Source organism: Phyllostomus hastatus, unplaced genomic scaffold (assembly GCF_019186645.2).
Source record: "Phyllostomus hastatus isolate PE091 unplaced genomic scaffold, TTU_PhHast_1.1 phas_scaffold_200, whole genome shotgun sequence".
Classification (NCBI taxonomy): domain Eukaryota; kingdom Metazoa; phylum Chordata; class Mammalia; order Chiroptera; family Phyllostomidae; genus Phyllostomus; species Phyllostomus hastatus.
In genome coordinates, this window is record NW_025334016.1 from 12,478,402 (window position 1) to 12,617,244 (window position 138,843).

The 138,843-nt window shown below is 47.6% G+C and overlaps 8 protein-coding genes across 13 annotated transcripts; 4 read left to right on the top strand and 4 right to left on the bottom strand.

The window, feature by feature from the left end:
• The first annotated feature begins 804 nt into the window (after nt 1-804).
• MAGIX (MAGI family member, X-linked) lies at nt 805-6,231 on the top strand. Its single transcript, XM_045860687.1, has 6 exons — nt 805-932; nt 1,770-1,916; nt 2,576-2,658; nt 2,735-2,962; nt 3,073-3,244; nt 3,960-6,231. The coding sequence occupies exons 1-6, from the start codon at nt 884-886 to the stop codon at nt 4,265-4,267; spliced, it is 987 nt and encodes a 328-aa protein (XP_045716643.1). The 5' UTR covers nt 805-883; the 3' UTR covers nt 4,268-6,231.
• Nucleotides 6,232-7,809: 1,578 nt separating this feature from the next.
• On the top strand, nt 7,810-10,701 carry PLP2 (proteolipid protein 2). Its single transcript, XM_045860689.1, has 5 exons — nt 7,810-8,065; nt 9,129-9,281; nt 9,386-9,481; nt 9,979-10,069; nt 10,285-10,701. Exons 1-5 carry the CDS (start codon nt 7,970-7,972, stop codon nt 10,305-10,307), a joined length of 459 nt encoding a protein of 152 aa, XP_045716645.1. The 5' UTR covers nt 7,810-7,969; the 3' UTR covers nt 10,308-10,701.
• Nucleotides 10,702-10,807: 106 nt separating this feature from the next.
• On the bottom strand, nt 10,808-19,816 carry PRICKLE3 (prickle planar cell polarity protein 3). 2 transcript variants are annotated; one of them, XM_045860683.1, is made up of 9 exons: nt 19,684-19,816; nt 18,403-18,488; nt 17,285-17,468; nt 15,180-15,293; nt 14,727-14,864; nt 13,812-13,871; nt 13,528-13,714; nt 12,054-12,353; nt 10,808-11,506 (listed from the first exon to the last, which is right to left on the bottom strand). In XM_045860683.1, exons 1-9 carry the CDS (start codon nt 19,723-19,725, stop codon nt 10,926-10,928), a joined length of 1,692 nt encoding a protein of 563 aa, XP_045716639.1. In that variant the 5' UTR covers nt 19,726-19,816; the 3' UTR covers nt 10,808-10,925. The 2 variants fall into 2 exon arrangements, with proteins under 2 accessions (XP_045716639.1, XP_045716638.1); XM_045860682.1 differs by having other exon boundaries at nt 13,812-14,015.
• Nucleotides 19,817-21,210: 1,394 nt separating this feature from the next.
• LOC123832838 (synaptophysin) lies at nt 21,211-33,774 on the bottom strand. Its single transcript, XM_045860688.1, has 7 exons — nt 33,664-33,774; nt 32,495-32,560; nt 31,200-31,324; nt 28,152-28,347; nt 27,316-27,507; nt 24,951-25,281; nt 21,211-22,824 (listed from the first exon to the last, which is right to left on the bottom strand). Exons 1-6 carry the CDS (start codon nt 33,697-33,699, stop codon nt 24,955-24,957), a joined length of 942 nt encoding a protein of 313 aa, XP_045716644.1. The 5' UTR covers nt 33,700-33,774; the 3' UTR covers nt 21,211-22,824; nt 24,951-24,954.
• A 3,244-nt stretch (nt 33,775-37,018) lies between these two features.
• On the bottom strand, nt 37,019-61,456 carry CACNA1F (calcium voltage-gated channel subunit alpha1 F). Its single transcript, XM_045860443.1, has 48 exons — nt 61,414-61,456; nt 59,574-59,823; nt 59,090-59,195; nt 58,740-58,879; nt 58,355-58,497; nt 58,102-58,254; nt 57,291-57,487; nt 57,077-57,180; nt 56,131-56,288; nt 55,744-55,836; nt 55,537-55,630; nt 55,342-55,368; nt 55,065-55,225; nt 53,938-54,163; nt 52,763-52,970; nt 52,550-52,670; nt 52,339-52,420; nt 51,377-51,422; nt 51,166-51,217; nt 50,765-50,915; nt 50,464-50,593; nt 49,948-50,007; nt 49,697-49,803; nt 49,527-49,614; nt 49,004-49,111; nt 48,865-48,917; nt 47,571-47,717; nt 46,626-46,827; nt 46,370-46,528; nt 44,981-45,091; nt 44,646-44,729; nt 43,807-43,827; nt 43,469-43,597; nt 43,051-43,116; nt 42,692-42,783; nt 42,134-42,293; nt 41,768-41,895; nt 41,381-41,477; nt 41,088-41,190; nt 40,744-40,845; nt 40,439-40,569; nt 40,087-40,194; nt 39,654-39,823; nt 38,624-38,749; nt 38,398-38,525; nt 38,176-38,288; nt 37,598-37,795; nt 37,019-37,323 (listed from the first exon to the last, which is right to left on the bottom strand). Exons 1-48 carry the CDS (start codon nt 61,439-61,441, stop codon nt 37,093-37,095), a joined length of 5,892 nt encoding a protein of 1,963 aa, XP_045716399.1. The 5' UTR covers nt 61,442-61,456; the 3' UTR covers nt 37,019-37,092.
• CCDC22 (coiled-coil domain containing 22) lies at nt 58,164-75,932 on the top strand. Of its 2 annotated transcripts, none has more exons than XM_045860681.1 (17): nt 58,164-58,279; nt 63,255-63,470; nt 64,563-64,740; nt 69,097-69,229; nt 70,005-70,111; nt 70,258-70,324; nt 70,415-70,593; nt 71,917-72,111; nt 72,682-72,744; nt 72,830-72,949; nt 73,563-73,682; nt 73,771-73,887; nt 73,992-74,093; nt 74,177-74,284; nt 74,911-74,970; nt 75,052-75,126; nt 75,569-75,932. In XM_045860681.1, the coding sequence occupies exons 2-17, from the start codon at nt 63,421-63,423 to the stop codon at nt 75,680-75,682; spliced, it is 1,788 nt and encodes a 595-aa protein (XP_045716637.1). In that variant the 5' UTR covers nt 58,164-58,279; nt 63,255-63,420; the 3' UTR covers nt 75,683-75,932. The 2 variants fall into 2 exon arrangements, with proteins under 2 accessions (XP_045716637.1, XP_045716636.1); XM_045860680.1 differs by lacking the exon at nt 58,164-58,279 and adding an exon at nt 74,557-74,652.
• Nucleotides 75,933-76,071: 139 nt separating this feature from the next.
• FOXP3 (forkhead box P3) lies at nt 76,072-94,649 on the bottom strand. Of its 3 annotated transcripts, none has more exons than XM_045860686.1 (13): nt 94,388-94,649; nt 91,466-91,637; nt 82,891-83,122; nt 82,258-82,362; nt 82,029-82,125; nt 81,566-81,653; nt 81,392-81,496; nt 80,479-80,566; nt 80,204-80,284; nt 79,260-79,410; nt 78,524-78,600; nt 77,111-77,212; nt 76,072-76,904 (listed from the first exon to the last, which is right to left on the bottom strand). In XM_045860686.1, exons 2-13 carry the CDS (start codon nt 91,615-91,617, stop codon nt 76,755-76,757), a joined length of 1,428 nt encoding a protein of 475 aa, XP_045716642.1. In that variant the 5' UTR covers nt 91,618-91,637; nt 94,388-94,649; the 3' UTR covers nt 76,072-76,754. The 3 variants fall into 3 exon arrangements, with proteins under 3 accessions (XP_045716642.1, XP_045716641.1, XP_045716640.1); XM_045860685.1 differs by having other exon boundaries at nt 82,029-82,167; XM_045860684.1 differs by having other exon boundaries at nt 81,392-81,653; nt 82,029-82,167.
• Nucleotides 94,650-94,980: 331 nt separating this feature from the next.
• Nucleotides 94,981-110,238, top strand: PPP1R3F (protein phosphatase 1 regulatory subunit 3F). 2 transcript variants are annotated; one of them, XM_045860660.1, is made up of 4 exons: nt 94,981-95,997; nt 105,464-105,519; nt 105,959-106,041; nt 108,496-110,238. In XM_045860660.1, exons 1-4 carry the CDS (start codon nt 94,997-94,999, stop codon nt 109,786-109,788), a joined length of 2,433 nt encoding a protein of 810 aa, XP_045716616.1. In that variant the 5' UTR covers nt 94,981-94,996; the 3' UTR covers nt 109,789-110,238. The 2 variants fall into 2 exon arrangements, with proteins under 2 accessions (XP_045716616.1, XP_045716617.1); XM_045860661.1 differs by having other exon boundaries at nt 105,962-106,041.
• The last annotated feature ends 28,605 nt before the right edge of the window (nt 110,239-138,843 follow it).

Genomic DNA, 138,843 nt, shown 5'->3' on the forward strand with positions numbered 1-138,843 from the left:
TCAACAGGCTGCTGGGCTCTGGGCAGGTGCCTGAGCCCCTCCAGCCCTCAGTATCTTTCTCCACAAAGTGGTGGCCACAGGCCATCTCTCACTGGTCCGCATTCCTCCCTCCACTACAGTAGTACTGTGTGCAGGTGCTCTCCCCTTGAGGACTGTGTCCCCAGACCCCACCTCCACCTTCTCAAACTTCAGAAGGGCTTCATTTCTCCCTTCTCATTGGTTGGTGTCCCTTGCAACCCAGGTGCCTTCAAAGACCCCTCAAGTACAGGACCCTACTACTGGCTCTGCACTCTCCATGGAGCCTATCCTTCCCCGGTTTTTGAGCCCCCAGCCCTATCAGGCTCAGGGCCATAGGCCCTCCCATGTCCCCAAAGGTTCCAAGGGTGGCCCCTCCCCAGCCACCCATACCCTTCCAGTTCCCCAGTAGGGATGGGCTTAGGCAGATACTCATTGCAAATTTACTGAGTGTCTGCTATATGCAAAGCTCTGTTGGAGGTGACAGAATTCCCAGATAACTTGGGTTCCAGTTTTGCATCCCCTTTTTAGGTGTCAGGGCTCAGGCAGGGCCCTACACTTCTCGGGGTATCAGCTTCCCTTTTTCATACATGAAATAACAACATCCTCTGGGTGGCAGGAGGACCCTACTCCAGGGTCCTGGGATAACAGAGGCGCCCCTGAGGCACAGCGAGGCCTTGCGCGGGCGCCCACAGCCACGCCTCCTTGCAGGCCGCCAGGTAGGTCATCGCGCGGGCTGGGGTGCCCGGCACGGAACAGGCTGGCCTCACTGCGTCCAGGCCCGGGCTGGCAGCCAGGTGAGCGCGCGCGCACGGGCGCTCAGAACGTGTCGCTGGCGGCTGTGTGTCCACCCGGATCACTCTGGGTCATGGAGCCGCGTGCGGGGGACACCACGGACCCTAGGGGGAGCAGAGGAGGTACTGGGGTGGGGGTGAGATGGGCGCGTCCCCGCTGCACCTCGCCCTGCCTGTCTGCTCCTTCCCCGTTCCCTTTGGATAGGTGGTAAACCAGGCAGCCTGGTACCCAGGCAGCGGTGGCGGCGGCGGCGATGGCGGCGGCTGCGGACAGGGGGCCAAGCGACCCGGGCTGGGTTCGAGGCCCCCCTCTCAGTACTTGCACCCGCGCCACGCCACGGGGCTGCGCACCAGCTCCGGGGGCTCTCAGGAGTCTCCGGGGAGATGTGCTGGAGGGGTCTGCTTGGGGTCACTGGGGATGCCTGAGCACTTCACGGTCTACAGCGAATGGCAGGTGTTTAGACTGGGGCCTCTGGGGATAAGTGGAGGGCAATCTGGGGCCCCGGCGTGGGCCACGAGGATTGCCTAGGGCATCTGGAGGGTGAGTCCTGAGTCCTGGGGCCACAGGGGGGCAGACCGTGTTCTCTTAGGACATCTGGGGAAATCGGGGACCCTCCTGATATTGCGGGGTAAGAGTTTGGAATCAGGGGTGACGAAGGGGCAGTTGGAAAGTTCCAGAGATAGTCACACGGTCTTCGGAGTGTCCAGGAATACTGCGGTCACGTAGCTGCCGCCAGGGATATCGTGAAGGCCGGCGGGGGTCCACGGGAGCACACGCGATGGCTGGGGCTAGCGGCAGATGAGAGGGACAGTCGGCGGCCTCCCGGAACTATCGAGGGAGGGCCTGAGGTCTCCGGGGACCCTGAGGAGCATCTAGGTCTTCGGACGTAGAGGAGTGTGGTGGTGCACCGAGGCTCGGGGTCTGTGCTGACCTATTCTCCCCCGCCCCCTCCCGCGCAGGCCGCCGCGCTCCCAAGCGGGCCAGCCCCAGCGCTCGGCAGCTCCTGTCGCGGCTGGACGCGCGCCCCCTGGCGGCCCGAGCTGCGGCCGACGTGGCGGCGCTGGTTCGCAGGGCGGGCGCCACATTGCGCCTGCGCCCCAAGGACGGTGCGTGTTGGGGCGGGGCCTTCCCGGGGGGCGGGGTCGGAGTGCAGCCAGGTTATGAAGTGGTAGGTGAGTTAGGAGGACCCGGTTTGGAGCGGGATTCGAGGTGGCTGGGACTTGGGGTTACCCTAGCATATTCCTCTAGGAAGTGACACTGGGAGGGTTATTGCAGTAGGTGAATGTTGACAAATTAGTTGAGGATGCAAGGATCCTCCTCATCTTCGTGAAGGAGGCTTTGAATGGAGGGCACTTAGCTTAGGGTAGAGCCTATAAATGCTTGGGGTGGGGCTGGAAATGACAGGATTGATTGATATTTATAGACTATAAAAGAATGGAGCCTGGAATTGTTCACGGGTCAAATCCTGGCTATGCACCCTCCAAGGTGGACCTATGGTTTATTTGAGGGTTGGGGTCTGCATGTTATTAGAGGGAAGTAGGAATATATGGAGAATGATTCAAATAGCTGGGACCAGGATAATTATTTAAGAAATCGAGATCAAGACAGTTATATGAGTATGCAGAGCCTCACTAAATGGGTGGGCGATTCTGTCTGTGTAATCTAGATGCAAGTTAATGAGATAAGGCTAGAATGGCAACTCATGGGGTAGGATCTAGGTAGTTTACATGCAGTTGGACCCTGGATTTCATCTTTCATCCCCCAGCCACTAACGAGCTGGATTCTGCGGACATAGAGGTCACGGACAGTCGCTTGCCTAATCCCACTTTCATGGAACAACGGCCTCAGGTACCACCTAGTCCTCCTAATCGAGGTCACGTGCCTAGAGACTGGCAATGTATGTACACTCGTGTCCTTACTCCAGCATCGTCGGTCAGAGACCTTGGGTACACGCACGGCGCCATCCCAAGTGATTCAGTTTAAGGCTTCGAAGCCGCCTCAGGCCTCTGGTCCGTTCTGTGTGGAGCTGGTTCGTGGTTCTGCAGGCTTTGGCCTCACACTAAGTGGAGGCCGAGACGCAGGCACAGACACTCCACTTGCAATACGCGGGCTGCTGAAGGACGGGCCAGCACAGTGCTGTGGTCGTTTGCAGGTGAGCCATAAGGCACCCTCCATTCCATGGTGCTACCCCTGACCTCATCCTTTGTTGGGGTGCTCCCAATCTGCCCTTCCTACAACACCCATGACTTTTTACTTCTGTAGCCCGGTGACCTTGTGCTCCATGTGAATGGACAGTCAACCCAGGGCCTCACCCATGCCCAGGTTGTGGAGCGAATTCGCACAGGTGGGTCCCGGCTCCACCTCGTGCTGAGCAGACCTCTTGATACGCACCACAGCAAGCCTGAGATGGGGGAAAGACCTCGGAAAGGAGACGGTGGGTTTCCCAGGGGAGAGGGGTGTGGGATCTGTGAGGGGATAGAGAGGGTTTCAGGGTAGAGAAAGTCTGGGGTCCTGGGTGAGATGGGTTTGGTGGTCTCAGTGGGGAGGGTTGGGGGTTTGGTGTCTGTGAGGGGGTCATGGCATTCTCAAAAGTAGGGTCAGGGAAGGCAGGGTCCCATGACGAGAATAAAGGTGGATTTCAGAAGGGAGGTAGTGGGAGTGGGGAGGAAGGAAGGGGCCTGGAATAAAAGCAGGTATTCAAAAGGAAGGGTTGTGGACCTTGGAGAAGAAGTCTGAGTGGTATTAGCAGCAAGGGGATGGGATGGGGATGTAGAAAGTAGGGGGTCTAGTTCCTAAAGACAAGGGGTTCATAAGGGAAAGGGCAGGGATTAGAGGGAGGTGGGTTGTGCAAGGGGAGTTTGGGAACTTAGATGGGAGGGGTTCGATTTCCTTTGGGTATTGTGGGAAGTGATTTCTGAGTTGTGTGTTCTGGATCCAGGAGGGGCTGGGTCTCTGGAAAGGAGATATTGGGGGTCTTGTGGGGTGGTATTGTTTCCTGAGGGGATGTGTCCAGGCCTTGATGGAAGGTTTTTCTAAGGGGAGTTGTCTCTGTCTCCTTCAGCACTTAAGATTCTCCTGGCCACCCTGGGGCCCAGCTCTCTGTACCCTACCCTGTCACTTAATCTAATCTGCATTCCTACCATTCTCAGATTGCAGTCCAGATCCTGGGGGACCAGAGGTGATGAGATCTCCTAGGGCCAGCGCCTCCCCACTTCTGCAGCCTCAATCCTGTACAACACCCAAGACCTGGGGCAGCTCAGAGCCTAGCCCAGAGGGGGCAGCTGACAGCCACACTGTTCCTCCTCCTGAGCTCCGCCAGGGGGACACAGACCACCAATCCCTGGGTTCCCCAGGACCCTGGCTGGTGCCTAGCCAGGAACGGCTCTCGCAGGCCCTAGGTGTCCCAGGGGCCACACAGCTTGCTCTGGAGATGGCAGCTGGAAGGCGGAGGCACTAAGCATCATCTAACATCTGATGGCTGCATGCTCACTTGGTACTGCCTCACTTGAATCAGGCTTGCTCTGTCAGCCATGCATTAGCACTGCAAGCAGAACCACCACTTGGCCTTGTCCCCCCTCCTGCTGCACAGTTGACCAGCCCATACTCCCCTCATGGTGTCAGTGGCACAGCCCTTCCAGACCCGCCAGCCTGGCATTTCGGGGTGGGGAGGTAATAAATCTGCCGATCTGTCTTGACTTGCCAGGTGCTCTAGGCTGGGTGGGGCTCCCAAGTCCACCTGGTAAAGGAGGGGGAGGGTCAATCCTGTTTTGAAGAGGGCCTCTTCTTGCAACCACTGATAAATGCTGCTTCTTTCATGCTTCTAGAGGGGCTTTTGCTTCTGCCGGTCCTCAGCCTGGCATGCTTTCTCCCCACTGTTTCTCTTCGAGAACTCTTGCTTCTCTACCCAGTCATTAATTTCACTTCTTTTTGGAGGTGTGCAGGGCTCACAGATAATTATTGAGCATGTGTGTGGAATGCAGAGGGGGGCCTGTTATGGTGAGAGAACAACAGTTATACCCACAGCCTTGGTCCTGAATCACCTAGACCCTTGGCAGTGGCTGGATAGCAAAGCTAGAAACTGGGTGGCTTCCTTCTTCAGGAGCCTGTGGTCTCTTACTTCCGGTCTGACACCCTCAGGGCAAGGGCTGGGGCCCTGGGGCCCCTTTGGGGTGGAGCCAGGTAGGTGTGACTCAGCGGGCTGAGCTAAAAACAGCTGTTAGAACCTTTAGGCTTCTCCCCCCTCTTCCATAGATGGTGACAAACTGCAGCCGTACTTGTGTGCACAAGCCACATGCTGGGCGTTCCCGGTCCTGGGAGAGGCCAGAGTTTCCTCCATCCTGGGAACAGAGCCCTAAAGCCCAGGCTTATATGGCCAGGAGGACTCCAATCTGGGTAGCTCCCAAACCGGTGCTGTCTGAGGCCAGAAATATGCAGTCACCTTCACTGTCACCACATCCTGAACATTTGGCCTCATCTCCCCAACAAGGGAAGCTGTGGTCAATGGGCAGTTTTCACTCCTATGGGGAGGGGCCAGGAGTGGGGAGAGAAATTAAAGGACCAGAGTGTGAGTGAGCATCCAGGGCAGCCCTCGAGAGGAGAGAAGGACTGCAAAGCCAGGCTGGGAGTTGGGTTATAAAGAGGTGAGCCACCTCAGCATGGCTCAGTTGGTTGGGCATCATCCTACAAACCAAGGGGTGGCTGGTTCAATTCCTGGCCAGGGCACATGCCTGGTTTGCTGACCCCTGTTGGGGTGGGTGTGAGAGAAGCAACTGATCGATGTTTCTCTCCCTCTCCTTCTCCCTCCCTTCCCCTATCTCTAAAAATAAATAAATAACATCTTTAAAAAAGAGGTGAAGAAGTGGACCCTGACTCAGAGCTTGGTAGAGGTATGGTTCCACAGAAGTAAGGAAAGGACTGCTGAGCCCCAGTTCAGGAGACTAACAATAGTAACCCCAGCCACCATTTACTTGGCCTTATCCCTGCTACTGGCTTCACTTGCACTATTTCCATCTAGTTACACATCTATTAACTAATCTTAATATGTCCATTTCACAGAGGAGGCAAGTGAGGCACAACAAGTATATGTAGCTGGGTGGGGGTGTTGAAGCAAGATTTAATCAAGGCCTGATTCCTAAGCCTTAATCTCACCTTCATTTGAGAAGTATGAATCAACTCCAACTGTTTACCTTGCACTGTGATAGGCACTAGGGCAATGCTGGGGGAAAAACATAAATATTTCTATCCTTGTGTAGTTGATGTACTGGGGGTAAGATATGTCAGAAGAGATAGGAAAATTACTAATATCATAAGGAAGTGAGCCCTGGCTGGTGTGACTCAGTGGATTGAGCACTGGCCTCTGATCCAAAGGGTTGCTGCTTTGATTCCCAGTCTAGGGCACATGCCTGGTTTGTGGGCCAGGTCCCTGGAGGGGGGCACTCAAGAGGCAACCACACATTAGTGTTTCTCTCCCTTTCTCCCTCCCTTCCCCTCTCTAAAATAAATAAATAAATCTGAAAAAAAGAAGGAAGTGAGAGTTATGAAGACAGCAAGGAGGTTTTGTTGGAGAAGGTAATTATGAAGGGCTGCTGGCCTCTTTAAAGACATAACATTTGAGCTGGGACCTGGATGACCAGAAGCCAGATGTAGAAAGGTCTGGGGGAAGGGTGCTGACAGCAGTAGGAACATCAAGTGCAAAGGCCCTGATGCATAGCAAAGCATGTTATGTTCTAAAAACTCAAGCATGTCTTCACAGAGTCGGAAAGCACACACCGAGCACTGGGAAAAAGTATGTTTCATCCCTTCCACTATCCAATTACTTTTTCACTGGGCTGAAAGAGGGGAGCCCCTTCTTTGGTTTTGAGGGGCCTGGGGCTAGGAAATGGAGATCAGGCAAGCCATCGGGTTGAACTATCCTGGCCTTCCAGTCACAACTCTTGCCTCGTCAAATGAGATGAGAATAAAAGCAATGTCCAGTCTAGAGAGTATGGCCCCCAGCTCATCTTAGGGGAGATCCAGATTCCTGTAACCAGGTGCCGATCTCACATGCAGAAATAGGGTGAATCAGAAGAAATTCCTTGCTCAGGGTAACATACTCTCCAAATGTCGTCAGCCTTGTCACCCAGCCTGGTACTCCACAAACCTTCCCCTCATTTTGCCAAGCTCCCAGTAATCAAACCCATGATCCTTTTCCATTCTTCATCTAGGGTTGGGCTGACGGCCCCCCTCCTCAGAACCAGAAAACCGGACTTCCCTAGGATTGCAGAACAGAGAATCAGACAGACCCTGGGCTCTGACACTATTCTTGATGATGTTCCCCTCCATTTACAGAGCAGCTTGATGCTCACCAGGCCCTGTTCTCTCTTGGCCTGTGCACCAGAGGTCTTATTCCCATCCCTACTAAGAGTTTTATTCCATGGTCCACCATCTTTTATCTGCAATTCTGAAGTCCCCAAAGCTCTGGAAACTGATAGTCTTCCCACGATTTGGCACACCATTTGGTTACAAAACCTGACCTGACCTTATGAGGCACAATTTTCAGTCCTAACTTATTCCACTTACTGTGAATGTCCACACCTTTGAAGGAAATATTAACTTTTTTTTTTGAAATGGGGCAGCTTCACTCCCCACTGACTGTTAAGTAATATATCATATATGCACTGGGAAATTTTTTCAAATTTTGAAATATTCCGAGTTCTGGAAACATAGCTGAGTTTCAATAGGACCTCGACTTTTTTTTTTTTTCTATCGTGAAGGAAATTAAGTCACTCCCAAAGGCAAGCTCCCCTCAATTCTGAGATGTAGCAGCTTCAGGTACATTTGTATTCTAAAACAGTGAAAAGTCTCGCCATTACCATTCAAAGTACCCTGAAGTGCCAAGCCTCAAAGGCTGGCATCTGCGGAGATGAGGTGCCCAGTGGCTGTGCTACGGGTGGGGACTATCCATGGCAGGCGGGGCGAGGGGGCTTCCGGGGCGGCAGCCACCTGGCCCGGCCCCCTCAGGCCCCGCCTGCTTCTGTTCGGCGTGGTGATTCACTCCCTTCTTGGCCCCTGGGCCCCCTTCCTGGACAAACGGCAGGCTAGACGGCTGGGTGTACAGTGTCCTCGAACCTGCGAGAAAGCGAGCAGATCATTGGCGCCCCTAGGGACTCCGGCCCACGCCATGGCGGATTCCGAGCGCTTCTCGGCCCCCGGCTGCTGGGCTGCCTGCACCAACTTCGCGCGCACCCTCAAAGGAATTCTTCTGTTTGCTGAGATTGTGAGAGTCCCTGAACTGGCGGGTGGGCAAAGGCGGGGTGTAGTAAGCTGGATCATGCGAAACCGGGCGGCCCCGGGTGAGGCAGGCGCATGGCCCGAGACGCTGGGCAGTGGGACTGGGGGGAAGTAGGTTAGTGGCGGAAGCCCGAAACCAGGGGCGCAGAGAGAGTCACTGGGGTTTGAAGAAGGTGGTTGGGAGCTGCTGGGCAAAGGGATGAAGCCAGGGGTCCATGGTGCATATGGGGGACGCCGTGGTGGTAGACCGCGTAGACTCACCCATGGGCTCATTGAAGGGGTGTCAGGGGGCTGAGAGGTGGGGGGCATCCCGCGGCAGGGCGTGGCGCGGCCTAGGCACGGTCGGGCGGGCTGGCGGGGCGCCCAGGGGCGGGGCCTGTTGGGGTGGAGCCCCAAGCCTGTCCCTCGGGGTAGGGTGCTCCGCCGTTCTCTGGTTCTTTCTTGCCCTACTGTGGTGGGGTGGGAGGTCCTTAGCTATCCCGAGCCTCGTTTCTCCGCCCCCCTTAAAGTGGGTGCCGCCTTTGAGTTACTTGTAAATGGAGCGCGATGCCTTTAACCGGAGCCCTGCCCCTCCGTTGTCACTCTCACCGCTTCCCAAAGGGGTTGCCGGAGTAACTGCACGTCCCGCCCCCGTCAAGGCCCTAAGCTGGCTCCAGCAGTGCTCTCAAAACACATGGCGGGGCCACTCCCTGCAGGCCGCCCTTATCTTGGAAAAGAGGGAGGAACTGAGGTGCCCAACTCTACCCCTTATTAGCGAGGTGACCCTGGGCAAGTCACTTACCGTCCCTGTGTCTCACTTATCTCACCTATAAAATAAACATACTAATAACAGTACCCAACATATTAGGTTGTTGGGATCATTAAGTGAATTAATACTTGCACAGCTCTTAGAACAATATTTGGAACACAATGAACACACAGTAAGTGTGTAGCTATGATTATTCATCTTCTCAGTCTTGGTAGGCATCTGAGTTTGAGACCCCTGGTTTAACCCATCCCCACAGCCCTAGGAATTGATGGAGGGCCCCTTCCTCATGTTTTCCTTCTAGATATTGTGCCTGGTGATTCTGATCTGCTTCATCGCCTCCACATCGGCATACTTCTCTCTGTCAGTGGTTGAGATGATCCTTGCCGCTGTCTTCTTTGTCATCTACATGTGTGACCTGAACACCAGGATAAAAATCATCAACTGGCCTTGGAGTGTGAGAAAGGGGCCAGAAATGGCTAGGCATGGGAGGGGTCCTGACAGTTGGGATTGTCCTGGCACTCTGGACACTGACTTCCCCTTTTTCCCTACCCCTTACAGGATTTCTTCCGAGCCCTTGTAGCGGCCATTCTCTACCTGATCATCTCCATTGTTGTCCTCGTTGAGAAAGGAAACAACTCCAAAATCATTGCAGGGGTAAAGACTGTGCAGGCAGCTCCAAAGCACAGAAAGAGAGATTTGAGGATCTAGGGGCCATTTCTGTCTCTGCTTATGGCAGAAAGTGTGTGACCCACAGCAGGCCACACTTGTCCTCAGTGTCTGCAGGAAAGTCTGGCCCAGGCCCTGGTTTTTCTTCCAAGATCATTGTTTGCTGAAAAGGGCTATCCCTTGCCTGACACAGGATCTTTGTCAACACACTAGACTGCCATCTGCTAGAACTTTGTCTCAATGTACACTTAAGTGTGCCACTTGTATGTGGGGCCACCAAGTGGCTGTCCTGTGTTGAACAGTACTAGGAGAAGGGAGAGTGGGGGTAGAGTCCAGTTTCCTGACCTTTTCTTGTGGCTCTCTGGCTTCGCAACCTGGGACTTTAGTCACCATCCCAGCAAGAGGAAGTCCTGGAGATAGGAAGGATGAGCCTGAGTAGGCTGACCAGCCTAATTCAACCCCCTCACTTCCATCCCCACCTCCAGGTGATGGGCCTAATTGCTGCGTGTCTCTTTGGCTTTGATGCCTATTTCACCTTCCCCTTGAGGCAGCCAAGACATACAGCAGCCCCTACTGGTAAGTAAGCGTGTGTGTGTGTGTGTCTATGTAGGGGTGTGTTGTTGATAGGGTTGAGGAGAGAAGGAAAGGGGTATCCCAAGGGCATGAATGCCAGCTTTGTCCTTTGTTGGTACTTATGGCTTTAGTGCCAATAAGTACCATAGGCTTCAGTATTTTTGTCAAATGGTCATATGGATACCGCCAACTGCTTTCCATCTTTTCCTCACTTGCAGACCCTGCAGATGGCCCGGTGTAGGCGAACTCCCTTCATTCCTCTCTGCAACCTGCAAATAACACTTCCATTGAAATGACTCCTCCCCAACCCTACAAACACTTCTAGCCAACTCCCAGCCCCCTAATTGGGGTAAAAGTGCCTTTATCAGAATTTGTCTTTCAGCCTGCCAATCAACCATCCTGGGTGTGGCCACCTTGATGGCTGTGTCTAGGTCCTCCTCAAATATCCAAAAGCAGACACCAGTTCTGCCTGGACTATGCCCCCACCTCAGCCACAAAATGAGGGAGAAGTGTGCTTCAGATTTCACAGTTCAGCCCCTAGGTTGTGGCCCACTCCAATAAACTTCAGCATGGAGAGGTGGTGGTTCTGTGGAGGGATAAATATAAATAAATGATAAGCAGATTGTTATACTGTATGATAATGAATAAATTAATCCTTTGATCAAATATGGATAAATCTCAAACAGGAGGGGCAAAATTGGGAAGGTGGACAGCTACAGCAAGGAGGTAAAAAAGCCAGGCCTGTTTTACACCAAATATTGAATTACTTCAATGGCACAGAGGGAGGAAGGGGATTTATTCTCAAGTTAGCTACTGACTTGAGAATGGAAGAATGGAACCCCCCAGGACTGCCTTGCCTTCAAGCCACTATGCAGTTCTTGTCTCTGGCCTGGCGAGGCATCCCTGGGCCCAAAATTGCAGGGGTTGGTGGAGATGGAAAGTTGGGGCTCTCCGTTGCAGTGTCCTGAGCAGGCACGGGCCTGCACAGGTGCCGGGGCAGTGGGATACGTTCCCCTAGGAAGAAGCCATCATCCTCTGAGGACTCAGAGCTGGAGCTAGAGGGTGAGCTAGAGCAAGATTCTGAGTCAGACCCAGATCGCAAGTCACACTGATGGTGGTGAAGTCTGCCAGACTTGTGGCGGTGGCGGTAGAGATGATGGTGGCTGTGGCGACGTGTGGGGGCTCTGGGAGGGGGACTGTGAGGCCTGCGGCGCTGGGCTGGAGGTGCACTCAGGGTCCGACGAGGGCCTCCCTCAGACACCAGAGGGTCTCGGAAGCTGACACGAGGGGCACTTTGTCGACTGAAGGCACCATCTTCAGGGTCCAGCTGGCTGGGAGTCCCTGGGGGTGGCTCAGGGGCACTGCGGAGCCCCAGCTCGGGCATGGAGTGTCGGTGAGGGGCCCCTCTCAGAAAGCGGGTGGGCTCCTTGGGGCCTGCAGCTGAAAAGAGAGATGGAGGGAGTCCCTATATCTGCCGCCTCCTAGAGGGGCACTGTGGAAGGACCTTCTCCTTTCCCCTATCATGACTGGGAAAGTGGGGCAGTGGCCAGAGAGGAGGAGCGAAGTGGGGAGTCTAGGAAATATGAGACCTGGGACAGGCTCTGAATGGAGGGGAGTGCGAGGTTGGAACACAGGAGTAGGAATGGATTGGTGCAAGGGGATATGGTTTTTGATAGAAGGGGCATGGAATAGGCTGGTACAGATTAGGTTTTTGATAGGGTGGAAGGTCAAGGGTTTGGAGAGGGGGAAGAGGAACTTGAACTCAGGCAGTACAAGTTGAAGTAGGGAAGGGCCCTCTACAGAAGAGGGCAGAACCAGGGTTCATGTGGGGGGAAGTGTAGTTTGGGTGGTGACTAGGCCTGGAATGGCTTGGGGGCATGGCCAGGGATGTAGCAGGTGAAGGGTCTGGGTGTGTCACCTTGAGGGGTCTGGGGTTGGGGCAGGGGAGGACTCAGAGTGGTTGGGTAGGACTCGAGGGTTAACTCACCAGGCTCTAGCTCTGTGCTGGTGTCTTTGGTGGTGAGCTCAGACGTCCCCTCCACAGTAGAAAAAGAGGCCGTGGAGGCTGCAAGTGGTGCAGAGACTGTGCCTGCACTCCAGCTGCAGCGGCCTGGCCCTGGAGCTGTGGGCTCCGACCCCAGGCTGCAGGCTCGAGAGCAGAAGATTAGGCCACGGCGTGGCAGGAAGGGGCGGCCCAGCAGGGCTCGCCCGCAACGATTACAGCAGAAGCAGTGGTCTGAGGCGTGCCAATGCTGGCCCTCATAAGTCATCTGGCCCTGGTCCAGGCCTGCGGGGACACCGCGAAGGGGAAAACTAAGGCAGAGCCCCCAGGCATGTTCCACCCCTCCCGAATGGGGCCCTTCTGCAGAAAAGGGTAGGAATCTGAGGCAGGGTACCCCAAGATGCCCTCTTCCCTCCACCTCTCCAAAAAACAGGCCCTTGTCTGCAGAAAGCAGGAAATTTGAGGTTTGGTCCTCACTGTAGGGTTCCTCACCCTCCTCGCCTGGAAACTAGGTGATAAATGTCCCCCCCCCCACACTCTTTCTTTACCAGGTGCTCCCTCCCAGAATAGGGGGTGAGCATTTGACTCTAAGGTGTGGGTCAGGCTTAGACAGTAAAAGGTGGCTTCAGGTGGAAGGAGAGTGGATTTAAAGAAGTCTGGGTGGTGGGGACAAGGCTTAGAAGGTAGGGCGTGGCCTTGGTGCAAAAGGAATGGATCTTAAAGAGTGGGGTATGAGTTAGAAAGTATGATTTATATAGGCTAGCAATTTTCAACCTTTTTCATCTCACGGCACACATAAACTAATTAGTAAACATCTGTGGCACACCAAAAATATATTTTTTGCCAATCTGACAAAAATGCGTATAATTTTGATTCATTCACACCTGAAGACTATTGCTGTGTTGGCTGTTGTCATTTTTTTTTTCATTTCACAATCTAAAGGAAAAGATGTCAGTGGCCTCACTAAGTAGTCAGGTATTGCACATTTTAAAAATTCTTATGGCACATCAGTGTGCCTGCCGTGCACACTGGTTCAAAATCGCTTTTCCAGGTTGATGGAGGAGAGTCTTAGGGAATGGAGTATAGCTTAAGGGTGTAGGGGATACCGCAAGGGGGAGAAATAGGGCAGAGCCTCCTGGCACATACCACTCCTCCCGAATGGGGCTAGACTGAGAGGGTAGCCCTGGGGTACTGGGAATTAGAGGTCACTCTGGAGGTGGGCCTAGATGCATAGTGGTGTCTACACTGTGTAGGTGGGGTTTAGAAAATATGGCCAAATGGAGGATATCAGTGATGGGACTTGCAGTGAAGGGTATAGAGCTATGGTGCTTGGGCTAGACTGAAAGTATCGTGATAACAGTGAAGCAGGGGGAGGGCATTGGGGATGGAGAACAGGAGAAGGCAGGGGCTGCGGGCCAGCTGTTTATCCATCCCCCTGTCTACTACCATGTTCACCCACCGATGTGCTCCCCACAGCCGTCACAGTACTCTGCATGGCGGGCCTCATAGCAGGCGCAGCAGTGGGGGCGACTCTGACGCATGACATAGCGCTGACCTCCTAGCGATGCTTCACACTCGAAGCAGCAGAAGTGACCCATGTGCCAGTGCCGGCCTTCAGCCTCCGTGCATTCAGGAGAGAAGATGATCTGGGGGGTGGGGTGCAGGCCATCTGTGTCCATCAGCAGGGCCTACCACTGGTCCTGCCCACCCTCCACCCCCACCCCTGGGCAGAGAGGCACACACCTCGTCACAGGCTTGACAGCGTGGGCGCAGGCGTTCGGCATGGTGACGACCACAGTAGACCTTGCCAGCGTGGTAGAAGTAAATGAGATCCACCAGCAGCTCCCGGCACGTAGAGCACACAAAACACTGGGGGTGCCAGCAGACACCCAGTCCTGCTCGGCTGGCGAACACTGCAATGTCCCCACCTCCAATCTGCTTCCCACACTGCCAGATGATAAATAACACTGTCACCCTCACCAAGATGGTTAGATGAGGATAAGCCAAGGTCTGTGTCATACTTGGGCCTTCCCCATGGTGGACCTTCATGATTGGCCTTACCCATGGGGTAAATTTGAGACAGGCACTGCCTACATGGGGGAAGGAAGTGCCTTAGAAACTGACCATGCTCTTGTTGGAAACCTTAGAGACAGGCCCTATTCATTGTGGGTGGCCTTAAAGGCAAGTCTTGTCCTTGGGAGGTTGGTGAAACCATAGAAACATGCCAGGCCCAGTGGGGTAACTGTGGGGACAGACCTCAACTAACAGTAGGATCTAAGTTCAGGCTCCACCCATGGAGGAGCTTGGAGACAAGTTCTACCCATCACCTTGCTCTAGGGATAGGTCCTGCCACTGGGTGGGTTCTTAAGGATAAGGCTCAACCACAAGGGGACCAGACAAACCTCCTCCACTTTGTTGAAGGCAGGGAACTAATAGAGAAGGTCCACTGGGGCCTCCTCAGAGACAGACTGCACCCAACAGTGGGATCTGAGGGACAGGTTCCATCCACCAGGGGGCCCTACACACAGACAGCGCTGGCCAGGAAGGCCTTAGACTTTAAGGCCATCCCTGACAAATAGAGGGATAAGGACATGCGACCTGAACCCCAGGGCTTGAAGCAAAGGCACCACTCACATTTTGAGGCCCTCCATGGCTCACCTCCTCACAGATAGCCCCAGTGATGGTCACGGGGAAGATTCGCACAGTGCCACGCCCCAGATTCTCCCGTTTCCGCTGCTGGCTGAAAGCTTTGAGCTCTTTCTTCTCCTCCTCTTCCAGTGCTGTGCAGTACTGTGCCTGGGGTAGTGGAGGTTGTCCAGGCTCCTCCTGATGTCAGCCCCGCTACCCTCTTTCAAATTCCATCCATGCTCAAAAAGTTTATTTCTAGGCCTTTGTACAGCTGTTGCTTCCTCCCTGAAATACCCACCCCTGACCTCTCCCAAGTCCCAGCTGTGGTTCTGCCAAGGAATGTCCCCTGATTGCACCTGCCCCTTCAGATGTTTCACGTCAGATCAGCTCACCTCTGATCCTGCCCATTTCTTTCCAATTGCCTGGCATTGCCCAGGCTGTGCCCCCTACCTGGCATGACCCTCCTGTCTTCTCTCTCCTCACCTCACTGTCATGTGGGGGCAGCTGGTGCAGCAGCTGCTTGATTCTGTATTTCTCCCCGGGACTGTTGACATAGGGGACCTTGTCCTCTGGGAGGCAGCTGAAAAACTGGTATACCTGGGAGGATGTGGAGGGTGGGAGAAAACAATTGAGACTAGGGGCAATTGGAATGCAGTGGGATGATGGGTCCCTACTTCTCTGAAAAAATTAAAGTCATCAGAGGGGAATGTCTCCTGACTCCCTTCATTTCTCCTACCTACAGGCTGGATCGTTTTTGTTACCTCCCAAACATGCCAAGAGTTCCCTTACATCTTGACACCATTTTTCCCACCAGCTACTGCTCCACTTTTTTCCTCCTTCCCTTTACAGAAAAGTTCCTCAAAAGAGTTACATGCACTGTCTTCACTTCCTCTTCTCCCAATTCTCTCTAGACCCAACTCCAATCAGTCTTCCCTGCCCTTCCTCTGAAGCTATTCCTGTCAGGGTCATTGATGCCATCCACATTGTTAGTCATTGGTCAGGTCTCAATCCTCATCCAGCTCGACCCATCAGTAGCACTGGACACAGCTGATGACTCCCTCTTCCTGGAAACATTGTGTTCCCTTGGCTTTCAGGACACCACACCATCCTGGGTTTCCTTCTACCCCCCCCCCAAAAAAAAACAACCCTATTTGGCTGCTCCTCTGTTTTTCTTTTGGTTCCTCCTCAACTAATCAACCTCTGAATGTGGGAGGGTCCTCAGGCTCAGTCCTTTGTCTTCTTGCCTCTGTCTCCCTTCACTCCCTTGGGAGTCGTATCCAATCCCGTAGCTATAAATACTCTCATGGCTAATGTCCCACAAATACATGCCTCTAGCTCTGTGATCGATCTCTCCCTTGAGTCCTAAGCAACATGGCCACTCAGGTGTCTAATGGGTATCTCAAACTCCAGATGCCAAAAGCAAACTTATGCTTAGACCTCAAACATGCTCCTGCCTTGGCTTGAACCGTATCAGTTAATCCATTCACCTTTAAGGTCATCTTTGAGTCCTTTCTCTCTCACACCCACAAGCAAATCCTCTCAGCTTTCCTTTCAAAATATAACCAGAATCCGACCACCACTTACTACTTCCACTGCCAAAAGTCTCGTTGGCCACCTAGACTATTGGAGTAATCTCTCTTTCACTCGTACCTTGCTTCCACCCTCACTCGTACAGTCTGTTCTACACTTGGCAGCCAGAGGGATCCCGTTAAATCCTAAGACAAATCGCATCCCTTCTGTGCTCACAAATCTCTCGTGGCTTCTCCCTCATCAGTGTAGAAGTCCAAGTCCTTTCCGTGTCCCTCCCCCTGCCACCTCTCTGACCCCTCATCCAACCACTCTCCTTGTTGCTCACTCTGCTCCAGTGCACTGGCCTTCTCACTTTTCCTCACACATGCCAAGCACATTCCTGCCTCAGGGCCTTTGCATTACCTATTCCATTTGTCTGGATCTCTCTAGCCTCAGATTTCTGCATGGTTTCCTCTTCACCTCCTTCAGGAAGTTCAAACATCATATTCTTACAGAGGCTTACCTGGGCACTCTATTTACAATCCTAACATGTCTCCACCCCCTCCCTGCTTTTCTATTCCAGACCTTTCACCATCTGATGTATTTGTATAGATTTGTATAGATTTACTGGCTGTTGCTCCCTTCAGGGATCTAACCTCTATGTGGGGCTATATATATGTGTGTGTGTGTGTGTGTGTGTGCGCGCCCCCCCACATATAGTTTTGTTCATTGTTGGAGCCTGTCCTCAGTGCCTGCAACAGTGTCTGATATGCAGTAGGCACTGAATAACTGTTGAATGAATGAATCAATGGAGATGTGGTGAACAAAGTGCCAGGATAAACCCTTAGGTAAGGGTATAACAGGAGTGGGGTGAACAGAACCTGAAAAACTGGCCCAGGGACCACTCAGGGTTCTCTGAAAGTTTTGGGGGTCAGATTATCCCTAAGTCACAAAGGGTTAAAAAACAGATAGGCACAATCTGACCACACACCCTAGTGTTGCCCCAGAAATAGGTTTCCACTTGAGTATATGTGTGTACACCCACTGGAGGGCAACAGTGGGTGATGCCTTCTGGTCACCTGCTCTGGCTTGAGACCAGGGGGCACCCAAGCATACTCCTCTGAGGCACAGCCCGAGTCATCATCAGAGATGGAGTGGCGCTGGAAGTCTGAGATTAGCCGACACATGATGCGTTCCAGGTCCACAGGCACTGCATGCACAGCGTGCTCCTCCCGAGGGCATTTGCAATGCTGGCAGATCTTTCTGAGGGGGCCGGGGTGGGGGCAAATTACTAAAGGTTAGTCCACTTGGACCCCTCTGCAGCCCAAGGAAGTCCAATTGAGGGGCAGGAACATGCAGATTATCACTCTAAAGGACTCTGAGCCTGAGGGTGGGCTGAGAGGGGGTGGGGCTGTGAGCCTGGGCACAGGAGGTATAGAGATGGAGCTGTGGGGTCTCAAGGCTGGTCCATTACTTTCAGTTCTGGGACCTGGGCCTGAATAGGGGTGGGGTTCTGATGCTGAGATTGGAGGTATACATTGGGGCTTCCCCTCAGGACAGGCCCTGGACATTGCAGAACTTTCCCTGGAGGTAGGCTCTAGCCTGTGCTGAGCCTCTGAACTTTTGGATAGGGCCCTATTTGTGGCATATTATGGGATGTTTTGGGTACTGGGATCCAGTAGGAGGATAGGAAACAGGAGTCTGGGAGAGCTGCTCCTAACTCAAGAATGGGGCTGGGCTGCCAGGGCTAGTGTGGCTCAGTGTTGATTGCCAGGTAGGGCACAAGCCTGGGTTGCACGCTAAGTCCCCAGTTGGGGGCGTGTGAGAGGCAACTGATGGATGTATCTCTCACACATTGGTGTTTCTCTCCCTTTCTTTCTTCCTCCCTTCCCCCCCTCTCTAAAAAGTGAATAAATAATATATTTAAAAATAAAAAAAAGGGGGCTGGAGGTCAGTAGTCTGTGCTCAGGGCCCAGGGCCAAGAGATAGGACCAGGAGGGGTAGGGAGGACACTTCTGGGGCTGGGCTGTGTCATGGGTGGAGCTCTCCTGCGAAAGGACAATAGGGAATGAGTCAGGGGGCGGGACTCTGAATCAGAGCGTGAAGCTCTTTTCCCGATTGAGCTTCCTCTGTGGACCACGCTCATGCCCAGGGGTGTGGCCTAAGTCTCTGGGGGTTCCCTGCAATAGTCACCTACCTCCAGCGGTGCAGCAGGAAGCCAGGGCACTGCTCCCTGCAGGAGTTGCAGGGCTGGCCTCGATCTGGGTCCTCTGCCTCGGGAGGCTGTAGTGGCGGGGCGGACAGCCACAGGATACCACCAGGCGCCAGGGGCAGGGAGGGAAAAGTCAACGCCCTCCTCTCCACTCCAGAGCCTGAGCCAGCACGCCAGGGCCTGTCTTATTAGGGCACCACTGGGCAGGCTGGGACAGCACCCAGAGCTCACGGAAGGGGAACATAGCAGAGATAGAGGAGGGACAGCTAAGGCCACCTCCCTCTACGCCCCCTTTTCAGGGAATTCCCCTTCCCAGGTTGGCCACCAACTTCCCCCACCCAGTGGAGGATTCCCCTCCACCAAGCCTCTGATTCCTCCAGGCCTCAAACACCTCCCCCAAAACTTAGAGTACTCTCCCCACTCAGAACTCAGAGTCTCTAATCTGTATGTCTACCCCCCCCCAACCCCAGGCCTCTTTCTGCCCTTCTCCACCCATGAGGCCAGCAGCACTCAAGTTCCAGGGGTAGGAGTCTGAGACCTTATCCTTACCTGAGGTCCACACGTGAACCACTCCCCCAAGCCCTGGTTTTACTCAAGGAACTGGAGAGCCTCCTCCAGGGCCTCTGGAGGCCCTTGATCCATTCAGAAACGCTGCCCCAAGAAGCCTTGGCCCTTACCCCTCATGTCCTGAGGCTATTCACTCCTCTGGACCACCAAACCAACTCCCCACTTAGAGACCCCTACCAAAAAAAAAAAAAAAGAGACCCTCCTATGTAGGAAGTAAAAGTTTGTCTGCTTAAGTGGAAGCCTAGAAGCCCTCTTACCCAAAATTCCAATCCCTTGACCCTCAGTATTCCAGCCCACAGGAGTGTAGATCCTCACCCTTCAGTTCACCTTCCACCAAGGTACAGGGGGAGGTCTCTTTCCTCAGAAGCTGGAAAGGACCCTGCTCAATCCAGGAACCCAAGACCTAATCTTTTGGCCCTCAGAATCCCTTCCCATAATTCACACAAGAGGGGAGCACGCCAGGTCCTTGAGATGCTAATAAAAGTGTTCGGAGGGGCGATTAGGGAGCGTGAGCCACCAGATCTCCACGTTCCTTTATCCACAGGCTTCCAGTAGCCCCAGCCCCTCTGGTTTGGAAATTCTGGGGATGGGAATTCCCAAACCCTCTGTGGAGTGCCTCCTCAATATTCCTATCCCTTGCCCCCTCTCCTGGGCCTCAGTTTACCCCTGACCCCTGACGCTGTACTGAGTCTTGCTCACCGCACGCCCGGAGCGGCGCCTCCGGGACCCACGTACGAACATGGCGCGCCGGGTAGGGTCAAGACAGGCCCGGTCAGGAGACTGAGATCCTCGCAGTCAGGCCATCGCGCGTCCTGCTTGGAAACTCTGTTCCGTAAACCTGACACCGGTGGGGGAGGAGCGCGCCCCGCAGCGCCCGCCCCTGGGCTTGTTGTCTCTGCCGGGCCAAGGCGCCCCCTGCCTAGAGGTGAAGGGCACGCAGTCCAGGAGTGCTGTGCGGGAGAGCTCCCCTCCTGCTCTACTGCCACGCACCCCAGATCCCCAAGGTGCCACGTGGCCTCTCACAGAACATTCTAGGGCTTGAGAACTCCGTAATGGAGGAAGGGCGACTTGGAAGTGGCGATCTGACTGCAAGGCGTGCTGCACTAGGGTACTTGTATTGGCGCTTTGTGTCCATTTATCTTGGATGCTTATGTGGGGGAGAGGTTAAAGCCCCTTCGGTCTCTTCTCCACCGGTGATGTTCTGAAGGACTCTTTATCCTGGATGAACGCTGCAAAAATGGTCCCCAATTCCATCACAGCTCTAGTTGGTAGTCCCTCACCTCCATCAGAGAGGTAGAACTTATACACCCCCACACATCCCACTCCCATTCCTTCAGAGCCAGGATTGAGATTTATGAGGAGGTTAAAGTCACTGGCTAGGTTACCATCTTCTCTTCCCCTCTCCCTCCCCATTCCAGTTGTCATGCCCCCTAAATCCTGAGATCTGATAAACTTCTTTCTCCTGCTCCCCTTTTTTTCTTAGTTAGATATCCTTTTCCCTGAGCTCAGTTCCAGAGCTGGAAGTCTCTCTTTCATGTTGTCAGGCCTTGCTGTGCCTTGGGGCGGGCAGGAAGGGGTCCCGGGCCCGCAGTCAGAACTCGGACGCCGGGTTGGGGTCTCTAATTAGGCGTGGCGGAGGCGGCGATCAGCCGATCCTTTCATCGCAGGCGCCAGGGATTTCCCTGCCCCCCTCCCACCCCATTACGCACATCCCAGACATTTACCACCTCTCCTTACTCTAGGGAGGAGCCTGGAGGGGTTAAAAACAATGAATGAATGAAATAACCAGTTACCCCAGCGCCCTACCTCCCGACCTTGCAGCCTACCGGGTCTCCCGGGTTTCCAGCTGGAAGGGAAGCAAAGGAATGAAGAGACAGCGGGGTCTGAAGAATACGAGTGGTGTTGGTAGAGGGAAGTCTCTCTGTGAAGTATGGGCTCCTATTCGAACTCCTTGAAGATTTGAGGACAGGGTGGAGAAGGTGTGTGGCTAAGGGAGCAGAAATAGAACTGAACTTTTGAAAGACAGGGCTTTCTGTGGTCAGTAGTGGAGCATTGGGCAGGGCTACCCAGAGCATGACTTAGGCTTCACTACTGTTAGAGGGGTCTCAAATGGTGAGATGACTTGAACAGTGTCCAGCAGGTCAGGGGCGGAGCTTCCCCTCACCTTGTCTCCTCTCTCCTTTTGTGTCCCCCCAAAGACATACTGAGAAGTTCCAGCCAGAGGCACTAGTTGGTTGAGGAGTTTATTTAGAGGAGGATAATTAATCATATTTGTTCTTCTTTTGGGAGGGAGTCTTCAAACAATACCGAAAGGCAAGGGAAAAGGTGGGGGTCTGGAGGGGAGGGGGAAGGGCCACAGCCAGACAAAATGGCAACACACAGTCACAGGCACTACCGACATCACAGACACAGCAGAAGGTGTAGGAGAGGGGCTCCAGACCGGGCCTCCAACCACCCCGGTACAGGTGGGATGTGGAGGGAGGGAGGAGGCAGGAGAAGAGGGGAGAGGGGTGGACTGGCCCCACAGGCCCATTGGCTCTGTTCTCTGATTACCTAGCAGTCCTGTGGTGGAGGTGGGCAAGGATATATGTGGTTGCTTCTCTCTGGATCCCACCCTTTACCCTCCATGCCATACCTCTCAGGTCTCCACAGGCCCCCTCAGTCCCTTGTCTTGGCCAGGGATATTCTCCCCACCACTTACAAAACCCATCCAGCAATCCCTAGCCACTGTCAAACCTGCCCACTTTAAAACATATTCTTGTCATTGCTCCATTGCGGAGTGGTTGGTCAGGCTGTCCCTTCGGAAACCACCAGGCATATTCCACTCTAAGCCCCGCCCCACCTAGAATCCTGACCAAGTTCTCACTCCAACAGCAGTCCATTACTTAATCACCCTTCCTGCCTGTCCGATTTAGAGTCAAACTCAATCTCCCAAATGTTCCAAGCAACACCCCTCCCATAGACTCTGGTCCCAATCCAAGACCTGCCCACTCTGGAGCTTCACCTACCGCCTGGTTCAAGCCCCACCCCTCTAGAACTCTCAGTGTTTTTCCAAACCCTGTCCCCAGGCCCCCAAGTCACATCCCTTCCATAGAACCAAGTCCTACTACAAGCCTTGATCACTTTGGGGCCCACCTGCTGCCTCACTCAAAGGTCTGATCTTTCTAGAATCTCACCCTCAGCCTCCTTCCAAGCTCCCCTCCAGAATGCTGTAGGGCACCCCTCTCCTTCTCCTTTAGATTATACTTCCAGTATGTCTGGAACCAAACTTCCTGCTTATTAGTCCCCTCCACCCCAGAGCTCCTCTCCAAGACCATCTTGGGTCCCAACCTCTCCAATCTCTGCCTTTCTCCCCCCTCCCACCCTACTTAGGGTTGAATTTTCTGTAATGGTCCTTGTTCAAACATTGCTGAAGAAATCAAGGCCAGAGTTGGGAGGAAGGATGGGAGAGAGGGGAGAGAGACTGAAGTCAAGCCTACCCTCCCCACATAGCCAAGGTCTGTCTCCTCCCTGTCCCTCTTTCAGAGTCCTCTCCAACTTCAGGGTACAGGGCCAGGGAACAGAGAGGGGCCAAGGGATGCAGGGAAAGGGCTAGGGGTAAGAGAGGGGCCCATTAAAGATTGAGCCCCTAATGCATGAGTGGAGTAGAGTGGGGACAGGGTATATATATATATATATATATATATATATATATATATATATATATATATATATAAAATCAAAGACAGTTAAGGGTCTCCTGGCTTGAGAGGTGGAGACCTGGGGTATAGAGGTGAGAAGGGGGGCAGGCCTTCTCCTGAGCTCTTGCCCACCCATGGGGTCCTCCTGGGTTCCACTGACCTGTGGAGACAAAAGACAAAGAAAGGAGAGGGGGTTCCAGACACAGGTGGCACCCTTAAGGAGGGGCTGGATTGCTATGTCTTCACTCTGGCTTTACCCTCTGCCTGACATGCCTTTTCTTCCTTTTCCCTTCACTCAGATTCCTCGAGTCAGTTCCTCCCAGCTGCCCCAACTGGGAAGATATATTTTTCCCCATTAGGCTAGGTACCAAAGAAATTATGGTCCTCACTCCCATAACCCAAAAAGTCTGTTAACAGAAACTGTTCTAGTCATTAGTTATAAACTATATTGAGACAAACGAAGATCCTCATCTTTGTGGAGCTTACACTGTAGCAGGGGAGACAGACTTAAGGTTATTATAAGTGAAATGGAAAAACAAAAAGTAGACAAGGGTGAGGAGATTAGGAGTGCCAGTAGTGAAGGAAGGTTGCTGTAGTAAGTAGGGTAGTCAGAGAAGACCACATAGAAGAAATGACTGGGGGTGAGGTGTGGGGATAGGGAAAGAGCATTCCTAGCAGGGGGTAGAGCCAGTGCAAAAGCCCTGGGGTGGGACCACGTTTAGTGTTTTTGAGGAACAGCAAGGAGGTCAGTGGGGCATGAGAGGAATGAGCAAGGGAGAGTGGTAGGAGGTGATATCAGAGAGTAGGTAATGGGATCACATAGGACTAGGTTGTGAGGACTTTAGCTTTGACTCTGGATGAGGTGTAAGTCATGGTGTAAGATTCTGAACAAAGAATTAAAAGTCTCATGTTGTTTCTATTATTTATTTCCTCAATAAATGTTTCTTAACATTGGTTTGCTCTAAGTGATGTGTGTACAGCATAAATAAGTCACGGTCACACCCCCTAGTCTAGCGTGAGAGACAGTCAATAAACATATAAATTGATAATTACAAACTGTGATAAAGAAAAGCACAAGATACTATGAGAGCGGTAAGAAAGGGGGACCTGTAAGGACCTGGCCAGGTGAGATTATCAGTGGGTGTGGTTGTGAAACTCCAGGAGGAAAGCAAGTATCAAGGCAAGGCACTAAAGTTGGATTGTGCCTGGCACATCAAGGTGGCTAGTGTGGCTGGAACAGTGCATGTGTGTTTGGGGAGGTGGCAGTAGTAGGAGGTGAGATGTCAGAGATGAGGGGAGGGGCTAGATTGTGTAGAGCCCGGTGAAGCCTTGGCTTTCAATCTGAGTGAGATGGGAGCCCTGGCAGAATTCTGAGCACAGGAGGAAGGTGGCCTGACTTAAGATTTAATGGTATCCTTCCCAATGCTGTAAACAGAACAGAATGGGAATGGGGGTAGAAACCTGTTAAGATGTTTGGGGGAGATGACAGTGAGAAGTGAGAAGGTTATAAATATATTTTGAAGGTGGGAACAACGGGAATTTTTGATGATTTAGATGTGGGATGCTTAATAAATTCCTCCCTGCCCTTTCCATTCTGGCCAAGTGCAAGAAGCTACCTCCACCCATGTGCAGCCACCTCCTTGCTTTTCTCACGCTATCCCCTAGCCTCTTCCCATTTTCCCCCATCATATGTGAGAGAAATCTCACTTTTAAGGTCGGGCAAGAAGGCCAGCAAGCCTTTCCAATGCCCCCGCCCCACCCTTTTTTTTCCTTCTTTGAAATTCCACACCACCTCCTCAGCCTCAAGAGTTGGGGGACAGGTGGCAGATAGATCGCCTCCTCCCGGACAGGCGAGCTTTTCGGATCTTTACGATCCTAGCCAGTTTACTCTCACCAGCCATTTGCATTATCAGGATTCATTAGCTTATCAATCACTTCTAAGACTACTTCCTCAGTCCTCCTGTACTCCCACCCTCCAGTGATTCTCCACTACACAAGTCCCTCTGCTATTGCCTCTTTTCATTGGTTGCTTTGCTGGTTTCTCTGTTCCGTTCCTTCCCTCCAAGCTACACTTCTACCTCTCCCATTGGCTCCTTATTCTGCCCATCTTCAAGAACCACTGTCTTGCAGCTGTGCTTCTGTATTGGCTCCTTCAAACTCCCACTCTCTTTTGTCTAGGCCAGCATCTCACGTGCCATTTACTACGGACTCTTATTGGTTCACTGACCCGCCCACCTTCTTTCAGGTACCCTTCTTGGCCGCACCGCCCGCCCGCCCGTCACTCACCAGACTACATCTGATTGGAGAAGGAGGTGGGCGCACCTTGAGGGCCATAGCCTTGCTGCCCGTAGTCGCCCTGAGGCCCATAGCCACCGCCACCGCCGCCGGCTGGCTGCCCGTAGTCAGGCTGGTAGCCTCCTTGGGGCCCGTAGGAGTCCTGGGGCCCATACCCACCAGGGCCCTGCCCATAGCCCGACTCGCCATAGGCGTCCCCAGGCGCCGGTTGCTTCTCGGGGGCGCCAGGAGGTGCACGTAGGAATGGGGCGGCCCAGCCTGTCTCCTTGAACACGAACCACAGGTTGCCGACCCAGAGCACCAGGTTCAGGAAGCCGAACACCTAAGGGGAGATAAAGCCCAGCTGTCGTCCCAAGCCCATTGCTTCTGCGGCCCCGGGAACATCGAGGCAACACGCGCTGGGCTCAGATCTGCGGGCTAAAGAAGGGTGGTGGTTTCTGAAATCCAAACGCCTGAGTTCCAGCGCATTAACATCAATGTGCAGAAAAACCACCTTGCGGGGGGAGGGGTAGGGCGTGTTAGAGTTCAGATTCCTGGGTTGTTGAAGAGCAGTATTATGTACATTTGTTTATATGTTTGTGCATTTATGTTACATATGCACATTTATACATGTATACAATATAATAAATCTAAATTTGTGATGTAGTGAAATATTAAGCATACACTTTGATTAAATATGTAATATACCACTAATAGATGTGTAATACACGTATATATGTGTAACTACAAATGTATAAAGTATATAAATATTGGGTTGGCCAAAATGTTTTTTCCATACAATGGCTCTAGTAGTGCTTAGTTGTCTTTAACTTCATTAGAAACAATTTTGTTAGATTGTATTGTGGCAGCTGTCATATCACCGTGCATTTAAAAGGCACTTATTGGTGAATTTTTATGTAGTCATACCCATTTTAATATGGAAGATGGAAGAAAAGCAACATTTTCAGCATATTAAGCTTTACTATTCCCAAGAAAGGTAAAAACGCAACTGAAACACACAAAAGATTTGTGCAATGTGTGGAGAAGGTGCTGTAACTGATTGAATATGTCAAAAGTGGTTTGTGTGTGAGAGACAACCAGTCAATATACTATTTTGCTGTGTATAATGTGCACCTCCATTTTTGTGCACATTATACTTGGGATTATACCCATGGCATGTAATCATCACACCCATGTGTAATGTGCATCCTTATTTCTCCCTGAAAAATTTTGGCAAAACACTGCACATTACACATGGCAAAATACTGTCTCTTACACATTGATGTTTCTCTCCCTCTCTGTTTTCCTTCCTTCCCCTCTCTCTAAAAATAAATAAAATCTTTTTAAAAAGTGGTTTGTGAAATTTCTTGGTACTATTGACATTTTGGCCAAATAATTCTTTGCTGTGGGGCTGTCTTATGCATTGGAAGATGTTTAGCAGCACCCCTGGCCTCTGCTCACTAGAAGCCAATAGCGGGAGATAGCCAACATACTCAGAATATCCAAATCAATAAACATTGGTGAAAATGAAAAAGTGTCTTATGGAAAAAACTAAATGGACATGTTGGCCAGCCCAATATATACTTTTATATTAAATGCATGTTGTACAATACAAAATGTGTTTTATAAAATAAAACAAAAATATAAAAAAATATATATAATGTATATAAAATAAACATATACAATATAATGCAATTTTGGGACAGGAAGTAAATATCTCCACTTTACAGTTGAAGATTTTCGGCCCACAGAGACTAAGTTGCCTAAGGTCTCAGAGCCAGCAAATGGCAGAGTTGGAATCTCAACATCTGTAATACTTGTATTTGACTTGCCATATGCCACGCCCTTTTCTAGGCACTCTGTATTATTAGCACACTAAGTATTCGACTTTGGAACAGGACCTATTCTTAGTTTGCAACTTACATGCTGGAACTGAGGCCTGAGAAGCTGAGTAACTAATTTCAGGTGACAAAACTTGTTAAGTAGCAGAGCTGGGATTTGACCTCACACAGACTCTGGCCAGTAGGGGGCGTCCAGTTGGGAAATATTTCAAGTTATTAATTTTGCGTGTAAGGAAACAGGATCCAGAGGGTACTGAGTTGCTGGAGAGTTTGACTAGGCTGGGGCTGGGATCCAGATCTCCAAAATCTAGTTGGACAGAAGATGTCATGTTCCCCTTTTGGGGACAGTTTGTGGTGTCACAGTAGTAGTTACAATTGCTATCTAATCCTTCTAGGCTTTGTTGTTGGTATGCCTTCTCTGGGGAGCCCTCTTGAATATCCTTTGAATTCTCTCATTCTGTCTCTCCACCACTCCCCAGATTTTAAGTGACCCATCTCGCCTCCCCAGCCAGCCTGGCCAGTTTCCCAGGGCTCACCACGGAGGTGTTGAGGCCAGAGGTCACAGGGTCTCTTATCTCCTTGCATGTATTCTCCTTCTGGAGGCAGCTAGGAATCTCCTTGATAATGGTCTCTGGGTCTGTGGCCATCTTCACATCCGACAGGCCCTTGGCCCATGCTGATGAGCTAACCAGCCACATGAAAGCAAACACAGCCGTGGCGAGGAAGTCCTAGGATGGGCAGGAGAGAGCAAAATGGCACTGTGAGTGGTCTGCTTCATGTTGGACTATGGGGCCTCCCTTAGGTTACAGGATTTCTTGGTAAAGGGGTCCCCCAGAAGAGGCTTGTCTCTCCCCTGCCTTTTCCCTAATACTCACTTGAAGATGGTCCTCCTAGCTTGGGCATGTGCATGAGACAGAGGATGTGGGTATGGGGGAATTCTGAGGGATGGTTGTTGAATCTGTGTCTTTCTACTTTCATCTGAATGTGGGAATATGTGTCATTTTATGTCTGGGATGAGGGTGTATGAGTACAGCTGTGTAGGAATCAGTGTGTCTGTGTGGCATGACAAGCATGACTGTCACAGTGAACCTCTGTGTGCTCCTTTCTTTAATTGAGACTGTGTGGTTGTGTGAGAGGTGGCAGGTTTCCTGGTGTAGGTCTGTCTGGGATTCTGTGTGGGCTATGAGTGTGTCTCTGTCACTCTGTGATTTGGTGTTCCTGATATTTATATCAGCAGCAGCAGCACTAACATGGGGTGGTGGCTGCTGGGGATGGGGCAGTCTGGGATTTGGTGTGACCTATGAACATGGCTGTCTCCTTGAGGCTCTGTGTCCCATGGGGCCCTTGCATACAAGTGGATGTGGGGGCTCACCAGCATGGGCCCTTTGTTGTTTTCTCGGTACTTGTTCTGCAGAAAGATGTAGGTGGCCAGAGCCCCCATGGAGTAGAGGAAGGCAAAGACTGCCACGGTGACAAAGAATTCCGCTGATGAGGAGTAGTCTCCCAGTAGGAAGACTTTGGAAGTGCCCCCTCTACAGTCGGGTGCATCAAAGTACACTTGGTGCAGCCTGCAGAGAGAGGTGGGTAGGTGTGGCCCAGACTTGAAGAACCCCTCCCCCCTTGCCCAGTCATGAGTCCCCCAGATTGACAAGGTCCCCAGAAGAGGAGGAAATAACCATCCACAGAGCACCTACTGTGTACCAGTCACATTTCACTGATTGCTTATAGCATGCTGTGAAAGAAGTTTTATTCATCCCTCACTCTAACACAGGCACCTTGGCCACTTGGTTATTTGTAGAACAAACCAGGCACCTTACCACCCCAGGATCTTTGCACTGGAATGCTCTCCTAGATATCTTTATGTTTTGCTTCCTTCATGTCCTTCAAGCTTTGCTCAACTGTCTCCTTTTCAGTGAGGCCTTCCCTGATCTTACTATTTAAAATTAAATTCAACTATTCCCACCCTGGCTCGGTTGGTTAGAGCATTATCCAGATACACCAAGGTTTTGAGTTCTCTCTGTCTCCCTTTCTCTCTTTCTCTCTCATCAATAAAATTTTTTAAAAAATTCAACAATTCCCTCCCAGCACTCCTTAGCCACCTTCCTTGATCCATTTTTTCACTGTAGTAGTGATAACCTCATTTGACATACCATTTTCCCTTGATTTTTGCTGCAATTACAAGAAGACAGGCCTTTGCCCTTATTTTGTTCACTGCTGTGTTTCTAGGGCCTGAAACAGTGTTGCCATATAGTAGGTGCTCAATAAATGTTTATTAAATAAAATGTACAGAGGCAGAAATGGAGGCTTGGTGAAGTGCATTAGCTTGCCTAAAGTCATATAGATGGTGAAAGAATGGTAGAGTTTGGGATCTGAACCCTGTGATTTCCCCCTACATCATACTGACTCTTTTCATACTACTTCAGGTCCCCAAGAAAAAGAAATGTATGCATAGCAGAGGAGAGCCCAGGAATTACAAAATAAGAAGAGACAGACTGACAGGAGGGTAGAAGGGATCCTGGAACAAGATGTATGTATTTGAGGGGAGGAGGGTCTGATTGTGTAGGGATGGGACTAAGGCTTTCCTTGTAATATTATGGAGGAGAGAGTCATAGGGGAAATATGTGTGGGGAGGACTGGGGTGGGGTCCCAGAACTCACCTCAGACTGGGGCACAGGATCCTGAGATTGAGCAAATGGTGCCAATACCCTTGTGTAGCAAAGGTCCCAAAGATTATACTTACTGATCCCCTATTATTTTGCATAAATGCCTCATTTAATGATCCTTCACCTGTAATTCTCTAAAGCAGGTATTATTATACCCACTTTACAGATGAACAGAGTCTCAGCAAGGTTAAGTTACTTGCTCAAGGTTGTACAGCTGTTAAATGTTGGAACTAGGAGTTGAATCTGGATTTGAGCTGCTGTGTTTCTAGTGTGCTGCATTGGGAGGGGAGTATCCAAGGGAGACTGAAAGGCCCTTGGTGGGTATTGGGACAGTGGTAGGTTGGTCAGGGGGACCCATGGCACAGACTTTATCCTGGGAGACTTGTGGGTAAAAGGTAAATCCTCAGGACCAGAGGTCCTAGGCATGGGAAGTGTGTGGGGGGGTGACCATATATTTTTGTGGTCTTCTGGATTCTCAAAGTGCCTGCTCTTAGCACTATCCCGCGCTGCCAATTCTCCCTCCCCATACTCTCTTCCCTGGCTTCTGTGAACTGGTGGATCCTTGGTTGTCCTTCTGCCTCTCAGGCCACACCTTCCCGGCACCTCCTTTTCTTCCAACCATTCCTCAGAGTCTTTGCTGGGCTTTCCTCTCTTCACTCTACCCTCTCACCCTGGGTAATCTCCTGAGCCTCCATTTACCCTTAGTGCTAATCTGCCTCAAATTTCCACCTCAATTAATGACCTCTTTCCTGAGTCCCTTGAACTTATTTATTTTCTTTATGTTAACAAACAATCATGGAGTGGTTATTGTGTGCCTGGCACTGTGTAATTCATTTAATATTCATCATAACCCTGTAATACTCCACTTTATAGATGGGTAAATTGTGACCTAGAGCAGTTATGTGATTTGTCCAAGTAGTGGAGGAGCCTCAGAAGTCTCTATTGAAATTGTGTCTGTGGGTCTCTGCCTCTCCACCAGCCAGGAAATAAATATCTCCTTAAGGGCAGGAAACTTGCCTGCCTCTGCTCACTCTCATGTACCTAGCACTGAGCACTGAGTATGAGCTCAGTAAATATCAGAGTTGTTTAGTTGGGTTTAATCATTCCTTATAGTTAAAGAGTACCCCCTCATTATTCTCTATCATAAAACTCTGCAGGATCCTTTCCTTGAATTTCTTCCAATCTTCAATTATCCTCTTTATTGATTAATTATTACAATGTTGGCTCCATGAGGGTAGGGAGCTTGGTCTGTTTTGTTCACTAGCACTTTGAGCAGTACAACAGATTCTCAAAAAAAAAAATGTGTATGGTTGAATGAATGGGAATTAAATAATGATACTGGCTAATATTAGTTGAGAACCTACTGTGTTAAGACTATATATACTTTTACTTTTGAACTTTGTTTATTGTCTGTCTCCTGCCCCCCCTTCACTAGAACATAGCTGGATGGCAAGAGCCTATGCATGTCTTTTTTTTTTAAGTGAAAGTTTATTAGTGAAGCAGTGGGACAGAGAGAAGACTACTCCACAGGTAGAGAAGCCTATGCTTGCCTTGTTCACTACATGTCCTAGATATCCAGAGTAGTGCCAGGCACAAGGTAGGTGCTCAGTGCATGCTCAGTGACCTGAATTGGTGTGGTCTCCTGGAGTAGGGGGTGGACAGGAGCCACTGGGGAGGAGGTATTGTCCAATCCCACCCCACCCCTTCCTCTCCCAGGTCTGTCAGGGTACCAAGGGTGGGCTAGGGTGAGAGCACACCTGAAGGGGTACTCGAATTCAACCTCGATGTTGAGGAGACTGTGGGTCTTGTTGGCACAATCCACGCTCAGCTGAAGCTCCCCACTGTAACTGCCACATGTGGCAAAGGCGAAGATGGCAAAGACCTTAGGCAGCAGGAATGGGGATGGCAGTGAGCCGGTGTGCATGTTGGGATGGGGGTGCCCTCCTCTGGACAGATCAGGGCCCAGCACAGGCAGCAGCAGATGGACCGGTCCCCACCCCCACCCCCTAATCAGGGCTCATCCTGCCCAAGGACAAGCTGATTACAGGGGTGTGGCTATCTCTTCCTGTCTTTCTTCTAGTGCCTCTGTCTGTACCTCTCAATGCTCTGACCCCCCTCTTCTCTCTCTTCTGTCTCAGTCTCCCTATTTCTATGTCTCTGTATTTCCATCTGTCTCTTTTTCTCTGTGTCTCTGTCTTTCTTGGTATCTCTCTCTTTATGTGTCTTTGTCTTTCTCAGATGCCTTTTTTGTCTTCTGTATCTTTGTTTCTCTGCCTCTGCCTCTCTAGTATCTCTCTGTGTCTCTTTCTCTTTTTTTCCCTTCTCACTGTGTGAATGTATGTCTCTCTATGTCTTTCTGTTTCTCAGTCCGTCTGTCTCTGTCTTCCTGCTGTCTCTCACTTGGTCTCTGTATGGTGCTCTCTCTGTCTTCCTTGTACTGCCCTTTCTCTGTGTATCAGTCTCCCTTTTTCTCCTTTCTTTGGGTGTCTCTTTTTCTGTCTCTTTCTCTCCCCATCCCCTTTTCATTTTCTGCCTCTCTTCTTGTGTTTATCTCTCTTTGCATCTCTGTTCTCTGTGCATCTGTGTCTGACTACCTTTTCTTTGTCTCTTTCTGTTTGTCTCCTCTCTGTCATATCTCTGTACTTCTTTTTTCTCGATATTTCCATCTCTATCTTCATCATTCACTGTCTCACATTCTCTCTCTCTTTTTCACTGTCTCGGGTTTTCTCTTGGCTTTGCATCTCTCCCGCAGCAACCGGCTGCAAGCTCCACCTCCCCTTCCTTTCTCTCACCTCGGGAGAAGAGGTAGGACGTCACAATCTTCCATTTCACAACAGGGGTACCCTTGGCCTTATGTGACGTCACTTCACAGCCCATCCATTCTCTGGCCCCAACCAAGCCCCTGGGACTTCACCCTGGAGTATAATTCCACCATCCTCTTCTACCCCCACTCCACTCATTCATTGCTTGCTTCTCACCCCAACTACACCCCTGCTCTTCCAGATCCCACTAGCTACCTTCCTCTCTCCCCAATGGCCCAGACCACACTCACCCATTGCAGCACCTTCAAAAAGCCGAGGGGCTCCTTGACCACCCGGAACTGACCCCCAGCCACCAGCTGAGGAGAGAAACGGTGGGGAGGGTATGGGGTTGTGGAGGATGGAGAGGGAGGTGAAGGGGGCCATCAGATGATGACCCCTGGGAATAGGGCATGTGACCTCTAGGAAGGAGTGAGGGCATTCGTTTGGAGAGGGGGTGAGAAGGAGAAAGTAACACTTTGGGCAAGTGTGGGTATAGCTTCCCTGAGAGAAGACGCTGGGGGTTCAGAACTGGTGGGGAGGTCTGGAGAAATGGTGAGGTGGCTGGCAGAGAGGGTCAGGAGTGAGGAAGATGGGGTTAAGTCAGGATGGGTTAGGGAATGAGAGAAGGTCTGAAATGGTAAAGGTGAGTCAGATGGAGAAAGGGATCTGGTGGAATGAGTGAGGAAGGAGTCGGGGTTCATTAGGATGAGGGAAGGGTCTGCAGCGGTAAAGGTGAGTCATATGGTGGTGATGGAAGGTAGTCTGAGGTGATGAGGATAGGGAGGGGTTGGTACTTGTTAAGGAAGGGTGAGGTTCTACTGCGTTGAAGAAGAGTGAGATGGCAGAGGGTCTAGGCTGATTAAGGTGGGGAAGGCTGGGACATGGCTTTACTGGATATGTGCTGGGGGAGGGGAGACTAGGGGTTTTGGAGAGGCAAAACCAGATCGACCCCCTTGGTCTGCTCTGGGGGAAGGAGTGGTTCTCCGCTAGGGTACCGTCTCTGTTTGGGAGGGGCAGCTGTCAGCCCTCTTCCCATCCCCCGCCCTCACACCTTATGTTGCTCTATTTCCTGGCTCATCCGAAGCACCCCTATCTTCCTTCCACTCTCCCCTTTCTCCCCCTTGTCTGTACCCTAGCCCCAAGACTCCCTCTTCCTCCCTTCCTGGAGGCCTGTAAAAGAACCGGGCTTGTGACAGCCCCCGCTGCGGCAGTGAGGACAGCCCTCGCTGCGGCAAAGGGCGCACTCCTTCTTCACCTCCCTCTTCCTCCCCTCGTCTGCCGCAGACCCCCGGCCCAGTGTCGGGGGCCGGATGTCCGTGGCCAGGACCCTGGTCACCACCTCTGTGTCAGCGGATCAGCTGCTCCCTGGGCGGGGAGGCCAGGCAGCCGCGGGCTCTGTCCGCGGTGCTGGATCGCGTACCTGATTCACCACGTCCATGTCGGCCAGCAGCAGCATCAGCAATGCGGGGGGCGGGAGGAGCCTGCTTGCAAGGGCGAGTGCGGCGGAGGGAGGGGTGCGATCGTCAGAACAGCCGAGACAGCCGCAGCTCCTCCTTCAGCGCCCCCACCTCATTGGCCACTTGCGCCTGCGCACCGCGGCTGTGCCTAAGTCACTGGCGGCCATTCTAACCCCGAAACTGGAACCCTGAGAACGTTCAAAGAAAATCTACCTCTCTGAAAACACAGGTGGAAGTCTGGGGAGGGGGGACCGTTCAGTTCAGTTCTACAGTATGACATTTTGCCAGGCCCTTTACTGAGTTTGTTGAATGTATTCACTCATTTAACCTTTACAACAGCCCTATGTGGTAGAGACTATTAGCTCCATTTTTACAGATGAGAAAAACAAGCCCCAGAGAGGTTAAGTGACTTGCACAAGGTCTCCCAGCTAGTAACTGGCAGTGCCCCAAATCTCTGCAATTTAAACATAGTTCAATGTCTTGAGGGTTTCTTCTCATCTGTATTTTAAGCACATCATATAATGCCTCCCACTTCCAACCATCTTCCCTGTTTCTCTCTCTTAGGTCAAATTCTTGCCTACTTTAACACTACACTTTACATCCTGTTTATTCCTCAGCCCGCTCTTAATTGGACTGCACCTCCTGCATACCACTAAAACTAGGCCCACCAAAGTCAATGGTGAGTGCCATGCAATAAAATCCAATGCACAGATACAGCTGGAATTTAAGATGCTCAAAATCACTCACTCATACTAAAAGAAATGGCTATAGAAACTACTCAAATATTGTTTCTCATCTTTGAGGATGGTGAATATGAAAAAGTTTGTTAATGCTCAGTATTGGCTGGTTGCCCAGAAACAGACATTCTCATAAGTTGCCCATGGAAGTTAAATTGGTATAACCTCTGTAGAGGACAATTTGGGAAAATCTAGCAAACTTACAAATCCATTTAGTGTTTGGCTTACCATTTACACTTATAGGAATTTATCTTACAGATAAATTCATACATGTGCTAAAAGATGTATGTGTTAAGATGATACACTGCAGCACTGTTTATAATAAGAAAGAGTGGACACTCCCTAAGTACTCATTACTGGTGACCTGTTTCAATAAACTCTTATACAGCTATACAAAATGGAGTATGCAACTGTCATTAATAGTATGGAGATATGGAATGATCACGAAGATATTTAGTTAAGACATGCAAGATGCCAAACTGTGAGGATTGGGTACAAAGAGAAGGGAGGATTATATCATAATTATAGAGAGAATAACATCTTAAATTGTGGCTGTTTTTGTCAAGCACTGTTTTAAGAGCTTCACTCATATCACTCATTAAATCCTCACAGCGACCCTATGAGAAAGGTACTACTACTATTTTCGTTTTACAGGTGAAGAAACTAAAATACAGAGAGGGGAAAGAATTTTCCAAGGTCACATAGTTGGTAAGTGGTGAAACTAAGATTTGAATCCAGGAATTCTGGCTCCAGCATCTGTTACTCTTAGCCACTTACTTATCAGTACAGCACATCTTATACATGCATAAAAGCTATCTGGTAACACTGGTTGCCTCTAGAAGGGAGGGAAACTTTTCATTGTATACTCCTTTGTACCTTTGGAATTGTGAATCATCTGAATGTATACCTATTTTTTAAAACACACACTCAAATTTATACAAATATGTAATGGATACTTCTCAGTTATTGTATTATTGGGGGATGAACATAGGTCTTGACATTCAATTGATTAAATTTAAATGTCACCTCTAATATTTATTCTGTATGACTTTGGACTTATAAGATGGTTTAAAACAGTACCTATAAGGTTGTTGCACTGATTACACAAGATAATCACTGTAATGCATTTAGCACAGGGCCAAATAAATGGTTCATTTTACCTCCTACACATCTCTGGAATCCACTCACTCCTCACCATCTCCTCTGCCACCTCCCCTGGCTAAGGCGACCATTGTTCCTGCTAATTTTAGCATCTCCAGTCTCTTTCCTTTCCCTTCTGTTTCAGCACAGCAAACAGATCATCTATTTAAAATACAAAGTTAACTATGTCACTACCTTTCTCAAATCCTTCCCATGGCTCCCCACTGCTTTTAGGAAAAGTCCCAGGGTTTGTAGCCTGGCATTGAAAGGCTCTGCATCATCTGGCCTCAGATAGCCTCTCTCACCTCATTCTGTAACAGTCTTCTTTCATTCTCTACATCCTGACCATGACTTGCTGTTCCCACAATACACCAGCCCAACCACTCTAAGCCTTTGTTTCAAGGTCTAGTGCAACTCTGTATTCTGAGTCCCGGTCTCCAGTTCTGACTTTCTTCAAATTTCAGTACTGGCTCAATTGACAAAAATTATACAAATGAGAAACCTTTGCTCTGAGATCTGGGCGGGGTGGGGGGAGATCCTAGGTCACACCCTTCCCAGTGGTGGCCCTATCCCATGCCACTCTCAGCACTGCCTTCAGTTTTTTTGAGAGGGGCTGACTACCACTTTGGACAAGTCATGTCACATGTCTAAGCCAGCTCAGTTTGCTCTGAGGGAAACTCAGAACAGTGCCTGGCACAAAGTAAATGCTGGGTAAACAGTCACTGAATGAATGAGATCTCAAATGCTGGCAGTGACTAAAGATAGGGCAAGAAGCAGAAAAAGAAGGCCCTGAGATCTATGTAGGAAGACAGTGGGTTACTCTTTGCTGGTCTCAGAAAAGCTAAATGAGCCCTAAGAGGGTTCTCCCAGATTGGGAGCCCCATCCTTTGCTGTCACCCATGTCTTTTGCCAATGGATTTAAATTTTCTTTTTCTCAGGCAGGATGTGGGAAGTGGGATAAAGGATGATCACAATTTAGCTCTCCTGAAATTCCCGATGCCATCAGAGGACCCTTCTGCCTGATACATCACCTCCCAGGCTAATTCTAATCTCCAGGCTTTTCTACTAGCAGAACTCTCCTCTGGTTTATCCTTTCCTTTTCATCTGTGTGTCCTTCCTCAGTCTGACGTGACTGACCTGTTGTGGGATCTCTGACTTTACTGCATTCCTTACCCAAGCCCCCTCTGTTGTCTTTCCTCCATCTCTGTCCAGGGCTGTCCCCCTCCCCCACCACCTCCACTCTGTCTCCAGCTTTTTTTGGGCTACTGTCTCTTCCTCCTCCCCCTCCCTCCGTCACTGACGCTGAATAATCAGACCTAGCTGTCCTGGTTTCCGGAAATACCCGTGTGTGGGCAGTGACTTGGTGCTGAAGCGGGGATGGATTGATGGGGGCTGCTGGGCAGCCTTAGGCTTAGAGTGCAAAGACATCAAAATCCAAGCGTGTGGTCCATGCCTATCTCCCTCTGGGGAGGGGAGGGCAGGAAATTTATTGAGTAGTAGGGCAGGAGTATGAATTCACAGGGCATGAACACAGGCCATCTCATCTCCCAGGTCCTCCTCATCAAAGCGGGAGAGGATGGACTCCTCATCACTATAAAGTGAGCTGGTTCCCTGTGCCAGTAGGTCACTGGCAGCACTGTCCATCTCATCCAGTGTCAGGTGACATGCATCCGCAATCTCCTGCTTGGCCAGGGCCACAAAGTGTGGGTCTTGGGCAAAGAGGCCCAGGCCCTCGGAGATGAGCACCTGGGGACACAGATAGGATCAAGGTTGACAGAGGGCACAGCATGGAGTCAAAGCAGCATACACAGAGAGATCAGTGTGGATAAATGATGTACCCATAAGAATGTGCAGGGAAGTCTAGGGGACAGTGGCACACATGTCATGCTGAGTACAAGCTGCAGAGCAAAGGGAGAGCTATGTGCACAGCACAGAGACTGGGGACCATTTTCCCCTCTTTCCCAAGCTCCCCCCTCCTCTTCTCACCCATCCCTCTTGCCCATGTCCTTTCTGGACTCACAGCTTCCACCAGGCTGTCAGCACTGCCCCTCTTGCCATGGTTGGGGTCTGACTGGGTTCCAGGCACATGCAGACAGGTGAAGGTGCAAAGTGGCCCACTGGATTTGCTGAGGTATCCCTCCCTTGCTGCACCCCCTTCCACCAATAACAGCGGGGCATACAGGAGCCGACCCCGCTGAGGAGGGGTTGCCCAGGAACCCTGGACCGGAATAAACATCACAGCAACAGTAATTGATGGCTGGGATATGAGGATATAAGACTTATTTCTGTGCCTACCTCTTACCGTCCCCCCAAACACAACTGGAGTCAAAATGAATGTATATAAACTAAACTTTAGTTTATTTATGAGCATAGAAGACCTGGGTTTAAATCTCAACTCTGCCACTTACTAGCTTGTGTGACCTTGGGTAAGCCTCTCTGGGCTTCTGTTTCCTTATCTGTAAACTGGGACTAATAACAGAACTCACCTCACGGGTACAGTGAGGGATATGTGAATTCATATGTGCCTTGTTCTTCAGAAGGGCCTGTCATGCAGTAGGTCTGATAAATTCAAACTGTGTTGCCCCCACCCCACCTCACCTGTGCCCTGCTGGGCCCTGAGTTGCACCCACGATGATAGGTGCCTGGGATGGGTAAATCTTCACAACTTCCCTGACGACGCAGACACTGGATGGTGAAGGAGGACTTTTGACCTGAGTGGGGTTGTAGGGGATGCCCAGGGGCAAAGAAGAATGTCAGTGCATCCCAAGCTCTCTGCCCTTCTGGGCTTTGGGGTCCCCTAGGATCCACACATGCTCTCACCTGCAGGTGTTGGGGGTAGCAGACGGCGGCGTGGAGCATGGTGTCCACCCATGTATCTCTGGGGTCTGTGAGATGGCAAAAGGATTGGGCACGGGGGAGTCCCAGCCTGTTCATTTAAGTAGGAGAGCCTATATGGGAAGAAGGGAGACCTGGGGGTGAGCTCAGACCTGGAAATGGGTGATGGGGTGCCATCAATCCTGCCCTCCTGCACATGGGTTCATCCTACTTGTCATGGTTAGAGTACTGGCCGGGGACTTCCTCTTCCTCATACTGTTTCTCCTGCCCTGCAGATCCCTTGGGCTGAAAATTTCCTTCTTCCGGAATGGTGAAAATGAGAGCCCCAGAACTTCTCCTGGGGAAAGTGAGGCAAGTTAGGCAGACAGATTCCCAAATACGTGGTTCTGGATCCCTAGTTCCCTCTCGTGCTATGCCCCCTCCCTTACAGAAACACCAGACTCTATTTTTTTTTTAATTGGGAGAAAATTTGCATAACATAAAATTAACCTGTCATTTTAAAGTGAACATGGGATTTCTTTTAAGAGATGGTTTTCTCATTGGAAAGACTCCATATTGAAAAAAAGTCAAAGTTGGTCTGCTAGAGAGACAACTTCAACACTAGAAATGGGGGTGTGTTGGAGTGTAAAAGCCAGGTGTGATCTCGTTCTATCCTTCCATTATCTCCATGTGATAAGGTGCCATTATTTTTTAAAAATATTTTATTTATTTATTTTTACAGAAGGGGAGGGAGAAAGAAAGGGAGAGAAACATTGATGTGTGAGAGAAACATTGATTGGTTGCCTCTTGCACGCCCCCAGCTGGGGACCTGGCCCTCAACCCACGAGTATGTCCTGACTGGAAATTGAACCAGCAACTTTTGGGTCTGTAGGCCAGCACTCAGTCCACTGAGCCATACCACCCAGGGCAAGGTGCTATTATTATCCTCCTTTCACAGGTGAGGAAATTGAGGACCATGAAAACTAAGTGACTAACCCAAGGTCACTTAGCAAATGACAGATTCAGGATTTGAACTTAAACCCATTTAGTTCCACATGATGTGCTTTTCTGCATCAAACCTTTGCATTGCCTTTCTCACAGGAATCTTTTATTACCCTTTATTCTCACCTGAGCTCTTGAATCCATACTATCTTTCCCAAATTTCACTAGAAGTCTTCACTCCTATGCCCCCTAAAGTTATTCCCATATAGTGGCTAGTCCCTGCCTTCCTTCACAATCTTCCCTCAGACTCCTGACCATACCTCTGGTCATGAGATCCAGCCTGGGACACACTGGACTGTCTGGAGTTGGGAGCATCCCCATCATCATCACTGGGTCCAAGGGAGAGTGAATGTGGAAGTTTGTCCCCAGTAGGCAGAGATACAGAAATCACAGAGTTCCTACGAGATGGCGGCTGGGAGTCCATCGGAGCCTGTGGGAGTCACAGGACTGAGTGTTACATCCATGTTATATCTAAGTTACTTAGTCATATATTGTATCTCCAATGAGCTTCCCAGGGACTGAGCTGAATCTGGGTCTTGCCCTCCAATACTGAGTGGGTGGTAGGTACCAAATAAACAGTTGTCTATTGCAGGGGTGGGGGGAGTGCTTCTCCTTAGCAGCAGTGTCAAAGTCACTCAGGGGATTGAGGGAATGCTTTACAATCCTGGGGAAGTAGAAACTTGTTGTCCTTACTTGGTTTGTTTCTGGGTCCTTCTCATCTTCCTCCTCTTCCTCATTTGTGTCACAGGTGAGAGCCTGCCTGATCTCAGGACCCAAGCCCTGTAGGCTCCTCAGACCAGCCTGTGAGTGTGGAAAAATAGGGAAGCAGGACAGCTCAGGGTCTAAACTCCCCCTTTATTCAGCTCGCTTCCCATGCAGGAGTGTGGGGTGGAGGAAGGAGCCCCTCTGCTACCCCGACCCTTTGTGGGTCCTGAGGCCTCAGTTTCCTCATCTGTGACATGGGCTCCATGAGGCCAAAAGGGCAGTTAGCCTCTGCCACAGTGCTCTCACATACCCCGACCCACCCAGACTCCGCTCTGAAAACCTGAAGGGCAGAGGAGGTGCTTGGGGGTAGCTCGGTCCCTAGTAGCCCCTTTTCTTTCCTCCGCCGGAATTTTTGGAAATAGTCCTGGATCAGAAATGTGGCATAGAATTTGCCCACGGTGACCTCTTCTTCTGGGGGCAAGGGAGAGGAGGCAAAGTCACTTAGGAGTTCACTGATCCTCCCATCCTACCCACAGCATGGACTCCCCTTTACCGCCCCCACCCCAGCCAGTTTTGGTTTTGTGTTGATGAGCAAGGATCTAACATTCAGACGCCAGCTCAAAGATTAGGGTGGGGATGGCTCACCGTCTGCAGGGGGGATGACCTCATCTAGTAGCTTCGGCTTCACACGCTTCCAGATCTTTTTGATGACAATCCGCAGCTCCTGATTGGCTTGCTCCAGGTTCCCTGCACCGGGCATGAGCCAATAGGAAGAGCCCTTCACAGCCATTTCCCTCACTGTTGGAGGGGCTTCACAAGCTTCTACCGCAGTCCCCACTGCCCCTATTGGACAGGTGAGGAAATGGGTCTGGAGAAGCCAAAGTCACCCATTTTGAATTTCAGAGCTAGGAGTGGGGCCCATCATTTCCCTCTTGCTCCCTGCTCCCTGCAGCCTTCCCAGGGACCCTCCCACTCCTTCCCACCCTAACCTTCTGTCTTGATCTTCAAGGATGTCCGAACCAGGGCAAAGAGTGTGGCATTGAATGTCACCGTCCCATCTGAGTTGAGGGGCATGTTCATCGCCACAAGTCTCTGTATATATCAGGGACATGAAACCCACTTTGGGAAAATGCCCGAGATGCAGGCATGAATGCCTGGGTGCAGAACCTTTGATAATACAATCAACCACCCTCTCCTCATCTAAGGCAAAGTCTCTGCCCACCCCTGCCAGATGGTGGACAGCTGTCTCAGAGGCAAGGTGGGAGTAGACAGGCGCACAGACCTTGCAGGCCACTCGGTGTGGGCACAGCTTCCCAAATCCCAGTGGTGGCTGGATGCGTCTCAGCAGGGCAACCACATCCAGGTGCTTGATTCGGCCCCTTGGGCAGGTGGGGTGGGTGGGAGGCACCACTGGATTGGAGATAGCCCCTCTAGCCCTTTCTCAAGGACCCACCAGCTCATCACTACCTCTCCCCACCAACACCCCAGGGCCTGCCGGGGCAGAATTGAAAGGTAGTCATTGGGGAGGGGAAGGCAGAGGACAGGGGCAGTGGGGACCTTGGAGCATCTACTGACTGGGTACTGGGAGGAGTATACCAGAGGTTCTGGGGCTGGGAGACTGTGTGGGGCCAGTCCCCTGGGATAAAAGGTATGGGGTTAGAGGGCATACTTGGCCCCAGGGTCATATTCAGACCAGATCCTCTTGAATTCATCGAGGTGATGGGGCCCCAGGATGGACCAATCTCTGGTTAAATAATCAAAGTTGTCCATGATGACAGCCACAAAGAGATTTATAATCTGTGGGCCAGTGAGCAGGGAGGTTAGGTGAAGGGCAGAGCAGGGTGTGGAGGGTTGGTGGGAGGCTGAGGTAATCTGATATGTTCGCTGGGTCATGAATTCCTGAATTGATCTTGTTGACAGGCCAGCCCTTTCACTTACTCTGAAGATTTGGGTTCCCCACCTCATTTGACATCCCCAGACACTTCAGGGCCAGCAGTTATGACACTGGGGGTGGTTATGGGAAAATGGTCCTCACCAGGAAGGCACAGAGCATGAAGAAGCTAATAAAATAGGCGATGGCAAAATTGCTACCACAGGTAAACTCCTCGCCAGGGCCGAAGTCAGACTCAGGGTCACATCGATTCCCAGGAAGGGTGGCAAGCATTATCTCCTGCCATGCCTCACCAGTGGCACACCTGGAGATCACATAGGGGTGTCATCCTGGAGGGAAGGATATGAAGTCATGGCAAATGGCATTATAGGGACTGGAAAGGTTAGGAGATGACCCACTTCCTGCCAAGGGCTACATCTGGCACAAATAGCATTTTGACATTTAAAAAGCTGGCATGCCATATTAATGACTGCCATGTTCACATTTTACAGATGGGACACTGAGGCTTAAAAAGGGGATACATCTTACAGGCAGAAAAAGGATGGCTGAGGCTAGAATATTCTAAAAGATTCAGATCACAGCCAGGAAAGGGCCCAGTCAATATGGAACTGCATGCTGTCCTGTTATTTCTACAGGTAAAGCAGGCTAGGGCCCACAAGAGCATACTGGGGACTGATGTGGTGGGAGAGGGGCAGATGTCACCTGAACAGAAGCAGCACAGCCTGTGGAAAAGTCTGAAAGTTGTTGTTTCGGTTGATCTGTGTGCCATCCTGAAGAGCTACCTTGCCAAACATCTGTGGGTACACAGGGGTTATGTCAGAGGGGTAAATTCCTGCCCCTTAAGGTTGCCACCCATTTCACAACCCCTAATGCCCAAAGGGTTCTCACAACCCTGACAAGCAGGCACTGCTGATCTCATTTTATGAATACGTGAACTGACTCAGGGTCATCCAGCATGTCTGTTCGTCTTCCCACCCACCAACCCCACTTTTAGGCTATTCCTACCTGTCTCCCCTCAGCAGAGAAGTGCCTGAGGGATGCTCCTTAGGGTCCCCACTCACCTGCATTCCAATGACTGCATAAATGAAGAATATCATTGCAATGAGAAGAGCAACATAGGGCAAGGCCTATGGAGATGGAGAGGAGGATAAATAGCCAGGTCTAGTCAGAGAACTATAATCCCCAGAATTCCCTGCTCCCTCAAGCCTGGACCTACTGAGAAATGTGGTCCATCCCCCAAGAGCCTTTGTCATGACTACAGTATATCCCAAATGTGGGTACAGTATTAAACATAATAGAAAAAGGTCAGTGAGGCCAAGACATGTTGGGAATTGAGAGCCTAGAAAAGAGAGAAAACTGGAAATGGTAAGTTGTAGGCAGATGTGGCATACTAGAAGATATAGTTCTGGGGCTGGTAAAGTGGAAGGCTGAGAGGTGTGAGCTGGGAGCAAGGGGTGGTCAAAGGGATGGGGTGGCTACCTGGAAGGATTTGAAGAATGTCCAGAGCAATGTGCGGACTCCTTCACCTTTACTGAGAAGCTTGACCAGCCGCATGACTCGGAAGAGGCGAAAGAAGGTGATGGAAATGCGGGAACTGTCCTCAGAGCTCTGGAGTTGGGGGTGTGATGTGTCTGCTCAGCCCACATTTGCCCCAGTCACCTCCCTGCCTCATGCTTTGGCCCTCCCAGCCCCTAAATCCATCAGAAGTCAGGCTCCAGGGTGGTCAGGGAGCATTTCTAAAGACTCTTTAATAAAAAAGGAAGGAAGGGTGCATGTGGAAAGAACCAAAAATCCCTGTTGAGTAATGGGAGAGCTACCTCGCCAAGATGACCACCGTTCTGGAGGGGGATATGACCAAGATAGAGGTGAGAGAGATGATGTGATCACAGGCCCAAATGAACAAGGGGAGAATGATGAACAGTTGTAGGGGATAATGGATGGTACAGTGATTATGTAAGGGATAATGGGGAAGGTTATGTGGTAGTGGATCAAGATAGTTGTGGGAAAAGTTGATAATGAGGGTGGAAGGAGAGGAGGGGGTACAGGAGGAAAGATATTGGAGCCAATGGAGGAAATTATGGAATCAATTGTTTTATACAGATGATGGAGATGAGAAAATCCATGGGGAATTCAATGGAGAAGCCAGTGATGAAGATATGGAGACAGCAGCATTGTCAATCGAGGTTATAGAACCATGTAATACCCAATGGAGGAGATTATGGAGCCAATGGTGCAGTCCGTGGTAATGGCAGAGACGTCAAAGACCCAGTGTTGGAGATGATGGAGGAAATGGAGTCAATGAAGGAATCACAAGAGATGATGGAGCCAAACAGGAGTTGGTGGAGATGAAGGAGCCAACGGAGGGTGATGTAGAGGCAATGAAGGCAATCACAGAAATAACAGAGTCATTTTAGGTGATGGTGAAGCCAGAGGATAGGTTGAAATGGAATTAGGGAGCTGGTAAAGGGGGACTTTGGCTGAACTTAACAGGGACTTAGAAGGGGTAGAGCTAGTGTGAGGAACACTGAGTCTCCATGAGTGAGGTGAAGGGGAGTGTGAGTCACCTACACATTTGAAAGAAAGCCCTGGGGTTGAGGTGGGGGGTGGGGAAAGCTTAGTAGGGGGAGAGTAGGTTAGTGGAGAGGCCAGTACTCACATTGACTTCAGTGACAGCAATGTCCACTATGCTGCCCACCACAATAAGAGCATCAAATGTGTTCCAGGCATCAGCAAAGTAATGCTGTAGGCAGGAGAAAAGTAGAGTCCTGTCTTATAAGATCTAGGAAGCTAGGGTAGGGGGCCAGTAGTGGTGGGGAAATTGGGGAGACAAGGCCCAGCTTGGACCACATGATGAGCCTGCATCTGGATCCCTCTCATTTTCTAGCCTCATGATTTCCTGGTTGCAGCCTTCCCCTCCCCGCCCAGAGCTCTGCAAGGAGTTCCACCCCAAGGAATTCATCCACTGCAGGTGGGTCTAGGGCTGGGGAGCACCTTGGGTTTGAAGGCGATGATTTTGAGCACCATTTCAACAGTAAAAAGGCCAGTGAAGACCATGTTGAGGATGTCCATGGCATAGTTGAAGGGAGCAGTCTGCTCGTAGTGCTGGAGGAGAAAATTAGGTGTGGGAGCAGAGCCTGAAGCAGATTCCCCCCCATCCCTAACCAAATGTTTTCTGGCTAGAAGCGAGAACAGTCTGGAGATGTGGTGGCACTATGGATTGGTGAAACCCCTCACATTATCTGCTTCCCATTATGGATATTGGAGGAGACCAACTTTTTTAAATCTGTCAATTACATTGACATTCAATATTATTTTATATTAGTTTCAGGTATATAGTATAATGGTTAGACATTTATATAATTTACACAGTGATCCCCTTGATAAGTCTAGTACTCACCAGACACCATGCATATTTATTATAATATTACTGACTGTATTCCTTGTACTGTACTTTACATCCCTGTGACTACTTTGTAACTAACAATTTGTTCCTAGCCCCCCAACTCTCTCCACATCTTGCAACTATCAGTTTGCTCTCTGTATCTATGGGTCTACTTCTGTTTTGTTTATTTGATTATTTTGTTCTTTAGATTCCACATACAAGTAAAATTATATGGTATTTGTTTTTCTCTGTCTGACTTATTTCACTTAGCATAATACCCTCTAGGTTCATCTGTATTGTAGCAAATGGTAAGATTTCATTCTTTTTTTATTTTTTTATTTTTATAGAAAGCCCAGCTCTTGATTTTCTAGTCTCCCTTGCAGCTAGTTCTTAGTGAGACAGAAACATAAGTCTGTTGTTGGTTGGGCAGCTTCTCTGAAAAATATTTTTGCTCTTCAATAAAAGGCTCAAATGAAGAAGATCCTCTGGTGCAATCTCCCCTCCTTTTTTATGCTCTGAATGTAGTGTTGATGCCTGGAGCTGTGGAAGCCACCTTGTGACTATGAAGCAAAAATCATGAGAATAAAAGCCAACTTACTAAGAATGGTGGAGCAGAAAGATAGAGCCTGGGTCTTTGATGACCAATGAGCAAATAGTCTACCTCTACACTTCATGTTAAGTGAGGTAAATACCATATTTCATTGACTCTAGGATACACATCTTTTCACATTTAAGAATCTTTGAAATTGGGGTGCGCATCACAATCAATGGCAAATTGCCATCTGCCATTTCTTTTTCACATTCTTAGATTTCTGAAGTCAGGATGCAACTTAAAATTATTGGTCTTAAATTTAAAGAAATGAGGCAAATATCTGTATAGCATCTCTGTCAGTGGGGGGGGGGTTGTTACTTGCAGCCTAAAGCATTTCTAATGGCTCCTGTGGGATTGTATGGGTAGAATAGAACATCTGACAGGGGTCGGGGTGGGGAGCTCAGACCTGCATGGCTAGTGCAACTGTGTTGAGCAGGATGAGCAGGAACATGAGGTACTCGAAGGTAGCAGAGTTCACAGTGGCCCACACACGATACTGATGTGGGTTCTTGGGAATGTAGCGGCGGAGTGGCTGGGCCTTGAGGGAATACTCCACACACTGGCGCTGCATATGGGTGTAGGGCATGAGTGAGCAGTGGGGTCCCAAGGCAAGAAGGTAAATGTGGGGGATTGGTGGTTATGGATCAAGGGTCAAATGTCACCTGGTTCTTGTCCAGCTCACAGTTTTGGTATTCCTGTTCCCCCTGGGCACGGAAGGTGATGATGACGAAGCCCACAAAGATGTTCATCATGAAGAATGCGATGATGATGATATAGACAATGAAGAACACTGAGATTTCCACATGGTAATTATAGATGGGGCCCTGGTCTTCTGCATGTGCATCTATGGCCTTGTATAAAAGACTGGGGATCCAGTGGAGGCAGGTAAGAGGATATCCCAGGCCCCTTAAATCTTCCCCAGACCACTTATTATAGACACCAAAGAATGTCCTGTTTGGCACCCCAAAGACCCCTAAATACCTTGACCTAACCACCTAGAACTTTCACATATACCCCAAGAGACCTCCACCAGGCTCTCAAGCACCCCCAGATCCCTTACACTCCCAGAGGTCCACAAGTCCCTTTTTCCATCCACTTAGAGATCACCAGGCAGTTTCCCAGAACTCCCACATCAGCCCCCAAAAGATCTCTAAATCTCCTGTCCCATCAACTTGAATTCCCTTCTCCATACCCCCAGAAATCTCCAACTACTACCCCAAAGACTTGTGCAGTTCTCTGGAAACTCCTGAATCCCCTCACTCCATCTCCTTTGGGACCCCCAACCAGTCTCCCCAGGCATTAACTTTATCCACCCCCACTTAAATCTTACTCAGTACTCTCTAGACTTTCACCTAGTCCCTCAGAGACCTCTACCCAATTCTTAGAGACCCCACCCACCCAGGTTACCAAAGCACCCCAGCCAGCTACTGGAAGACCCACACCCAGTCTTCTGACATGCCCACCAGTCCCCAGAAAACCCTATCCAGTCTCAAGGGAGACTTTATCATATTTGAAGATACCCTCCCACCCATCCTCAGCAGATTCTAAGCCAGTCCTCTATATACTTCTTCCCTGTTCCCTGCCCATCCTGGGGCCCTGTCCCTCACGCAGGCCAGCCTTCGAAAGTGGAGACAGTGAACAGAGCCATCATGGCTGAAAGGACATTGTCAAAGTTGAAATCGCTGTTGACCCAGAGCCGCTCCCGGACCAGGGGCCGTGACACATCTCCATCAGGATAGACCAGGAAGGAGCCCCTGTGGATGTTGCAGACAGTCTGGGTGGGTGAGGAGGGTTGGAGAGCAGTGGAACGGGGACTGGGACCTCCTGGCATGGAGGCAGCAGGGCATAGTGGTAGAGCTGAATAGCCTGGGTTCAAATCCTGCCCCTCTGTTTACTGGTTGAATGACCTTAAGCATTTAACCTCTCTGTGCTTCAGTTTTCCCCATCCATGAAATAGGATTAACAACAATATATTTCTTGGCTTGTTACAAGGATTAGTTAAGCCAATTAGTGAAAATAATGTGTAGCACATAGTTGGCACCACATACAAGGGTGGGCAAAAACAGGTTTGCAGATGTGAGTACGTGAAACACAGAGTTTATTCTTGTATTATTATTTATTAATTATTTTATTACTCATTTGTGTTACAACTGTAAACCTACTTTTTCCCATTCTTGTATGTTAGCTCTCATTACCATTATCATCATTATCATTGTTACCCAGAAAAAAGTAATACAAATAGTAGCCAACTTGATTAGCATTAAGTCTATGCCAGGCATGGTGACAGGCTTTATATATAATAACTTTACATTGTAGCATGCTCTCTGTGTAGTAATTCATTTACTTCTCACAAAAAATCTTGTGAGAGTCGCATTTTAAAAATCCCCATTCTTTAGTTGTGGAAAATCAGGCTCAGCAAGATTAAGAAATGTAAGAAATTACAAGGTTAAGAAGTCTTATGGTATGGATTTGAACCAAGAATGTTTGACTTCAAAGCTCATGCTTGTAAGCACTACCTTCCACAGGAGTCACAAAATAGAAGTTGAGGATTGGGTGGTGCTTGGCAGCGGGGGGAGGTGGTGTTTGGGGATGGCTGGGAGGTCCAGAGTGGAATGTAGGTAACTCTGAGAATGTGGAGAGGGTTTTAGAGAAGGTATTCGGGGAGCTCTTAGGGTTTGGTGAGATCTGAGGGCCTTTGCCATTATTGGGAGAGTTCTGATGGTGCATTTTGGAGTCTTGGGGAGTTTTGAGAGTCTTGGAGGCCTTGATAAAATCTGGGGCATCCCTGAAGTTCTTGGGAGGAAGCTCTAGGGGCTTCAGAGGCCTTGGTGACCTCTAGGGGCTTCTGTGACCTTTGGGAAGGGTCCTGAGCCCCACAAGGGCATGGTCTCAACCACTCACTTGCATTCTTGGGGGGTGTGTTTGGCCTCATCAGTGCAACTGTAGAATTTCCCCTGTAGGGAAGATATTTGTCAAGCAGGTGCACACTTCATCCCCACCTTCACCCATGCCTGGGCCTCCCTCCAGTGTTTCTTCCCACCTTGAAGAGCTGCACACCAATACAGGCAAACATGAACTGCAGGAGTGTGGTTACAATCATGATATTCCCGATAGTTCGGATGGCCACGAACACACACTGCACCACATGCTGCAGGTACCCAGAAATAGGGCTAATGAATACCATAGGCCACAGCAGCCATGGGGCAGGGACTCTGGGCATGGATGGGGTTCAGGGACTTGGGTCAGAAACATGTGCTTGTGGGTCAGCGATGTGTGGTCAGGAACATGTGGTCAAGGGGCAGTGATGTGGGCCAGGGGCATGTGGGCACCAGCCAGGAATAAGCATTTGCTGGGTATGGATATGTGGCCACACATCAGGGACTCAGAGTAGAAAAATGTGGCCATTGGTTAAGGAACATGGGTAAGGTTGCATGGCCAGTGGTGAGGCATGAGTGGTTTCATGTGGCCATGCATTAATGCAAATGGTCAATTTGACCAGTGATTCTGGCCCTAGGGGCAGGGCAGGGCTTGGGTCCTGTGGGTTTGTGTGTTGGGGGGGTTACCTTAAGTCCTTTGGCCCGGTTGATGGCTCGAAGGGGCCGAAGTACTCGGAGTACTCGCAGAATCTTCACTACAGAGATGGCGCTAGAGCTGGGGAAAGAGCAGTCCACAGGTCCTGATTCAGACCTGGTCTCAGATCTTGGAGGAGTGGGGTAGGAAAAAGGTTACTTACTGGATGCCAAAAGAGATGAGGGATACACTGACCACCAGCAGATCCAACAGATTGAACCAACTACGGCAGAAGGAGCCTCGGTGCAGGAAGGCTCCAAACACTGTCATCTGGGGGTAAGAGGTCATCAGGCTAGACCCCAGATTTGGGGATAGAAGGGGTAGGAGGGGATGGAAACAGGAGAGGTGAGCTGCAGGGGTTGGTAGGAAGTGGGTTGGGGCAACTGGGGGTATGATTGGGGGCCCATTAGTTACCTTTAGTAGAATCTCCACAGTGAAAATGGAGGTGAAAGCATAATCGAAGTACCCCAGAATCTGGGGAATGAGAAAGAGGGGGAGTCACTGAGTCATGGCTGAGGGGTATCCTAGGTGTGTGTGTGCATGCATGTGTACACGAACATGTACCTTTCTATGCATTGTTGTCCCTTCCTCCCTCCCTCCTTCCTTTCCTCCCTCATGATCATCAAGAATTTCTCTACAAGGCAAAAGCCCTGGCCATCAGAAAGACCAGCATTCAAATTTGGGTTTCTCTGCCTCTACCCAGCTACACAGGTGCACTTGGCCTATTCAACCTCTTTGAGCACAGCTTTCTCTTCAGCTGAATACTCATCTCTTCCCTGGCACTTCTGCAAGTGTGTTGCACATACAGTAAAGGCTGCCATTACTGCCACTCTTTTTCTGCCCAGATAGGAGTCTTCTCCTTGTCTCTACCCTGGTCCTGGCTTGTGCCCACTAGGACATCCCTGAGAGTGCCCCCCTCCAAAGGCTCACGTGGTTTCGAAAGGAGTGGGCTCGGATGGGGTCCTCAGCGGCCAAGGACACACTGCTGAGGATGATGAATACCAGGATAAGATTGGTAAAGACATGATGGTGGATGAGGGTGTGGCAGGCCTTCCTGAGTCTGGCAAGTGAGGAATGGACCATGGTTAGAATCCAGGACCACAGAGTTGATTGGGTGAGCCCAAGGGATGCAGCTCAGGCCTTTGCAACATGCCCGGCTGAACTTTGGCTGCTCCTTGGCCCACCACCTACCGCAGCCCTTCCTCCCCCCACCCCCACCCCCAGCACTCACGGGTTGGTTTGGCTGAGGCAGAAGAAGGCACTCCCCTCAGGGATGGGTACCACCTTCTCCTTGGGTACAACTTCCTGCAGAAGTTCCACACGCCCTGCACCCTCTTCCTCTTCTTCTTCTTCTTCTTCCTCCTCCTCCTCTTCTTCCACACCTGGTACCAGAAGATTAAAAGAGAGAGAATAAATTGAGAAAATGTATGTAAAACACCGTAAAATAAAACATCTATTAATCTTTAATCTCAGTGTCCCAAATGTTGATGGCCACACACTAAGATCTTAGGAAGATCATCTCAAAAATCTTCCTGGCTGCTGTCCAGACAGGAAGATTTCAAGGATGAAGAGCAGTGCTTGGGTGTTGTCCCTAGGGTCCCACACCTTCTCCACCTGGCCCTGATCACTTGCCTGCTTCTTCATTCTTTGTACCCTCCTCTTTCTCATTCTCCCCACCAGGCACCTGGGGACAGGAAGATGGGGGTCATCAATGGTGGGGGAGACAGAAAGGGATGTAATAATGAAGGATTGAATAGGCAGAAGTTGGAGTTAAAAACACAAACACATAGACAGGTATTTCTGGTAGTATGAGGTGTAGACAGTGTCTGGGTTTCTAACTCACCAAAGCTCCATTCTCCTGTAAGGGTTTGCCTTCAGTGCTCTTCTCCCTGTGTGAGGAAATGAGGAGGGGGTAGTGATTGTTAAGGATCACAGCAGATGGGTAAGGCTGAGGGGGAGCACTGTACTCAGAACAGACCTTTCTTAGACCCCACAGAAATTCTCTGCTTCCGCCCTCGTCTCTACAGTCTGTTCTCATGGTAGACAGAAGGATTCTGTTAAATCCTGAGTCTGGCACATCCCTCCTCTATTCACACCCTTCCCATGGCTCCCACTCACTCAAACAAAAACCAAAGACCAAAGTCTTCACCGTGGCCCAGAACACTCTCAGTCTGGACTTCCTATTCCATCACTTGAGCTCACGTCCTACCACTCTTCCCTTTATTCATTCCACTCCAGATTCACTGGTCTCTCTGGTGTTTCTTTTTGAATGTGCTAAGAATATCACCACCTCAGATCCTTTGGATTTGATGTCCCCTTTCCTTGAACATTCTTCCCCCAGATATTTGCATACTTCACTCTCTCACTTTATTCAGATCTCTTTGTTCAACTGTCACTTCCATATAGAGAACTTCCCTGACTATGCTAACTAAAATAGCAATCTTTATTTATCTCTATTATTTTATTTCACTTTCTTTTTCTTTGTTCCATATTATTTACATATATTTAAAGTATACTATATATTAATTTGTATTTTGCTTGCCTTAGCCAACTCAAATGGCAGTTCTATGAAAGAGAGAATTCTGTCTACCTTGACCCCTGCTGTTTACTCAGAATCTAGAACAGGACCTGGCACAAAGCAGGTGCTCAATAAATGCATGTTGAATAAATGAGGAATGGCAGGTTGGGTCTGGGGGTGGGGATTGCCAGGGTGACTGAAGCATCTCTGGTGGTGTGGGATGTGCCTGGGGGTTCCCAGGCAGGGATCCAGGGAGAGACTGTCTTGGGGCTGGAACCAGACATCACCTGCCCTTATCCTTTGCAGTGCCTGCATCTCCACTGGCTAGGTTGTCCACAGCAATGGCAAGAAACACGTTCAACAGTATGTCTGGGGTGAGCTCAGGCTGAAAAGGATGGAGAAGTAGCCTGCCTGTGGACTGCCCAGGTTCCCCTACCCACTGCATCTCCCCACCCCCCGCCACCACCATCCAACTCTCCCTCAAGGCTCTAAAGATACAGTTGCCACAGATGAAGAGAATGATGAAATAGGTGCACACCAGCATCCCTGGGAAGAAGGGGCCACCATAAGCCATGATACCGTCGTACATGACCACATTCCAGTCCTCACCGGTCAGGATCTGGGGATGGCAGTTCACCATGAAGCTCTTGGGACCCTCCCTGCACCCTAGGGTGTCCCTGACCCACCCATCCCATGGTTTCCAAGCCCCACCTGAAAAACAGTGAGGAGGGCCTGGGGGAAGGTGTCAAAGGTGCTTCTCTTGGTGTGGGTCTGGTCAAAGTTGAACTTGCCCCCAAACAACTGCATGCCAAGAAGGGAGAAGATGATGATAAAGAGGAAGAGGAGAAGCAGCAAGGATGCGATGGACTTCATCGAATTGAGCAGGGATGCCACCAAATTGCTCAGAGATGCCCAGTGTCTGCAGCAGAGATAGAGGGAGCAGGGTTGACATGTCCAGTGGTGAGTCAGGAGCCAGGGCAGGGATCCAACTTAGGATGCATTGGGGTAGGATAGGTTAAAATGACCTTTGGTGTCAGGGTTAGAAGTGATTTTGGAGCTGGGGTAAGGTAAGAGTAAGAAGAAAGGAGAAGGTTGAGACTGGGGTTAAGCATTAGAGGAGCAATGGGAGGTGCAGTTAGGATAGAGGATAAATGAAAATTGATGGAGCTAGAATTGGGTTTTAGGTTGGGATCAGGACTGGGGTTGGGATTACAAATTGCAACTGGGGTTGAGGTTGGGGTTAGGGGTTGGGGGGTATTTGGAGCTATAGATGATCGAGTTGGGAATAAAGTTGGGGTTGAGGTCTGGGAAAGAGGAGAAGATGGCGATAAGATTGGGCTTGGGGCTAGGAACAGGGTTGTGGTTGGAGATAACCTGATGGTTAGGAGTTAAGAATGGTTAGTGGTTAGTGATGAGTATGAGCCTGTGAGTTAGGGATGAGGTTGGAGATATGGTTGGGATTGGATGGTGGGGTTGTAAATGGGCTTGTGGATGACAAGTTGTTGGGGGTTGGGCTAGAGATGATGTTAAACTCGAGGGTTGGGGATGGGGTTTGGGTTGGGCATGAGTATGGAGTTGAGTTCAGAGACAGGGTTGAAGCTGAAGAACAGGATTGAAATGGAGTAGATATCTCCCCACTGAACTTGAATCTTCATGAAGGCAGAAACTTGTGTCTGCTTTTATTCCTGGTGTTTCTCTGGGGCTTGGAAAGATGCCTGGCACACAGTAGGCACTCAATGGATATTTCCAAATTAAATGGGAATATGGATAAAGTTATTACTGGAGCTGGGGTGGGGACTGTTGGGGTCTATGTTTGGGGCTCCAGTTCTCCTCCCTACGCGCGTGCATGCACACACACACACACACACACACACACACACACACACCTGGTGACCTTAAAGATCCTGAGGAGTCTCACACATCGGAGCACTGAGATGCCCAGGGGCTGCATGGCTCCCACTTCCACCAGTGTGGTCTCCAGGATGCCCCCACAGACCACGAAGCAGTCAAAGCGGTTGAAGAAGGAGTAAACATAGGCGGAGGGGCCCAGACCATACAATTTGAGAAGCATCTCCACCGTGAACAGACAGAGCAACACTTTGTTGGCATACTCTGTAGGGAGAGGGGGAGGGGTTGGCCAGTTTCCATGGTGACATGTGGGAAGATAGGTTCATGGGGTGACCTGGGGTAGATGGTGTCAGACTAGACAGGCTGGGGTGGGGCTAGGGTTAGGGATAGGGATGAATTTGTAGGTCAGAGTGGTTGAGGTTTTGAGGGGTTTGGAGCTGGGGTGAGGGGAAGATTTGGGGTGGGGCCTCAGTCCACCTCCATGAGTTTGGAAAAGCTCCAATTCAAGGGTAGACTTAGAGTCTGGGTTTTAGTTAGGACAGGGGCTGGTTTGAAGATTGAGGTTAGAAGTGTGCTCAGCAGTAAGGTTGGGGTTGAGATTAAAATGAATACTAGTAAGGGCTATCACTCATAAAGTTTTAGCTTCATGTAGGCCAGGCAATGTTATAAACACTTTTCACTTTAATTTAATCCTCCTACCCACCTCACAAAGTGAATACTATTACTAGCCCCATTTTACAAAATGGGGAAATTGAAGCACAGAGGGGTTAACTTTTCCAGTGTGGTGTTAAGAGCATGGACTCTGGAGCTAGGCTGCCTGGATTTGTCACTCACTACCTGAGCCCTGGGGTTAGTCACTTAACTCTTTGGTACCTTGGTACTCAGTACTCAGTACTCTAGTAATTAATTTCCATAATGTTGTGGTGTAGAGAAGTTGAGTTAGTTCATGTAAAGCACTGAGAACAGAGCTTGACACACACACAGAAAGTACTATATAAGTATAAGTTACAAGGTGGGATGGGACTGGCTAAGGTTCCTGCATTTACTTGCATTGAAGGCAGTGTCTGGGGGTCTGAGGCACCTGAGGGATCCTGCATTGGAGCTTCTGAGGTGGAGGGAATTAGAGGCTGGGGGAGAGGACTGGCAGGCTGTGGGAGTGGCGCACCCTGGGTCTGGGTGAGCCATACGGGCTGCCCATGGTGCTCTGAGGCGATGGTCAGTGTGTTGAGGAAGACGAGCAGCAGCACAGCCCAGTAACAGGCATTGGACTTCACAGCCCGCCGGCAGCATGCCCTAAGGCCCCGGTTGGCTCGACGGAGGCTGCGGCTGGGAGGAAAGGAGAACCCACTGGCTGAGATCACCTACCTTACCCTGTCCTGGGGGACTCAGGTGGGGCTCATAATGTCATGGAGTCCAGGAGTCACATAACTTCCCCAACTTACCAGACCCTGGTTTTCATGATCTTGCTTCTGAAAAAGAGGGGGATGGGAGGTGTCATAGGGGTCAAGGAGCTGTCAGTGGCTGGTGTCAGAGGTTAGGGGCTGAGGTCTAGGTTGGAAGCTAAAGTAAACACTGGAGTGAGAGTCTGGACTGTTTTTTTTCTGGCTGAGTCAGGGGCAAGGACTTGGGGCCCTCACAGGCAGTGTGTACAACTGGCCAGAGCCCCCTCTTCCTCTTCCTCATCTCCTGGAGTCTCTGCCATCGAAGCAGTGTCACTGGCTGGCAGGCTGGCTTTGGGCAGAGTGGGAACAGAGGTTAGCACATGAAGACCCCTGGTTTCTACCCTTGGTTTTCTCTTCTTCCTACCCATCTTGCCCCCCTCCCAAACCTGGATGGACCCCCACCATGGCTGCTGGTGGAGTGTGTGGAGCGGGTGGAGTGACTGAACCAGTGCAGATGTCCACGTCTCCTATTGGTCAGCTCTTCCAGTTGTGGCCCTGTGGGGATAGAGAGGACAGTTGCAGAGCATAGCCTGAGGCAGGGTTAGGGCTATGAGTGTGTGTGGGGGTGGGTTACTTGGAATCTTTGTTCTGGGTACAGTTGGGAAGGGGATCTGGTTCCAGGTCTGGGTTCTGTATCCTAGGCCACAACTGAGGGCTGGGCCAAGAGTTGTTGCAGGTGGTGATTGGGTCTCTGGAGGGCAGGCCATATTTGATGCCTGTGTGGAGCAGGGAATGGGCCAGATTGGGGTTGCCTACGGTTGCCAGCCCTGCCCTCTTCAGCCACAGAACCAAAGTTGCCATCAGCTGAGGGGTCTTCAATGTCCAGCTCCTCTGCCTGCGTGATCCAGTCCAAGTAGCCCCTCAGGTCATCCTCTAACTGCTGTTTCTCCCTCAGCTTCTGGAAGTCCCCTCGTGCTTTTGCCTTCTCTCTCTCCTTGGAGAACTCCCTGAAGAAGGAGGATAGATGGCGAGGTAGAGGAACAACCTTGGCTCTTTCACCTTCCCCATTCCAGCTACACTGGCCTCTTTGCTGTTCTTTGAATATGCCAAGCACATTCTTGCTTTGGAGCCTTTACACTGTCTGTTCCCTTTGTGTGGGGCACTCTTTCCTCAGATAGCCACATGGATCATTCTCTTAACTCTTTCATATTTTTATTCCAATAACACCTTCCAGAGGAGGCCTGTCCTGACTCCCTGTTTAAAACGGCAAGATCTCCCCTTTCCTATTTTTTTTTGCCTTTGCAAACATGTTTTTATTATCCACAATAATACATACTAGAGAAAGGCATAAGACCAATTAATGTGCCTTCAGCTGCAACTTTTGCAAATGTGACATAAATCCAAAATATAATTGTAGATTTGTTCAAAATTAATATACATGTTTCCCCCCCGTTCTGCCATCTTGCCCAGAAGCCTTCACATTCTTATTTTTACCCTTCCTTTCTTTCCATAGCACATATTCCACATAGAACACTACATGTATATTATTTATTGTGTATGTTGCTATAGTCTCTCTCTCCTCCCCCCTCAAAATGTAATATCCAGGAAGGCAGGGATTTTGTCTCTTGTTCCTTTTCTAAAATGGTGCTTTGTATACAGGAGATGTTCAATGTTGAGTGAATGAGTGAAGGGTTGTTTCAGATGGGTTTTGAAGATTGCTTAGGAGTTTGACAAAAATTTTCAAAACGAGGCAGAGGCTGAGGGTCAGGATGAGGGGAGTGTCTAGGCTCCTCACCCACTCAGGACGCCAAGTACAAGGTTGAGGACGAAGAAGGACCCAAAGATGACAAGACTCACAAAATACACCCAGGGCAGCTCATACCCCATGGCATCCTGCATCTGGGGAGAGAGAGGGTATGCATCCCTCAGGATATGCAGACACTCCAGCCTGAACTCAGGAAAGAAAAACAGGTGTAGCCTACGACATGTGTGCCTGCCTCCCACCTCACCCAGTAGAGCACATCAGTCCAGCCTTCCATGGTGACACACTGGAAGACTGTCAGCATGGCGAAGAAGAAGTTGTCAAAGTTAGTAATGCCTCCGTTGGGCCCTGCCCAGCGCCCGCGGCACTCCGTCTGGTTCAGCATGCACAAACGTCCTGAGCCGGAAGACGTACAGGGCGATGGATCTTCTTCTGCTTCCACTTCTGCGGGAAAACTGGAGCTCTGGGCTCAGACACACCCACCGCATTCACAGCCACCCCTGTAGCTCTGTCCGCCTGGGAAGTTCAGCTCAGGGACCTAGATATTTCTAAATCAAGGACAACCCTTAGCCCTTGACTCTGCCAGGTCAGGATTCTGAACCACTGGGAAGCTGAGTCCCTACTGCAGGGATCTGGGGAGTGGGACTGTAAATCCTGGGGTAGAATTTTGTAAATAAGAATGAGGCATCAACCTGAGGGCAGCGTCTTGTGAATTTTGAAGGGTCTTTTAAAAAGGGGGTGGAGGCAAGGCTTGGGAGTCCTGATGAAAGGGCGGGGTATATGGGGCCAGTCCTGGAGGATGGAATCTTAAGTGAGGGGCAGGGGCGCTTGACTGGAAGGTAGAGTCTTGTGATAGGGAGGAGCTACTAGCGAGAGGGGTGGTTGTAGTCTGGGATTGAGGGCGGAGTCTTGAATGTAAGGATAGGGGTCATTTATCAGAGGTTGAGCCTGAGCCGGAGAGTGAAGCGTTGCGAATTGGGGTTTCCTTGAGAACAGGGTGTGGCCAAGGAGCCAGTGGAGGGGGCGTGTCCTGTCCTGGGAGGGGTAGGTTAGCTGACCAGAGCCCAGGAAGTAGCACGTCCTGTGCATGCGTCCGAGGAACAGCTCGAGCCCGATGATGGCATAAATAATGATGACGAAGAGCACGAGCAGTGCGATGTGCAGAAGCGGCACCAGAGCCTTCATGATGGAATTGAGCACTATGTGCAGGCCTGCAGAGAGCAAGGGCCGGGTAAAGTAAGTGTGGGATCCATTCAGTCCTCCTCCCGCTCCCCTCCCCTACCTCCAACGTTGGGGGTGCGTTACACTCACTCGGGACCCCAGACACCAGCCTCAGTGGCCGCAACACCCGAAATGCTCTCAACGCCTTCACATCGAAGCCCCCCGGCTTCCCCGCAGTGTGTGGAGCATCTCCAGGCCGCCCGGGGCCCTGCTCCAGCAGCACGCTGAACAACCTGATGGGGGGGCAAGGGATGAGGCAGGGGGTGAGGCCTTGGCACCCCCTCCCATCCCTCTCCTTTCCTCAGGAAAGCACAAGTCTCTAACCGGAAATGCAAATAGACAAGATATGTTAATATTCCTTATTCTTATTGCCGAATGGGGGCAGTTTAAAGCGGTCACTTCCCTGAGCTCCGAATTCAGCGGGCCTGGAGTGGGAAGTTGAACTAGAGTAGGAGTGTCCCCTGCAGACACGCACCCGACCACAACAATGATGAAATCGAGTAGGTTCCAGCCATTGCGGATGTAAGCGCTTGGATGAAGCACCAGCCCATAGGCCACGATCTTGAGCACGGTCTCCACAGTGAATATCACCAGGAATACGTACTCCACCTGCTCCTGGGGACGGAGCCGGGGATTGGGGAGTTATTTGGGCTGAGAATTGAGGGTGGCTGGGGTGGGGTATATGGTGTAGCCAGGACAGAGCGTGGGGCTGGCAGGGATGAGTCTTCTGGATCAGAGAAGGGTGGGGCCTTGCTAGAAGGCTTGAGGTGTGGTTCTATTGGGTCTGTATCTGAGGGGGGGGGGTCAGGGTGGGGCTAGCCTTACCAGGTTGTGGTTGGCAGTGTTGGAGTCGTCTTCTGGGAAGGGAATGTAGACTCCCAGGGCCACGCAGTTGGCAAAGATGGTCAGCAGGATGAGGATGTCGAAGGGCCTCAGGTGGATACAGTCAAGGACCCATGCAAAGCAGCCTCAGAACCCCCACATTCCCTTGGGGCCCTCCCCACCCAATGCTTACCCTTGATCCCAAGGTGACCAGCCCTGACAGTCCCAGCCTCTGCTCAGACCAAGGCCTTGATTCTGACCACCCTGGAAAACTTAGTCATCCTCAAACCTTGCTGTAATTTATTCCTTGACTCTTGAACCCTTAGTGACTGACCTTCACTTTTCTCAACTCCCCCTTGAAGCCAGTACTTGACTCTTGATGCTGGGTGACCTTAGCCCTCCTTCATTCCAGCTGTGACCCAATCCTTGACTCTTGGTACCTTGGTGACCCTCACCCCTGAGGCCTGCCCCTGGCCTTGCAGGATGCTTCCACTCCACAATGCTGATGCAGGATTGCCGCAGAGGGTTGGCCAGGGTGAGGCAGAAGAGAGCCCGGGGTGACCGCTGGGCACTGGCCACTGCCACTGTCTTGTGCTTACTGTGCTGAGTCCTTCGCTTAGGGGTTCCCAGACCTGATGCCTCACTGATTTCACCTCCTGATTCTGGAGGCCCAGGTTTCAGCCCCCATTTGGGACCAGGGCCTGCCTCATTGGCTGTACTGGGCTCTGGGGTGATATCTGTGTGAAGAAATCAACTGTGGAGGGACAGGGTATTGGGGCAATCATGGCTGCCTCTTCCCTGATCCCATCTCTTTGTCTGAGGGAAGGAGAAAAAAGCATGTAAAATTAGGAAAAGTTAGGGGTAACAGAGTTAAGGATTGGGGGGGGTAAGAGTTAGTATTGGAATTGATTGCAGGTAGAGTGAGAGTTTATAGGGGAGGGCGAGATTACGTTTCCAAGTGAAGTAGGCTTTGGTGTTAGACTTGGGGGTAGAGTTTAAATTGGCATGGGGTGCCATTAAGTTTATAGCGGGAGACAGATTTAGGGTTAAATTCAATGAGTGGATTTTTGGGTTGGGTTTAAATACAGGTGGGAGTGGAGTGTGCTTGAGTTACGATTTAGGGTTAGGACTAGGTATTTGAATGAGCTGGGATTAGAATTAGGATCAAAGTTGGGGCCCAAGTTAAGTTTGGATGGGATCAGAGTTTTGCACCGAGGTTTTAGCTAAGGCCATTCTCGATTCCCATGGCCTTGTTTCAGCCCCTAAGAGGCAGTAGATTGACCTGGTTAAGAGCCCCAGTTTTAGCCCTGACTGGCATGGCTCATTTGATTGAGTGTCATCCCTCAAAGCCAAAGGTTGCCAGCTCTATCTGATGTTTCTCTCCCTCTCCTTCTCCCTTCCTTCCCCTATTTCTAAAAATAAATAAATAAAATCTTAAAAAAAATTAAGAGCCCCAGCTTTGGAGGAAAGAAGCTCTCTGAGTTTAAATCCTGATTTTGCCACTTGGTAGCTAGCTGTGTGCGGCCTTGGGATAGCTACATAACCCCTCTGAGCATCAATTTCCTTATCTGTATAATGGGGTGATAATAAGAGAACCTACATTATAGGGTTGTTGTGAGGATTAAATTAGTCCGGTATTTGGAAGACTGTCTGGCACATAGCAAATATTCCCATTTTGCAGGTGAGAAAACTGATGTAAAAAGAGAGGTTAAGTCATTTGATGCAGTGGCTGTATTGGTAGTCAAACCCAGGAAGACTCTTACTGCAAGCCCTAACAACTTACCACCATCATTAAATGTGTGTTCTCTCTTTCCAATTTCTTTTGCCTTTAAAAATGGATCTGCACTCTTTCTGGAAAGTCAGGGAAGCACTCACTAACAGTATTGACAACCAGGGGTGGGGGTTGAGGTTAGGTGACTCATGGTAAAGTCTGTATCCAGGTTGGGGTTTGGACTCTAACAGGGGTTTGCCATCTGGTTGGTAAGGTTTGTGTTAGGATTAAGTTTGGGGATAGCTTTGGAACTGAAGATGGGTGGGCGGTAGGATAGGGGTCAGGGCCAGAATTGGGGGTGGGTTTCAGCTAGGAACCATGGCAGTAGATGGGGACTGGAGGCCATAGAGGGCAGTGTCTAGGTGAGGCTGAGCTTCACAGGTTGGAGGTAAGGCTGTGTTTGGGGCTGGCTGGGATGAGAACAGGGTGATTCTAGTCACCTGGTGGTTCTCCAAGGGTGGGGTCCTGGTGGGCAGTGGGTGAATCAGAGGGACCAGGGGTAGAGCAGAACCCAGGCTTGCTCAAAGGGTCTACAGGGGTAGAAGGCTGCTCTCACCTTTCTGGCCTTCAGATGCCGACATCATCCTTTCGAGGTTGAAGTGCCATCTGCAAACAGCCCCCCTCGCTTTACCCAGCTTTGGAGGGATTAAGGCCACAGGGCGGAGCCATAACAAGGGAGGGTGAGCAGGGGCAAAGATGGGACATTGGTGGATCAAAGCCTGGCAACAGAATAGGCACTGGATTAAAACATATTTTTACAAAATATATACCAGCACAAAACAGTCAGAAATTAGAATGAGAAAAATGATATAATTTTTCCAATACTATCTGAAATTTGAAGTACATAGGAATAGATCTAACACAATATACATGTGAGAGCTCCATGCAAAAAATTATCAGATGTTATCAAGTTATTAAAGAGAACCAAAATATGTGGACAGATATATTAAATTAACTAATTGAAATAGTCAAAATTGTGAAGATGTCAATTCTTCCCAAAATGATCTAGAGATTTAATGCAATCTCAAACAAAATCTCAAAAGTCTTTTTCATGGAATTTGACAAAATGATTCTAAAATGTATATCGATATACAAGGACCTAGAAAAGCCAAAATTATTTGATAAAGAACAAGATGAGAGGATTTGCCACATCAGATATTGTCTTGTTATAAAGCTACAATAATTAAAAATAGATTAAAGTTCCAAACCTGAGCCCCACATATACTTACCCATAATTTATGATTTATGACATATATGTCACTACTGAGTAGAGGAGACAGGGTGGTCTTTTTAATGAATAATGGTTGTATGGATGGTTACTGTGTAATCATTCTTTGGAGTGTGTACATATGTATAACAGCATTTATTGAATGCATGGATACTTAGTAACTACAACTTACATACTCTTTTCTTTATTATGTGTCAGGCACATAGTACAACGTGCTTTACATGAGTTAATTCTGTTTTAATCCTAGGAAGCAGGTACAGTAGTTCCCCTCTTACGCATGGAGGTACATTCCAACACCCTCAGTGTATGACTGAAAGAACAGATTGTACTGAACCCTAGATAGACTATTTTTTTTTCCTATGCATACATACCTTTTCACTTAAAGCAAACACTTTATGCCTTCTTTTTGGCATATACTAATTCCTAGCATCGCTACTCTTGCACTTTGGGGCCATCATTAAATAAAATAAGGGTTACCTGAACACAAGCAGTACGAAGCTGCGACAATGTTTCTGAAAACGAGAAGGCTACTAAGTAACTAATGGGCAAGTAGCATATAAAGGGGTGATTCACGTGGGCGGCTAAGGGGAAGGGGAGGGGGACAGAGATGGGTGGCCCAAGAGTTCACCATGCTACTCAGAATGGCGTGCAATTTAAAACTTATGAATTATTTATTTCTGGAATTTTCCACTTAATATTTTCTGATGGCTGTTAATCTCAGGAAACTGGAACAGCAGAAAGTGAAACCATGCACGAGGGTGGGGAGACTACTGTAGCCCCATTTTACAGATGAAGAAACTAAAACAGGGAAGTTATTTAACTTACCCACTATTGCACATCTAGCAAGCTGAGCTAAACACTTGAGCAAAAGAGCTGAGACTCAACCCTAGACCCTTTGTGCTAAAGCCCCTTTGTCTGTGCACTTCTACAATCTAGAAGATGAATGCCGCCTTATATGAATGAGTCAAGAAGTCACTCTCTGTCCCGCTCTCCCAACACACACACACACACACACACACACACACACACACACACAAAACACACATGCGCGCGCACATACACAAGATTATTTCGTTGCACGCTTGGAAGTGCCCACTGGAATGTAGGCGGAAGAACTACAACTCCTAGCAGTCATTGCTAATCCACGCCTGCGCTCACATCCGCACCAGGACGCACTGCACTCGCTGTCGAAACTACACTTCCCGGCTCTCCGGTGGCAGCCCGTGACACTCCTTGGACGGGGGCGCGGAGCTGGGTTTCAACTGCTGTGCCTCCCTTGTTCGCTTGCTTGGACCCGGCCCCGGACCCAGCCCCAGCCCCGGACATAGCTTCACCATGGAGGAGGCAGACCGAATTCTCATCCATTCCCTGCGCCAGGCCGGCACGTAAGGACACAGCCCCCGCCCACCCCGGAATGCCCATATCCGGGACTCCAAAACTCCGGACCCAGTCACCCGGGAACCTTAAAACTCTGGACCTTGACATCCAGGGATCCAACTTGCAGGATCCTAAACCCCCATTCCCCTTACACACACGCGCGCGCGCGTACACACACACACACACTGACATTTAGGGGCCTCCCAAACTCGACATTTGGTAAACCCTAAAGTCAAGGATCCAGACACCTTGAGATGTTAAAACCTTGGAACTTCAAGACCCGTGACTCTGAAATCTGTGGATCTTGAGTTCACTACACTGGGACCCTGATACCTGGAGATTTTAAGACACCTGTATCCTGAGAACCAGGGAACTTAAAACCCCAGGACCCTAGCACTCAGGGACTCCAAAAAAAAATCGTGGGACTGGATATTTGGGAACGTTCAAACCCAGTTTCTCAACACCTGGAGATTTTAAAACCCCAGGACCCTAAAAGCTGGTGGACTCAATGCTGGGTGACCCAGACACACGGGACTCCTGCATTCGAGGGCCCTAAAAACCCAGGATACCAACATGTAGGGAGCCTGATTTCTGGATTGCTAGAAACTAGGTGGTCTTAACATACACCTAATATAGAGATATTGAATTCAGGGATTCTGACATTTGGAAATTCTGAAAACCCCAACCTCCTAACATATAGTCTCAAAACCCAAGCAGCTCAATATCTAGGGGCCCCTGACATTAAGGGAACATGATATCTGGGGACACAGAATATCAGAGATCATGTCACAATAGGCCCTTTGCCCTTCCCAGACCCCAGAAATTTGGAGCCTTTAGGCATAGGGAAATTTGAGATTTTCTCAACTCAGTTCCCTTCCATTGGCTGTTCTCCTACACCAAGTTCTTAGGACCTGAAGACATCCTCAGTTCTTAGTTTTCTGAGTGGAAATAACATTTATCAGCACCCAGGACCTGTCTGAACTGTGGACATTCTCCTCATTCCCACTTCAGTACTAGGGCTTTCAGAAGGCAGCCCAGCCCAGCCTGATCCCTGTTTTCTGACTGCTCCCCACACTGAGCTTGTCCCCTTTTTTCTTCAGGGCAGTTCCTCCAGAAGTGCAGACCCTGCGAGCCTTTACCACTGAGCTGGTTGTAGAAGCTGTTGTCTGCTGCCTGCGTGTGATCAACCCTGCTGTGGGCTCTGGCCTCAGCCCCCTGCTGCCTCTGGCCATGTCTTCTCGTTTCCGCCTGGCCATGAGCCTGGCTCAGGCCTGCATGGTGAGTGCCTTCCTCCCAGTGCACACAGCCTCTTCCTTCCTCCTTCACAAAGTCACCAAGCTCCTCTGAAACTCTTGCCTTTCCTCTCTGCCACCTCCCTTTGTGGCTTAGCATGAAGGCTGCTGGCTCTCTGGTCAAACTGCCTGACTAGTTCACATTCTCACAGCACCACTTGCTAACTGGGACCCTAACCCTTGTGGACCTTAATTTCCTTATCTGTGAAACTGAAGCGATAAAATTCAGGTTGTTATGAGCATTAAAAGAGTTGATCCAGTTTGTGCCTGGGCTGCCCTTGGCTCCTGCATTTTCAGTTTAGCACCAATAATTTTCCCCTATAGTATCCATTTCCCAGTTTCAGAAAAGGCCCTGCTTGGTTCTCTGGGTCATTCCTAAATTAACCACTGTGTATTCTGATTGGCCCAGCCTGATCACCTGGTCATTCGTAGGGTACTATGATTGGCTGCTTGGGATCACATGGAGTACGGGGAGGGACAATTACCCAAAGGAAGATGTGGTTGTTAACTGAAGATAGTGGATCTGCACTAACACTGCACTTTGCCCTGTGGCAGCCACACACATCCTGCCTCTCATGAGAATAATTCCAAAACTGTCTCCATCTGGATAATGTGCCTTCTGATGTACACACCTTTTCAGTACAGATCTGTGTCCCATTACTAATCCAAGGGCTCCCAGTAAGGTCATTTCTCCTGGTTCACTAGCTTGGTGACTTTAGGCCAGTCTCTCAATTTCTTTTGGCCTAAATTTCCTTATGTGTATAATGGGTGTAAGAATTATATCTACGTCACAGAGCTGCTATAAGGATTAAAAATGTGTTACTATATGAGAAGCTGGATTATAATAAGCTTTGTGTAAGTGGCATTACTTATCCGGTAGGCCTGGTTTGGCTGCTTGCATTCCCACAACCTGTGGCTACAGAATGAATGTGAGGTATACCTAGTATATGGTGGTAGAGGGCCAATAGAGGAACTACAGTGAATGCTTCCACATAGATCTAGGAGACAGCATGGTCAGGTTTCTTGAATTTGGACCTTACTTGTGCAGTGTCTGTCTCTTAGCAGTAAGCCTCAGAGCTCTGCCCATCCCTTAGTTCTCAGGCTCACTTATCTCTCAGGAGTTCTCAAGTTCTTCTGGCTGGGGGTCTTGGTAGCATTATGAGGCAGACAGTCTGTCCCCTGGCCCAGGGCTGTATTCTGAAGGATGGCACTTGATAATGGGGGAAGTTATGTCCTCTGTTTGGCAAGGAGAGTGCGTAGTGGGAGATGTTAAGGAAACTCTGGGGAGTCCGGCTTCCCCAGTTGTCTGTTCCTCTCTTCTGTCAGTGCTGACTCCCACTGGACTTGATGTTGACTTACTTTTGCTTACACTAAGTTTAGTGTGGGGTTGAGAGTATGGCTTTTTCAGTGATCAAGAGTTCAGTTTGTAGGATGGTCTGGTCCCTGAGCCTCACTCAGTGTGTCCACAGTAAGCAGAAAGGTTATCTCTTGATCCAGCTGTGTGCTCCCCCTGGAGCCCACCTTGGCTCAGCACTGCCACCCTCTGGCGTCTGCCTCTTCCTATGCCCTATTCCTGCCACCACTTTTCTGCAACTCAGCCACCTCCGGTTTTTGATGACTGTCACTTCACACACCCCAGCCCTGGAATGAGTTTCTGTATCAGTCACAACTCTTTGATTGCAGGTGTCGGAAAAGACTCAAAGTAAAGTAGCTTAAAAGCCAGTGGTTTTCACACTTTTTTGACTGTGACCCTCCAAAATAAATATATCTTATGTTGTGAACCAGTACACACATATGTGCATAATAATGATGTTTTCTGAGTGTATACTTTGTGCTAGGCACTGCAGTAAAATGGTGTTAAACTCATTTAATTCTCATGACAACTTTCTGAGGTAGGTATTGTTGATATCCTTTTTTTTTTCAGATGAGGAAAGTGAAGCACAGAGAGGTTAAGTGATTTACCTGAGGTCACACAGTTGGTAAGAGGCAAAACTTAGATATGAATTAAGGAAGTCTGATTTCAGAATCCAACAGCAGCTTCCGACCAACAGCAACTCTGGCACAAAAAGGCTTTATTTCTGGGCCCATTTTTCAGTCCCTACCCAGAACCCTGGTGGGCCCGTCTATCCCCTAAAGCAGCCACACAGGGAAAGAACTATCAGCTCTATTTTACAGCTAGAAAACTGAGCTTCTAGGTGTTAAATAACCAGTCCAAGGCCTATAGCCAGTAAGTGGCACAGACTGGATTTCAACTGCGATATTTTTTTTTACTCCAAAGCTTGTAATCTCTTTTTTAGAAAGTACTTATTGTTTTGGGTAGATTATTTTATTAATCAGGGTCCAGTCTAGAGGCAGAAACCTCAGCAATACTTTAAACAGGGATATCTTAATATAAAAAATTGTGAACTACATAAAGGGTAATTAACTACTACTAAGACAGTAGAAGAGATCGCCATGGTGTGACAGAAATAGTATGATACCTTGATATGTCTTACATACCCAACCATTCACCCCATTACCCCTACCTGTCTGCTATAAGGGAATTACTTTGATTAGTTTCTTGTGCATCTTTTTAGTTTTTTTAAAATGCAGATATAAGCAAATGTGAATATATATTCTATTTCCCTATTTCTTATACAAAAGAAAGCATATACCTAGTTTCTTAGCATTTTTTTAATGTAAGCGTATATCCTGGAAATCATTTCATATCAAATAGTAGAGATCTTAATATTTTTCCTTTTTATAGCTGTATAGTAGTCCATTGTATGTATGTACCACAGTTTATTCAACCATTCTTCTATGCTTGGACATATAGGGAATTTCTAACATTTTGCAAAGAATAATGTAATGAATAATCTTGTGCATATATATTCTTAAATTGTTGGAGGCATATCTTCATGGTAAACTCTTAGAAGTAGGATTGCTAGATGGAAGGATAAATGCATGTGTAGTTTGGTTAGAGTTTGCCAGTTCACCCTCACTGGGATTTTAATTTTGCATTCCCACCAACAGTGTATGAGAGAATATCTGTTTCTTCACACCCTCTCCCACTGAGTGTATTGTCAGATTTTTGGATTTTTTTCCCCATTCAGTAGGTAAGAAATGGTATGTCAGTGTAGTTTTTCCCTCCCCAGCTTTGTACCTTGAAAAAATTTTCAAGTGTAAAAAAAAAAATGAAAATAGAACAGTGAATACCTCTTTACCCTTCTCCTAGCTTCCTGAATTGTAACATTTTGCTCCTTTCTTTTCTCTCTCTATAAACATACACACACACATATATACACCTACATATACATATATACATACACACTCTTGCTGAGCCATTTGAAAGTGGCTTGCATCATGACATTTCATACCCAAAACTGAATATGCCTCTCCTAAGCAAAAAAACATTCTCCATCATAACCACAAATACTATGATCACATCCATGCAATTTAATAGTATCTAAGGTCTAGTAGTGGTTAGATTTCCCCAGTTGTAACAAAAGTATCTTTTATGGTTATTTTTTTAAACCGCAGAGTCTAATCAAGGATTATGTTTTATTTCATTGTTACACCTGTAATCTTAAATATCAACAGTCCTCCTTTGCTTTTGTTTCTTTGTTTCTTTTCTGATGACAAGTTTTTGAAGTGGTCAGGCAGATTGTTTCCTGAAATGCCCCACAGTCTGAATTGCTCTGAGTGTGTTCTCATGAGTAGATTCAGGTTTGGGGCAGGAACACTGCTGAGTGATAGTATCTCCCTCCCAGTGTGCACCCCAGGAGTAGTGTCAGATTGTCCCGGATTGCTGATACTTGTGTGAAGTCTCAGTGTTCCTTCAATTCATGTCTCTCTTTTAAGCAAGGTTGGACATATTTCCATATGTTTAAGGGATTTTTTCATTTTTTTTTCAGTAAACTTTGTTCTTGCCTATTTTTCTGTTGCATTGTTGATCTTTTTTGCTTGTTTAATTTTAAGCACTTTATTTACTGTGGTATGAGTTCCAAATATTTTTTCCCAGCTTGTTATTACTCTTTTGACTTGGCTTATTATATTTTTCCTTTAAAATTTTTATTTCTTTTCATGTATTCAGAAATACCCATTTTCTCTTTTATTGTATTTGGATTTTGAGCCATAGTTAGAAAGTTTAGACCTTTAATCTTATTTCTTGCTCTCTGTAACATTGACTAGAATCACTTTGTGGCTCCTCCTGCAGAGGCCTAGAGGCCTTGGGGAGCCAAGGAGAGGTTTGGAGGGTGCTGGTTGGTAAGAGAGTGGGAGCATTTAGGGTCTAGGCCCAGGGCTCCCAGGGCAGGAGGAGCCTGCCTGCCTGGTTGATAGGGGCCCCCTCCCCAACCCCCAGGACCTGGGCTATCCTTTGGAGCTTGGCTATCAGAACTTCCTCTACCCCAGTGAGCCTGATCTCCGGGACCTGCTTCTCTTCTTGGCTGAGCGTCTACCTACCGATGCCTCTGAGGATGCAGACCAGCCTGCAGGTATGGGGTACCTGGGGCATGGTGAGGGAAAAAGGAGAGGGTGGCATTCCTGGGTGTTATAGGGGCTGAGAGAGGTAGAAATGGTAAAGAGGTTGCCAGATAGGAGGTGGGGATATGTGTCCTCAGAAGACCTAGGTGGGAGGATTGGAGTTGGGAGAGGGGATGCAGAACAGGGGGAAGGGACTGGGACTTGGGCTGAACCAGGTGGTGGGTTGGTGCTGGGAGAGCCCTCTCTATCTCACCTCCTGCCCTGTTCCCCCTCACCTACTCCACTGCCTCTGGCCTCCTCGATGCCCCTCACATATGCCAGGTGCACTCCAGCACCAGGGCCTTTGTATTTGTTGATTATTATCCCCTGAGATAGTCTCTTGGTTTCTGGTCACATGTCACCTCAGGGAGGCCTATCATGGACTGCCTTGTTTAAAATGACATCCTTCTCTCAACAGTCCTTATCCTCCTTTCCTATCACTACCTGATGGTTCTCTGTATCATCCTTTTGACATTAGTCATGATCTCCTCTACCAGCCTGCTGGCCCCAGGAGAGCAGGATCTTTATCACTTTGTTCACTGAGATAGCCTGAGAGTCTAGAGTAGTGTCTGGCACATAGTAGGTACTCAGTAAATGTTTATTTAATGACTGGGTGTGAGTTTGATAGCTAGATAGATATGTATCTCTGGGAGGGGGGTCAGGGAGAGATGGCTATTTTCCCATAGTCTGTATTTTTGGAGTTGTGGCATTGTCACCTGATTGACACTCCCTTCTCTCCCCCCATAGGTGACTCAGCTATCCTTCTCCGAGCTATTGGGAGCCACATTAGGGACCAGCTGGCCCTGCCCTGGGTTCCACCCCTCCTTCGCCCTCCTAAGCTGCAGCACCTCCAGGTGGGACCCCCCAACACATGTTGATCTTTGCTTGTTTTTACCTCGCTTTCCTTGTCCTCATCTGGGTACTCAGGTTTTTGGCCCCCTCCCACCAATGCTCTCCATCACAATTCATCCTAGAGGCTCTGATTCTGTTTTCCCACCAGGGCTCAGCCCCCCAGAAGCCTTTCCATGCCAGTAGACTGTTCATGCCTGAGTTGAGTTCCAGAGGAGGTGAGTGTGGGGCGGTGGGGAGGTGCTGGGGAGAAAGGTAGAGGTGCGTGGTAAGGTGGGAGGGCTGTCTGACTCTGTTCCTGCTTCCAGAGTCCCGAGAGTTCCAGGCAAGTTCCCTGTTACTACCAGCCCCAACCCAGGCACCTCATCCTGCTGGGAGGGTGGCCTCGCTCCTCGAATGCCATGCCATTCAGCTCTGCCAGCACACAGGCCAGGACCACCCTGGTGACAAGGACTGGGTCCACAGGACATCCCGCCTTCCTACCCAGGTGCTGCCCAATGCTTGGCTCCCTGCTGTGGAGGTCCCTGTTCATCTCTGCTCCCATTCTATCTCCCGTTGGTCCTCTGCCCTTCTCCTTTTCCTACTTTGTCTCTCTCTTTCATCATCTCCCCTCTGCATGCATCTACTCGGCTCCCAGCCTGCAAGAACATTGGAGTCAGAAAGGCTGTGGACTTTGGACAAGTCAATATCGTCACAATCTCAATTTTCTGTTTTAAGACACGGGTGGCAGTAGTGCTGTGTGTGTTTGACTAGAAAACATGCATGAGATTCCTAGCAGCCAGAACAATCAGGATGTCCTTCCATCCTCCCTGTTTCTCCTACCTTCTTTCCACCCCTGAGGCTGCCACTCTTTCTCTGTCTCTGCCATTGTCTGTCATGCTTATTTCTTCTGTCTCAAGATATCTGCATTATTTCTTCTGGCCACTTTCTAATTCTGTGGTTTTGCTGCCCCTGTTTCTCACCCCTCTGTCTCCTCATTTCTGTGCTGTGTCTCTGCCACTCTGTCTACCTGTATCTGTCCCCTCTGCCCATCTCTGCAACTGTCTTACTGTCTTGCCCCACACCCCCACTGCCATGTGTTCCATCTTTATTTCTGTATTTTTTAAACTTACAGAAAATTTCAAACACAGAAGTAGACATAATGTTCTGAGTCCTATGTACCTGTCACCCACCTTCAACTACAAACGTTGTACTAATCTTTCTTCATCTAGTCTCCCCCAACTTTTTTTCAGTTTCACTTTAAAGCAAATCCCAGACATGTCATTTCAACTCTGAATGCTTAAGCATATGTCTCTTAACTCATAAGGACATTCACTTTTTAATGTAACCCCTGGGCTGTTTCACACTTCACAAAATTAGCAATGATCTCTTAGCACCATTCATAATCAGATTTCCTCTGTTGTCCCCAAACCGCTCCTGTTCTTGTATCTCTCTCTCTCACTCCCACTCTCTGCCTCCACCTCCTTCTTTGCTCAGCACCTCTGACTCTGTGTCTGCTCTGTCTCCACATATTCCTCTGTGTCATTCTCTGATTTGGGGGCTGCAGGCTTACTGCTTCACCTTCCCACATTTTCCTCTAGTATGAGGAGTGAGTAGGTGAAATGTGGCTATGATGAGGAGGTGACCTTGTACTGGGGGCGCTCCCAAACTGATGGGCCAAGAGAGCAGGTCCAGTGCCGTCTTGGTGGGAGAGGCTGGAGGGTGTGATTTGTCAGTAGCACCTTGTCACGTGGCTCCCTGGAGGAGGCAGGGTCTGGGGTGATGAGGAGGCCTCTAGACCTGACCCTTTTACCTTACCCTCTGTTTTCAGGAGGATACTCGGGCTCAGAGGCAGAGGCTTCAGAAGCACCTGGCTGAGTATCTGCGTCAGATGTGGGGCCAGCTGGGTCCCTCTCCTCAAGCCCGAGACCTAGGAGAGCTGATGCAGTCCTGGGGTGCTGGGACCAGAACTGGTGTTCCTAAGGGCTCTCGCTTCACACATTCAGAGAAGTTCACCTTCTGTCTGGTGGGTGGGCCTGCATGGATATTTGGCATGTTGATGGGGCCAAGCCTGTCTTGGAGGGTTGCTTTATGTACAAACACCATACTTTATCCACACAGGTGCCTATGTTCCCACCAGGTGTGGCCTCTCCCCACTAGGGGCTAGTATCCAGAGGGGTCCACTGGCTTCTCAGAGACTTCAATGGAGAACGAGTAGAGGGATGGGAACCATGTAAGGGTAGAGGGATGTTCATTGTGCAAACTCCAAGCTTCCCCAGGAAATTTCCTCTGGGTATATCTTTCCTTGGATGGTTACCCAGAGGGGCACTCATCCTTCTCATGGAAAGTTGGGGCTTCATAGGTGGGCCAGGCAAGCAGAAGCTGTCAGGATCAGGGAGGTTTCTTTATGAGCAAACATTCTAATCTGAGGCCACATAGATTTCTTTGATCCTCATATAGTCATAGCCCAGTAGTCATTAGCAGTTGAGTGGGCATAGGTACGGTGCTAGAAGGGTACTTTTGGGGGTGTTTAGGCTGGGCTATGAGGGGCAAGGCCTTCTTTGACAGCGAGGATGCTCCCCTCTCCCTCCTCCAGGAGCCCAAGGCCCAGGCAGCCCAGGTGTCAGATGTGCCAGCCACCTCCCGGTGGCCTGAACAGGTGAGTGGAGCAGTGAGGGGTGTCCTGGGCCCTTGCCTGTCTACTGGGCCTGACATTCCCACCCTGACTGGCCTGTTCTTCTCAGGACACATGGGCAGCTCAAGAGCAGGAGCTGGAGGCCCTTCAGGAGCAGCTAGAGGGAGTGAACCGCAACATTGAAGAGGTTGAAGCCAACATGAAGACCCTGGGAATCGGCCTCGCACAGGTGGGGGTGGTAGAGGGGATGCCATCTGGGGTCAGGTCACAAGTCTGACCTAGAGGGCTTTGGGGGACTTGAGAAGGATGAGAGGTACTCTGTAGAGGTCTGCAGATGTCAGAAGGGTTCATGAGGGCCTTTGGGGGTTATGTGGGGTTCTTGAGAGTTCAGGAGAATCAGTGGGGGTGTCAGGGGGATGTATGGTTGCAGCGCTTCGTGGACCTATAGGGGTGAAAGGTGCCTGTGGGCATTAGTCAGGCCTTGTGGGTATCTGTGAGATTCAGGAGGTTTGTGGGCATTTCTAGGCATCAGTGGGGCATTATGGGTCTGTACAGGCAGGAGCTTGTGGGGTTTACCAGGGCTTCTGGGGGTAAGTATGGAAGTGGAGACATCATAGGGGCTTCTGGGTGCCCACTGATGCTTATAGGTCTCTGTCAATATCAGGAGGGGGTCAAGAAGACCATAGGGGGAAAAAAAAGAAGCCCATAGGGGCTGGAGGGGTATGTCATCATCTATGGGAACTTGGGTTAGGCCAGGGCTTTCCAGGCTCAGTGTGGGCTGGGAGCCTGTGGTGGGTATTGAGTTCCCCCACTGATTGATATTGAGAGTCCTGGGGTACCAGGTGGAGGCCAAGTGTCGGCAGAGTGAACTTAGCACATCGGAGAGGGAGCAGGCCCTGCGCCTAAAGAGCCGGGCGGTGGAGCTGCTGCCAGACGGGGTTGCCAACCTTGCCAAGCTGCAGGTAGGGCTGGTACCGGGGCTGGACCAGGAGGGTCAGAGGTGGAAGGGCCCAGCCTGTATGACATGTACCCTCCTACCACCATTCCCAGCTTGTGGTAGAGAGCAGTGCCCAGAGGGTCATCCATTTGGTGGGCCAGTGGGAAAAGCACCGGGTCCCACTCCTTGCTGAATACCGCCATCTACGAAAGCTCCGGGATTGCAGAGAGGTAGGTGGTGGGGTCCTGGACTGTGGGTAGGGCAGGTTTGGTATCTTCCTAGGGGACCATCCCTGTGCTTTGTTCACTGCCCTGTACCCATGGGGTCCTGGCAGCTGGAATCTTCTCGACGGCTGGCAGAGATTCAAGAGCTGCACCAGAGTGTTCGGGCAGCTGCTGAGGAGGCCCGCAGGAAAGAGGAGGTCTATAAACAGCTGGTAAGGCCCATGCCAGGGCTCTGGTTGGTTCAGAGTACGTTGGATATGGGTCCTGGGGGAGTGTCTGCTGTGTCTCTATTTAGGTGTCTGAGCTGGAAACCCTACCCAGAGATGTGTCCAGGCTGGCCTATACCCAGCGTATCCTGGAGATTGTGGGCAACATCCGGAAGCAGAAGGAAGAGATCACTAAGGTATGCTGCTGTGGTCTTAGAGGGAAGGCCATATGGGAAGACATGTCCAAAGGGCAGATATGTATAGCATGGCCACACAGGGACCTCAGGCCCTCTGATAGGCAAAGCTATCTGGCCACACAGTGACCCAGAACAGTCCCACACAGTCCACTCTGGCCAACCCTCACACAGTGACATAGGCCCTGTCTGGATGTGAGTGCATGCACATGAATGCCCTTAGTAGGTCAGCTGTCTCACCCCAGACATAGGCTCATGGCCCTGATCTCTGCCAGATCTTGTCTGATACAAAGGAGCTTCAGAAGGAAATCAACTCTCTGACTGGGAAGCTGGACCGGACATTTGCGGTGACTGATGAACTTGTGTTCAAGGTGTGAGGCAGACGGGGCCAGATAGAGGGGTGGTGTGGGGCTGGGCTGCTGCCTGCCCATCTGGTCATGGGCTGACTTGGGCCTGGGCCCTGTGTGAGACTTGTAGGTACACTGATGCTGGGGTCTGACTTTGCTCCATAGAGGATGAAGTCATGGGGGTGGAAGAGGGTGGCCTTGCGGGTTCCTGGAGGTGGTGTGCAGGGGGGTAGAGGTAGGGGCACCCCACTGATACACTTGAGGTCCTTTCTGTCTGGTCAGGATGCCAAGAAGGATGATGCTGTTCGGAAGGCCTACAAGTATCTAGCTGCCTTGCATGAGGTGAGGGGGGAAGCATGCCTCAGGGGCTGCCTGGGGAGGAGCCAGTTTGGAGTGTAAGTTTTTCCTTCCTACTGTCCCCAGAACTGCAGTCAGCTCATCCAAACCATTGAGGACACGGGCACTATCATGCGGGAGGTTCGAGACCTTGAGGAGCAGGTGAGGCCTAGGGGTGGGAGGGGAAACCAAGGCAGGCCAGGGGACAGTTCCCTGGTTTGTGCCAAGACAGGCTATTGAACCAGACACAGCTTACGGCTGGAGTCTCTGCCTTACCTGTTAGCCATGCACTTGACCTGGAACAGGCAAGTGCCAACATCTGAGTTCCAGCGTCTGTCCCGATGGTATTATGTCTGCCTCCCAGCACCGCTGGCAGAGGCTTCAGCTTGAGTATGTGGTGGGTAATCATGCTACATACCAAACAACACTTTAGATGTAGGGACAACATGTGCAAAGGCCTGGCAGTGGGACAGAGCAGGCTATTGTTGGAGGTTGGGTAAGAGGAGCCCAGGAAGGACCCTGAGTGCCTGTAACAGAGGGGGTGGTGAGCAGGAGCTGGGAAAGAGGCCATGCTCGCTGAAGAGATGTGATTCATGTTCCTTAGATCGAGATGGAGATGGGCAAGAAGACCCTCAGCAACCTGGAGAAGATCCAAGAGGACTACCGGGCCCTTCGCCAGGAGAACGCAGGCCTCCTGGGGCGGGTCCGTGAGACTTGAGGGGCTCCGGACAGAGGTCTCCCCTACCCCAGACTTCAGCAGGGATTTGGGGAGTTGGAGGCGATGGCCAAGTGCTTGTTCTGTGTTTGCTGCCAAGTCCCTCCTACTTTGGTGACTCCTGCCCACCTGACCCCAACCCTTGTCTGGGGCGAACATCCAGAAAGTAGGAGCTTGGCTGCAGTTTATTGGGGAGGACACTGAGGGTTGGGGCCTTGGATCTCAAATAAATGAGGGACTGTCTGTAGTCTAAGCTGAGGCATGGATGGGGGCACAGGGCTCAGGGTGGGGCAGGGGTGGGTGGTGGGTGAGACACAGGGTACATTTTGGCGAGTCAATGTATGTGGCTGTGTGTGTCTGCGTGGGACTCAAGAAGCCCGCTGGGGCACTGTGTGGATGTGCCTGTGTGAGTATGGTGTGCAGGTGAGTTCTAATGGGCTGTGTGACCAAACTTATGTGTCAGGAGCTGTGTGAGACCCTGTGTGAGCAGTATGTGTCATTGTGGCTTTCTAGGACCTGAGACCCTAAAAGCACTAAGCTGCTTCTATGTGGGTGTCAAGACACACTCCATGTAACAGTACACCAAAGGGTTCGAAGGCTGGCTGTGGCTGTGTGCTTTGGGGTATGTGTGTTGACAAGACTACTTGGGTGTGACTGTCTGTATAACTGTGCAGATTTTAAGTGTACTGATAGGCTCGTATTTGAGAGTTTGTAAGGAGTCCAATGGACAGTATTGTGAGCTCCTGTGTTTTTTCTAGCCTGAGGTTATCTGTGAATGACTGAGGAAGGATGTGTGTGTGGTTGATTGTGAAGGTTTTGTTTGCCTGGAGAGCCTGTTGCAGGGGTTGGAGTGGAGTTGGGGTTGGGTTTGCAGGGATGGGGCCCCTCTGAGCAGCTTTGGTACACAGCATAAGATCCAAGTGGGTAGTCAGCTGGGAAATAGGGTCCCAGGCAGGCAAGTCAGCACACATACTACTTGGTCCCTGTGGGCACATCCAGGTCCTGTTAACCCTGCCCCTGGCCACTTTTGCCTGGCATTTTGGCCCTGTCCTTGTTTCTTTCCTGGGTTTTGAGGTCAGGGACCAGGAATGGGGTTGGAACACCTGCTGGGCCTCTGGCTCCTTTTCTTGCGGAACTCAAACTCATCCACGGTCCACACAGCCCCCTTTTCACTCTCCACTCGCACGAAACACTTGTGCAGGCTCAGGTTGTGGCGGATGGCATTCTGTGGAAGGAGGACCAGCCAGTCAGGCCGGGGGTAGGGGGAGTGGGTGGGCAGTCATCCTCTGAGGTCAGCAGTCCCCACCAAAAACCAACATCCTGCCCCTTCCCATCACATTTGCAAGCCCAGCCCCAGGCCTTCCCAGCTTGGCCCAGCACTGTGGTGGCACTTGAGGCTATCCCAGCCCTGCCACCTCCAGAGGCACTAACCTTCCAGGTGGCAGGGTGATTTCTGAAGAAGGCAAACATGCGTGTAAACCAGTGATAGATCTCGTTGAGTGTCCGCTGTTTCTCAGGAGCCTCCAGTATGGCCTAGAAGTTAGGGGATGTGGCGGTAAGGGGAGATGCTCCTCTAAATTTGGGCTGAGAAGGACAGTGGCCTACCCTGGGCCATCTGACATGGGGTGGAATTGTGGGGACAAGGGAAGAGAGGGAGAGTGATGATATAGGGGTGATGGATTAGAGACAAGGTTAGAAGTGGGGTAAAAAACTGGCTGGGATGGGGTTATATAAGGGATCAGAGCTGAGGTTGGAGCAGGACATAGCTTAGGGTTAGGGCTGGAGTTAGGTTCAAGGTCTGGGATGGAGTTGGAGTGGGGGTTCTCTGAGGAGTGAGGTTTCAAGATTTTGGAAGGTTAAAGGCCAGGAATGGGGTCAAGGTAAGGATTTGGAAGGAGAAAAGGGCCAGGCAGAGCTAAAAGTCAGGGAAGGGGTTGGTTAGATTCAGGCTGGGGATGGACTAGGACTATTTGAAGGGCATGTGACAGGATGATGTGTGGCATTAGGTCAGGCATCTGAGATAAGCCTAGTTATTTAATTATTTTATAGGCCAGGGATGTGGTTAGGTTCAGGGTCAAGAATGAAGGTAGTTGTGGTGAAATTGAGGTTAGCTGTGTATAGTTGATAAGGGGCAGGGTTGGGGTTAGTTGTGGAGTTGGGCTAAGAGTCAGAGAATTTGATCTGTTTGGATTTAAGAATGGGGTTAAGTTAAGGGGCAGTGATTACAACTTCAAAGAGGTTAAGAGTCAGGATGGGGCTGGGTAGAGGACTGTGCAGCATCGCATAGGAATTAGGTTAAGATTAAGATTTGGAATTAGGTATGGGCCTAGGATGAAGGTCCAGGTGGGCTCTGGTGAAGGTTCTGGGAAGGCATTGGGGAGATTCAGATGAAAGGGTTGGGATGGGGTGAGGTTAAGGGTCAGATAGGTGTTACAATGAAGAGGTTAGGGATGGGGTCCAGCTGGGGGATGTGTTTACATATTGGGGCTGGGGAAGGAATTAGGGCAATACCTGGAAAAGGTTCAGGACAAGGAGCAGAGATCAGGTTAGTTTTGGGGGGATTTTATAGGTCCATAAGGCAGAATAGGTATGGGTTTGAGGTGGACATTAGGAAAGGAATGGGTTTAGGGCCTGAATTTGGCTTGCCCTGGCCTGGATGATGGTTTAGGTTTGGGTTTAGGAGCAGGTCTGGGTTGAAGCCAGCATAGGGCTCCACATCTGAGGCATGAGTTTCTTCACTCAGGAACCCTCCCCAGGGGTGCTTAGAGGGAGGCTGGGACTCTGGGAGGCAGGTCCCCACCCCCTCTTTCTCTTCCTTCTCCTTGGCCTGAGCTGCCTGCTTACCCAGCGGATGAGGGTGGCGTAGGTGAATGGGGGCCGCATGTTGTGGAACTTGAAGTAGTCCATGTTGTGGAAGAACTCTGTCCAAGGGAAGAGAAGAGTCAGGCTCCATCTGAACCCCGCCCCACCACACTCTCTCATACCCTCCACTCTTTCCATGATGACAATTACTGTTTGCTGAGCACCTGACATGACTTGTATCACTCTCTGTGCCACTCCCAACAAAATGGGGCTTATTCTCCATGAGGTTTAAAAGAAGGGAAGTAACTTGCACACCAAAAGGATGTAACTGGTTTGGTGGCAGAACCAGCATAATACTTGAGGGTCCTGATCCCTGTTAAAACCCACCACCCAGGCCTTTTGTGTAGTATTCACCCAGGGATTGGTGAACTTGGGTGAATTGCCTCACTTTCCTTTGGCTGAGGGGAGAGGAAGAATCCCTGGAAATTACATAGGTAGTTCCCTCCTGTCTGATGACCAAATGGAATAGCTGAAGCCCCAACCCCCAGGATAGTGTGTGAGCCCCAATCTCCAGGGGAGACAGGGCTACACATCTGAGACCATAATGGGAGCTTGGAGGCTACAGAAACTCTGAGAGGAAACTTCTAGCAGATATGTTTTTCCAAAGGCTAGGTAGTGGTGGTGGGGAAGAGCAGTGTGGAGATCCCCCACCCCAATTTCATGCCAGCCTGCGGATTAGGGGTTCAGGGACACCATGCAGGGCACAGACCATCCTTACCTGGGAATGTGCTATGTCCATGGCTGCCCCAGAGGTGCCTCCGCACAGCAAACAGGCCATTGGGGCCCTCCTGGGGGCTGGGCCAGGCTGGAATGGTGGTGCCAGGGGTGCCAGTAGCTACAACACAGCAGGAGCCCTTGTCAGATGACACCTGGGGAGGGTGGGGAGGGAGAGGCTGGTGACCCAGAGGCTGAAACTTTCCACTTAAATTTTAAATAATTAAGCACTTTTTTTTAAAGCAAGGGCGCCCTCTTCTGAACTCCAGTCTGATGTGTATTCCCACAAAGCAGCATGAGCCATATTTTTCAGAGTGTGGTGTGGACACTAGTGTGTGTAGCTCACCAATGCTGGGGCCACAGGCTGGGGTTGAATCGAGCTCCTCTACCACCCAACCTTGGGAGAGTCACTTAAATGTTCCTGGCCTCAATTTAATCTCATCTGTGGGTTAGAGATGATAGCAATGCCCATGATACAGTGGCATCATGAGGACTGAATAAGTTCACACCAGCAAAATGATCAGAAGCAGTACCTGTCACCCAGGGATCCCTCGTGGGCATGTGACCTGTACAGCCGCACAGGGCTCTGCACTTTGTTTAATGCTCTGCAGTTGCCATATTGAAATTTGAGCCCTGCATTTTCATTTTGCCCTGGGCCCAGCAAGTTATATTGATAGTCCTGTCAGTGACACACAGTCTGTTCAGTAAGTGTCTAGCTATTTGCTTTTGTTTTGAAAACAAGATTATGATGTTTTAAGAGGTTAGGGTTAGAGGGTTTGTTAGTGGAAGGGTATAGATTCTCAGGTCTGGGCATGTTTGGAGCTGGGAACAGGGGTCCAGAGATCCCAGGGCTTGGGTGTAAGGGTAGGTCCCCTGCACCCTGCAGGTCCTCTCCCCTCCTTCCTTTCCCCAGCAGTCTGTGCTGACATCAGGCCTGGGGTGGCTTACCACAGATGGAGCCTTGGTCAGGGCCATCTTCCCAGCCAGGTGGGCCTGCATAGCACCCAGCTTCTCCTTCTCCACTACCAGCTGTGAGGACAGGCACAAAGTGAGGTCTCAACCTGGCCTTTTCCCACCACCTCTTTGCACAGGCTATGGTCTTCCCTGGGAGTGACCTTTCCACTTCCTTTCTTTATGCTAGCCCCATCCTCAGTGAGCTTGGCTTCGGGTACAGGGTGGACAAGCCCACCATCCCCCCACCATCACCCCATGTTCCATGTCACCTGCTGCTCCAGAGACTGCACCACCTCTTTCTGGAGGAGACACTGTGCCCTGCCCTTCTCATCCAGGAGATGGTCTTCCTGGCAGTGCCTAGGGAGGGGGAAGATTCCATGCAGGTGGGCCTGGCCTATTGGCTCAATGTTCTGAGTGGGAAGGGCTCAGACCCTCTGGGAGGTGTCTCAGCCTCCCACCCCCCTACCTCAGTCTCCTCACACCCCTCATTCCTTCAACACATGCTATTTGGCATCTCCTTTTTGCCAGACCTGAGCTTGCCACTTGAGCCTGGCCAGGGTGTTGGGGATGATGTTGGAAGAGGGGCAAACTGGGAGCAGCCAGGGAAGTGAGAGCAGGAAAGGCATTCCAGGTAGAGGGAAGGCCTGGTGGTGAAGAGGATAGATTACCGTTGATAGGTGGGTAGGGTTGGAGAAGGTGTGTGTATGTGTGTTGTATTTTTGTGTTATGAAGCTAAAGAGAGGCAGAAACAGCTATTTTGAGGAGCTGGGACTTTGGGGATCGACAAAATCAGGCTGGTATGTTGGCATGAGGGGTTGCAGGGCAAAACAGTTAGGAGTGCATATTCTGGAGGCTGTGTTCAAATCCCAGCTCTATTACTTAGGAAGTGGGTGATCTTGATCAAGACAACCTCTTTGGCCTCAGTTTCTTTGTCTGTAAAATGGAGGTAAATAATAGTACACACTATTATGCCCCATGTACAGATGAGAAAACCAAGTCCCAGAGAAACTTAAGTAACTTGCCCAAGGTCTTACAGCTAGTGAGTGACAGAGCCTGGATTTGAATTCTCACTCTCAGCTTTTGCCTCTTTTATCTTACTACCTATCAGGATGAGGCCTGAGCTGATACCTCCTTACACAAACTGGGGACTCCCCTGGACTGGAATAGGCCTTGGCCACTCACTTGAGGAAGTCCTCTGGCTCCTCGAAGACCTTTTCACATCCGGGCCACTTGCACACGCCATTTGCCAGCAGTGAGTAGGAGCCCTGGGGCATGGTTGAAAGGGTACTGGGGGGACATAGGGTGTCAGGGGAAGGAGTGGCAAGGCAAGGGTCCCTCCCAGCCCTGCCCACCAACCTGTCTTTCCTGGGTGCACTGGGGCTTGGGAAGGTGCAGAGCAGTGCTGGTTCTCTAGACACCCACTCCAGGCTGGCCACATTGATCCCTGTGGGTAGCGACAGGGCACTTCTGTAGACTATGGGATGGGTTTTGGAACTTGGCCCACAAGGCCTCTCTTTTGAGCTACCCACCCTCCTAAGCCTCTGGTGTTCCTAACATCCAAGGTTTCTGGCGGAGCAGCTCAAAGGCTGCCATTTGTAAGAGCTGACCTTTTCACTAACTCTGCAGAGATCTGTGGTTCCATGATTTTGATGTTATGCATCTTTCAGGTTCTGAGCCTGACATTTTTTGGAGGTTGGAATTTCCAAGATGATAAAACCTGACACCTGACACCTGAGGGCCATGGTTCAGCAGCCTACACTGCTCACATTCAAGGACTTGGGGGCTCTAGGATTCTGTGAAGCTGTGGGTGTAGTATTACCAGGTGGCAGGCCTGGTCGGGCCTTGAGAGAGAAGATCCCAGTGGCAGCTGTGGGTGGCGGGAGGCTGATCATAGCTGGGCTGTCCAATGGGTGCACCTGCAGCATGGGGGTCCGGGTATGGGCATCCACTGTTGAGAGCTAGGGGCACGTATGGGCTGTTGTCCAGCCTAGCTCCCTCCCCAATTCCCCCACCAGCTCCTTCACACCCCTGCCCAGTTGGGTTGATACCTGGTGCATGAAGTGTGGCCTGTCCTGGAGGAGTGCTTGCAAGTGGGGTGCGGGACCCAGCCGTGCTCCAGAGGGTGCCACCATGACAAGGGGCACTGAGGGCAACTGGGGGGAGAAGGCAGGCAAGAGTGGTGCCATCTTCATCCTCACTGTTCTACATGTCAAATTCATATGCTCCTCACCACAAGCCCCCATGGTAGGTATTATGACCATCTCCTTTATACCTATGTAGAAACTCAGGCTCAGGGAAACTGAGTGACTTTCTCAAGATCAACAAACTAATAAGTGGCAGAGCTGGCCTCAACTCTGTCGTCCCACCTCCTTGGGCCCCAGCCCTCTCCTCTGTCACATGGGGATGGGGACACATGGCCATGCCTGTGGGACCATGATAGATAGATTTCCTCTCCTGAGACAGGGATTGGGAGTTTGGGGAGAGCCTTGAATATCTGAGACCTGCTAAGTGGGGACTTTCTTGGCCCTGTGACATCTGCATAAGTCACAGACTTGCCTGAGACCCAGAAAACCACTTCCTGTGCCCCAGCCGGGCCCCCCGCCCAGTGCCAAAGAAAAGGTCGGCACCTGTAAGCCCAGGTACTCCACCCTGCTTGCTCCATCATGGGCCCTGGGCCTCACCTGCAGCTGTGATGGTGGCATGGGGTTCAAGCAGGAGGAGGAAGCATGTGTCCCACCTCGGGGGTCCCGGCCTTGGAAGGTTGCCCCTGGGCCCTTGGTCCCCAGCAGGTCTGAGGCCTTGGGTGTAGCCCTCCAGCTGGGTGAGGCCCCTAGGGATGGGTTGAGCACCATGGAAGGGGCCAAGGGCTTGGCTGGCTTGGGGTTGGGCATTGGGTCTGTGTCCGAGGTCAGCCTGTGGAGACATGGGAGAAAAAGTTATACATGTGCTGAGGGGTGTGCAAAATACCCAACCACCCAAACCATGTGGACACCCCCTCTGGTCAGAGCAGGCATTGTCTGGGACATGTCCCAAAAAGTCCCACAACTGGACCTCAGCTCTTGTCATGTGTGTGTACACATGTGTGTGTGTGTGCACACACATTGTTGTCAGGAGCACAGGTGTGCATGTCTCTGCACACATGCTCCATGTGCAGTCTTGCATAGGTATAGCACATGGCTGCACATGATGGCACAACCCTGGTAGGGATGTGTCCTCCAGAGAGAGGTTGGGGGTTGGAGGTGGTTTGTGGGACCTCAGCAAGGGTAGGTCCCAGTTCCTTCCCCCATCACTCGAGGCTTGTCTTCAGGCCTTAGCCCTCCAGTCCTCCCCATATCTGGCATAGGCCACACAACCTTTGCTGATCCCACTGGAGCTGGTCTGTGATTTTCTCCTGGGAGCATTATTTTACCCCAGTGACTTGAGCATATTTAGGAGTGGCAGGGGGGCATGGACTCAAAAGATCCCTGTGGCTGCTGTGAGAGGGACAGACTCTAGGAAGGTGAGGACAGAAGCAGGGAACTAGTGAGGATGCAACTGCAGCAGGCTAGGTAAGTAATGATGATGGCACAGACCAGGACAGTAGCAGCAGAGATGGTGAGAAGTGGGTGGATTCTGAATAGTATGTTTGGAAAGTAGAGCCAGGAAAATTTTCTGGTAGCTTGGATCTGGGGGTAAGAGAGGGAGGGTCAAGGTGACTTCTGGGTACTAGCCTGAGCAGCTGGAGGGACAGAGCAGATGTGATGTGAGATGGCAGAGATGAGGGGAGCTGGCTACAGGGGTGATGATCCAGGTGTGAATGGACATGAAGAGTCTGGCATTAGACATAAGTGTAAATGCTGAGTGGACACATGGGTACAGGAGTCTAGAGTTCAGGCAGGGGTAGGGAGGATCTGGTCACCTCTGAGTTCTGCTCTGCACAGAACTGGCATGGAGGGTGCCAGAGAGAAGGAAAGACTGTCTCTCTTGACCTGGCACCTGTGGAAGCTCCTTGACTCATCCCCCACTGGAATTTATTCCCAGCTGACCTTCAAGCCTTTGCTTATGCTGTTTGGCTTGCCTGGAATGTCAGCTCTTCTTTCTGTTCCCCTATCCAAGGCCAATCCAGAAAGCACACCATAACGGCTCCAGAACCCCACACTCCCCAAGTGCAGGGTCTTAGTTTCTTAGAACCCCATAATCCCAGCGTGAAAGGAAGTCAGAGCTGGAAGGAAATGCCTAGTCCAATCTCCATTTTATTGACGGAGACACCTAGGTGCAGCGTTCCACAGTCTCATGATGACTTGAGAGCTCCACTTCTTTCTCCAGAAAGGGTGTGTGTGTGTATATTACACATGCACCCTGCTGTGGGGCTATATGTGCGTGTCTCTCTGCCCCACCCCACAGCACAGGGTTGGGCACACATCTGCCAAGTACAGCCCAAGGGAGTACAAGAAGGGTTCTGGGGGAGAAGTTGCTCCTTCCTTTTTTGCTATCAGCCCATGGGGGTTGTCAGAGCTGTGGTGCTGAGGGAGGTGGGGGTGAAAATCTAAATACATAACTCTTAGTCTTCTCTGGTTAGTCTCCTTCTCCTATAGGTTAGAACTATACTGTGTGAGAAATAGGAGTCTGGGTCTGTGTAGGCTCAAAACAAGGGCCTGAGAGAACATCAAGTAACCATGAGGAGGCAAGCAAAAGAATGAGTGAATGAATGAAAGTGGAGATCAGGGTGATGCTTCTAGAAGTCAAGGAATGACAAAAATTCTCAGCAAATCATGAGAAGCTGGGAGGGAGGCATGAATACCTTCTTCCTCACAGCCCTAGAAGGAGCCAACACTGTCATCACCTTGATCTAGGACTTCAGGCCTCCAAAACTGAGACAATAAATTTCTGTTGTTTAAGTCACCCAGTTTGTGGTACTTTGTTACAGAAGCTGGAGCAAACTAGTAGCAATTTTGGTGAGTGAGTGGATGTTTTCCACTCCTCTGGCTTGGTCCACAGAGATGGCTATGGTCACTTCTGAAGCTGCCTGGACACTTGGCCAGACCTTATAATGAATCTCCTACCCAAACACATCTGGAATGGCCTGACTCAGGGAAGCAGAGAGACATTCTCAGAAAGGGGACATGGATATGTTCTGTCTAGTGGTGGGGTACTGGAAGGCCAGGCTGGGCAGCCAGCTTCCTGCACTGTCTGTTGGGGCGTCACTTTCTGACTATTTCTCAGAAGACGCATGGAGGATGTTTCTGGGACATAGATTGTGTTTTCATATCGGGGTCTGCATCTGGGCCCTGTTGTCAGAGCCTTTGACTTCCCCACATTTTTCCGCCATTGACGTCATGGCGGCCGGATGCACTGGGCTTCATCGCCACTAAGGAGGAAGACAACGGGGCAGACACCCCACCCCACGGGTTTCGTTCCGAGAATTGGCTGGCCCATCCTGCAGCTGGCTTGGCCCAGGTGTGGTGATGTGGGTGCTGGCGGATGTGGTGAGTGACGTCCATCTGGCCACCATGACAAGTCCTGGGCCCTGCAGACATGGCCCTTCTTGGTCAAGGATAGGCCCAAGATTTGATACTTAGGGAGTGCCATGCGGATCCCACAGATACTGGGACCCTCAGGGTCTCCAAATGGTACTATGCCAGAACCTCAGAGTCACAGAACATCATTTCTTAGATTCAAAGGATCCCAGAATCTCAAACTCACAGACTCTCTGGGACCCATATGGCCAACTTCTCAGTATGTGAAGGCCAACATCCCTGGTATTCAAACTCACTGGAACTCTCTGAAGGACAGAAAGCTGACTACTTCATTGGGCCTCCCACCTACCAGGCCTGGAATTGCAGTAAACCTACCCTCAGCCTCCCTTCTAAGTTCTGTGAAGGCAGAATTACCCCCTCTACTTCCCCCAGCCTGGGGCCAGGCTCTGCCACTAACCAGCTACAACTCTCCTCAGGCTCATATGTAAAGTGGGATAATAACAGTATCCATCTTCCAAAGTCAATGCACATGAAACACTTAGTCAGATGTCAGTGATCAGTGAATGGACACTGCAGGGTCTCCATCTCCCTGTCCATTCTGGGACAGTGTTCCCAGAATCACAGCCACTCTGCCAGAGATGGGGAGAGAAGACAGGGGAGATTGAGGCATACCTTTAGTGAGGGCCTCATGGTGGGGAGCAGGAAAATCCTTGGCCTTTGCCAGTAAAGATCCCACCACCAGGTTCTCTGGAAGGGCCTTGGGGTGGAGGTTCTTAGGAACTAGTGCCAACTATTGGGACATGGCTGAACTCTGTCCATAGCCAGACCCACTGACTGATGTCCTCCCAGTAACACCACCCTTTGCCCACAAGGCCTCCTGACCCGTGGGGCCCCAGGACTTCACCCAGCCTAGCTCTTGGGAAGCTGAGCCCCACACTGTGACCATAGATCCTCTTGCTTCAGTGAGGGTTCCACCTGTGAGAAGGCAGAATGGGGATGGCAGCATCTGGGGAGCATCCCAGGTCCCCTTGCCCCCTCATAGATGCTGAGAAGTAACTGAGACCCACAGCTGGGGAGAGAAAGAGAGCCAGGGTCCCACTGAGAGTCCTAAGATCTAAGCTTGGTACTCAACTCTGCCACTGTATCTCTGTGAGGACCTGGGAGAGGCCCTCCCACCCATCTCTGGGCCTCAATTTCCTCCTCTTGTACAGTGGGAAAGGGAGGAATGTGGAGTAGGTGAGTGCCAGGGCCCTTCCACTCTGTGTCAGAGTGATTTGTTAGTTGTCTATAGGGCTTCAAATCGACAACTGCCCCTCTATCAAGGGGACTGAGAGACATGGATACATAGAGATACATAGAGATGGAAACAGAGACAGATATAGGGGAAGGGAGAGACAGAGAAAAAGAGATACAAAGAGAGATGGGGGAGACATGAGGTGGGACAGAGATGACAGACAAAGAGTAGAGACAAAGAGAATGAGAGAGACAGTGAGAGACACTGAGAAAAGAAGAGACAGAGTGTATGTGTGGAACCAACAGCATTCATTGTGTAGTGTGTGTGTGTGTGTGTGTGTGTGTGGAGAGAGAGAGAGATAGAGATAGAGATAGAGATAGAGATGTGGTGCTCCGAATAAGAACAGTTGCTGACCTCTGGCTGGAGGAACTGATTGTGCTTGAAATGATGAGGAATAACAAAGGGCAAGATGGGTGCTACACCCAGGTCTGGGTATGGTATGGTATGGTATGGTGTTGCAAAGCAACAATCAGCAAAACAGTGTAGTTCTGGTATAAGAGCAGATACTGAGGAACAGAACAGAATAGAAAGCTCAAACACAGACCCATGGCTAGAGGGAATGGAGTTTGTGATGAAGGTGACATTTCAAACTGGGGGACAGTGTAGGATAGATTGGTTAACCCACGTTTCTGGGATAATTAAGGGAAAATAAAGCTATTGAATGAATAATCAGTCCATTTTCCCACTAACCCCTCCCTGCCCAGTTTGAAATGTGAGCATCATCATATACACTAAAATAAATTCTAGATCCATTAAAAAGATAAATAATAATATCTAACATGGATCTTGCATTTATTGTATTCCAGGCCCTATGCTAAGTACTTAATATTATTAATAGATTTAATCTTCACAACCATCTCTGAGGTAGGTACTATTATAACCATCACAGCATGTATGAGGAAATGGAGGTACAGAGAATTTAAATGCCTAGTTTAAATTCACACAGATGGGTTGGGGTAAGTGTTGGTTTGTCCCAGACAGCTTAAATCTCTACAGTAAATGGAAAAAATGAAGCTATAAAAGAGACTAGAAGCCAACACATGTGAACATTTATCTCATTTTCAAGTGGGAAAGGACTTTCTAAGCACAAAACCAGAGACAGTAACCACAGAAGAAAAGACTAAACTATTTGACTATATAAAAACATCACAAGTACCACAAAACACTGTGAAAAAAATAGAAAAAGCAAATATATATATATATATATATATATATATATATATACACACACACACACACACACACACACATGGCTGATAGGAGGTTAATATCCTTTCTAAATAAATACCCTTTCTAAATGTGATAAATCAATAAGAAAAAAGATGAACACCCTATTAGGACTAAGGACACCAGACCCTCCAAAAGCATAAATGGTCAATAAATAGTATAAGTAATCAAAGAATGTAAATTTCAACAATGTGGTAGTACTTTTTCTTACCTGTAATGATAAGAAAGGATTAAAAAATGATAATACCCACCCAAGGTTAGCTTGAGTAGAGGAAGCATAAAACAGGACAACTTTTTGAAAGAACAATTTGCAGACAGGGTCAGAAACCTTAAAAATGTACACACACTTTGCCCCAGCACCTCCATTTTCAGAAATCCAAGGAATTAATCAGGGATGATCTTAGGAAAAACTAGAAACAACCCAAATATCCAAAGATGGGCATTTGGTGTAACCAATTATGGTTCATGCCAATGTGAGGTCAGCTTTGACAGTCATGAAAGATCATATGTTGAAACAAATTTTTTAGTGATCTTTAAAAATGCTCCTATTTATTGAACAAAGCCAATGGGTAGCATGGTTCTAATTTCATTAAAAAAAACACTAACAGCTAACACTTAGTGAGCACTTGCTAAGCCTGCAGAGATGAGCTCACTCCAGCCTTAAACAGCCTGTTCTGTTCCTGGACATGGACTCTGCGCGCGCTCGTGCGCACACACACACACACACACACACACACACGTGTGCACATGATCCTGAGACTAGGACCACACAGTTAAACCATGATTGACAATGGCATAAAGTGTCCCACAGGAGGGTCTCCTTTCATACAGTGCAAGGACAAGTTCAGCTATGTCCTGAGCCTGACCCGATAGCTCACAATCAACCTTCAAATGGAGCAAACAGAATTGACGCTCATTCTTATAAAACTTAAGTGTCCTCATGATCATTACTCAATACACTATTATTGAGTGCCAGTAATAGTGTATAAAGTTCTGTGCTGTATGCTGGGTAGGAAGGCAGGCAGAGGAAGGCAAGACAAGAGAGCAAGTGAGATGGTGGGAGAAAGGCTGAGGAAAAGAGACTGAAGGAGTATGGTCAAGATGGAGGAAACAGGCAGGGAAAATGCTCAGAGCAGATAAAGACAGAAGGATAGAGATTCTGAGTACTAGGAAAACAAACAGAGAGAGAGAGGAGCAGAAAAACACAGAACGAGTGAGACAGGGCAAACAGAGACAGAGGGATGGGAGATATCGAGAGAGAAGAGATGAAGAGAGGTGAGAGATGTATTTGAAATTTCCAGGCATACCTGGACAGTGTTTCAAGTTGTTTAAAGCTCTGCAATTCATAAAGATCGGCAGTTGACATATTTTAAAAATTTGCCCTGACTGGTGTGGCTCGGTGGATAGAGCGTTGGCCTGCAGACCAAAAGGTTTATCAGTTTGGTCAGGGCACATGCCTGGGTTGCGGGCCAGGTTCCTAGTTAGGGGCGTGTGAAAGGCAGCTTATCAATGTTTCTCTCATACATCAATGTTTCCTTCCCTTTCTTTCTCCCTCCTTTCCTCTCTCTCCAATAATATATAAATAAAATCTTTAAAAAAATCCTACCTATCAACATAACAATTTACTTATCTTTGCCTCCACCCAAGCATTGATTAAGTACCTTACCTATCATTTTCCTGGCATTTATTATTACTATTATTATTTAAAAAAAAACACCTTACCTTACCAGGAACACAGTAGCTGCATGTGTTTGGACTATACTGGAGGACCCCTGACCCTCCAGTGCCTACCTCATTGCCATCTCTTCCATTGGATCTGCATCTGGTGGGGGAGAGCGGGGACACTCACCTTGGTGAAGTGGACTGACAGAAAAGGATCAGCCTGGCTTGTGGGAAACTGTCACATATCAAAAACAACTTTGCTTTTATACCGAGAAGAAAACCCACGGTGTGGAAGCCACAGACCTCTCTCTTCTAATAATCCAATTTTTTTTTCGATGACTGTGTGCGCTGATAATCACGGGGTGGGGGGGGTTCTCATAGTTTTCTCTCTCTCTCTTGCTCTGTTTCTCCTCTTCTTGATTATGAGACTTAAACGGAAATTTTGGTTTTTTTCTTTGCCCTTTAAGATTCATCTGAAAATATGATTTCTTCCCCTCACCACAGAGGTGAGAGGTATCAATGAGATAACAGGACTCATGAGAAACCACAGTTTTTAAAACAAGTGTGTAGAGTTAGGAAAAAAACAAGGGACAAGAACTCAAATCACAGGGGCATCACAGGCATGCAGAAATACTACTCTGTGAATGACAGGATATTTCAGGATCTCTGGGGAAAAAAAAAGAAAGGCACTAAAGCCATATGTGTGAGTGGGAAACACCAGCGAGAGGGAATAAGGCTGGGTTTCCAGAGGCTTTGTCCTGCTCCAAGCCTCAGTTTCCCCTTAGGTGGAATTGATATGGTTATCATCAGTCTTACTGCCCACAGTAGGGGAACTCTGGACAAACTTGTAACCCATCTTTCCACAGAGGGTGAGGGGCATAGAAGTTACTTCATGGAGAAAAAAGCAGGGAGTCCTCCCCACCTCCTACAATTAACAGAATCAAAGAGTCTGAGAACCACTGGCTTCCAGAATCCACTGAGCATCACTGGGTGAGGACAGGGAGTAAAGTCTCATTTTATCATGTCTCAGGGCCTAAGAGCTCTGACCCAGAGGCCACCCTACAGGGAAGGTCCTGACCAGGACCCCAGCATTAATGCACACATCCTCACAGAGCCCAAATCTCACATAGTCAGGGACATCATGGCCTGATGCTGCCGAGGCCCTCTCAGCGTTTGCGATTCTTTGTGACTTCAAAAAAAAAAAATCCAATTTTCCAAGGTTTTAGGATTCCAAATATCTGCCAACATCCCTATAGCTGAGATTTATGTTGAATTCTCAGTGTGCCAGACTCAGTGCTGAACACTTCTCAGAAATGGTCACATTCAATCCTCACCAAAGCCTGTTGATGTCCATCTTGTCATCATGGCCATTGTACAGGTGGAGAAGATGCACAAAGTAGTCAAAAAACTTGTTCCAGATCACAGAGTTGGTGAGTGGAATCCTGCCTTCCTTGGTACCGGGCTTTGAAACTCCCAAGTTCCCTTGAGCCCAACAGTCTCAGGTTTTAAATTCTAGGGTGCAATTATAGGGAGGTTCTAAGATTCTTCTGTGGGGGGGGGGCTTGAAGGTTGTGCAGTTTTCGGGTTGTCCAAGGATTGGTGGCTGCATTTCCTCACCTTAGCGAGCATCCCCTCCAACCAACGCTCAATGGGGGAAACCAGTGTCCAGGGGCCTCTCCTGACAGGCTGTGGCTGAAACTTGCAGTCTCCAGCTCCCCAGTACCCTGCATGGCCTGGGATTCTGTCATCCATTGTTCACTCCAACCCATCTGCAAGAGTGGTTTCAGGCCTGGAAAAGAGAAATTGGAAACATCTTTTTATTCACATGGCACAAACATGGTGGCCAAGATCCATCCCTTCACCCCTTTGCCTCCTTTTCTCCCCTCACCTCCCAAGCCCTCAAAAAAAAAGGAGAGCCTCTTTCCTCAACTCAGACTCACCTTTGTGGAAAAGCCCAGAGGGGGCCTGATGGTATGGCTTTGTGAAGGTAAGAAAAAAAAAGGTGAATAGAAAAAAAAAAAGATCTAAAAAAATCAGCCTACAGTGACAATTAAAAAAAAAAACAAAACAAAACCCAACCCTCCCTACCATTAGTTCAAAACAAAACTTTCACTGGTTGAGGCTTCTGAGTTGGTGGGACACATCTGCGACCCAAAGATGGCCTGAGCGCCAGGCATCCAGGGGATGTACCAAAGTGGGATGAGGTCCTCAGGTTGAGACCTGTAGGGACCCTTTATACAGCAGGGGCTTAACAGATGTGGCTTATAGTTGGGAGCAAGAGACCGGGGAGGACAGTGTTTTTTAAAAAGGAGCCTGGGAAGCTAACTTTAGAGATGTCCCAAAGGTTAATGACACCTTGCTCCATGTGGACTTGGACCTGAACATTTCTTACACCTGCTGTGCAACTATTAATCAGGCCAATTCTAGAAGCCAAGGTCTCATTCTCTGCTCCAGGTCCTGCCCCTCCTGAGAAGGGGCTAGTTTTCTCTTTCAGGGTTAGAGGTATGGGATGAACCCTTCTTATACCCTTTCAGATGATCTCTCCCTTACTGTCAGAGGAGTGGCAAGAGAAATAGGAGGAAAACTGAGTGACAGCAGTGGCCCAAAGAGTCCCAGGAGGCTACCTGAGTGGACCTCAGGGTGGGGAGGTGTGATGCTGCTGCTGCTGCTACTGCTGCTAGACAGGATCCTTGCAGAGTGAGAGCTGGGGGTCAGGTAGGCAGAGAGGGGCAGAGTTCACCACCTCTTCTTTATACTGGGCTATATCCTCTCGAATGAAGGCTTCTGAGGGACGTTGGCAGGATTAAACAAAGTGGTGGGTGAAAATCCCCAGAGAAGGGGGCCTTTGACAAAGACTTGAAGGAAATAAGGGAGGGAGCCATGTAGACATCTGAGTAATTCCAGAGGAAATAGCCAGTGCAAAGGCTCTGAGGTGGGAGCATGCCTGATTTGTGTAAGGTCTACTAAGGAGGTCCATATGGTCAAAGTAGTGTGAATGAGAGGAAGAGGGGTAGGAGGTTAGGTCAGAGTGGACAAGGGTGGGGAGTTAGCTGATGCAAGATCTCATAGCCCATGGTGAAGACTTTGGCTTTTATTCTGAGTGGGGAGGAGTCCACAGGAGAATTGTGAGCAGATGAGAGACATGAACTGTCTTGGGATTTAACAGGATTCCTCTGACTGCGAGGTATAGAACTGACTATAAGAGTGAGGGTAGAAGCAGAGGGACCAGAGAGAGTGAGGCTACTTCAATAGTTCAAATGAATGATGACGGTGTTGGTGGTGGAGCGGGTAAGGAAAGTGGATTTGGGAAACATTGTAAATGGAGAGCTGATAGGATCTGTTGAAGGATGAGAGTTTGGGGGCTAGACTTGGACACAGACAATGCCCTAACTGGGTAGGCAGGAAGGAGTTCCTGGACTACTCACCAGTTTGGACTTTTAGGTGATAAAAAATAAAGTTCTATCTCATTTAAGCTCCCTTTTTTTCATGATTTTTCTCTTATGTGCAGTGGAACATATTCCTCCCTGACCCATGACCCTTGGACACTGAGACATGTGGGAGAAGGGGAGGAAGGTGGCTGCTGGGGAGACTGTCTTTCTCCTAGGGATGCTGTGGGTCAAAACCTTGCATACATTAGGCGTTCAGTAAATCCCCCCAGGCTGGAGGGGAAATGTATGATTGGATATGTTCAGTGGAAAAAAGCTACAATTCAGTTCCCACGGGGGGGTGAGACCTCAAAGGGAGAGTGGAAGGAGTTGACTAGATGGAGGAAGCAGAAGGAATAGTGTTCTCAGGAGAGGGAACAGTAGAAGAGATGGAGACAGAAAGGAGGTGAGGCCACATAAGGTGTGGAGGGCCGAGCTGGGCAAGAAAGACAGGGCTTGGATTTGTGATTATGTTAGTCAGTGCCTGCCAACATGCCCAATCAACTCTTGGTGGCATAGCCAGGCTCAGTATTTTTGCTGAGCTGGTTAGAAAAAGCCAATCTTCCAAAAGAGTTCAATTTCTCACTTGGCCATTCATTCAGTAATGGTGCCAAGTCCTGGAGAATGCTGAGGATGACAATTAGGGGCATTTTTGGCTAGTGGCACTCAAGTAAAGGCTTGGAGGTGGGCCAAAGACATCCAGTAACTGCGACAGGTGAGTCCGTTTTGCTTTCTTAGATCTCACACTAGGGTGCAGTCTAAGTCTTCAGGGGCTGTGGGGATTCACAGCTTGGGGCAATGGGGAGTCACAGAGGGTTAAGGAGAAGATAAATGTTCTGTTTCTTGATTACCCTACAGCCCATAGACTCCTACGCACTGTCCTCTCCCCTGGCTTCCTTATTGACTCTTCATCCTCTCCTTCACACCACCTATAACACTCCGGTTGGCTCTGCTCTTTCACGTCTCGCCCTGATGTTACTTCACACTGCCCTTTGAAGGTTCCACTTAGCTCTGGCTCCCCTATTGGCTATCTGCCATCTCTCTTCCTTGTTCCCGCCTTCACCACCCACCCCCATTGGTTCTGCCTTTCCAGTCCCGCCACCAAGGCACTCACACACGGCCTCTCCGGCTTCTTGCAGCCTCCATATTGGCTAACTCCGCTCTGACACCACCCCTTGAAGGCTTGTGCACGCTCACGAGAACCTCCATTGGCCATTATCGTCACCCCTTCTCTACACATTTGGCACGTGGCTCCCCATTGGTTGTTCTCTGTCTCTAGCTTCCATCCCACTACTTGCCTACGCAATCCTGGGATCTCCTACTTTTCGGACCTCTCTGTTCGCCGCCTTTTGCCCCCATCGCCTTTAGCCATTCCATTTTCCCCGCCGCCCAGATGCCAATACCACTCGTACTTCCTCATTAGCTGTTCTACTTCTCTATCTCATACCCTACACCACCCCCATTCAGTCCTCCCCATTGATTTACCGATCATCCCGCCTCCTACAAGGCCCACTCTCGGGCATTCCTATTGGCTGTGTGCTTCTCCTGCTCGCGATTCAACGCCTATGTCACAGATGCGCGGCCCTCCATTGGCTGTCTGATACACCTGTCTTCATCTAGCTGCCTACCCCCGCTCAGGCCTCCCCATTGGCTGCTAGCTCATTCAAGCCCTGCCCCCGCCGGTACCGCCGCCGGTGCCGTCGGTGCCGCCGCCGCCGCCGATATGGCGCGTACGGCCCCTGTGGAGCCACCGCTGCGGCCTTCTGCGCCCCCCTCGCCGGCCGTGGGCGAGCCCCGCACCTCTGTCGAGGCAGCGGTGGCCCCGCGGAGGGTGCTGTTCGCAGATGAGGCCCTGGGGTTGCCGCTGGCGCAGCTGCGCCGCTACCGGCCGTGGGGCGGGCCTGGGGCGGGCAAGATGGCGGCGTTGGCCGGGCAAGATGGCGATGGCGGAGGGGTTGACGAGGACGACGATGGCGAGGATGGGGATGAAGGGGAGGAGGAAGAGGAGGCTTGTCCCGAGCCCTCGCCGCTGTGCCCCGTCCCCGCTGGCGGGGGTTTTTACTTGGTACCCACATTTTCGCTGCCGCCTGCACCGGGCCGTCTGGAGCGCTTGGGGCGCGTCATGGTGGAGCTGGAGGCGCTGCTGCCGCCTCCCGGAGCGGTCCCCGGGGTTGCCGGGGTGTGGGTGCCAGGGGGACGCCCACCTGTGCTGCGCGGGTTGGTGCGCGTGCTGAACCGCTCCTTCGAGAAGGCGGTGCACGTGCGGGCCTCACACGACAGCTGGGCTTCTTTCTGCGACCACCCAGCGCGCTACGTCCCGCGCAGCCTGCCGGGGGCAGGAGCGGGAGGACCAGGAACAGGAGATCCCATCCTGGATTCGGGCCTTGGCCTGGTCTCCGGCCAGGCGTCCGCATCCTCGCCCGACGACGGCGGCAGCACCGACCGTTTTGCCTTCCAGCTGCCTTTTGCTGAGGGTGCGGGTGATGGGGCACGCCTGGACTTCGTGGTGCGCTATGAGACGCCCGAGGGCACTTTCTGGGCCAACAACCACGGCCGTAACTACACAGTCCTGCTCCGGATTGCACCCGCTCCCACACCCACTGATGCTGAAGGGCTGCCCCAGCAGCAGCAGCTGCCGCAGCTGGAGCCACAGCCCGAGTCCCAGGGTACCGTGGAGGCTGAGGTCAGGCAGCTGAAGAGCTGCATGAAGCCGGTGAGGCGCAGGTAATGTCTGCCAGCGCCACCTCCGCCAACGCAGGGCTGTGTCCAGGATGGCAGACAAACATCCTGACCCAGGAACCCCTCAGTCCTGCTCTCCAGGACAGGGAGGAGGGCACATTCAGCCAGTCAGTCAAAGAGTGATGAGAGGCCAAACATGTGCTAGGCTCTGTATTACTGGGGTTTTATTCATTCATTTATTGAATTCCACTGTAAATATCTGAACAAGACATATTTCCTGCCCTCAAGGATCTTATAGGTTCCTATGGGAGACAGTTGGGGGGAAAAAAGCAAGCAGATAAGAAATGCAGGGATAAGGTTAGCTGCTGAGAGGAAAGTCAAACTGGGTAAGGGGAGAAAGTTTGGGAGGGAGTATCTATCTTAGGGTATTCAGGGAGGGCTTTTGAGGAGGTGAGTCCTGTATGATAAGAATTATCCACAAATATGGAGGAAGAGAGTTTGTAGAAAAGGAAAGGGAGGACTTTTCTGAGGAGGTGCCATTTAAACTGATTCCTGAATGATAAAGAAGAGCAGTTATGCGCACACATGGGAGTAAGGGTGTTATAGGCAGAACAGCAAGTGCAAAGGTCCTGAGGTGGGAATGAACTTGGTGTGAATGATAGGCTGTGTGATGGAGTGTAGAGAACTGCTGAGGTATGGTAGTGTGGACGAGGCACCTTGCTAGTTACGGGGGCAGGGAATCTGACCCCCATTTGATAGAACAGGAAACCAGGGATCGAGAGAGAGAAACGAAGTGATGGTGCCTGGCTTTTCCATTTCAGCCATGACTAACTTTGAAGCCTGTGCACTCTCTTTACTGTTATGCTCTAATCAAGTCTGAGGCTTCCTGTTGAGATGAGTGGTTGAGCCCATCCTTGCAATTGGAGCCATTGGTTATGGTAGAGGCAGAATCAGATGGGCCTGGACTTGACGCTTTTGTCCTTTGTTTCTGCCATGCCACCTGGTAAAAAGAGCCAGTTAACCCCAAAAGGCCCTGAGACAAGAGTCTAGGTTTTCTCTATCAAGCTTTGAATTCAAGTTCTAGCAGATAGGCCTGATTCTTTTGGGGGTCAACTAAGTCTAGTCTGGGATAAGCAGATTCATGCACATGTGGGAAATATATACATTTCCCTGGTCATAAGAGGACTGGAAATGGGAATGGGAGAGTGCTTTTTGGACCATGTATATACTGGATTAGTAGCTTCTGGCTGCAAGATGTTTGTGGTCCTGGCAAGGCCTTGGGCTGTGAGTTGTTCAAAATAGTCTAGCTCAGTTGGTGGGCAGATGTGCCTGGGTACTTGAGCAAGCAGGCAAACACCCCCTTACCAACCTGTGAGACCCATAGTAACCTGAAACTTAGTCTAACGGGACAAGCAGCATGGCTTTCCTTACAGTGTTAATTAAGAGTATAGATTCTGGATCAGTACTTGGGTTCAAATCCCAGATCTGCCCTCTATATTGGCCTTGTACCCTTGGCCAACTGCATTGTGTCTCAGTACCCTCATCTGTAAAACAAATAATTATACCTTCTTCACAGGAGATGAGTAAAAGAACCTAGCTTGGCTCATAGTTGTGTCATATAGGGGTGAGCTAGTGTCAGTACTTAATCACACATACAAGTTTCTTGGATTCTCCTCCCAAACTCTGCTCTGCCTGTCACCAGCTGTGTGTCCTTGCCTCAGTATTCTCATCTGCTAAAGGAGAATGACAGTCACTTTGGTTGGATTGGACACAGCAAACATTGGCAAGGTAACTGAAGCTTGATGGTAGCTGCAAAAGATAACAGTGGCAAGCATGTACTAATACCTGCTAAGAGCTTCGAGTCCATTCTCTCTTGCGACCTGCTGCTGTGCATGCTGTGTGCTATAGGTGCTATGGTTATGCCCATTTAATAGAGGGGGAAAGAGGTAGCTCAGAGAGGTAAGCCAGTTCATTCAGTTTCACTCAGCTAGTGAGTGATGGAACCAGGGGCAAATTTTTTTAAATGGTTCCCTTTGAAGGCCTGGTAGGATTCAGGGCAAATTGTGCATTTAGCTCCTGGTGTTCCTGGCATGTTATGCTTTGCTCTTCTGTTTTTTGTTGTTGTTGTTATTTGTTTGTTTTTTTCTTCATTGAGGAATAGCTACATAAAGTGTACTGAATTTAAGTGTAGGGCTCAGTGGATTTTTACATATCTGTGCCCTTTTGTAACCACCACCAGATCCAAGAATCACCTTTTCCCAAGTCGTCATCCCAGCTGGGTGTCGTGGGAGCCCTGTCTGTAAGACGCAACAGTTTGGGTAATGGAGTTTGGTCATTTTAGAGTGTGAAAGGAAGGGAACAGAGAAATCAAAAGCTCGCAGGGCCAAGGTGGGTGGAGAGGGTGTTTTTCTTTTAAAATACATGGGTGGTTTTAAGGAGAAATTGAAACAGCCCGTTCAGACAATTGTTTTGGTATCTGGCCCCAGGTCTGTGGTTCCTAACATGACTTGTGATATTATTTTAAGTGGGCAGATGGCTTTTTGATAGCTTCTTTATCTTTTGATCTCAGCTCTTGCAAAGGGAGGTTGGTGCTCATTGCAAGATCAGCGATAAGATTTTCTTTGTAGGTCGGTGGCTTTCTTGGTGAGTACATTTCAACTTATTATTGTTTAAAAACCTATGTGCTACCGATGAGTTGGAGCGCTGTTGAAGAACAGCTGCCCCCCTGAGACTCAGTCCTCTTGGAAATGGTGGAGGATCTCAGAAGATAGCCTTAACCTGCTGGAGTCCTATCATAGAGGTCTTTCCATTCAGGAAATGATGGTTGCAGGCCCACTGTGCACCAGGTGCAGCCACAGGGAAACACGGGAGAAGTTGATGGTAGCCATTGAAATATAGCTCAGAAACAGAAATGGCTGCATTCCCTGAGTTGCTTGACCAGGCTTTTGATTAACACTTGGCTTAGAGGTGATCCATCAGCAAGCATTTATTGAGGGCCTACTATGTGCTGGGCACAGTCCTAGGTTCATACAAGGATAAAGATGCAGACTGGCACTGAGGTGTTAGAGGGCTTGTGGTGGAACTGGGTGGAAAGGGACAGGTACAGAGGGCTTGCCATTTGAGACCTGGAACATGTCTAGGCACTTGGCTATTTGCATGCAAAGTGTCATCTAATCCTTTCAACATTCTGGTATGAGATAGACTGGTTTATCTCTTTTTTTTTTTTCCTCAGCAAACTGAGGTTCCCCAAGTCCAAAGACCCAGGGTTGGTGTGGGGAGGAGTCCTCCTGGTCTGCCTCGGTTTAACACCCTAAGGAGGTATCCTATTCTTAAAAACAAAGACCAAGGAAGCCTCAGCATGGCCTTCATGTACCTCCTTCCCTCTCCCCCAATCCAGTCTCTGGCTGCTAGTCTCATCTCATGCTTCCCTCTGCCTTCTGAGCTCCTATCACCATGATCTTTCCAAGGATCCTTACCCCTTCCTGCATCAGGGCCTTTGCCCATGCTGCTTTAGTCACCAGGAATGTTGGTCCTGTGCCCATTGAAGTCTCCTTGTTTTGATCCTTCAGTTCTAAGAGTACTTCTTCTGGGAATCCTGTTTATTCCGATGTCCTCTGGCCCGGGTTTTTTTCATAGCACCCATCAGCCAAGCAGGTGAGCCCTGTTAGAGATTGTTGTGTAGTAGAGCAGATGGACATCATCACAAATTCAGGATCATTTCCCACCCTGCCCAGCAGTCCTATTTTTATGATCCATTCTTGTTGCCTCCATGATGTGTTTCTTTCAAATGTTCTTTACCTTCAGACTTTTACTTCCTGCTTCAAAAAAAAAAAAATACAAAGAAAACAAATAGAAGCCATAAGAGTGGAACTCCCCACAACTTGCAAACCCCATGCCTCCAAACTGATTTCTCTCCTTTGTGTTACAGGGTAGGAGGGGGCTTTTTCTTTCCTCGGGCCAATTCCTCCACTCGTGCTCTGGGTTTCATTCTCTTCCATTTGCTCCAGAACCTGACATAATCAGTTTCTATTTCTTTCCTAGCAGCTTTTCACTGCTCTCCTCACCCGATCCTCTATTGGCCTTTGTATATGCCAGCATCTCTACTGCCTTAAAAATCTGTGCTTTGATCCCACCTCTGTTTACACTTCTCCTGGCCAGCACCTAATCATCCTCCCCTTCATTTCTGACTCCCCTCTAAAGAGATGCCTACACTTTTCCATTTGCTTCAGCCCACTGCACCTCATATTTCATAGGCAGGTTTTTGGTTTTCTTCTTGAAGTGGCTGAGCACTCCTATTTAAAACGCTTTTATTCCCTTGCTTTGGGACCACACTCTGCAGCTTTTCCTCTTAACTCCCGGATCCTCCTCTTTCTCCTTGCCCTTTCTTTTAGCTTCCTATATTCAAACTCAGTGTCTCCATTTGGCTGATGTTACAAAGATGCGTCAAACTTCTCCTGTTCAAGATTAAATCCATTACTTCCTGCAAAGTGTTCTGAACAGCTTTTCACTCCCCTACCCCTCCTTTGCTTGTTTTCCTTCTAAGCATCCTAAGCTCTTCCTGACCTGTAGTGTGGGCCAGGGCCACCTTGTTCTAGGATATTCTTTCCTTTTCAGAAGGCACTGACCTCAGTTTGTAGTTAGACCTTCATTAGGGGATTATTGGATGACCCTGTCTGCCCTGCTAGACTGTAAGCTCCGTGAGGGGTAGGGACATGGTCTGCTTTTATTCACCTCTGTATTCCTGCAGGGCCTGCCATGGTGCCTGGCACTTAACAGGTACTCAATAAATGTTTGTTGAAAGAATGAGTGTGAGTATTTTTTTATGTCTTCCTTCACAGTAAATTGTAAGCTTCCTAGTCTGATTTGTTCACCATTGTGTCTCCAGGATCTGTCACTGGGCGGATGCACAGTAAGGCCTCAATGATTTTTTAGGTGCACCTGTACTGAATGGATGGGAACCCAACCTACTTACCAAGTTGGTAGCCTTAGGGGAAACCAGAACAATCAAAGTCAAAACAGGATGGGCCAGGGGTGATCTTTAGTTGTCTGGAGAGTGAGGACTTAGTGTAAAAGTGATCCTCTTTTATTCCACAGAAAACTAGTAGGGCAACATGGTCAAGGATGTGTGACTGAGAGGCCACATGTATGAAAGTGGCAGAGCTGCATTCTGTGCTGGGGCAGTTCTGCTCTAGTGGCCCAGTTTTTAACTGCTGTATCAGGTTACGTGATGTGTCTTACCAGCTAAGCAATGCTGGGCAAGTTACTTTCCTTTTCAGAGCCTCAGTTTCCCTCAGTGGGAATATGGAGGGGATTACTGTTAAGCACTTCATAGGCAATTTTCCCGTATCTCCTCAATCTAGCTCTCTGAGGTGGGTATTACTATTCTTCCCTCTTTGCAGATGAAGAAACTGAGGCATACAGAGGTTTAGGTCACACAGCTGGTAGATGGCAGAGCCAAGTTTATTCAAAATTACATGTCATGACCCTTGGTTAAGATGTGAAATCAATTTACTAGATTCCAACAAACACTTAAAAAATAGCATAGGGAATAATCAGTGCATCACAATGTGCTAAAGGTAAGTGTTTCTCAGTTAAGTATGAATATGTGTTCACACATGCATGGGGTGTGCTGGATTATGATGTACAATGTATTTCTGACTATGGGTCACAGTCAAATGAATGAAGTTACCACTGTAAAAGAAGCTCATGGCACAATAAACTCTCTTCCTTCCACCCTGCTCGATTGTCCCTAAGTCCCAGATTGACACTGACACAAAGTAGCTGGGAAAGAGCAATGCCCCACATAACTTGGTGGCTTTCACAGGTACCTTCAAATGCTCTTCAGAAAGCAGATGGCTCAGGGTAACTGGGATTCCAAGTATCAAAGGGCAGGTTTCTGAATTCTGAAGCCACCTGTCTTATCCCCCACCCCCCATAGTCAGCCTTATCTTCAGGTTGACTGCACGAGAGCTGGGGTCTGCTGAGTTTTCCTTTGGGTTTTATTGCATGACCTACTTTGGGCTGGCCAAGTTCTTTGAAAACATGAGTGTTGGGGGTGCTCACGGAGGACATGGGCGGTGGTGATGGCAGTGATGGGAGTGCTCTGAAAGTCTGCTTTGCTCTTTTCCCATGGGGGTTGTCAGCCCTCGCTCACTCACTCTGGAGGTTCACTTTTTTTTCTGTTTTGGCTGGCCTAGGCTGGAGCTGATGGCACCTCTTTCTGAAATCTCAACCCCTGGTTTCTCTGGGTGTCACCTGAGGTCAGCAACCATTGAGTTTTCTAATGGCAGGAAGAATTTTCATGCCCAGGTCACTGGCCCCTTCTAGGCTACAGTCTTGATTCTCATGAACAACTAAAGGATCTGTGTCCAAAATATCCCTAGGCCTATGTGTTCCAGCCCACTATTACCTATTGCCCTTGAGATAACCATGTGGCATTAATGAGGCTGGTGCCAAAAGAGCAGGTTTCCTTCTCAAAAATTAGTAAGCACACTGGGGTACAGTTTTGTTCTTAATCTTTTCCCTCTCCATTTTTCTAAGAACACTTCTTCTCTGTTACTGATGAGTGAGTCAGTATACATTGGTACTCCATTTCTCTCATCATCCTCCTTTTGATTGGAGTCGTAGTTGTCCTTGAATGTTTACTGTGAAAGACAGTTCAAGGATATTTAGGTTTTCCTTTTTTTTAAGGTCAGAGTTTCAAATACTGTCTTTAAAATGGAGCCCTCTTTGGGTACTGTCAGTGCGGCGTGTAGTTAGTGAATGTAGAGGCATAGTTTCTTGAGCCTCACTTTTTTTTTTTTATTTGTAGAAAGGGAAGGGTGTTGCTTTGAAAGATAGATGTGAATGAAGGTTTTCAAATGATTTGGTGTATCAATGAAAATGGCCCTTGGGAAGGAGGTGAACAATAAGTGCTTTTGCCTCCTGTTTTTCTCTGACTTCAGAGGTAGAGTGACCTGTGTACTTTTGCTGACTTCATGGATCTTGGGGCTGACTGAATTGCTTGACCTGATATTTGGATGTTGCCCCTGTTCTTACCCTCCTTGGCTATAGAAGAGATGGTTTGGGGGCTGGAGGATTTGTTTTGTGTGTGTTTTACTTCTCTCTTCTTTCTTAAGTGAACTGTGGAGTTCTTTTCTTGCTGGTTGGTTCTGTCCTGAATCTCCACCTCTTTCTCTTTCATATACATCTAGGACACTGCAGTGGCTTTAAAAGCCTGGTTGTCATGTATGTCAGTTATGGGCCAGATGGCAGGGGACAACTTGCATAGTCCTGCCCCTGGGAGGAAGGGCTGCCTTTCTGTCTCTTTGTGGGTCTTCTTGAAGAGGTTTGCTGTAGAAGATCTAGGAAGATGACTTTTTTTTAAATAAAAGACTTCACCAGCAAAAAAAGTTAGCAGAAGTTGTGTTGGGCCAAAAAATCCGAAGATATGGATTTTAGAGCCACTGAGGGGACTGGTGCAGTTCCAAGCTGCTTTGCTTTGAAATCTTTCTTATCCATGATGGGGAGGAGTTGATGGCTGGGCTTCTGGTATCACCCACTCCAGGTCCTGTAGTGTTCTCATCCAAAGACCTCTGGTGGGGCAAATAAGCCCTGGTTCATGGAGAAAGACAGATGGTTCCTCTGGAGCTTCTAGACTCTAGATCCAAGTATACAGTTAAAGTTTCTTCCCTGAGGGTGCTAATAAAAAGCAATTCTTGCAGTTGCTTCTGTATCTGGTGGTTTCCTAGCCACATGTCCCATGAAGACAGGGAAGTTGGGAATGAATATGTGGGCAAAAGGCAGGTCTAAAGAAAAACATGAAAGAAGTAGGAGGTAGGGATCTTGTCTATTATTGCTGTCTCCCTTGATCTGCTCCTGGAAAGGAATAGAGATGGGGTTGGAGTGAGACCTCAGTCTCCCTCATCCAAGTAGCAGCAGTTTGTTGGTTGAGAGCAGACTTAGAAGAAAGGCCTGGGTTTTGATCCTTGCTGCTGACCTTGAGCCATTTACTCAGCTTCCATTTCATCATCCTTAAGATAATAATAATGCTGCCTATTTGGGCCCTGACTGGTATGGCTCAGTTAGTTGAGTGTCATTCCACAAAGCGAAAGGTCACAAGTTCAATTTCTGATTGGGGTGCCTGCCTAGGTTGTGGGTTTGGGCCCCCTTTGGGGCATGTGGGCAGGGCAACTGATTGATTTTTTTGCTCCCTCTCTTCCTCCCTCCCCCTCTCTATAAAAATAAAACAATAAAACCTTAAAAAAAACACTGCCTACTTCAGAGGATTAAAAGTGCCTATCTCAGGGTTGCTGTGAGGATTTAACTAATAGTATGTGTGGAACACTTAGCACATTGCCTAACACCGTAGTAACTACTGTGATATTCTGTTTCTGTAAAGGTAATTGTGATTATGTGTTTTCAAAAAAATTGCAACCATTTTCAGAAATGTCAACATCATCAAGTTACCTGAACTCACGTCAGATCTCTGCACATTTCAGCTAATGTTTCCCTCACTGCCTTAATCTCTAAGCATTTGATACTCATTGGTGAGAATCAGAACAGTGATTTCCCGGTGATCCTCAGGACTGCATCCCTGGCAGGGACTGCTGAAATACACTTGGCTTATGCCACTCAGCCTTTTGGGTTTGATTTGCCTGGTGAAGGAGGATCAAGACCAACAAATATCTACGGGTGATTCAGCTTCTCATCTGTGCCAGGCACTGGTGTCTGACTTTGTGTCCTCATTTCTCTTGACTGCCCTGTGCTTGGTGTGCTCATCCTGGATCCCCTGTGCTCTGTTTTAAGGTGAGGGGGTGAGGCTCAGGGAGGTTAGGTGCCTTGCCAGGCGATGGGTGGAGGGTTGGTAATGGGACCCAGGACTCTATGACCCTGGGTTACTTCCTTTTCTGCTGACCTCTGTCTCATTCTCCAGGCACTTTCTCCCTTTTGCTGCTTCTTGAGCCCCACAGTCCTCACCTGCCCTTTCTTGGAAAAGATGGGTTCCTCCATAGCCAGGAAGATACCCTAAAGAAATGATCCAAGTTGTTCATAAAGCTATATCCAACAATTTCTGCTGAAGCCTGCTTTCTGAGAGTGAAACGGAGGAAACAACCTAGCTGCTGAGTAGGATGGGAATGGTTACTTACCTTATGGCGAGTCCATATAACAGGAGTAGGAAGCGGCCATTTCAAATGTTTACAGAAGTATATAATGGTGCTTGTTACTGTTAAATGGATAAAACCAGCTGTGAAATTATATCTGCAGAATCTAAACACTTTCATAGAATGTCTGGAATGAAAATTTCCAAAATGGTAATGGTGGGTGCCTCTGGCTAATGTCACTTTTTATTGCTTTATGCTTTCCTGTATTTTGTAATTTTTTTACAATGAGCATGTAGGACTTTTATAATACAGAAAGAAGGAGGTGGCAGAAGAGAAAACAGCAGATGTCAGGCTCAGAAGTTGCTGGTGGATGGCAGAACTGGCTTCTCAGGGTGTCAGATCTATGCATTCTCTCCTCTGCCCCACAGGCCTAACGAGGAAGAGCTGAGGATGAAGAACATGGATGATAATACCCCTGCTGCGGGTAAGCAATTGGCAGGTGGTAGGAGTTTTAGCTTATATTTACTATTTCTTCCTCCACCTTTCCTTTCTATACAAATTAAGAGGCACCTTTGCCTTAGATTGTCACAGAAAGCTTCAGAGGCAAAACTGCCCATTGGCTAGAACAAATTTTCTTTTTTTAAAAAAATATTTTATTTATTTTATTTTTAGACAGAGGGAAAGGGAGAGAGAAAGAGAGGGAGAGAAACATCAATGTGTGGTTGCCTCTTGTGCGCCCCCTACTGGGGGCTTGGCCTGCAATCCAGGCATATGCCTGACTGGGAACCAAACCTGCGACCCTGTGGTTCGCAGGTCAGCGCTCAATCTACTGAGCCACACCAGCCAGGGCTAGAACAAATTTTCTTAACCAAACCAGACCTGCTTGTACACCTGCTTTACCCCAACTCTGCCCTTCTCTTCAGCAGAGCATCCTGATGTCCAGGAGTCAGTGGGTCCCCTTGTGGCCCCCACCCCTCTCCGTCCATGGCCACAGATGACAATTCAGGTAAGCAGGACCTGGAAGCCTCTGTATAGACAGCTTGATGGGAGGCTGGGTGGTGAGTGCTGACTTGCTCTGGGTTCACCCTAGGTTGGAGGGAGATCCCCTAAATCAGAACTTTAAGGTGGAGGTATAGAATGCAGTTATTTACCTGGGCTTATCCTAATGTCATCCCCAAATATATATTGAATGCTTGCTCTGTGCAAAGTGCTGTTAGGGATGGTAGGAATATGGTAGCAACTAAAAATGCTATCATCAAGGGACTTCCTTACATTTCAGTGGAGAGAGCCATAACATAACAGAAAACAGCAAAATACATGGTGTTTTAGATGATGATGAGTGCTAAAGAAAAAAAGGGAGAGGGAGGGAGGGAGGGAGAAAGAGAGTGAGAGAACGTAGTGGGTATGTATATGACAAGTTTGCAACTTTAGATTTTAGAGTGGCCAGGGAAGGCCTTAGTGGTAAGTGAGATTTGAGCAAAGATCTGAAGAAAGTGAGAGAGTGAGCCATGTGGATAACTAGGGTAAGAACATCCCATGCAAATGCAAAGTCCTGGAGCAATGCCATGACTAATGTGTGTGAGGAACAGCAAGGAGCAGTGAGTGAGAGGGAGCGGGAGGAAGTGAGGCTGGAAAGATTATAGGGACAGATTGTATAGGGCCTCATGGACCATGGGGAAGACTTCTGCTTCTACTCTGAGTGGGGAGGAAGTCACGAGAGGGTCATGAGCTGGGAAGGGCCATAATCTGATTTAGGATTTAACAGGCTCCCTCTGGCTGCTGTGAGGGAAGTAGACTGTAGAAAAAAATCCAGACATTATCCAATCCATAAATACTTCTGTTTGTGTCTCATACAATTAATAAGTCTTAAAAAACACAATGCCATCATCACACTTCAGAAAATTAACAGTAATTCCTTAGTACCATCAAATATTTGGTCAGTGTTCAAATTTCCTTATCTCATAAGCCTTTTAGGACCCAAACAATGTCAACACATTGCATTTGGTTGATGGATCATTTTAGATTTTTAAATCTCCCTCACTTTTCTTGCTATTTGCTTGTTCAAGAAAGCTTGTTTGTCCTGTTGAATTTCCCACAGTCTGTATTTGGCTGATTGCATCCATGTAGAAACACATTTCTTACTTAAATTTTTATTAATTTATTAAGTCAGTTTAATTCTGATGTATCATTACATTTAATTAATTTATCAAGGTATTTTATTAAATTAATAGATATAATCTATTTAAATAATCTATATAATCTATTTATTCATTTAAATAGCATTGATTCTGTTTATTCTCTTATCTCCACTTCATTTATTAGTTGGAATTCTTCTCTAAAGAAAAACTTTCTCACATCAATTGTCTGGCTACCTTGAAGTGTGTACCTTGAAGGTACATAGTTTGTATAGAAAAAGATGTATAAATACTTAATTTTTCCCTTTTTGTTTATCAGTTTCCAGAGTAAATCAAATTCTCCAAAGGTGACCAAAAATAAAGGATTTTTGGTTTTCGTATGTCATTATTAACCCATGAATTTTAAACATATTTAATGAGTTGCAATCCATTGCCCTTATTTTTTGATGCTTAATTTGAACTGCCTCTGGCCACTGAAAGCTTGTTTAGATCGGCTCCAGAGTCCTTTTTACATGTACTTGTAACATTTTTTTGAGCACTTCTTCACATTCTGGTATGGCAGTATGTCCCAGACTCATCTGGTACTTTACCTGCCCCAAACTTGGAAACAGCCATTTATTTAAGGAGCCCTGGTTCCTTTTAGTGGAGAATGGTATTTAGATCCGAGTACCAGATGTTGCTACTAGGTTGGTCATTGTTTCTAGGCCTTGTCAAAAGACAGAGCTAGGGAATAATTGTTTTATTTTTTAAATTAAAAAAAAATCAAAGGTTTTATTTATTTATTTTTATTTTTTAGAGAGAGGGGAAGGGAGAGAAAAAGAGAGGGAGTGAACCATCAATGTGTGGTTGCTTCTCACATGGCCCCCACTGGGGACCTGAATCACAACCCAGGCATGTGCCCTGACTGGGAATCAAACCAGTGACCCTTTGGTTCGCAGCCTGTGCTCAATCCACTGAGCTATACCAGCAAGGGTAGGGAATAATTTTTTTTAAAGAAAAAATAAATTCATGTGGATATTTTAGATATGTTTTGGAAGCCAACCAACAGTATTTACTGACAGTCATTCAACTCAGCTTTATGATCTGGAGGAATCCCCCTTTTACTTCATCCAATTTTGTTATTTCAATATAGATGACACAGTGTTTGGAATTTAGAGAATTACAGAAGTCTCTTTAAGGAGTTTTAAAAGAAATCTGGAAGCACCTGTGGGGCTGGGTGTGGGCTGTTACCAGTTCTTACCATCTATTGTTGTTTCATTCCCTCCTCTGCTTCATTTCCTTCCCTTTCTCTCCCCTCCTGTACCCTCCCCACACCATGGCTCCAGGTTTCTGAAGTTACAGTGACTGGCAAATCCCCAGAGGAAGGTGACATCCCTGGAAGAAATCTGCCTGTGGCTTTCAGAGAGGTTCCCCAGCCACCTGTCATCAGGATTCCTCCTTCCTTTCTCTGTGGCATGGGTCGCTCCCCCAGGGACCAGGCCTCAGGGCCGGATGCAAGTGAGGGGGCAGCTGGGCCTCTCCTCGAATCTAGTCAGCAACAGGTGGAGGCTGTATGGGAAGTATCAAGTGAGAATGGAGGGGGCCGAAAGGACCCCATGGTAGGGGCTATTATGGACGAGCCCTCTGGGGGTTTGGAGGTCATGAGTGGGTTGGAGGAGCTGCTTGGTGAGGACACCATTGATCAGGAGCTGGAGCAGCTCTATTTGTCCCACTTGAGTCGCCTGCGGGCTGCTGTGGCTGCAGGTGGGGCAGGAAGTAGTGGGGAGGGCTCCACAGATGGAGGGGTGTCCCCCAGCCATCCCCTGGGCATACTCACGGACCGCGACCTGATCTTGAAGTGGCCTGGCCCTGAGCGGGCCCTGAACAGTGCCCTGGCGGAGGAGATCACACTGCACTATGCCCGGCTGGGGTGTGGGGTAGAGCTCATCAAGGACACCGAGGACCCTGATGAAGAGGGGGAGGGTGAAGAGGGGCTCTCTATGATACCCTCCAGTCCAGAAGGGGACACCCCCAAGGAATCGCCTCCAGAAATTCTCTCTGGGGCCCATTCCATGGTAGCCACTATGGGAGGTGTATGGCTTCCATGGGCAGGGGGCTCCGGATGTGACAATCCTGTGGTTCTGGGTACAGAGGGTCAGTTCATTGGGGCTCCAGAAGAGGGAATATGCAAGGACACTGACTCTTTGCACATGAATAGGGTGATATCTGGGGTGACAGGGTTCTCAGGAGGGACAGAAGCTGGGATGGAGTTCACCACTGAGGGAGCAGACAGCTTGGTTCCTATATCTGGCAAGGAGCCAGGGGTTCCAGCCCTGCAGGGGCAAAATCTCACTCTCCTTGGTAACTCGGAGGCTGAAATCTGCCCTTTTAGCCTGGCCAGGCCCCAAGTAAACTCCCAGCATAAAGAGGGTTCAAGCCGAAGACCTGAGTCCCCAAAGAGGTCTCCTACCCTAACAGTCCCTGCGGAATGTGTGTGTACTTTGCCTCCCCAGCTCTGGGGGCCCTTGACCCAGACTCTGGGGGTCCTGGCTGGCCTGGTAGTGGTCCCTGTGGCTCTGAACAGTGGTATGTCTCTCCTGGTGCTTGCTCTGTGCCTCTCTCTGGCCTGGTTCTCATAGGAGCTGCTTGTGGGACCATTAATAACAAGCATCCCCTCTTGGGTCTGGGGAGGGATGGCCCCTGTACCACCCCAGAGGGTTCAGATGGCACGTGTGGCCTGTACAGTGAGGGGGTCCTTTGCTTCTGAGAATGCTCGATTGGAGAAAATCCTCCTTGTCCCTGAGCTCTCTAGTTAGCACAGGGCTCCTGTGGTGATACTAATGGAATGGAACAGGGGATGGGTGGATAGTGAAAATGACAACTTTCAGAATGGAACTGGGCATGTCCTCCCTTCTCCCTGCTCCCCCCCCCCCCGAGCCTGTATTTATTTTTGTATAATTCTCTGGATGAGGGAGAGTGGTCATGAGCTGGTCTTGGGGCACAATTACCCAGAGATATATTTATTAACAGCCAACCTGTGCAACCTGCTGGAGCTTTATTTTTAATTTAATTTATATAGAGTACCTATTATTATATGCCACAATAGAGCTCTATGAGAAATGATGTGTCTTGCTGTGTAGTGTTCTGTTCAGGAATGAGTGTGCAGGGTGGTCATATGGGAAGACTACAGTGGGGAGTGGGACATGGGATGTGGTCATGTCTGCTGCTGCTGCTTCAGTGTGTCCTTGACTTACCTTGTTGTCCTAATACATGTGGTCTGATGGTCTCTGGGGGGTAGGTACTTTGGTCATTTCCACATTCTGTCAAGGAGGGAGGAAGAGTGGCAGCCACATAATGGTTTTAGGTCACACGTGGCTGCAGTGGTGGATGTGGTCAGCTGTGGGTGTGGGATATTGGTTGTGAATCAGTCACAAAGTTTTTAAGTTACTTAAAAAAAAAAAGCCTTTTACACCAGCAGGGAGACTTCTCTGTCCCCAGGATTGGGAAAGGCTCAGAAAAGACAGAGGAGTGAAAAATTCATACCAGAGTTGCTATCCACAGACATTGCATTTCTAACTCAAAACAGGAGACCCAGAAGCTTTGAAAGAAAGGATTGATATATTTACTACATGTCAATTAAAAACTCTGAAATCCTTGGTTTCTGGGACACCACACTCTCCTAGTTTTCCTCTTTGCTCGCCAGCCGCTCTTCTAGAAGAATTTTTGGCACATAATGGGTGCTCAAATACCCATTGAATTAAGTAAATTAAGGAACAAATGAATATATGTGAGGAAATATAAAGATATGATTAGAGAACTTAGTTGGTCATTCAGTGGTTATAAGCTCAATTCAGTTCTGCAAATATTGACTGACTGCCTCTGCTCTGCTCTTAAGACACATGAAGGAGCTCACAGTATATGGGGGAGACAGACACAGAAAGAATTTCAGTGGAGTGTGATTAACAGATGTTAATGAACTAACAGTGGGCTGTGAAGGCCTAAGGACAGATACTTAGTCTAGTGTGGGGACTCTGGAAGCCTTAGAGGACATGGTGCCCAAGCTGAATTTTAAAAAATGAGGAAGAATCCACCAAGTAATAAAGGGGAAGAGAGAGGGCAGTCCAGTTAGAGGGAATGGCATTGTAGAGGTCTGGAAATGGAAAACAGCTAGTGAAAACAAAATCAGCACTCCCATATTTCACCTATCTTTCAATGAGGAGATTCTGACTTGTCAAATATCAAACTCCAGAGATGTATTGGTGTTCTTCCATTAATGTGGTAATTTGATCAATGTTCAAAAAGGCAACTTTATGCTAATTGCATTGAGAAATTAGACAAAATGGAGAAATTACTACAGACACAAATCTTGCCAGAATTGTCCAGAAAAAAGGGTAATCTTGAGTAGGTCTGTTAAGTAACAGAAGCTGTAGCCAAAGAGCTTTCCATATAATTTCCTCATAAAACTAAAAATGGAACTGCCTGTTGCCCTGGCAATTCCACTCCTGGGATTATACCCTAAGAACCCTGAAACACCAATTCAAAAGAACCTATGCACCCCAATGTTCATAGCAGCACAATTTACAATAGCCCAGTCCTGGAAGCAACCTCAGTGCCCATCAGTAAATGAATGGATCAAAAAACTATGGTACATTGACACAATGGAATACTACACAGCAGAAAGAAAGAAGGAGCTCCTACCCTTTGCGACAGCATGGATGGATCTGGAGAGCATTATGCTAAGTGAAATAAGCTAGGCAATGAAAGACAAATACCATATGATTTCACCTTTAAGTGGAACCTAGTCAACAAAACAAACAAGCAAGCAAAATATAACCAGGGACATTGAAATTAAGAACAAACTGACAGTAACCAGAGGGGAGGTGGGAGGGGATAATGGGGGGAAAAGGGTGAAGGGTTTTCAGGAACAGCTATAAAGGACAAATGGACAAAATCAAGCTGGGGAGGATCAGGGAAGGGAGGTGGGGATGGCTGGGGTGGGGGGAGAGTGGAGTGGGGAAAATGAAGACAACTGTACTTGAACAACAATAAATTTTTTTTTAAAAAGAGCTTTCCATACAGAAACTCTGGGCTCAGATGGGTTTGCTGATGAAGCACTCAAGGAACAAGTAATTACAATTTTACACAAGCAGAGTGTAGAAAAGGAGCATTCCTAATTCGTTTTATGGGGCTGATATAAACTTGACACTAAAACCTGATGAGTGAAAAACAAATACTACCGAATAATCTCAAGAAAATAGATGCAAATATTTTTTTTAAAGGAAAGAGCCACCACCTACCTAGTTATGGAAGGTTTTTTTTTAAAGATTTTATTTATTTATTTTTAGAGAGGGAAGGGAGGGAGAAAGAGAGAGAGAGACATCAATATGCGGCTGCTGGGGGCCGTGGCCTGCAACCCAGGCATGTGCCCTGACTGGGAATCGAACCTGCGATGCTTTGCTTCACAGCCCGCGCTCAATCCACTGAGCTAAGCCAGCCAGGGCAATGCAAATATTTTAAACCAAGTGATAACTGCCTGTCTGAGTCCATTCAGGCTGCTATAACAAAATAACATAGACTACATGGCTAATAAACAACAAACATTTATTTCTCACAGTTTCTGAGGCTTGGAAGTCAAGATAAGGTGCCGGCAATTTTGGTGTATTGTGAGAGCCATCTTAGTGGTCCATAGACTTCGCACTGTGTCCTCACAGAATGAGGGGAGAAGGTCAGTCTCTGGAGTCTCTTTTGTAAAGGGACTGATCCCATTCACGAGGGCTATACCCTCATGACCTAATCACCTCCCAAAGGCTTCACCTCCTAATATTATCACATTAGTGACTAGGTTTTTGAAGGGATAGGAACATTAGTCTATAGCATTGCCTAAGTCCAATACAGATACTCTTTTACTTATAATAGGGTTACCTCCCAATAAATCCATCATAAGTTGAAAGTATCATAACCTACCAAATATGGCTTAACCCATCCTACCTTAAATGTGACCAGAACACTTGCATTAGCCTGCAGTTGGGCAATTATCTTGAGTTTCACCTCAAAAGTAATTGCCTTCCTCTTCTCACCAGAAACAAGACACACATGGGTATTTTGTAGACATGATGGGATATGAAAACACAAAACACAATATCCAAAAAATGATGGCAACACAAAACACTGTAGCCTATTGGTTGTTTATTCTTGTGATTTTGTAGCTGACTGGGAGCTTCAACTCACTGCTGCTGCCCAGAATCACAAGAGAGTATTGTGCTGCATATCACTAGTCTGGGGAATGGTTTCTATTAAATGTGTATCACTTTTACATCATTGTAAAGTTGAAAAATTATAAGTCAAACCATTGTAATTTGGAGACCATGTGTATATTAAGAAAGTATAATATGACCAAATTGGATTTATTCCAAAACTGAATTGTGGTTTAACATTTGAACTCAATCAGCATAATTTGCCCCGTTAGCAAATTAAATGAGAAAAAACAATTATCTCAATAGATGTAGAGAAAGGGTTAGATAAAATTTGACATCTATTCATGATTTAAAGAACCTTAGCAAGTTAGTTGAATAAACGTTCTTACCATAAAGGATACCTACACAAATTTACAATAAAGTACATAGTTAGAAGTGAAATGTTAAGAGCTTTGACATTTGGAATGTGGCAAGCATGCTTGCTGTCACCATTTCTACTCAGCATTGTACTGGAGGTCCTATTAAGCACAATAACTCAAGGAAAAGAAAATATTTAAATATTGGAAGTTAACAGAATTTTCATTATTTGTAGATGATATCACTGTTGTAGAAAATCCAAAATAATACATAGGCAAATTGTTAGCATTATTAAGTATTTAGGACTTCTGGCCAAGATGGAGGCATAGGTAGACACACTGTGCCTACTCGCACAACCAAAAGAAGGACAACAACAATTTAAAAAGAAAAAACAACCAGAACTGACAGAAAATCAAACTGTATGGAAGTCTGACAACCAAGGAATTAAGAAGAAACATCCATCCAGACTGTAGGAGGGGTGGAGACTCACAGCTGGGCAGAGAGGACTCACAGCAAGGCAGTGGCTGGAGGACTGAGGTGAGCAGGGTGGCAGCTGGTGGAGTGGGCAGTCCCAAATTTGCATGCGGATAAACCAGGAGGAACAACTGGGGAGCGGGATGGACTGCGCAACCCAGGGCCCCAGCACAGAGAAATAAAGCCTCAAACCACGGATTGAAAACACCTGTGGGAGTTGAGGCGGCAGTGTGAGAAACTCCCAGCCTCACAGGAGAGTTTGTTGGAGAGGCCCACAGGGTCCTACCTAGAACATACACAAACCCACCCACCTGGGAATCAGCACCAGAAGGGCCCAGTTTGCTGGTGGGAAGCAGGGGAAGTGACTAAAATCTGGCAGAGAGCAGAGCGAGCACCATTGTTCCCTCTCATACCCCTTCCCCACATACAGGGTCACAGTACAATGACTGGGTTGCCTCACCTGGGTGAATACCCAAGGCTCCGCCCCTCACTACGTAACAGTCAAGTCAAGACAAAAAAAGTGGCCCAAATGAAAGAACAGATCAAAGCTCCAGAAAAAATACAACTAAGTGAGGAAGAGATAGCCAACCTATCAGATGCACAGTTCAAAACACTGGTAATCAGGATGCTCACAGAATTGGTTGAATTTGGTTGCAAGTTAGATTAAAAAAAATGAAGGCTATGCTAAGTGAAGTAAAGGAAAATGTACAGGGAACCAATAGTGGTGGGAAGGAAACTCGGACTCAAATCAATGGTGTGGATCAGAAGGAAGAAAGAAACACCCAATCAGAAAAGAATGAAGAAACAAGATTTCAAAGAAATGAGGAGAGGCTTAGAAACCACCAGGACATCTTTAAACATTCCATCATCTGAATTATAAGGGTACCAGAAGGAGAAGAGGAAGAGCAACAAGTGGAAAAGTTATTTGAACAAATAATAAAGGAAAAGTTCCCCAATCTGGCAAAGGAAATAGATGTTCAGGAAGTCCAGGGAGCTCAGAGAGTCCCAAAGAAGTTGGACCCAAGGAGGAACACACCAAGGCACATCACAATTACATTACCTAATATTAAAATTAAGGAGAGAATCCTAGAAGCAGCAAGAGAAAAGGAGACAGTTACCTAGAAAGGAGTTTCCATAAGACTGTCAGCTGATTTCTCAAAAGAGACCTTACAGGCAAGAAGGGGCTGGAAAGAAGTATTCTAAGTCATGAAAGGCAAGGAAGGACCTACATCCAAGATTGCTCTATCCAGAAAAGCTTTCATTTAGAATGGAAGGGCAGATTGAGTGCTCCCTAGATAAGGTCAAGTTAAAGGAGTTCATCATCACCAAGCCCTTATTATATGAAATGTTAAAGGGACTTAGCTAACAAAAAGAAGATAAAAATATGAACAGTAAAATGACAGCAAACTCACAATTATTAACAACCACACCTAAAACAAAAACAAAAGTAAACTACACAAACAACTAGAACAGGAACAGAACCACAGAAATGGAGATCACATGGAAGGTTATCAATAGAGGAGTGGGATGGGGAGAGAGGGGGAAAAGTACAGAGAATAAGTAGCATAGATGGTAGGTAGAAAATAGACAGGGGGAGGGTAAGAATAGTATAGGAAATGTAGAAGCCAAAGAACTTATGACACATGGACATGAACTAAAGGGGGGGAATGATGGTGGGAGGGGAGAGTACAGGGCAAAGGGGAATAAAGGAGAGAAAAAATGGGACAACTGTAATGCCATAGTCAATAAAAAATATTTTTAAAAAAGGTTTTTTAATAGACCAATGGAACAGAACAGAGAGCCCAGAAATAAGCCCAAGTCTCTATGGTCAATTAATATTTGACAAAGGAGGCAGCAACATAAAATGGAATAAAAATAGCCTCTTCAACAAATGGTGTTGGGAGAACTGGACAGCCACGTGCAAAAAAAATGAAACTTGAGCACCAACTTACACCATATACAAAAAATAAATTCAAGGTGGATAAAAGACTTAAATATAAAACATGACACCATTAAAGTCCTAGAGGAGAATGTAGGTAGGAAAATCTCAGATATTTCACGCAGAAACTTTTTTACTGACGTGTCCCCTAGAGCAAGGGACATAAAGGAAAGAATAAACAAATGGGACCTCATCAAAATTAAAAGCTTCTGCACAGCTAAAGAAACCAGTATCAAAATTAAAAGAGAACCAACTGTATGGGAAAACATATTTGCCAATGACACCTCAGACAAAGGTTTAATCTCCAAAATATATAGAGAACTTACACGACTGCACTCTAAGAAGACAAGGAATCCAATTAAAAAGTGGGCAAAGGACTTGAACAGACACTTCTCCAAGGAGGACATACAGAAAATCCAAAGGCACAAACGATGTTCAATATCGCTAGCTATCAGAGAGATGCAAATTAAAACCACAATGAGATACCACTTCACACCAGACAGAATGGCCATCATAAACAAAGCAACAAACAACAAGTGTTGGAGAGGTTGTGGAGAAAAGGGGACCCTAGTGCACTGCTGGTGGGACTGCAGGCTGGTACAAGCACTATGGAAAGCAGTATGGAACTTCCTCAGAAAACTAAAAATGGATCTGCCTTTTGACCCTGCAATTCCACTGCTGGGACTCTATCCTAAGAATACTAAAACACCAATTCAAAAGAACCTATGCATCCCAATGTTCATAGCAGCACAATTTACAATAGCTAGATGCTGGAAGCAACCAAGATGCTCATCAGTAAATGAATGGATCAAAAAACTATGGTACATTTACACAATGGAATTCTATGCAGCAGAAAGAAAGAAGGAGCTCCTACCCTTTGCAACAGCGTGAATGGAGCTGGAAAACATTATGCTAAGCGAAACAAGCCAGGCAGTGAAAGACAAATACCATATGATCTCACCTTTAACAGGAACCTAAATAACAAAACAAAGAAACAAGCAAAATATAACCAAAGACACTGAAATAGAGGACAGGCTGATGGTGACCGGAGGGGAGAGAAGAGGGAATTTAAGGGGACAGTGGGAAGGGTTCACAGGAACAAACTTAAAGGACACATGGTCATAGACTAAGGGGAGGGTGGTAATGGGAGGGAAGTGGGGAGGGTGAGAGGGGGGGGACTGGATTGGGAGTAAAAAGGAGAAAACTGTATTTGAACAATGATTAAAAAAATAATTAAAAAAACCCAAAAACAGCAAAAAAGGTTTTTAAAAATAAATAAATAAATAAATAAATAAATAAATGTGAAGAAATAAAAAATTAAAAAGATTTTGATATAAAATTCATATTTAAAAATCCATTCCTTTTATATGCTAACAACAAAGAAATTTTAATAAAGATACCATTTATGAACTCCTTAGAAATTAACAAAAGGGAACAAGATCTCTTTGGAAAAAAGAAAACCTTGAAAGGCATTAAAAAAGACTAAAATAAATGACGTGTTCATGAAATGGAAGAGTCAATGCCATTAAGCTGTTAGTTCCCTCTAAACTGTTTTGTAGGTTTAGTGCAAATTCATTCATGATTCCAATATTTTTTGTGTGTATTATAGCAAGTTAATTCTTAAACTTATGTCTAAGTGCCAACTATTCAGGACACCCATACTTATAAAATTATAGCAATTAAGATAGTGTAATACTGCTGCGAGGATTGACAAATAGACCAATGAAAGACCAGTGGTCTCAGAAACAGACCCACTCTTATGGAGACACAGAATAGGTGGCCAAGAAAGTACTGTGTGAGCAGAGGGGGATGATTGGTCTTTCAATAAATGGAACTGGTTATTCAAATTGAAAAAAATGAAATTGGATTTTTACTTCACAACACAAAAATAATTCTAGGTAGATTGAAAACCTAAATGTGAAAGGCAAAACCCAGAGAGCTTTAAGAATTTAATATAGTAGAATACCTTCTTATATTCAATGGTAGAAAAGTTTTTCTTAAACAAGACACAAAAACGCTAACCATAAATGAAAATTATAAAACATTTTGTTACATTAAAATTAAGAATGTATATTTATCAAAAAACACCATAAAGAGAGTGAAAACCACATATTGGGACACAAGTTGGAAGAAGATAATGGAAACATGAGTGAGGAAAGGCTCAAACCTAGAATATATTAAAAACTACAAAGAGAAAACCAAGATGTGCCAATAAGTATATACATAAATTGTATATTCACATAATGGAATACTGCACAATGAAAATGGAAGATCTACAACTACATGGGATAGCCTGGATGAATTGCAGACATGATGTTGAGCAAAAGAAGCCAAACACAAATGATTGTACACTGTATGAGCCATTTACACAAAGTTCAAAAACAAACAAAACAAATCTATTACTTGTGGTAAACTTATAAAGAAAAGCAAGGGAATGACTATCACCAAGTCATGAGAGTGTTTACTTCTGGGGGAAGGAGGAATGTGACTGAGGAGGGACCCAGGGGATTTCTGGAATGTTGATAATGGTCTGATTGACCTGGGTGGTTGTTCATGGATATGAAATTCATTAATATTCATTAACATGCACATTTCTCAGGCAAACACACACTCACACACACACACACACACTCACACACACACACACACACACTCACACACACACACACACACACACACACACCAAACCAAAAAAACCCAACCCACAACTAAAACAAAAGGCGGTGAGAAGTGGGAGTAATGTGGCTCTCTGGGACTCCTCCACACAGGCTCTGGGCGACCCCAGTTTCCTTGTCTAGACCACAAAGTGTAGGTGGCCTACTTCCTTGAGAACCTCCCTTCGGGTCAGGGTCTTGCCTTTAGTCTTGAAGTTACCGAGACTCCCTCAGCTCTGTCTACAGAATTCATGTTTTGGGGAATTGTTTATTTTGTGTCTTCTGACACCAGCCGTGGGGACATCCCCACCTCACAGGGGATGAATGGGATGTGGCATTTTGTCCTCAGATGTTGGAGTTCATCTCCCTTTGGACCTCATTCATATGTGGTTTTAGAGCCTGGCAGATATCACTTAAAAGCCAGAACCCCAAGTCCTGGTTGTGTGACCTTGGACAAGTTACCTGTTCTCTCCAAACCTCAGTTCTACATTAATAAAAGGGAGCTAATCCCCACCAAGCTTTGGGGCAAACATATAATGACTTTCACTCGTGAACACATTTGATTGAACTAGTAGTCCAGGCAGTGTAGCAGGGTGGGCAAGAGGAGGGGCTCTGGAATGACACAGTCCAGGATTAAATTGCCACTATGTCACACAATGGGCAAGTTACTTAAGCTGCCTCTGTTGCACTTTGCTTTTCTCACAGGGCTATGGTGGGGTTGAATGAGATAGTATGTCAGTCACCTAGGTCAGTGCCAGGCACAGAACAAGCATTGAGTGAATGTCAGCTGTCATCAGCCCCCTCCAGAACTCTTACAATCACTATCAGCCGTAACACCCTGTTCCTGCACTATGTATTATAATGTGCAGGATGGGGGCCTCCTTGTTCCCCATGCCCATTCCCAGCTTGCCCTCTTGAGGGGCACTGGGTCCCATACACCCTCCCCAGGGGACCTATACCCTCCTCAGTCTCCCCCTCTCTTAGAGGCTGGCAGAAGGGACAGAGGCACCATCTTGTAGGGGTCACAGCATTGGCATTTGTTACAGAAATGGGGGCCTGAGAGGAAGAAAGGAAAGGAAGTAGAGTTACAGAAATGTGGTAGTTTCATACTGATAATGTAACAATTTTCAAGCTTAAAACAACACGAATGTGGGGAAGGGTTGGAGGGTGGAGGGATCAAGCAAAAAAGAAGAGGAATCAACAGTGTGGTGATTGTGGGGAGGAGAGGGGCGGGAGAAGGTGGAAGAGGGTATAAAGGGGATAAATGGTAATGGAAAAAATAAAGTAAAAAATAAACTGTTGGCACTGAGATGAAGAAATATGGCCTAAACGAAAGAACAGATCACAACTCCAGAAAAAGAACTAAGTGATGAGGAGATAAATGATCTATCTGATGTGGAGTTCAAAACACTGGTAATCAGGATGCTCACAGAACTGATTGAGTTTGGTCGCAAAATGAAGGGGGAAATGAAGGTTATACAAAATAAAATAAAGGAAAATATACAGGGAACCGACAGTGAAGGGAAGGAAACTGGGACTCAAATTATCAATGATTTGAAACAAAAGGCAGGAATAAACATTCAAGTGGAACAGAATGAAGAAACACGAATTCAAAAAAAATGAGGAGAGGCTTAGGAACCTTGGGGACAACTTTAAACATTTTCAATATCTAAATCATAGTGGTGCCAGAAGGAGAAGAGGAAGAGCAAGAAATAGAAAACTTATTTGAAAAAATAATGAAGGAAAACTTCTGTAATCTGGCAAAGGAAGTAGACTTCTAAGAAGTCCAGGAAGCCCAGAGAGTCCCAAAGAAATTGGACCCAAGGAAGAACACACCAAGACACATCATAATTAAGCTACACAAGATTAAACATAAGGAGAGAATCTTAAAAGCAGCAAGAGGAAAGGAGACAGTTACCTACAAAGGAATTCCCATAAGACTATCAGCTGATTTCTCAAAAGAAAGCTTACAGGCAAGAAGGGGCTGGAAAGAAGTATTCCAAGTCATGAAAGGCAAGGACCTACATCCAAGATCACTCTATCCAGCAAAGCTATCATTTAGAATGGAAGGGCGATTGAAATGCTTCCTAGATAAGGTCAAGTTAAAGGAGTTCATCACCACCAAGCTCTTATTATATGAAATGTTAAAGGGACTTATGTAAGAAAATGAACAAGATAAAAAACTATGAACAGTAAAGTGACAACAAACTCATAACTATCAACAACTCAACCTAAAGAACAAAAACAAAAACTAAGCAAACAACTAGAACAGGAACAGAATCACAGAAATGGAGATCACATGGAGGGTTATCAGTGAGGAGAGGGTGGGGGAGAATAAGGGGAAAAGGCACAGGGAATAAGATAAATGGTAGGTACCAAATATACAGGGGGCAGTTAAGAATAGTATAGGAAGTGGAGAAGCCGAAGAACTTATGTGTATAACCCATGGACATGAACTAAGAGGGGGAATGCTGGAGGGTGGTGGGGTGCAGGGAGGAGGGGGATAAAGGGGATAAATGAAAAAGAAAAAGAAAGAAAAAAGAAGAAAAATAAAAAAGAGAAAACAACAACCAAAAAGAAAAAAAACCAAACTATTAAAAAACCAACACAATTGTATTACCTTCTGGTTCTGGAGGTCAGACAATTCACCAGCTGTGGGCAGGGCTGAGTTTCTTCTGGAGGGTCTGGGGGAGAAATCATTCATTTGCCTTTTCTATCCTCTAGAGGCTGCCCAAAGACTTGGCTGGTGCCCCTTTCCTTCATCTTCAAAGCCAGCAATAGCGAGTCACCTTTCTCTCATCAAATCACTCTCCTTTCATTTATAAGGACCCTTGTGATTACACTGGGCCCAGCATAATCTTCCCATCTCAAAATGCTTAAATTTAATCACATTGGCAAAAGTCCCTTTTGTCATGTTAGGTGAGATATTCAACATTCTGTGGTTTAGGATGTGGACAGTTCTTGGGGGCTATTATCTTGCCTATTAAACACCCCCTCCCTTGCCAGGCCTCTGTGGTGACTGCCATTGCTTCCACACTTGAGGCCACAGAAGCAGACAGATGGGGCTTAACCTCGAAGGGAACAATGTGTCCATCCTGTGGGGGAGAACAGCATGTTACCAGTTAATTAAGATTGTGTGGTTCTTATAATAATAACAATAGCAACGCCTCGGCATTTACCTCAGAGTTACTCTGTGTTAGACACTGACTGATCATTTCACATGAACCATACTTTTCTCACATGAACTCCATGATGTCAACTGTACTTGTACCACCAGTGTACAAATGAGGAAACTGAAGCCCTAGGTGTCTTTTGTGTTTGCAGCAGCCCTTTGCACAGTCCTTTGCAGGGCATTCCTGATCTTCCTCTCCTTTCTCCTCCTCATTACAAGGTCCATTATTTTGATCTTGTCGTGGCCTCTGCTCTCTGTCCTCATCTCTCAGTCCTCAGCCTGACTGTCATCCAACCACGTCTTACAACACCTCCACTTCCTGTTTTGGATGTCTGTGGTCCAGGATGAGTACAGGTCCAAACATGAGCTTTCTTCTAAGTCAGAGTGACCTTTCCCTTTTCTTCAGGGAAGTGTGTTTGAAGTGTTGGTCCCATGGTGAGGTCCTGGTGTCACCAGGCACAGCTCAGCCATGGACTGTCCACATTACAGTAATACCCAACTTTACCAGCAGGGAGCATCACATCTGCATGATTGGGAAAGCTTTGGAGAATGCAGAGGAGGTACAGAGGCTTAAACATTTACACCTTAGGGGGTCACAGGTCTCTCTGGGTGCCTTAGCTCCTTTCCTGATATCACTCAGAACCACCCCCCTTCTCTGTGTGGACAGCTTGGGGCAGCCTAGGACCTGCTCTGCCCTTCCTCCTGGAGGACCCTGGTCCTAGTCAGTGATGTTCAGAGTGTTCTGCAGCTTGCTTTCCTCCCCTTCCTGCTCTTATTCATTTTACCAGAAGATCATATCCATGGTTAAAAGAAAGAGATCATATTTTTAATCTTGTTCTCATTGAAAGGTTGCATTATATAGGCTTTTCCCCACAGGATGGATTGCCTCTGCTGCTGGGACCCCAGGGCAGGTTGGGCTATAGTTCAGAGTGTCCTGACAGTACAGCAGTGGATCCTGAAGGCCCTGGGGGATGCCTTAACAAAGCATGGAGTTTAGGAAAAGGCCACTGAATCCCCATTCAATTCCTGGCCAGCTGTAGGCTCTGCCTCCACCCAGACCCCTCCCAGGGCCTGAACGTTGAATGCAGAATCCCTATCTAGGGTGAGTAGATGCATCAGAGCTGCTGGTCTGGGGGAGATACAGACCTAGAAAAGGAAGCAACAGAAAAGCTCCCAATGGTTTGAGTGTATGTATGACTATGGGGCAAGAAAAGGCAACCCACAATCTGCCCACTCAGCTGCTGTGGGGCTGCAGACCCAGGTCCTGTCTTCTCTGGTCCTGTCTCACCTGCACAATGGGCACAATTACACTCCTATCATGCAGGGGATGCTTATGAATGGAGGGGGATCACTGTCAAGGAGGAAGCAGATTTGGCCTAAGAGAAAAAGGAGCAAGTCAGAGTTGGTGGGGAAGGACTGAATTGAGACACCTCAGGCCCAGTCCAGGTCTGTCTTCCTGGAAGTGCTCAGGCCAATCAGGCAGGTTGGGGAGCTGTGAGATAAGAACAATGGTCTAGGAATCAGTCGAGGTCCTCTCTATAGTGCTCTGAGATGGCCAACTGCCTGTGTCATGAGCTCCTTCCTGTTGGTCCTCATCTCTGCTCACAGGAAGCCCTAAGATGAGCTCACTGCCCCAAACGTTATTACGACCATTCTGGAGTCCTTAAAGCCATGAGTCCCCCATTAACACTGGTATAACTTATCTAAACTGTGGCTTCCATGTTCTGAAATGGTTTTGATAATGTGTCATTACTTATTATAGCCATAGCTTATTTAGTCATTCTCTTATTGGATGGTTAGGTTGCATATGATTTACTTTTTTGCCATTCTAAACTAGCTGTGGTGAGCATTCTTGTGCATACATGTAAACCTGGGAGAGACACAAGAATGTTCATATATTAAAACTATTTGTAATAGCAAAAATCTGGAAACAGCCCAATTATACATCACCAGGAAATACATTGTTATATTGATACCACAGCTATGGGATAGAATGAACTAAACCACAAACAGACAAAACTTAGTGAAAGGAGTCAGATATAAGGGAAGACATGCTATAGGATTCCCTTTATATGAGGGGGGACCCAAAAACCCTGGAATTTTTAAATAAGAAATTGTGTATTTATTCTTACATGTTTAAACTTCAGTCACCTTCAAAGTACTCTCTATTTGATGCAATACACCTATTGAGGCTTTTTCCCACTGCTCAAAACAGTTTTTGAATTTGTCAATTTTGTTGCCTTTTAGTACATCTGCTGTTTTTTGTTTCACCTCTTCCACATCAGCAAAAATATTTCCCTTTGAGGACTTTTTTCATTTGGAGAAACAAAAAACAAGTCACTTGGGGCAGAATTGGGTGAATAGGGAGGGTGGGGCACAGGGGTGATGCCGTTTTTGGTCAAAAACTGCTGACCACTCAGCAAGGTGTGGGCAGGTACATTCATTCATAAATCACCCATCATGAAATGGGCAAACACGTTGAAATAGTATTCAAAAAATTCACTGAAGCTGAACACAGCCTCTCACAACAATGCCAGCTGGTACACTGGTGCAGATGGGTTTCTAGAACACTCACCTAGCAGGAAAACCTGTACTACAAGAGACCCACCCTCCAGAAGATAATTACAGGTTTTTTGGGGGTCCCTCCTCATATATAGCTCAAAAGCAAACAAGATTACTGTTAGGTGTACATATACCTGTGTTAAAATAGTTTTGCAGAAAGCAAGGATTTTCACTTGCTTGATTCACAGAATTTAAAAAATTTACTTAAAAACCTGTCATACAGTAAAATCGACTTCGAAGGTTCCATGAGTTTTAAAATATGTATAGATTCATGTAACCACCACTACATTCAGGATACATGATTTTCCATCACCTTACAGAACTCCCTTTTGCTGCTTCTTCATACTCACACCCTCACACACAAATATAGCTACTTGATATTTTACAAGTTGTGCTTATCCCTTTTTCAGTGCCACACTGTCTTCCTTACTGTAGCTCTATAGTAATTCTTTTTTTAAAATATATTTTATTGATTATGCTATTACAGTTGTCCCATTTCCCCCTTCTCTCCCCTCCACCCTGTACCCTCTTTCCCACCCACATTCTCCGCCTTTAGTTCATGTCCATGTGTCATACTTATGAGTTCTTTAGCTTCTACATTTCCCGTACTATTCTTGCCCTCCCCCTATCTATTTTCAACCTACATTCTATGCTACTTATTCTCTATACATTTTCCCCCTCTCTCCTCCTCCCACCCCCCTGTTGCTAACCCTCCATGTGACCTCCATTTCTGTGGTTCTGTTCCTGTTCTAGTTGTTTACTTAGTTTCTTTTGGTTTTGCTTTAGGTGTGGTTGTTAATAATTGTGAGTTTGCTGTCCATTTACTATACATGTTTTTTTCTTTATCTTCTTTTCTTAGATAAGTCCCTTTAGCATTTCATAAAATAAGGGCTTGGTGATGATGAACTCCTTTAACTTGACCTTATCTGAGAAGCACTTTATCTGCCTTTCCATTCTAAATGAGAACTTTGCTGGATAGAGCAATCTGGGATGTAGGTCCTTGTCTTTCATGACTTGGAATATTTCTTTCCAGCCCCTTCTTGCCTGTAAGGTCTCTTTTGAGAAATCAGCTGACAGTCTGATGGGAACTCCTTTGTAGGTGACTGTCCCCTTATCTCTTGCTGCTTCTAGGATTCTCTCCTTCATTTTTACCTTGGCTAATGTAATTATGATGTGCCTTGGTGTGTTTCTTCTTGGGTCCAACTTCTTTGGGGCTCTCTGAGCTTCTTGGAAGACTATTTCCTTTGCCAGATTGGGGAAGTTCTCCTTTATTATTTGTTCAAATACATGCTCAATTTTTTGCTTTTCCCCTTCCCCTTCTGGTACCCCTATAATTCGGATGTTGGAATGTTTAAAGATGTCCTGGATGCTCTTAAGCTTCTCCTCGTTCTTTTGAATTCTTATTTCATCATGCTTTCCTGCTTGGTTGATTCTATCTTCCTTCTGGTCCACTGTATTGTTTTGAGACCCAGTTTCCTTCCCTTCACTATTGGCTTTCCTCCGTGTATCTTCCTGCATCTCTTTTATGGTAACCTGCATCTTTTCATCTAATTTGCGCCCAAAATCAACCAATTCCATGAGCTTTCTGATCACCAGTGTTTTGAACTGTGCATCTGATAGATTGGCTATTTCTTGGTCGCTCAAAAGGATGAGTCCTGGGGGATTGATCTGTTCTGTTGGAAACATGTCTCTCCCTGTCTCTCCTTTTTTTTTTTTCTGGTCTGGTTGCTCTTGTTACAGTGGGGGGCGGAGCCTTAGGTGTTCACCAGGGCTGGGCACCCCAGTCGCTAGATTGTGACATTATATGTGGTGGTGGGGGCGGGAGCGGGGACGGGAGGGAACAATGGCGGTAGTTCCGTTCTCCTGGGATCTCAGTCCCTTCTCTGGGATTCTGGGCTGCGAGCTCTGCCCTGGTCCACAATCGCCGCCTCACTGGGTCCGTCAGCCGCAGCTTGCGTACTCAGGGACCACTGCTGCGTTCTTGCGCGCCAGATGGCTTTCACGCCGATTTCCGGACCATGTTTTCCCCGACCTCCGCGCGCCACTGACCCACGCCTGCCCGGCTCCTCTCTCCCACCAGTCTGGATGTACGGGTCTACTTCAACTTCTTGGCTGTCCGACTTCCATTCAGATAAATCCTCTATCAGTTCTGGGTGTTATTCTATCTGTAAATTATTGTTGTTCTAATCTTGGTTGTGCGAGGAGGTACGGTGCGTCCACCTATTCCTCCATCTTGCCGGAAGTAGTAATTCTTAAAATCTGTGTTAGTCTTCCAATTTGTTCTTCATTTTCAGAAGTATTTTGACAATCCTAGTTCCTTTGTTTTTCCACACACATTTTAGAATCACTTAGTCTGTATCTAAAAAAAAATTCTGCTTGGATTTTGATTGGAATTGCACTAAATCCACACATCAATTTGTGGACAATTGACATGATAACTACTGTATTTTGCTGTGTATAATGCACACCCACATTCTTGGCTCAAACTTTCAGGAAAAAAATCTTTTGTTTTAAAATTTTAATTAAATTATTTATTTATTTAATAGTCAGATACTTGTTTTTTGTATTATAAAGGAATTTTAAGATTTATTTTTGAACATATTATGGTACAAGAAATTTTATGTAACAAATAATTAGAAAACACAAGAACAGATACAAGGTATTTCAGGTTCTACCCATGTAAAATGCACATCCTTATTTTTCCCTAAAATATTTGGGCAAAAATATGGATTATATATGGGAAAATATGGGTATATCAAATCTTTCAACCCATGAACACAGCATGTTTCTTTATATACTTAGGTCTTTTTAAAACTTCTTTCATCAGTTTCTTATAGTTTGCAACATTCACAGATCCTATACATGTTTTGTTAGATTTTTTTGAGGAGCTATTGTAGAACAGTATTGTGTGTGTGTGTGTTTTAAACAAGTTTTGGTTTTCATTGCTCATTGCTGGCATATAAAAATATGTTTGATACTTGTCTGTTGAACTTGTATTCTGCAATGTTGCTAAACTCACTTACTAGTTCTAGTATTTTAAAAATAAATTCCATGGGATTTTCTATGCAGATAATCATGCCATCTGAGAACAGTGGTAGTTTTTTTTCTTCCTCCCCAACCTGTAAGCCACTTATGCCTTTTTCTTGCCTTACTGAACTGGCTAGGTTTTCCAGTACAATGTTAAATAATAAGGACGAGACGAGAGTTGACATTTTTGCTTCACTCCCATTTTTAGGGAGAAAGCATTTGGTATTGCTTGAGCTATTCTGGTAGACAAGACTGTACACATGTTAATCACAAATCATTGCTGGAGGAATGAATTGTGTGACTTCACTGGGAAAAGACACTTAGAAGCTCATGGTTCTTTCCTCTGGATTTCATCCCATGCACTTTTCCCCTTCGCTGATTTTATATAGTATCCTTAAGTTGTAATAAATCTTAGCCATCAGTACAACTACATGCCAAGTTCTGTGAATTCTCTTTGCAAATAATTGAACATGGAATGGTCTTGGGGACCTCCAGTACCAGTGCATACACATTACAGATTATTATGTATTATTGGTAAATTTTAAAAAAAAAAACAGTTTTCAGTGGATTGAGTTCGGGCTGCGAACCAAAGTGTTGCAGGTTTGATTCCCAGTCAGGGTACATGCCTGGGTTGCAGGCCATGACCCCCAGCAACCGCACTTTGATGTTTCTCTCTCTCTCTCTTTCTCCCTCCCTTCCCTCTCTAAGAATAAATAAAATAAAATCTTTAAAAAATAGCTAGCCTTAATTGTTTTAAAAAAGACAAAAGGTAAACAGGTTTTTTAAAAAATAAAAAAAATAAAACAGTTTTTTTATTGATTATGCTATTACAGTTGTCCTAATTTTTCCCCTTTGCTGCCCATTCCACCTAGCACTCCTCACTCCCTCTGGTAATCCCCCCTCCTTTGTACATGTCCACGGGTCATGTGTATAATTTCTTTGGCAACTCCATTGTCCTATACTTGCTCTTAACATCCCACTGCTTTTCCTGTAACTACCAATTTGTATTTCTTAATCCTTTCACATTTTTCCCCATTCCCCCAGAACCTCTCCCCACTGGCCACCATCCCAATGTCCTCCATATCTATGATTCTGTTTCTGTTCTGGTTATTTGCTTAGTTTGTTTTTTAGATTCAGTTGTTGACAGTTATGTATTTATTGCCATTTCAGTGTTCATGGTTTTGATCTTCTTTTTCTTAAATAAATTCCTTTAACATTTTATATAATAATGGTTTGGTCATGATAAACTCCTTTAGCTTTACCATGTCCAGGAAGCACTTTATCTGCCCTTTGATACTAAGTGATAGCTTCACTGGATAAAGTAATCTAGGTTGTAGGTCCTTACTTTTCATCATTTTGAATACTTCTTGCCAATCCCTTCTAGCCTGCAAAGTTTCTTTTGAAAAATCAGGTGACAGTCTTATGGGAACTCCTTTGTAGGTAATTATCTACTTTTCTTTTGTTGCTTTTAGATTCACTCTTTATTTTTAACGTTTGGCATTTTAATTATGATGTGTCTTGTTGTGATCTTTACATTCATCTTGTTTGTTACTTTCTGTGCTTTCTGCACTTGTATGTCTATTTCCTTCACGAAATTAGGGAATTTTTATTTTATTATTTTTTCAAATAGTTTTTCATTTCTTGCTATTTTTCTTCTCCTTCTGGCATCCCTATGATGTGAATGTTGGAATGTTTGAAGCTGTCCCAGAGCCTCCTTATACTATCCTCGACTTTTTGGATTCTTTTTTCTTCTTGCTGTGCTGATTGGATGTCTTTTACTTCCTTATGTTACAAATCATTCATTTGATTGTTGGCTTCATCCTCTCTGCTGTTGGTTACATGAAAATCGTTATTTATTTCAATTAGTCCTTCATTTATGCCTGGGTCTTTTTTATGCTGTTGAAGTACCCACTGATTTCCTTGAGCATCCTTATAACCAGTGTTTTGAGCTCTGAATCTGATAGATTGCTTATTTCCATTTTGTTTAGTTCTTTTTCTGGACTTTTGTTCTATTCTTTCATTTGGACCATGTTTCTTTGTTTGCTCATTTTGGCAGCCTCCCTGTGTTTCTTTCTATGTATTAGGTAGAGCTGCTTTGACTCTGTGTCTTATGTAGTAGTGTGCCCTAACGTAGTAGGTGTCCTGTAGGGTCCTGTGGCACAGCCTTCCTTATCACACAAGCTGTGTGCTCCCTCCATGTGGGCTGAGTACTCCTTCCTCTTGTAGATGAGTCTTGCTTGCTTTCTGCAGATCAATGGGAGGGATTTGCCCAGTCTAGACAGCTGGTAGGACTCCCTGTGACCCCTGGCCAGCAACCACCTCCCTCTATAGTGCATGGAGGTAGTTGGGTGGTGCTCCGACATTGTCTATAACTGTCCACTGGATGTGCAGGCTCTGGGATTTCCTGGGGGTGAAGTCTAAGGTCAGCCACCACCTGTGTTCTGTCTGGGGCCACTTGGCATAAGCTATAAAGTGACCTGCAGATGGCTACTGCTGGTGCCAGGCCTGTGGTCACTTGGTGAGAGATATGGGGGCTAGGCTCAGCTCTTGCTTGTCTGAGTGGATTTAGGAAGGTTTGAAACCCGTGCCTACCCTACCCCTTCATATGGAAAAGCCACTGTTACCAGGGTGGGAGGGTTGCTTGGGTGGGCCTGTAAGTTGGGTGGGGTGGCCCCTTAGGTAATCATTAGGGCAAGGCTTACCATGTGAGCAAGGTTGATGTATACTCACATATGATGCTACCACTCTGTGGTTCTGTGTTGGGGAGGGCTCAGCAAGGGTATAGTGACTGCTGTCTGCAGCTCTGTCTGGGAAGAAGCTGTCCCATAGGTTTTGCCCTAATGCTGGACACCTCAGTTCCTCTCCATATGACACTGGTACCCTTCAAGGTGCTTCCCCAGTGCTGGAGCCCAGAGGGAGTGAGTCTGAGTAAGTCCATGTGCAGTTTGAGACCCTTTAAGAGGAGAGGCAGAGAATCCCACAGTTTCTTCTGCCAACCCAACCCCCGCTGGTTTTTATAGCCAGAAGTTATGGGGACTTATCTTCCTGGCAGTGGAACCCTGGGCTGGGTGGTCTGGTGTGGGGCTGGGACTCCTTGCTCCCAAGATATCTCTCCCAAAATTTCATCCACCACACATAGGTGAGGGTCCAGCCTGTTCCGTATCTGCACCCCTTCTACCAATCTGGATGGATGTGATTTCTTTAATTCCATAGTTCTCAGATTTCCATTCAACTAGATTTCTGGTGGTTGTGAGTGATGGTTGTTCTATAGTTTAGTTCTAATTTTGGTGTGGTTCTGTGAAGAGGCAAGCCATGCCTGCCAATGCCATCATCTTGATCAGAAGCCTGCTCTCAACATGTTTTAAATGCTGAAAGAATAGAACTGTCAACCCAGAATTCTACATTCAGCAAAATATCCTTCAGGAATAAATGTATAAAAAAACCTCACAATGATGGAAAACAAAAAGAATGTGCTGTTAGGATACCTAAAGGAATTGCCATTGAAATTCTTCAGACACAGGGAAAATGATACTAGAAGGCAACTTGGAACATCAAGAATGAAGAACGGCAAAAATGGGTTAATATTTGGCCAAATACAAAAGACTATTTTTCTCTTTTGAATTAATTATACTTGAGGATTGAAAGTAAAAGTTAAAACATTGTCTGATGGGGTTTCAATGTATGTGGATGTAATATATAAACTAATTATAACATAAAGAGGGAGACAAAAGAGACCTATATTGTGGTAAGGGGTCTACATTCCATGAGGAATGGTAAAAATATTGGTTTTTGGTGGTCTATGAAGAGTAGCCTGGCTTTCAGTCACTTTCCTCACTTTCTACAAGCTGATTTTGCCCTTTCAGGTGCTGGTTCCTAGGTGGGTGGGCTTGTGTATGTTCTAAGATCCTGTGGGCCTCTCCAAAAGACTCTCCTGTGAGACTGGGAGTTTCTCCCACTGCTGCAACCCCTGCAAGTTTTGACAGCCAGAGCTTTTGAGGCTTTAGTTTCCTGTGCTGGAACTCTTGGTTGCATTGTCTCTCGCTCTGTAGTTGTTCCTCCTGGCTTATCTGCATGTGAATGTGGGATATCCTGGTCTGCCAGCTGCAGCCTTGTCATGTATCCTCACTGCCCCAGCTTCCCATGTCCACCCCTGGTTGTTATCCTTCTTTTGTTTGTGCGGGGAAGTGAAGCATATCTATCTGTGCCTCCATCTTGGCTGGAAGCCTCTCATTGTCTGTTGTTTTATTGATGATAGCCTTTCTGACAGGTGTGAGGCGATATCTAATTGTGGTTTTAATTTGCATTTCTCTGATGATTAGTGATGTTGAACATCTTTTCACATGTCTATTGGCCATTTAAATGTCCTCTTTGGAGAAGTGTCTATTCAAGTCCTCTGCCCATTTTTGAAAGGATTACTTGTTTTTTCTTTTGGTGTTGATTTGTATGAATTCTTTATAAATTTTGGATATTAACCCCTTATCAAATGTATCATCGGGAAATATTTTCTTCCACTCAGTAGGCTGTCTTTTCATTTCGTTGATGGTTTCCTTTGTGCAAAACCTTTTTACATTTATGGAGTTTCATTTGCTTATTTTTTTTCCCTTGACCAAGGAGATATATCAGAAAAAATATTGCTAAGAGAATTTACTGCCTTTGTTTTCTTCTAGCAGGTTCATGGTTTTGAGTCTTAAAAAAGATTTTATTTATTTATTTTTAGACAGAGGGGAAGGGAGGGAGAAGAGAGGGAGAGAAACATCAATGTGTGGTGTGCCCTCCACTGGGGACCTGGCCCGCAACCCAAGTGTGTGACCTGACTGGGAATTGAACCAGTGACCCTTTGGTTTGCAGACTGGCACTCAATCCACTGAGCCACACCAGCCAGGGTGACTTTGAGCCTTTAAAAATTGTTTTTATTGTTATTCTATTACAGTTGTCCCAAATTTCCCCTCTTAGCCCTCCTCTTCCCAGCCCACCCTCTGCTTCCACAGTCAATCCTACACTGTTGTCCATGTCCATGGGTCATTCATACATGATCTTTAGTCCTTTCCCTTTCTTTCCAGAATTATTCCTCTCCCTCCTTCCCTCTGGTCACTGTCAGTCTGTTCCATGTTTCCATGCCTCTGGTTCTATTTTGCTCCTTAGTTTATTTTGTTCATTAGATTCCTCTTATAGAAGAGATCATATGGTGTTTGTCTTTCACTGACTGGCTTATTTCACTTAGCATAATACTCTCCAGTTCCATCCATGCTGTTGTGAAAGGTAGGAGCTCCTTCTTTCTTTCTACTGTGTAATATTTCATTATATAAAAATACCACAATTTTTTGATCCACTCATTTACTGACAGGCAAATAGGCTGTTTCCAGCACTTGGCTATTGTAAATAGCACTGCTATGAACATTGGGGTGCATAAGTTCTTTTGAATTGGTGATTCAGGCTTCTTAAGGTATGTTCCCAGCAGTTGAATTGCTGGGTCAAAAGGCAGTTCCATTTTTAGTTTTCTGAGAAAATTCCATACTATTTTCCACAGTGGCTGTACCAGTCTACATTCCTACCAGCAATGTACTAGGGGTTCCCTTTTTTCCACATGCTTGTCAGCACTTGTTTGTTGATTTGTTAATGATGGCCATTCTGACTGGTGTGAGGTGATACCTCATTGTGGTTTTAATTTGCATCTCTTTGATGGCTAGTGATGTTGAGCATTTTTCGTGTGTCTATGGGCCATCTGTATATTGAGTCTTACATGGAAGTCTTTAATCTATTTTGCATTTCTTTTGTATATGGTATAAGAAGGTCTAGTTTCATTTTTTTGCATGTGTATGTGCCATTTCCCCAACACCATTTATTGAGGAGACTGTCTGTACCCCATTGTATGTTCTTGCCTCCTTTGTCAAATAGTAATTGGTCACATAGGTATGGGTTTACTTCTGGGCTCTCTATTCTGTTATTATGACAGTATCATGCTATTTTGATTACTATGGCAGTATCTGTTTTTATGACAATATCATAATATTTTGATTACTATGGCCTTATAGTATAGTTTGATCTATTTTTATGACAGTATCATTGATCTGTTTTTATGACAGTATCATGCTATTTTGATTACTATGGCCTTGTAGTGTAGTTTGATATCAGGTAGCATGATACCTCCAACTTGGTTCTTCTTTCGCAAGATTACTGTGGCTCTTTGAGGTCTTTTGTGGTTCCACATAAAATTTTGGAATATTTGTTGTAGTTCTGTGAAATGTGCATTGGATTTATAGATTGCTTTGGGTAGTATGGACATTTTACTGATGTTAATTCTTCCTATCCATGAGTACAGTATATGCTTCCATTTATTTGTATCATCTTCAGTTTCTTTCTTCAGTGTCTTATAATTTTCTGCATACAGGTCTCTTACCTCTTTGGTTAAATTTATTCCTAGGTATTTTGTGTTTTTTTTGAGATAATTGTAAATAGGATTATTTTCTTAGTTTCCCTTTCTGATAGTTCATTATTGATGTGTAAAATGCAACTGACTTCTGAATATTTCTTTTGTATCCTGCTAATTTACTGAATCCATTGATAAGTTCTAGGACTTTTTTGGTGTAATCTTTAGGGTTTTCTATATGCAGTAGTATGCCATCTGGAAATAATGAATTGGTATGTAAAAACTCTTCTGTTCTTGGAACAGCAGTCTCCACAAGACTGGGGGGAATGAAACAATAGTTTTTCCCATGATCAGCTCCTTCTGGATGGCATCTCCTTTTTCAGCATCGGACCCTACTTACAGGGCAGGGACAGGAGGGGATGCTTCAGGTGCCTGTCACTTCTGCCTTTGTGAGGTGCCCATCTTTCCTGCAAGATGCCTCTAATGATGCTGTCACTCAGAAAACTACCTGCTCCTGGTTCTATGTTGATATTGATCTTTTACACCCAGTAAAGTCAAGTCATGGCTCTATTTACTAGCCTGGGTAATTTCAATCTCTCCTCTATGGTTGTGAATGAGCTGACCAAATGCTCAGCTGTGTACACTTATGACAATAGCTGGACTTATTGAGATCTTTCAGAACAACAGGAATAATAACAATGCACATTTACAGGGTGTATACTATTCATTGCCACTTCTCTGAGCTAAGTTCCATATGTGTATGACTTCATTTAATTCTCATAATAATAAAGGCGTCCAAAGTGTATACAAAATCTATAACTGAATCCAGTAAGAAGCAGGTTCGGAGATTCAAGTTCTAAGTAAAAAATAAAAAGCTCCTGAAAGTGTTAAATACAGAATAACTGATGGTGTATATGATAACTTTAATTGTAATCTGATTTTTAAAAATAAAAAAATATATTTGACTTAAAAGATTTTGCTCTCCCATTGAAGGAAGGGGTTTTCCAATATTTGGCATGCAGGCCTCACATGGTATCTCAGATGAAATAATTGATACAAAAACAAGCATTTAAAAATAATAACATGTTTTTATTATCATACCAGAGAAAAATATATCTAGAATACTAAAGCTATTTGGCACAGTTTATGAGGAGAGGAGAAAAGAACTTATGCCACAAGCCTTATGGAAAAATGCTACAGCATCCCTTGCAAATTCAGTTGTTATTCAAAGTTATTCAGAAGTGGGGAGGGAACAGCCACAAATCTCTTTACTCCTTCCACAAAATACTTCATTGGCCCTACAACCACCATATCTCACTCAGAAGCCCCCCAACTGCCTGATTCCAGCCTTGTACTCCTACTGTATACCTTGACAGCAAGTTACATATCTGAGTCCCCATTTATATCTTCATGCTGCCCAAAAAGAGTTCTGAAAGGAAGACCCTGCTTAGAATGGCATGATAATATAAACAGAAATTATTTCTCTCTTTTACAGAGGTTTAAAAAGATTCTCTGACCCAAAAGGACTGAAAATCAATTGTTCAAATAAGAAAATGAGACTAAATTGGTAGGGTATCCCAATTTGCCACAAAATATGTGAGCAGTCCTAGACCATAAAACTGGGTGAAAGGATTAGAACCTATGTAGAAGACATAAAGAAACCAGGGGGACTTTCAGAGGCAGATATGACTTGGATTCCACCTACTCTGTTTCCTTAAAGGATATGGCATTAAATAATCATGGGTTTCAATCCTTGCTTTGACATACACTGACTGTGTGATGGTGAGAAATGTTACTGCATCCTTTGGAACTGTTTCCCCATTTATTTTTTTAAAAAGATTTTATTTATTTGTTTTCAGATGGAGGGGAAGGGAGGGAGAAAAAGAGGGAGGTAAACATCAATGAATGAGAGAAACATTGATCAGTTGCCTCTCATATGCCCTCAACTGGGGACCTGGTCCCCAACCCAGGCATGTGCCTTTACTGGGAATCCAGCAGGCAACCTTTCAGTTTGTAGGGACATCACCCAACCCATTGAGCCACACCAGTGAGGGCCGGTTTCCTCATTTCTAAAATAAGAATCACAATATTTACACTAAATGACCCCTATGATAAATAAGTGAGATAACATACCGATAACATATGGTGCTTGCCATGGGAGAATGTCACACTGGTATGGAGACAGACATAAATAGAAGAGCAGTTGAAGTGCAAAGAAGGAGCACAGGGAAGGGACATAGAAAAAAAGTGTTTAGAGTGGCCATGAAGTAAGAAGAAAACAAAGAGAGGGGACTCATGAAAGAGGTCAACTGGACTTCCCAAATCCACTGATCACTGGGTTCACATTCTGTTGAAATAAAGCAGAAGGATATCTATGCCTCCTCACACTTAAAACTAAAATAGCCAGGTTGGCTGTTATGTTTATTCAAAAAATACTGAGTCTAGTCTGTTCATCAGCTCCTTTGTATATGGGAAGACTTTAATGAATTAGTCAATGAGCTCTGGCCTAAAGGTTGATCTTAGAAAGTAGCATTCACAAAAATTCGTTATAAATATAAAAGTAGGCAATACACTGGTATGAGATGCTTCTGGAAAAAAGTGTGGGATAAAGAGCAAAAGCTCCCTGTGCCAGGGATCCCAAGACCACCCTCAGACTTGGTGATCTGCTATAAGGACTTACAGGACTCGGAAGCTGTTACACTCATGGTTTGGTTTATTATAGTGAAAGGATACAGATTAGAATCAGCAAGGAGAAAAGGCACATGGGGTGAGTTTCAGGACAAATCAGGTTCAAAACTCCTTTCCCATGTATCCCTTCCAAGTACAGTTGCATGGACACATGCTTTTATATTCTCCCAGTGATGTGTGACAACACATGTGAAGTGTTCTCAACCAGGGAACCTCATCTTAGCCTTGGTTTCTACAGTTTTTATTGGGAATCAGTCACATAGGCATGCAGAGCTTGTATAACTGCCCACAGCTACTCAGACCCTATCTCCCCAGAGCAAAATCAGACATTCACCATAAATCACATTGTTAAGATAAACTTCCTCATTCCACTGGTACAACATGGCCCAAGTTTCAAGCATGCAAAACACGGTCAGGCAAAATATTCTAAGGGCTCTGAGGCTATCTCTTAGGGCCCAGCCAAGGACTAGTCCTGGAGACAGGCTTTTCTTTGGAATGTGCATTATTTGAGAAACCTAAGCCTGCTGAGTTAACCTTTTCCTGCACAGCCCCCTCTAAGAGAACAGAAGTTTGCAGAAAGATTTCCTATGATCTCTCATCGACAGTGCATTATTTCCAGTAAACAAAATGCTGGTTTAATAATGATATAGGGAGGAAAAATATTTTTCCCCTACCATTCTAAGTTCTTAGCTGGGGCTCTGTAACAAAAGACAGATCAACAAGAGCGAAGTATACAAATTTATTAAATATAATAAGTTTTATATGACCCCTAAAAGGTGGTTAAACCTAAGCGTTTTTATGCTAGATTTGATGAAGAGCGGACAGTCATGGTAAAATGTGGTAGGACAAAAAAGGGTATGAGCTAAGTGTAGTAGACAGCAAACCTTGTTCATTCAGATTCCTGTCAGTGTTCCTATCGTTTGAGACAAGGATACTTCTTTTCTCTGTGTACAAGGAAAGCACCTGACACGAAAGGGGGTCTTATGACCTGCTTCAAGGGAAGGCCAGAAAAATCCTGCTTGCACATGAAGTTTCTCACATTTCTTCAGTTTGAGATATTTAATATGCTAAGGTGCCATATTTTGAGATAGTGTGTCCTGAACCCAGTCATTGGCTATACTTGATTAAGTGAGTAGCATGTGTCATCACCACTCAGACAAAACAAAACAAACCAAACAAAATAAACAAACCTCCCAAGAGCCTTGTCTGAGCACCTGCTGTGAATCAGGCTCCAGACTCTGGTCTAGGTAGGCTGTAAGGACATAGGAGTGATTCACGCAGGATATAAGTTCTCAGAGAGCTCAGAGTTAATGAGCAGTGAACCATCCAGAAGATAATGATGGAACAAGTGTGATGATGGCCATGGCAGGCATGAGCCAGGGGATGCTCAGAACAGAGAGGGGAAACTTATAATCCAGGTGGTCAGGAATAGCTTCTCCCAGGAGACGATGTGTGGGCTCTATGTAGTCCTTCAATATAAATACATTTCAATGTCTCCATTCATTATCCTCCTTTTCATTAAAAATAATCTCACTGCTTAATTATTTTTTAATAGATGAGATAATTTAGGATAAGATAGGTATCTATTAATTGTGAAATTACTAGTCTCTGGTGCAGCTAGTTTTCAAACCAAGGCTCCTAGAACCTCTGTGTGCTTCTCATTGTATTTATCTTTTTGCTTTTAATATTGTCTTTTGTCTTAATTCACATTCGCCACAAGTACTTTTCCTTGCTCTGCTTGCCCCATAAGTTATTTTTCTTTAATTTACCTGAAGTTTATTTTTGTACAGCTTTATTAGCAAGTTGACAAAATATTTTCCAAAGTGACTGTATAATTTTGCATTCCCACCAGTGTATGAGGGTTTCGTTTGCTTTACATCTTCATGAACACTTGGGATGATCAATCTTTTAATTTTAGCCATTCTAAAAGGTGTGCAGTGGTACTTCCTTGGGTTTTTACTTTGCATTTCACTTTGAGCATATTTTCATGTGATAATTTCTCATCTATACACATTCTTGTCTGTTCACATTTTTGGTACATGTTTTATTTTTAAAAAGATTTTATTTATTTATTTTTAGACAGAGGGAGTGGGAGGGAGAAAGAGAAACATCAATGTGTGGTTGCCTCTCATGCACCCCTAACTGGGGACCTTGCTCACACCCCAGGCATATGCCCTGATTGGGATTGAACCAGTGACCCTTTGGTTCACAGGATGGCACTCAATCCACTGAGACAGATGAGCCAAGGCACATTTCTTGT

Bases quoted from the DNA above. Each gene is read 5' to 3' on its own strand.
- MAGIX (XM_045860687.1), top strand. From the start codon at position 884: ATGGAGCCGCGTGCGGGGGACACCACGGACCCTAGGGGGAGCAGAGGA. The intron at 2,963-3,072 runs GTGAGCCATAAG...TTACTTCTGTAG, and splicing joins AGTGCTGTGGTCGTTTGCAG to CCCGGTGACCTTGTGCTCCA. The intron at 3,245-3,959 runs GTGGGTTTCCCA...TACCATTCTCAG, and splicing joins AAGACCTCGGAAAGGAGACG to ATTGCAGTCCAGATCCTGGG.
- PRICKLE3 (XM_045860682.1), bottom strand. From the start codon at position 19,725: ATGTTCGTACGTGGGTCCCGGAGGCGCCGCTCCGGGCGTGCG. The intron at 15,294-17,284 runs GTGACCAGAAGG...ACATCCTCCCAG, and splicing joins CTGGTCTCAAGCCAGAGCAG to GTATACCAGTTTTTCAGCTG. The intron at 14,865-15,179 runs GTGAGGAGAGAG...CCACTACCCCAG, and splicing joins TGCCCCCACATGACAGTGAG to GCACAGTACTGCACAGCACT.
- LOC123832838 (XM_045860688.1), bottom strand. From the start codon at position 33,699: ATGCTGCTGCTGGCCGACATGGACGTGGTGAATCAG. The intron at 32,561-33,663 runs GTACGCGATCCA...TTCTCTCCTCAG, and splicing joins ACATGGACGTGGTGAATCAG to CTGGTGGCTGGGGGTCAGTT. The intron at 25,282-27,315 runs GTGAGCCCTGGG...ATCTCCCCTTAG, and splicing joins CTGGCCTCAACACCTCCGTG to GTGTTCGGCTTCCTGAACCT.
- PLP2 (XM_045860689.1), top strand. From the start codon at position 7,970: ATGGCGGATTCCGAGCGCTTCTCGGCCCCCGGCTGCTGGGCTGCCTGC. The intron at 9,482-9,978 runs GTAAAGACTGTG...CCCCACCTCCAG, and splicing joins ACTCCAAAATCATTGCAGGG to GTGATGGGCCTAATTGCTGC. The intron at 10,070-10,284 runs GTAAGTAAGCGT...CCTCACTTGCAG, and splicing joins ACATACAGCAGCCCCTACTG to ACCCTGCAGATGGCCCGGTG.
- CCDC22 (XM_045860680.1), top strand. From the start codon at position 63,421: ATGGAGGAGGCAGACCGAATTCTCATCCATTCCCTGCGCCAGGCCGGC. The intron at 73,888-73,991 runs GTAGGTGGTGGG...GGGTCCTGGCAG, and splicing joins AGCTCCGGGATTGCAGAGAG to CTGGAATCTTCTCGACGGCT. The intron at 74,094-74,176 runs GTAAGGCCCATG...GTCTCTATTTAG, and splicing joins AGGAGGTCTATAAACAGCTG to GTGTCTGAGCTGGAAACCCT.
- PPP1R3F (XM_045860660.1), top strand. From the start codon at position 94,997: ATGGCGCGTACGGCCCCTGTGGAGCCACCGCTGCGGCCTTCTGCGCCC. The intron at 105,520-105,958 runs GTAAGCAATTGG...CCTTCTCTTCAG, and splicing joins TGATAATACCCCTGCTGCGG to CAGAGCATCCTGATGTCCAG. The intron at 106,042-108,495 runs GTAAGCAGGACC...CCATGGCTCCAG, and splicing joins GGCCACAGATGACAATTCAG to GTTTCTGAAGTTACAGTGAC.
- CACNA1F (XM_045860443.1), bottom strand. From the start codon at position 61,441: ATGATGTCGGCATCTGAAGGCCAGAAAG. The intron at 57,181-57,290 runs GTGAGGTGGGAG...CTCTCTCCCCAG, and splicing joins GGACTGATGTGCTCTACTGG to ATGCAGGATGCCATGGGGTA. The intron at 50,916-51,165 runs GCAAGTGATCAG...TTCTGGTACCAG, and splicing joins TACAAAGAATGAAGAAGCAG to GTGTGGAAGAAGAGGAGGAG.
- FOXP3 (XM_045860684.1), bottom strand. From the start codon at position 91,617: ATGGGTTGGAGTGAACAATGGATGACAGAATCCCAGGCCATGCAGGGT. The intron at 81,654-82,028 runs GTAATACTACAC...CGCTACCCACAG, and splicing joins CCGACCAGGCCTGCCACCTG to GGATCAATGTGGCCAGCCTG. The intron at 76,905-77,110 runs GTTAGTGCCTCT...CTCCTTCCACAG, and splicing joins ATCACCCTGCCACCTGGAAG to AATGCCATCCGCCACAACCT.